Here is a 109,245-nt window from a genome sequence, read left to right on the forward strand (position 1 = left end):
CTCTACTCACCAGTCCTCTGGAGTCCAGCTCCTTCAGCCACAGGTCAGGGCCCAGCGGGTCGGAGCTCTGTTTGTTTTTGGGTCCCACATGACAGCCATAGTAGAATACGTTTATAGCCTGGGACTACAAATAAAGTGAGTTTGGCTTATGTCTAAAAAAGAAATCCTTTTTTAAGATAAGAGACGAGAAGGGAAATTCCGGGGTTTACAACCTGGGTCTTTATTTATTGGTATTAGGATAGTATCCAACAGTGTTCTCAAGTAAATTATTGTTAATTACCTATGTGATTCAGATATATTCAGTAACTACTATTACTAACTATTACCTATTCATGAATTTGCAGTTAGTTCTTAATTTGTGTCTTACGCATTCCTTAGTAACAACCTTTTTGAAACGTGTTACCTTTTGTAGGTCTGGCCATATCTTATTCATGCATTATTATATTGGTTATGATAGTCACCACACTTATTGCCAAGATTTGAGGTTGCACGAATTCCAGCTTTACAACAGGGTCTCCAGGACTCTCATACACAAGTGATCAGATGGATTTAACCGCCGATCTTCTGATCAGTGGACGACCCGCTCTACCTCACCAGCCTTGTCCTTTAAACGGTTTAGATAAGAGAGTGATTTAGACAGTCAAACAATCAAACCTGTCTGATTGCTTGTGCAGTATAATCTCCTTTGTAAACATCTCTTTGTACTTCTAAATAAAAACAGTGCAGTGTTCTAACTTGTGACAGTCAGGCTCCATGTGAACCCTAACAATATCCTGCAAACGTTCTGTTTTTGGGCAAGACTTGAATTCATTTCTTTGTATGTACAGCAAGTATGCAAAGCCTGAAAACATTATACATTCCAGTCTCGAGGGCCTATAGCTGACACCTAAACCATGAGGAGGAAGAAATACACAAATGTGAAACCTTCGCAGGAGGACAAAATAAAAATAAAAATCAGAATGCTATCACTGACAACCACACTGGATCTCCTAATATGCATGAATTGGTAAATGATACAATACTATGCAACATAAATCTCACTGACCGCTGACTAATATGATTTATGATAATTGCTGATGGAGGGGAGTACGCAACAATATCAGAACTCTGCTGTCAGTCAGAGAATCTGAAACCAGGGAACAATTTATTTCCCTGAAGCTTCCAACTGTGGATCAGCCAGGGTCGTAACTGGTACACTGAGATCATGGGTGTTACTGGATGCATGTTCCAAATTAAGAGGTTTTTAGTGCATACATTGATTCCCAAGAGCTAGAATGATGCATAGGATGTGTCAGTGTGTGTAGGTGTGGGTGTGTGTGGAATTTCTTCATTATTAATTCCAACTGTCCACTAGCAGTTGTCCATCTTTAACAAGTCCAATGAGCCCTATACAGAACTGTTTATGCTGGTAAATACTTGCCAAAAGACTTCATTAAATCTGATTAAGCTTTCTGTATTCGCCATCAGAACAAGTTGTTCATGTTTGTCATGTCCTCACCGTGTGTGACCGCTAACATCCTGAACTTCTCTGGACCATTGTGTGAGGCGCTCTTTGCCAGGGGAGTTTCACAATAATGGAAACTTGGACACAGATGGGATAGACTTTTTGCTGTCATGTTGGCTGAGCGAGCTATTAAAAGAATATTTTATTTTGATTCATGTGGTATCTGCTTTGAATCTTTGGCCCCTGGAGACATATAAACAGATACACCATGTTTTGGGGAACTGACTCTAGGATAAAATCATCCCTCTAGTTCATTTGCTCAAATGGTGCAAGCTAATTCTTATTTATTCAGGATGAGTTATATTATAGACATTATATTATAGAGGACCCCACTTTTAGTAATAAAACAATATCTGTGGTCTTTAGTGTAGATTGAGACATTTTGAAATAACAATTTATATACAACGGAACCTAACCAAATCCATTAACATGCAAATTATTCAGTATGTGGCTTGCCCAAGAAAAAAATGGCCAGAGAGATATTTAATTAAAAATTACAGCTACAACACAATGTTAAACTAGTAAAAAGACAATAAATGTAATTTTTAACATCATGCTACAGTGAACTGTAACCAATTCAAAATTTTTACGAAAACTCATGAAATCAAATGCACATCCAATGGTTACAAGATAACATTGTAATAGTTTCCACAGCCAATGGTGGTCAGCTGGCAGTATTAGCAAGCTAGTGTGTCTTATCAGCACAACCGTAGCCACCATTGAAGTCCCCGAGGTCTGGACCTCTTTAGAGGGTCGCTGGAGCCCTCATTATTCTTCTTTCTTATTTTTTAAGTGTTCGTGCAGCAAAAACCGTAAGAGCAAAAGTCACCAAAATTGGCAGGTGGGTTGCAAATTCCACCCACTACTCAGGCACATAAAATTACTGCTATCGGCCTAGACTGCCGGGAGACTTCCCATGATGCACCTCTCTCCTCCCCTCCCTCTCCATCTGTACGCATTCTTATCCCATTACTGCATGTTACTAACTCGACATCTTCTATCTCCCATAGTTTTGTGCTTTCTCGTTTCTCTCGTCTCTCCTTCTGTCGCTTTCAGCAGGTATTTCTGCCTCTGGAGCTGCAGAGTCTGGATCTGTGATTGCGGGCCTACTACTGCTCCCATGTTCCTGCTCAACACCCGCTACTACAATTATTATTATTAGTCTTATTATTATTATCATCATTATTAATCCTAGTATTATTTTATTAATATTACCACCACCATTACATTATCATTATTATTATTATTACAATTTGCATTGTGCTGCTGTATACTCTCTCACATTCTACTCTGTCTCTCTCTCTCTCTCTCTCTCTCTCTCAACCCCAACTGGCAGCGGCAGATGGCCGCCCACCCTGAGTCTGGTTCTGCTCGAGGTTTCTGCCTTTTAAGGTCTCTTCTGGTCACTACTTCACATGTCCCTCGTAGCCTGGCTGTTCTACGGAGTCCCGTGGAGTTTGTAGGTATAGTAATACATGCTTTCTCGATGGACACTCTACTCCCATACCAGTTAAGACATCAGATCATTTAATGCCGTGTCACTATCTAACCCCAGTCACATTATGGAAGCTGCCAGGACATTGTATCTTTATTTCCCACTGATCAGACTTTCTTAGAGGCTAATATGCGACACATTACAACAGAACTGTACCATGAACGAAGGTGAAATCTGTCATGGTTTTGGGTTTTTGTCCTGTTATTTCCTGTTTTATTTTGTAACATTCCCCCTCCCTCTTGTACCTGGTAGTTGTGCTTCCTGACTTTGATTGCTTTCATTGTCTTCACCTGTATCAGTTGGTTTCACCTTTGTCTCGTTGTCTCCCCTATCTGAGTGTATTAAGTCTGTGTGTTTCCTGTGTTCAGTGTCAGATCGTTGTTGTACCTTGTGTCAAGCATCCCATCCTTTGTTGTTCACCTGGATCTCACCTGCTCGTCTGGTTATTGGACTTCTGCATGTTTTTTGGACTTGCCTGTGTTTATGGACTTTTATTCCCTGGTTTTGCTAGGTTGAAGGATATGGAGTTCAACATAGCAGAGCTTGGCAAATTACTCACTCTCGTGCAACATTAAAGAAACCAGCAGAATTATACACATGCATTTATTTAAAAAGAAACAAAGCAAAAACACACAATGAGACTAACTATAAATACTCTAAACTACAGAACAAAGTGTGTGTGTGTGTGTGTACCAAAAGGAATGTGTGTATGTTTCTTTGTTCTTTGCGTGCATGAGGATGAACCCACAGCCGCGTGTGTGGTTCTGTTTGAGTCAAATTACAGGTGTATGTGTGTGGTCCGTTTAGGATAACGGTGCCAAGTTAAAAGGAGTTAGTTATCATGTAAAGACTCTGTGTGGAGCATAACATAAACTAACATCAACTTAAAGTGTGGCTACCAAATTAACCTAACAAACACATCACAACAACAAAACCTCAGAAAACATTAGTACATTAGTACATGTACATCATTAACTAAACAGTCCTGTGCTTAGCCAAGTACACTGTTACACTATACTATGCCCAGTTGTTATGTTACCCGTCCGTGGGCGGGAAAGAGAAGTGGCTTTGGTGCTGCTGTTAGCTGGTGGTCAGTCAGTTGTAGACGAGCCAAGCTGGGAAGACTTGTGGTTCCGCTGTTGAAGCATCTGTTGCCCTTGCAGTGTCCGCTAGAGGTCGGAGGACGCTGGTCGCTCTGCCTGTGGTTGTCCTTACAGAGTTAACTTGCTTCGTGCTACTGTTAGCATGTGAAGTTAGCTGGCAGACTTTGTGCAATAGCCGCTGGCGCTACTTCGGTTCTGCTGTGTGTTTCTGCTCCGAGCAGATAACACGGTGAAGCCCAGAGGAGAGAGTTCAGGTGGGTGTCTGCTGGTGAGCAGGCCACACTGAGAGGGGGCTGGCCACGGCCGTACGCCTCAGTGAAGGATTCCAGGAGAAAGAGAGAGAACAAATGGTCACTGACCTTTTTGTTGACGTGGTGACATCCGGGTCACAGGTCAGACTGGCCAATGTTGCGTTCAATGGGTCTCAGGATTGTGGGACAGAAGAGAATGTAGTCTCCTAACAAAAGTTCAATCACCAAAATGAATGAATTAATCTGTGGAGTCCCTACACTAATTACAGCATAATTTAGGTGTACAGTGTTTAATGTGTTTGTTTACTGTCTCCAAATTTCCATTGCCTATAGAGAACATATTATTTCTAGTTTCAGTCTAATTTGATTCCTCGTGCGGCTTATTTCGGCTTATCAGTGCATCATAAAATAAAGTGCGACCTAATAAAATAATGAGAAACTAATCTGAAGTCTCAAGTGCCATCCCACGGTCTGATTCTTGTTTATCATAATTTCAATATTTATGATCATAAAGACCATAGAATACAATTGTAAAGGCCTTGGACCCCAAAACACAAACATAATAATACTATTGTAATAATACTACAACCCTACTTATATTGTTATTAGTGTGAAATTAATATTTAAGTAGGCTGAACATTTTTAATCCAATATAATATATGTTGAATTTACACACTTATTACAGTTTAGAGGGATATGTTTAGCTAGTGTTTGGCTATATCATTTGATTGTGAAACATTTAAGGGCGTAGAGCAAATTTGCAAAATCTATTGATGGGTTGTGAAACCAAGAGCATAATGAAATGAGTAGGACTCATACTCTCATTCTGACAAACCAAATGGTGTAAAGGGTTTCAGACAGCCAGAGTGGTTTGACTGACCGAGTGACCACAAAGATCATTGTGCCTCTCTTCATCCTGTTTCTGCTTTCTCTTGCCATTGTGAACTTGAATTGCCTGCTGACAGGTGAAACTCGGCAACATGTTTGATGCTCTTGTTGTATGAATATACAAATTAAAGCTTGGTACCATGAAGATTTAAAAAATCCATTTGATGGATTGCTGACATTTTGCTTCTTTGAGATTGTTTGCAAGGTTTGACTGACAACTCTGAAAAATGGAAAACACAGCACAAGTTTTAAGCAGGGCAGAACAGAAACTGATGACAGTACTGTTAAAAATGTCTGAACTATCATGAATCAAATGATCTTGACTGAAGTAGATTATTTTAACATAGTTGGCCTGTCACAAGTTTAAGTTTTATAATACAACACACAAAATTTTACCCATTAACAACATTTGGGGTCATGAACTACATTTTGCTATTGCTCACTCTGTCTCCCTCGCTCTCAATATTTCCTAAATTCTCTTTTTCTTTCTTGTTGTCTCGCTCAAAAGAAAATTAGTGAGTTTTTCATCCACAGGCAACCACATTCAGGATGCTTCCTGTCACTTTTTCTCTGTGAACTCAAGACATTGGGCGAGTCCAATATCCCTCCCTCATTCACTAGTCCCTATATCATAGACACTCAGTAGTTAACTCAGTCGTGAACAGTAAATCAAGATTTAGGACACGTACTAATTATCAACAGCAATTTTTCCGTCTATAAAATCTCATTCATTGCATGGTGGGATGTACACCACTTGTTTCTTTCCATTGTGGAATTTTTGAGGGCATTATAAATGGATGCATTATGTACACACTCAAATAAAATAGTGGACAGTAAATATAGTACAGTATATAGTATATGGCAGTTATTAGGGACACAGCTACTCTCATGTTTGAATCATCCAGAGTGCCTGTAAATGGAACTGGCCAAATTAGTACAACATGCTCAATGCGACCTAAAACAGAAACAGATTAAAAACGGAGAATTTTTAAACATACATAGACAAATTAAAGTTTTGACATGATGATGGTGCTAAATGAACAGTCAGAGGATCATCAAAGTTCAAAACATGAATGTGTTTGCAATCCATCCAGTAGTTGTTTTGTTACTGAAAAACAAAGTGAACCTCATGGTGGCACTAGAGGGAAAGTCGGGGGATCACCAAAGTCATTAAGATACGCCATCAGGGAACCATGAATGTCTGTACCACGTTTTGTGCCAATTCATCTAGTAGATATTGGGACATTTCAGTCTGGACCAAAGTGGTGGATCCACTAACTTAGAGGTCTTCCATGTTTTTTGCCAGGAAGTGTAAATTAGTTATGGTATGTTTCAAGGAGGATTTTTTTCCTTAATCATGTTATCTTCTTCTCACCAGGGCTCGGTCTGCAGAGTGTTGCTAAACTGGACCTGTAATCAGATGTTAGCAGATGTGTTTTAGCTCCAAATATGTTTTATAAATGATTTTATTTCATTGTCAAATTAATTACCAAGGGAGGTTTTCAACATGGAGCTAATTCTTTGAAGGTAATGTAACATGATGGATGCTCTCCCTCATCAGGTTATTATGCAACAGCTCTGGGTGAGCTGGCCAAAAGAGCTTTCAGAACAGTCAGCACACTCTTATTTATTCCAAATGTCAACACTTGTCTGGACTGAAACACTGCCCGTCACAGTTTTTGAGTCCTTGTACTTCACTTCAGCTATTGTCTGCTTTCATGTTCAGAGTGCTTTATGGGTGACATCATGCCAGGTTGCTGTTTTCTTAACTGCTGACTGAGGTGAAATCGCTGGCCAAAGGGATTTCCCAGTGAAGGCAGAGGCAATGGAAACTTGGAGTGGTTAATACACACTGTTCAAGTCTAATCTGACAGATTAGAGTATGATTATAATTTGCACATTTTGTCATTAGTATCTGGTTCTTTCATGCTCTGTTTTCAGGCCACATGCTGTATTGTATAGGGTGTACAGGAAACATTCACTCTTTTTTTGTGTCAATCTGGTGAACATGTGGTCTGAAGTCTGTGGCATGTGTCTGATACGTAAAGTCCCTATTTGTGTTACTCATTACGCAAAATATGCAGAAAACCACACACTTACACCGACTGACAACAGCATAGGCATAAACCAACGCACACACACACACACACACACACACACACACACTCCAGTCTGTGCATATATTTAAAAAGGAGCAAACATCCATCGAGCTATCTATTTTCAAGTTGCTTATCCTAGTCAGGGTCATTGTAAGTGGTGCAAATAATGCTAGAATATATTGCCGCTTCTGTCTACCTCTCTCCTTCTCAAATTCAAATTGGCATTGCTTTTTTGGCATGCCCATAATTATTGGCAGAGCCAGTTCTACAAGTTTTTACAATGTAAGTATAATAATAATTCAGAATATACGAAATATAAGAAAAAAGACAACAAATGGTTTGCACATTACTAAATACTATAGAAAAACTTACTATTGCACACAGTGGCTGCAATTAACGATTGTATTCATTATCAATTAACCAGTCAATTATTTTTCATTTAATGAATAAAGTCTTTAAAATGCCACAAAATAGTAAAAAAATGTCCCAGAGCCCAATGAGACATCTTCACATTGCTTGTTTTGTCCAACCACCAGTCCAAAACCCAAATATATTCAATATAGAATTATATAAAACAGAGAAAAGCAGCAAATCTTCAGCTCTGAGGAGACAGGACCAGAGAATGTAGGCATTCATACTTAATAAATGACTTAATAAACTGATCACCACAATTATTGCTGATTACTGTTTAATGTTGGAACAATAAACACGAGTTCTTGATGCTTGCAAGACTGTCAGTATTCAAGAAGACAAAGCATTATATAAACAACACAATGGACAGACTTGGCAGGGAAGAAAAGAAGAACAGGTGATGCTAATCGAAACACATCAGTCAAATCCAAAACATACCATACAAGTCTATGTTGCTCTCGAGTTCACTATCAGTGTAGCAGGAGAGTCTTCTTTAGTGTCTAATAACAATTTGGCCAGTTTGCTTTTTTTTGTCCGTTCGTACAGTAACAGTAACCCCATGAGAAACATGCATGAAAAGAAACATCCAGATCATCTAGCTTCAAACAAATCACTGAAAAAATAAATGAACTCTACTGACATGAATGTTGAGGTTATATTTATTGCCATAGATAAATTACATATCTCTGAATACAATGAACATACATTTCATGTGAAAAACAAAAAACAAAATGTATCCAAATAATCAGAAGAATACACATATCTTAGACTTAGAGTACACTGTAGGCACACATTCTCAGACTCACACTCTTCCAGGCAAGTCCACACAAGCCATATTGTTATCAGTTTGTCTTGTTTGAAGGAATTCAGCTAAGTACTAAAAGACAAAAAAACTTATTTCCAAACATTGAGAAGACGCTCAGCTTCCTTTCTGTGTGTTGTTATCCTAACTCAGGGGGATCTTGTAATAAGACTCTACAGCTCTGTTTCCGCTAGCATTTCCTAATGCGGCTCTACTCTACACACACACACACACACACACACACACACACACACACACACACACACACACACACACACACACACACACACAATTGTGTCACTCTTTAATCTACACATCCTGAGGTGATTAGTACCACACATGGGGTTACGAAAATGGGCACATATGCAAACCCCAGTCCCTCACACATGCATGCGCACACACATTCACACTGCTAATTGAAAGCAGCCGTTTGCAGTGTGTTGAAATGCGCCCACTGTGTGCCTGTCCACCTGTTGTCTTGTGGAATGAGGGAAAGCTAATGTTGCAGCATATGGCTCTGGGATGAAATGTTCATTACATAACCAGAATACAGGGAAAAGAGGAGGAAATGAGTGAATGAATGATATGTTGTTGACAGCAGCTTGTCCACACACAGATTCTCCCATTTTAACCTCATCAATCTGCCACATCCCTTATGGATTACCGGAAAAAGTGTAAGTGGTAATTTTATGTAACACAGCACAACAGAAGCTCATTACCGTCCCAACAATGGACTCTTATTACTTTCAGCTGACATTTGCCATCACTGCTCGCTTTTCTGTCTTTTTCCCCTCATGTTTTGCTTCTCTGTCCATTGTTCCCAGCACTGTTTTGAATCATTCTCCGTAAGAATATAGAGGTCATTCATTTCACACTGGCCCCAGTGGAAACTCAAGACCCTTTCATCATATCCTCACTCAGCAGTTATTAATGTTGTGGGAAGTACCCTCCACCCAGACCCCTAATTCTACTCCCACCCAGTGGTATCCTCCATCCAGGAAGGAGCATTGTTCAGTCAAATGACTCTTCTTATAATACTGTATGAGAAATACAATTAGACATTGAAAGCAGGGTTAATTTTGACAGCTATTTTAGATTTAGTCTCAGTATTTAGATGAAAATGCATATTTTTGTCATTTTTATCCTTCTTAGTTTTAGTTGACGAACAGTCATTACATATTAGTCAACTTTTAGTCAAAGTGTTTTCTCTCTTTAAACTAAACTAATTCATTACCATTAAAATCACACTAGTGCTGAAACTATTAGTCGATTAATATGCCTACCTGGCCTCTGAGCTAAAATCATACACAAATGTCTTCCAAAGAAATTGCTGTGGAATCTTAGAAACAACAGTTTGACACGATAGTAATTGCAATGCATGTTCAGGGCTGCCATTAAGCTTTTTCTGGTAAGAGCAAGTAAGTGAAAACGGATCGAGCATAATTACAAGTCGCTTGTCCAAATATATAGATAAATAAACTTGCAGCCTTTTAAACGTTACAGCAGCAACACGTGATGCGCATTTAGACCCATCAGGGAACAGGTCTGAAAAGCCAACATGTTTCCCCAAATGTTTCAATATATATGATGAAGCATTTCACTTGTCCGACCAAAAAGTTTACTTTACCGGACAAGTTATAACGTTAATTCTCAAGCCCTGCATGTTTCACTCACAAGCTTTGAAGCTAGTGAACTGACATTCGCTAACACATTAACCCAGCCAACGTTAGCCTGGAAGCCAGGCTCATTCATTCATTTATTACCGCAAACTGAAAAACTGGCTTCCAGCCAGGCTGGTCAAGTTGACATAGCTGAATGCCCAGTAACATTGACTTAACACTAGCACATTTAAATGCTTAGTTAACATTAGGGCTTACAGTTAGTGACTTCCAGTGTCTATTCAGGTTGGTTGTATTCTTCCCACCTAATTTGTAGCCTCAGGGCGTCTCTCCGTCTCCCGTTACTACAGTGATTGTTTTCCTTTCTGCCGAATTATAAGTGTGTCCGTAGATCTATTCTTTTATTCCAGTGTCACGTCACATCAATCTGCACCACACGTCAGTCAATGACAGGGATGCAATGATTGTATTTTGACAGACAGACTAGACACACAACTGGAGGAAAATATCATGCATTTTGTGAATGTCCAATAGCCCACCACTAACATTTTAGTCCCGTCAATGAAAACAAAACATACATTTCGCCATAGTTTTTATTATCAAAGATCTATTTTTAGCTTGTCTTCATCATGGAAAAAAGGTCGTTGAACATTTTTCATCATCATTTTTAGTTTTTGTTAACGAAATTAACACTGGTTGAAAGGGATTGTACTCTGTTCAATTCCATTTCCAGCTAAATACTAAAGTCAGTGTGCTAACATGCTGACAATGACAATGTTAACATTCTGATGTTCAGCAGGTATAATATTTACCATGTTTACCATCTCAGTGTAGCGTGTTAGCATGTTAACATTTTCTTATGAATCCAAAGTACGGCAGAGGCTGATGGGAATGTCATTAGTTTTGCAGGTATTTGGTCAAAAACCAAAGTATTGGACAAATAAAAATGTAACCTCCCATGATAAAAAGTCACCAAAAGAGATCAACAAAGTTAAGCAAAAAACACATTGAACACAATTCTGTGTTTTGCAGAATCATCCAAATTGGATGTTCCTGCCAGCTGATAGGTCTGGAAAGACAGCAAGCTAATGGTCATGATTCAATGTATAGTCTAACAAGTCTCTTTGGCAAGTCACAGCATGATCATGATCACCTAATCTGACAAAGTCACATCTATAAACACATAAAGGATGTGTAGTCTGATCTTGGGATACGCAGAGAAACATATAAAAGTGACTCTGCTTCAGCAGCTGCATCTGTACACTATTTTTTTTTCTGCCTGAAGGTGTTTTTACATTCAAATGACAGACATCCAGATGGAGGCAGGAAAAACCTAATAGGTCCCCAGTGAGAATACTGTATATGGTGCTGACAGTGTAACTGTCACACAGTAGGAATGATGCATCATCTGGGAGCATCAGAGGAAGTGGAAAGACCACCCTCTCCCTGCCACACAACACCATGCTCCGTCCTGCTTGGAGGTGGTGGTGGACGAAGGCCAGGGGGCAAACGTACATTGATAGCACAAATGTTAGCATGAGAAACAGATCAAAGGTAAAAGATGTCACCTCTGAGTTTACTACTATACAGTCATTAGTTGTTACAATTTCAAGTTCAACATACGCTTTTTCAAGCACATTCCCTGACTCCTTTGCTTTCTTTTCACCCAGAGACAAACAACATTTGATTCCACTTTATACTCTGACCCCGCATGCTGGTAGTGTTTGTCCAGGGAAGAGCAATCATATACAGGGGGGAGAGGCTCGGTATGCCCTATGGAATGTTGCTGACAGGAAGGGCAAGACCTGGAGCCAAGAAACAGGAGAAGCTCTGAAGAAGAAGAAGGTAAAGAGGGTGGTGCATAAGAAATGAATAACAGAGAGCATATTTCTAAGTAATACCAAGATTGTAAAAAGATTTCGGTGCAATTTCTTGATACTAAAAACTCATTTACATCTTACTTGAACATGAGGGAAATGAAGTGAAATGAACTGTTTGGTGGAAATGAAACCTGCAGGCTCATGGTGTATGTTAAATGACCAAACATTTAAAATCTGTTTAAGGGGCTTTTCTGCTCTGCCATTCTGGGGAAAAGTCTGCTAACTATAATCCAGCAGCTGTCTCTACAGAAACCCTGAAAAGTAATCCAGGGATCATCATGTCTTCCTCTGTAATTGTTTGATCGGATCTTTTTGGGATCTGAGCTAGCTAACAATTACCGGATAACAGGAACTGATGAGTGTGCACCAGGATGTGTTTCTGTGTTTACTGAGACACATAGACAAGCCTGCAGTCATCTTAATCAACTGGAAAAACTCATCATTTCAGTTAATTATAACTTTTGTCTTATTTGTGTAGATTTAGCCTTCATTCCTATCTATAATAATAACATTCTCACCAAATGAATTGCTGAGATGTAGAAACATGGCAACATCGCTAAGACGTTGACAGGCATCAAACAAAAGCCATCAGACATCACACAGATTTTAACAAACCCCCAGCTTAGCTAAATTTATTTGGAAAAGAAAATGTAGACTAACAGTAAAATGATTACCCAAACTATCTGTTGGTAACATTTATCACAGTTTACAAACTAACTTCCTGCTTAAACTTTATCCTACTGTACTTACCGTAGTTCTGCTGTGCAGTGAGGGATTATTAGGATTACTTTCAGTTTTAACTCCAATTAAAGTGGTTTAGATAATCTGGCTAAACTGTTGAAATAATAATAATTAATAATAATAATAATAATCTATATTTTATCAGAGCACTTAAAAATCCATCCGGTTTTGAAAGAAAACATTTTCAAGTAAGTAAAAGACTCGCAAAAACAATCGCAGCCCTTCCCAAATAGACCATCAAGTTGATAATGCTGCAGGCTCACTGCGAACGACACTCGATTCTATCGCTCCAAAAAGAAGATAATAAAACAAAGAAGGTTAGCTCCATGGTATAACCCCCAAACCCGCAAATGAAAGCAAACATTGCGAAAACTTGAAAGGAAATGGCGTTCCAACAACCTGGAAGTATAGTTTAGTCTGGCAAGATAGTCTTAAAACATATAGGAAGGCCCTTTTGTAATGCCAGAGCAGCTTACTGCTCATCATTAATAGAGGAAAATAAAAACAACCCCAGATTTCTTTTCAGCACTGTAGCCAGGCTGACAGAGAGCCATAGCTCTATTGAACCATGTATTCATATAGCCCTCAGTAGTAACGACTTCATGAGCTTCTTTAAGAATAAAAAGGTAACTATTAGAGAAAAGATTTCATCATGTCCTGCCTTCCATTGGTACCGACTTATCTTCAAACACAGGAACCTTAGAAACAACTGTAAAGCCTGATATACTGTATATTTTGACTGCTTTGCTCCTATCGACCTTCTTCAACTGACTTTGACGATTAATTCATCTAAGCCATCAACCTGTCTCTTAGACCCCATTCCAACTAGGCTGCTTAAAGACGTTTTACCCTTAGTTAGCACTTTGTTACTGGATAGGATCAGTCTGTCTTTATTAACAGGCTATGTACCACAATCCTTTAAAGTAGCTGTAATTAAACCGCTTCTTAAAAAGCCCACTCTTGATCCAGGGGTTTTAACCAACTATAGACCTACATCTAACCTTCCCTTTCTCTCTAAAATCCTTGAGAAAGCAGTCACTAGTCAGTTGTGTGACTTTCTAAATAACAGTAGTTTATTTGAAGATTTTCAGTCATGATTTAGAGTGCATCATAGCACAGAGACAGCACTGGTGAAAATTACAAATGACCTTTTAATTGCATCAAACAATGGCCTTGTCTCTGTACTTGTCTTGTTAGATCTTAGTGCTGCATTCAACACTATTGACCATCACATCCTATTACAGAGACTGGAACATATAATTGGCATTACAGGAACTGCACTAAGCTAAATCCTATCTATCAGATTGATCTCAGTTTATACATGTTAACAGGGAGTCCTCTGTCCATGCCAAAGTTCCACATAGTTCTGTGCTTGGACTGATTCTATTCACCTTTATATATGCATTCCTCTATGCAATATTATTAGGAAACACTCCATAAACTTTCATTGTTATGCCGATGATACCCAATTATATCTATCAATCAAGCCAGATGAAACTAACCAGTTAGCTAATGTGATGCCCACTAAAGTGTTATCACATTTGTGGTAGTTTCTGTAATGTTATAATGAATGTTTTTGAATATTTATTCAGGGGTAATTAACCTGGTTCCACCATCCATGCACTAAAATATGTAAATAGAGGTCAGGAGTAATTGTGGAGTTCGCCAGAAGGGGGTAGTGTGGCGCTTATTGTGCTCCACGGGGCTTTACGTCAGTTTTGTCCGCTTCGCGGTTTTCCTCTTTCTGCTGAGCGAGATGAAAACCGGACGCAGAGTTTGCCTTGTCTCATTTATTTCTCCTGTTTCCAGAAACAGCTTATAAGCTGTTTACGTGGTGCCAGACAGTACCTGTAACAGTTTATTGGGGGCTCGTCCGGGATCACTCCCACCTTGTGGCCGGAAGCTGATCCAGTGATACTGCAACCTTGGACCAAAAGTGACCTGATGCAACCAACGAGCTGCAGCCAGTGAAAAAGATCTCCAGATACCATCGATGCTGTCTACGGATGAAGAGGTTACCTGTAAGGAATAAAGACCAATGACTGTGCCGTGCTGAAATCACCACTCATCAAGAACAGAGCGTGAACTGTGATCCTGGACTCTTGTGACCAAGTGCGAGGAATTGGGAAGCAGTATGGTGGATGGTGAGAGGAAAAGGTTGGTGTGGGCCATCAAAAAGACCCTTCTCACTCTCTCTGTAGATGAACTGTTCCAGATTGCCAAGTCAGTGGGTCCAGTGCCGGGAATGGACGAGTCTCACGTCAAGTCGACAGATGAGGAGGGTTGTTTTGAGTACATTTGCAGTTTCATGTCCAGTGAGCCTTTACTGGAGTTAGAGGATTCTGGGATGGCACATTTATTAAACTTAAGGGAGTTAATCGACATAGTCATTCAGGGTCGTGCTTCACAAGTTGCTGTAGCAATTGATGTATCGGGCAGTGGGGATGTAAGTAATGCTAATGATAATGCTAACCCAACTGATGATAGTGATGCTACCGGTGCTGGGATTACTAATACAACCCACATGGCACTATCTACGGCTAGTGACACACATGACACAGAGCTGCAGAAAATACTTACTAGTTATGAGGAGCTGAGTAAGAAAATTATGCAGTGCAAACATACACCCACTCCACAGTCTGTACCTCAGTCATCTGTAAAGATAGGATGCACCACACAGAGTAGTAACGTAGCAGGCACCAGAGGTTTAAGTAAACACTCAACACCATTAACACATGACAAGTTTCTCTCCTTAAGAGAGTTGTCTTACCTTCATCGCAGGGAACTGAAGATCCAGGGGGGTCAGATTGGGGACCAGGGGTCAGATCTCAGCTATAACAGTGTCTGTCGGCAGATGGAAGACGGTTTAAAGGAGCAGTTCAGTGATGCAGAGGTTGTAAGAGCCGTCCTCAAAGTCGTCAAGCCAGGAACTTTTAAAGACATGTTGATGAATAAGGATGATCTGACTGTAGAGGAGCTAAAAGCATTCCTCCACTCCCACCTGGGTGAGCAAAGTAACACAGAGCTGTTCCAGGAGCTCATGTGCACCAAACAAAAGACAATGAGACACCCCAACAGTTCCTATACAGAGTCATAGGACTTAAGCAGAAGATCATGCTGGCCTCCAAACATGCTGACACTGATGTAAAGTACAATGCAAGCACAGTGCAGGATGTGTTCCTCCACACCGTATATCAGGGTTTAGGTCATAAGCATGATGATGTCCGCAGAGAGCTGAAGCCATTGCTTGTGGACCCCAGGGTATCGGATGAGTTAATCTTAAAACAGATGAAGAAAGTGATGTGTGAAGAAAGTGAAAGGCAGCGAAGGCTAGGTCCCGCCACCCGCCAAAGACTAACAAATGTGCACAGTGCTCAGTCTGAAGTTAATGCTGCACAGTGTCCTAGTGTAAAGGAGAAGGTACCAAAAACAGATGTGATCCAGCAGTTAACGGAAAAACTTGAACAGCTTACAAGTACAGTTGAACTCATGAGACAGTCAATGCAGACACAGGTGGCAGGACAGTTCAGCCACAATGGGAAAGGTAGTAGAGGAGACCGCAGGAGAGAGAAACCATATGGCTGTGACAAGTGCGTGGAACAGAATCGTCCCGACTGCCCTCATTGTTTCCACTGTGGTGAAGAAGGCCACCGGGCAGTGGGCTGTCTAAAGAGACCAACACGTCAGGGAAACTGGAGCCGGTCCCTGCCGAGGGACAAACAGTGACCGGGTCTCAGCGATCGTCCCAACCTGACACTTGTCGTACTGATCAGCCTGGAATTGAAAGACTGGTAAAAGACAAAATAATGGAAAAGAGACGGAAACAACCAAACAAGACAACCAATCCATTCACTTATGACTTACCTCACAGCAAAAGGGAACGTCTAGCCAAACTCATTGGAAGGAAGGCTCTCACCCATTGTAACCTAAATGGATTAGCAGTCAGTGCTCTGCTAGACACTGGGGCTCAAGTCAGTATGATTGATAGAGACTGGAAGAGTAAATATCTACCTGACACTCCTGTGAGGGCACTCAGTGACATTATAGGCGAAAAAGACGAGTTAAGGGTGTATGCAGTAAAGCGGTAATGTCCTCCCTTTTGATGGCTGGGTTGCCCTTACAGTCAATTTGATGGGGAATGAGGACCCTAATCTGTCAATCACTGTGCCTTTTCTTGTCAGCAGTCTTGCTCTGGAGAGACCACTGTTGGGTTTCAACGTGCTGGAAGAGATGATACAAGAACAACCTGAAAAGCTGATTTCAACCCTCGTCGCCCTACTCTGTAATGCCTTGTGTATACCAGCAGAGAAGGCAGAGCTAATGGTGAGCTTCATCCAAGCCAGCAAACCCTCTGTGCAGTGCGGGCTCCTACGGACAGGCAGACAGGACATGGTTATCCCAGCAGGTCAGGTAGCCTGGGTCAAGTGCCAAGTCCCTCCCCACATGAGTACATATGGCACAGTCTTTCTATTTGAGCCTGATGACGACAATGTGCAGTTGACAGAACTGGACATGGGTGAAGGTCTGTTGGAGGTACAAAATCCAAGAAAACCTTATGTAGCTGTACCTGTGGGTAACAACACTAAACACGCGGTAACTCTGCCAAGAAAGACAGCACTTGGCAGCATCCACTGTGTTGAAAAAGTGATCGCAACAGACTCACCTGAAGCACCCGAGCCCACTGTGACTGTTAACAGTGCTGTATCGACCCCTGTTGATGCCCATCCATCATCATGGCAACCTCCCGTCGACCTCAGTCACCTTGATGATAAACAAAGGGAAAAAGTTAACCAAATGCTGTGTGAAGAAGCGGGGGGCTTCGTGACGTGACAGCAATGATATTGGATGCATACCAAGCTTACAAATGTCGATTACTCTCACAGACGAGATACCTGTACAGAGAGCATACTCAGCAGTCCCGAAGCCACTGTTTAAAGAGGTAAAGGAGTACGTGCAGGAGCTGCTGATGAGGGGCTGGATTGTCAAATCCAAGTCCCCATATGCTGCCCCAGTTGTCTGTGTTAGGAAGAAGGATGGCAGCCTACGTCTTTGTATTGATTATCGCCTCTTGAACAAAAAGACTGTGCCTGATCGACATCCACTACCCAGAATACAGGACCTGACAGACACACTGGGGGGCTACACCTGGTTTAGCATCCTTGACCAGGGAAAAGCTTACCTTCAGGGTTTCATCGCCGAGGGTTCACGTCACCTGACTGCCTTCGTCACCCCGTGGGGCCTCTATGAATGGGTCCGTATCAGACAAGAAGTCAGGTACGTGGGGCGCCTTGTGTCAGCTGAGGGTATCAAGATAGACCCACGGGATCTTGAAGCAGTCAAAACCTTGACCAGCAAGACACCACAGACAGTTGGTGAAGTAAGGAAACTGACCGGCTTCTTGGGATATTATCGCTCCTACATCCAGGATTTTTCCAGGATCGCAAAGCCAATCTATGAGCTTCTCCAAACTAAATCAGGGAAAGCCCAGATTCAAACATGTGGGAAAACCACCAAACGCCCACAGCTGCCTTCCCGACAGCCTATTGACTGGACCACTCAACATCAGGAAGCTTTAGAGCAACTGGTCACTCTCCTTATAACCCCACCTGTCTTAGCGTATCCTGATTTCAACCTACCTTTCACGCTGCATACAGACGCCTCAGACCAGGGCCTGGGGGCTGTCCTCTATCAGCGCCAGAATGGAAAACTGAGAGTCATTGGCTATGGCTCGAGGACTTTGACACCTGCTGAACGTAACTATCACCTGCACAGTGGAAAACTGGAGTTCCTCGCATTGAAATGGGCTGTGTGTGAAAAATTCCGGGACTACCTGTACTACGCTCCCCACTTCACTGTGTACACGGACAACAACCCCCTGACCTATATCATGAGTACAGCAAAACTCAATGCTGTTGGTCATCGGTGGGTGGGAGAACTCTCAGATTTCCAGTTCGACATCAGGTATAGGCCGGGAAAATCAAATATGGATGCAGACACACTCTCTCGGCTCCCCTTGGACATGGGGAAATATGAGGTGGCTTGTACAGAGGCGCTCTCGAACGAGGCAGTGCGGGCTACATGGGATGGGAGTCAGGCAGCAGAATGGAAGGATGTGGCCTGGGTTGCAGCACTTAACATGTGTTGCCCAGATCCTCCACCACAACCTCATTGTCACCTACCAGCTATCCGCCGTGATGATCTTGTTAAGGCTCAAAGAGAGGATCAAGCCATAGGCAAGATTATTGAGTTAAAGGAGTCAAACACAAAACTGACAGATGACATACGCCAAACTGTAAGTGGAGCCACCCGAAAGCTGCTGCATGAGTGGAGTAAGTTGCAACTTGAAGACGGCCTCCTTTACAGAAGGACAAACCAGAAAAAGCAGTTGGTCCTCCCCCTGAAACACAGGCCGATTGCTCTGAAGTACCTACACAATGAGATGGGTCATGTAGGCACAGAAAGAGTGCTCCATCTTGCTCGGGAAAGATTTTACTGGCCCTTTATGGCTAAAGAAATTGAAGACTATGTCACCCGAAAATGTCCCTGTATCAAGTCTAAGAGACCCACAACACACACGAGAGCTCCTATGGGCAGCATCACATCTAACTTCCCTTTAGAGCTTGTGTGTATTGACTATTTGCATCTGGAAACCAGTTCTGGGGGATATGAATATATTCTAGTAGTGCTTGATCATTTCACTAGATTTGCCCAGGCATATCCCACGAAGAACAAGAGTGGGAAAACAGCTGTTGAGCGCATCTTCAATGACTTCATACCCGGTTCGGATATCCATCCAAACTACATCATGACCAGGGTCGTGAATTTGAGAACAAACTGTTCCAATCATTACAGCAGTTGTCAGGGGTTGGCCACTCGCGGACGTCACCCTATCACCCACAAGGCAACCCAGCTGAGCGCCTGAACCGCACCATCCTCCAGATGTTAAGAACATTGACTGATAGTGAAAAACTACGGTGGAAGGATCACCTCCCGCATGTTTTACACGCATACAATTGCACCAGACATGAGTCAACCGGCTACTCACCGTTTTTTCTCCTCTACGGCCGTCACCCACATCTCCCAGTCGACTTGCTGTTTGGATTGGTTGGAGAAAGGGAACCATACTCACCTAGAGGATTTGCAGATAAATGGGCTAAAAAGATGTCAGAAGCCTACCGCATTGCCAGCGAGAATAGCAAAAAGTCCAGTGCAAGGGGAAAAGTGACGTATGACAAGAAAGCAAGAGGGGTTGTACTGCAACCAGGGGACAGAGTTCTGGTCCGGAACCTCAGTCAACGTGGAGGGCCGGGAAAATTAAGGGCATACTGGGAGAAGACTATATACATAGTCGAACGTCAACTTGCTGAGAACCCAGTGTACGTTGTCTGCCCTGAAACTGGAGACAAACAGAAAAGCAGGACACTGCACCGTAATCTCCTGTTGCTGGTGAACGACTTACCTGTCGACGTCACTCCACCTGACACCAGATCTATTCCTGAGAAGAAAACACATAACAGACAAAACCAAGAGAGAATGACAGACACTCAAAGACAAGCAGACACGAGTGATGACAGTGAAAATGATTCAGATGATGATTCTGGCTCGGGATACTGGTTAAGGAGACCGACCGAAAGGATAGAGGAAAGACCTGTTACCTACCAGGAGCAACTCACCAGGTATTCAGAGATTCGGGGGTCAGAACCAGCACCTGTAAGGAGAGAAAGTCATACTGTACCTGAATACCTACCAAATCCTACTGAGAAGAGACACCACGCTGATGAAAACCTACCTTTACTCACTGGACCTGTGGAAGGGAGGGAAACAATGGACACCAAGACTCTGACTCAGAAGCTCGACCTTTGACCCCTCCTGTAGAGCACACTCAGTCAGACGTTAGAAGGTCCGCTCGTGAGAAAAGGCCACGCCGATTTCTCACCTATGAGTCATTCGGTGAGCCATCAGTCCAAACACACGCCACCGTTAACTCAGTGACTGGATACACAGGACCCTATATACCTGTCATAGGAGCATCTCATCACACTACACCTGCACACTCCATCTATCCATACATCCCGCCTCTTTGTATGCCATATTCACACCCACTCCTTTACTCCCAGACACCATACATGCCATACCCTTACCAAGCACCAGCCACATACATTCCACCTACTATGCTTGTTTGTTGAATAGAGATTTGAGAATCAAGGTTAAAAATTGAAAAATAGTTAAACTGTTTTGAGATAAAGATTTTTGGAAATGTCGGGAGCCATTCTTCTCTGTCAGGGAGCGTGTGATGCCCACTAAAGTGTTATCACATTTGTGGTAGTTTCTGTAATGTTATAATGAATGTTTTTGAATATTTATTCAGGGGTAATTAACCTGGTTCCACCATCCATGCACTAAAATATGTAAATAGAGGTCAGGAGTAATTGTGGAGTTCGCCAGAAGGGGGTAGTGTGGCGCTCATTGTGCTCCACGCGGCAGTTTTGTCCGCTTCGCGGTTTTCCTCTTTCTGCTGAGCGAGATGAAAACCGGACGCAGAGTTTGCCTTGTCTCATTTATTTCTCCTGTTTCCAGAAACAGCTTATAAGCTGTTTACGTGGTGCCAGACAGTACCTGTAACACTAAACTTCAAGCATGTCAGGACATAAAACCTGGATGGCCTGCAATTTTCTGCAAAGTTATTGTACTTGGCCTCAAACACCTCCGAGACACATTATATAAAGACATAGAACTGGTTGGGAACCTCTGAGTTATCTTTGATCAGGATTTATCCTTTAACTCCCACATGAAACAAACTTCAAGGACTGCCTTCTTTCACCTACGCAACATTGCAAAAATCAGGCACATCCTGTCTCAAAATGATGCTGAAAAACTAGTGCATGCATTTGTTACTTCTAGGTTGGACTTTTGCAATTTCTTATTATCAGGCTGCCCGAAATAAGTCCCTTAAGACTCTCCAGTTGATCCAGAATGCTGCGGCACGTTTACTGACAAGAACTAGGAATTCCTGTGGAATCAGATCCCAGTTTGGGTTCGGGAGGCAGACACCATCTCCATATTTAAGAATAGGCTTAAGACTTTCCTGTTTGATAAAGCTTATAGTTAGAGCTGGCTTAGATGAGCCCTGAACCATCCCTTAGTTAAGCTGCTATAGGCCTAGACTGCCGGGAGACTTCCCACGATGCACCTCTTTCCTCTCTCCTCCTCTCCCTCTCCATCTGTATGAATTTTTATCCTATTACTGCATCCTCTCTCCTTCTGTCGCTTTCAGAAGGTATTTCTGCCTCTGGAGCAGCAGAGACTGGATCTGTGGTTGTGGGTCACTTGCTGCCCCCATGTACTACAGTTGTTGTTATTGGCTATTGTTATTGTTACTAATACTGTCATTATTATTCCTATAGCTGTCATTCCTTTTATTATTCATTTATTAATGTTAATGTTACCACTACCATTACGTTATTACTATTTAAAAAATTCTAGGTGGTATTTGCATTGTTCTCTCTCTTTCTCTCTCAAAACCTAACACGGCAGCGGCGGATGGCCGCCCACCATTGAGTCTGGTTCTGTCCAAGGTTTCTGCCTCTTAAAGGAAGTTTTTTTTCTTGCCACTTTCGCCAAATGCTTGCTCATCTCTATAAATATTATAAAGTATGTGCTGGTGTGTACAGTATTAAGAGGTCAGAGATATAACAGGGAGAGAAGCCATGAAGTGCCTTAAAAGTAATCAGTAAAATCTTAAATTGTATTCTTAAACATCCTGGGAGCCAGTGTAAAGAAACAGGCGTTAAGTGATCACATTTCTTGGTTCTGGTTAAAAGCCTGGCAGCTGTGCCTGGAGTTCTGTACAGTCTGAAGTCAATCAATACATTTTTGGTTCAGGCAAGTCAAAAGGCTGTTGCAGTAATCCAGACATGATGAGATGAAGGGTTATAAAATGGTTTCTGTGTCTTTAAACGTTTAGATAGATCGTATTTTCGAAATATTTCTAAGATGATAAAAACACGATTGCACAATAAACTACAAAAACATGAAACAAGTTGTTATAAACCACAAACATAATTCTAATAGGTAGTTGTGCTGCTACATACTTTGTACTAGCCACACAAGTTCTGGTTTAATGTGCTGAATGGGCACAGTGCCTTCCTGGCATCTCTGCAGGTTGCCTGGCAAACCTCACAGTGACGCCTACATTTCTGTTTGTATACAGAATAAACAAACAAGATATAGCGTGTTAATTTAGTGATCTGTAGAGATGCTGATAGGCAGATTTTTTAACCTTTGAACAGATAAGCCAGGCTAGCTGTTCCAGTCTTTATGCTAAGCTAAGCTGCCCATCTCCTGGCTCTAGCATCATATTTAGCATACAGACTTGAGAATGGTATCAATTCTCACATCTAACATCAAATTTGAACCAGGAAGTCTGTCTTCAAACTTTGATGGATATTTACAACAGAAAGTTTGGGTAGTAATTTTAATGTTTGGGTTTAGGTTTTCTCTTCTAAATATGTTTGCCTTACCTGTTATCTGTGCATTCCAAGATCTCAGCAATTACTTTGCTGAGTGCAGTTTTATAATAACCAATAGAATCCATGCCTGAGCTACAAAAACAAAACCTAAGTTGTAATCAACTGTAGTTTTCCTTTAACTTAATGCCACAGATCATTTCGCAGGTTTAAAGCTTTCCAAAGTCATAGTGTGCGTGTTAAGGCTCTGTAATGGGATCTGTCGCCTCTGTGACCCAGCTTCTAAAGTGAGTGTCACAACACAACACAATACAAATACATTACTGTAAATCCTGAATTTCTCTCATTACTGCCAACCTCACTGACCCTGTAACCTGACCTTTAAGTAACAGATCAGCACTCAAAATGCGTCATAAACATTTTTCAGGAACTCATTTAACAGGGGTTAAGACACTGGTTAAGGCATTTTCTTGTTATCCGACAGTTTATGGTAAAGAGGAAGTTTAAAGGAAAGTAGGAAGAGACTGATATGTAGAATTGGAATCTGGATTTGAGCCTGGGATGATGAGGTTTCTTGGTTGGTCAGATGAGCCGGTGGGATGTCTTTAAAAAATGCAAATGTTTAGCACTTTCATTTGTTTGTATTTTCCTCATAATTCCTCAGCCTTGTGACCCAGTGGTGTCATGCTGGAGCCAGCCCATTCAAATATTAGTCCCTAATGATTAATAGCAGCTTGTGTAAGGCCATCCTTATATCTGTAACATATGTGGGAGGGCAGGATTAATGTCAGTATGGGAACAAATAACAGCTGATAAGAGTGGGCGGAGGAGCATGCAGAGTGTGTACACATGCGGTTATGCATGTGTTTGCATTTATGTGTGTGTGTGAGGTTGTGTGTGTCAGCGTAGAAGGCGAGCATTTGTTCTTGCAGGAGTCTTCCAGCCCCCGCAAGAATGGAATGTGCCTCCATTGTACTGCACTGCACATACCATCAACTCACTTACACACACCACAGTGAGCAGTGCATTAACAACCCACAAAGCAATTTACAGGTCACACTTAGGTCACATACAAAGGTTATAAGCAGTGTCGTCAATAAATCACTTTAGAACATCAGGTAAGGAACAATAATCTACAAAATGCATTGTGTTTTTCACTTAAGGAACAGAGGAAATTAACAAAGGAAATGTTGACACAAGTGCATAATGTTTGACAGTAAAAAAGAAACTTAAAATATAAATAGAATTATCTTTACCTCTGTCATTGTTTAACTATTCACAACAAACAGCTGCATGTCGGTGAGGAAAATGGCCTTTTGACATAATCTCTTTTCGGTTCTTCCTGCATTTCCTCTTCTACTTCATCACTTATCTGGGTTTTCCTGGCACGGACGCAGGAAAGACAGACGTCAGCAACACAGTACGAGGCGTTGTTGGGAAAGGCTGCAAGGAGGGCAGGGTCTTTTGGCTAAAGACAGATTAGAGTATTTAGTGCCAAACACTACATCACTCATAACAAATAGGGAGCGAGAGTTTGGATGCAAAATGAAGGGCTATTATCATTAAGTTTAATGGATTGAAATCGCTGCGAAACTGCTTGCTTGTCAAAACAGTTTTCCCTCACTTCAACCGAGAGGCAGGCGGAGGGTGGAGGTGAGGGTAAAGAGGAGAAGAAGACTGGGGAAAGGAAAGGAAAGGGGCCGTCATTTATCAAAACTTAGAAAGAAGTTCAGATTCAAGCCCTGTGAAATGCAAGAATCTTTTTGTATCTAATTTGAGAAACTGTTGCAACATTTGTACTGATTTGTTCCCAGATTGCTATGTAGTATTCAGCTATGGAGTTTAATTTAATTCTGCAAGCTGGCATATTTAAGGACTTGCTTTTTTTGTGGTGTTGATACAAAATGGAAATGAAGAAGCTGTAGCTGAACAAAGTGATAAAGTTGTGGATGGAGGTTCAACGGCTCCATCGACAGCTTGGAAAGAAAAAAAATCATAAATCCAGAACATTTTTACTCTTTTGTAAAGTTTTCAGATTTTGAATGGGCATCTGTTGGCTCAGGCTTTGTATTACTGCCTGTTAGTACAAGGCATGAAAGTCACTTCTAATACTGAAGACTGTCAACATTAGAACATTTACATATTTAAGTGTATTTATCGTGTATTTTACTAAAAAAAGATAAATAGGTGTACAGTTGCAGAGAAGTTGCAAGTTCTCCAAACAAAAAAAAGTGATTTTTGAATCCTCTTCAAAAACAACCCACATGAGCTTTTTCTGATTCTGCACTCTTATCGGCAGGGTGACATAGTTTGTCAGTCCCATTACAAAAGACATGTTTCTGATCTGCCACCACCTTGGTAAAGGTCTCAGTAGGTTTAGGCACACAAGCTAAGGTTAGGGAAGGTTTGTGGTCAACGTTGACTATTGGTAGGAGATGGGATGCAGACAGCAGCCTACTGTGTCAAAGTCCAACCTTGTGTGGCAGAAAATATGTGTTTAAATATTTGTTTTGCCAATTTTGAAACATCACTGCTGCCTGAATTTTGCTCCCTGGCAAGATGTTTTTTTTTTATTGAAGGAAGCTCCACATTTATGTAATGTGCCATAGGAAGTTGGTTTGGGTGGATTGTGGGTGTACAAAGTGCGGGGCTTTAAGTCACTGCTGACTTTTTTAATACGTTCACTAAATGTTTCCTCACTATGTTGAAAAATTGTGTACTTCATTTGGCATCACGTTTCTATCTGAACATTTTTGTATGTTCATTAAAAAGAATTTCTAGGAGTCAGGGTTGGTATGTGTAGAAGTAGCAACAAGTCCTCCATTTGAAAAAACTTTACCGTTGCCTTCCAAAATGACACATAACTGTTTTCTGATTTGACTCCTTTATCAGCAGGGTGACATCATTTGCCAGTGCCTTCCAAAACCACCAAATAAGTGATTGTTTTTTGATCTATCACCACTATGGTTAAGGTTGTGTTAGGTTTAGTCACACACAAACTACTTGGTTAAAGTTAGGGTAAGGTCTTGGGCATGGTTAAAAGAAACCAATGTCGACTGCTGGTAGAATGGAAAGCAAACATTGGTCTCCCGTGTGTCCCTGTGAGCTTGTGTTGCTCTATAACGAAGTCATGCTATTTCTGCCTTTGCACAAGAGCCATAATTCACTATCACTAGCAGCATTTTAGGCACTAAAAGAAATGTCCAATGATGTTAATTTGCTTGAGGGGACATATTGTACAGTACACAAGACTGAGGGTGGGACTACCCCTAGGCTATTTATTCCTACCCTTTATTCCAAAGCAAGCACTGAATTAAAAAGTAAGAATAAAAACAAAGTAAGACACGTATCTGTGGTAAGAAAGCACAATCATTAATGCTGTGTAATTCCCGTAATCTCCCCCGCACAATACGAACGTATAGCACTTTACAATGAGAATACAATTTCCTAGCAGGCAGTTATGTTGCAAATAAAGTTAAAATAAATTATTAATCAATTCTGTGCCTGGGTTCCATGTGTGAAATGCTTATGGTTATGATTCTGATAATGATTATGGTCATGATTCTGATTATTACTGTTGCTTGGATTTTGTAAGCTCTAGTCCCGGATTAATCAGCGTGTTGGAATGTGTGTACACAGTCTCTTACCAGATGTGAGTTTGATCTTCAGGATACAACAAATAAGATCATATTAATGAACTCTGACACTGTTGGCAAAATGATTACAGTAAGATCACATTAGTTCTTGTGCAAGTTTGATAAATGAGTCAGTGTTGCTACACTCATCATAAACCTGAGCCTGGACTCCTCCTGTGTCTCTGGTGCTTTTTATTGTGACCCTCCCTGCCTCGGTTTGGCCGCTGTGTGCCGTTTGACTTCCTGTTACCACCTTCTCCTCCCGCTGTCTTGCTGAAGGCTGTGTGAATGTGCGTCTGTGGTGTACCTCAGACATCAGAAGTCACGACTCAGCTTTCCTTTTAGAGGTTTGGCCTTTCACCTCTGCTGTTTGCTGTGAGTCCTGATGGGAGGGGCGTACAAGCCTGATAATGGTCTGTTTCAGGCTTGATACATGGAACACAGAGCATGTGGTATAGTTTGCACGCGCACAAATGTGTTGACAAATGAACATGCTTACACATACTGTACATACATGTAGACTGACACACACATACACACACACAGACCTTAAAACATGTGTGGAAAGCCTGGTTCTGGCTGAAGCTATCCCAGCTGCCACTGGTTCAAATAGGGAGAGGAGGGAAAAAGAAACAAAAAAACAGCTGGATGTTATGGAGAATCAAATAAGTGGGTGTGTGTGTATATGTGTATGTATGTGCAATAAACTTACCACCATAGTTAAAGAGAAGTCTCTGTGTAGTCAGACCCTGTTAGTGTGACCCAGACACCTCACACTGCTGTACAAAGTGTGTGAATGTGATAAGGGTGTGATTGTGATAGGTTCTCTTTTTTTTCCCTGAGTAGACTTAAGCCTGTCATTTAGTAACCAAGAGATCATAAACAAGAGTCAATACTAATCAATAGGTCTTTCACAGCAGACATTTTGGATTTTCTCAGTAAGAAAAGCACAGGTGTTAGAAACATTAACGATGGCTGTGTTGTATTCAAGTGTAAACCATTACATTTTGACAGTGAGCCAGCATGAACAATAACAGGATCCTGGAAATGAAGCAGTTAAATGGAATTCAGCCATCATTTATTTTATTATGTGCTTTATACAGTATAATGCGATATGGAAAAGTGTTGAATGAACTTTGTTGCAAAAGGTTTTTAAAATAAACCAAAACTGGCTTTTGTACTGGCTTACAGTATGTCCTCCAGAGCTTAGGCTTTACATTTTCAGATTTTTAAAAGTAGGCTCCTTGCTATTACTGTGTGTATACAGTATTGCTTCTGAACACAGTACAAAGTCAGGACTGCAAAAATGTTCCATTGTTCCAAGTCTACAGTATGTAACTTTTGCTGAATATCAGCCACTGTGGTCACAAATGACTATTATAGGATGTACAGGTACTGTGAATTTCCCTTCATTTCCCATGATTCTCTTCAGTCAGTTGCTTTAAGATATATTGAGACAGAACATGATACAAATGTTGTTTACATAGTCAGTGGAAAAGATGTTAGTGGGCACAAATAGAAAATTCACTCTAATCACAAATTGAGGTGAAGGCACCTTCACACGAGTAAAAAAAATTCAATGTGAGTGAAATGTTTGCCAGCTTTATGAATCTACCTCACTGAGCATTTGTATGGGATGCACAGGGCTGCCAGAAAGCCTCAAGGATGTCAGGTGACGGAGTATATCAAGTGACATAAAGAGGAAGACAGTCTGCCTGTGGGGTGGGTGGATGGGTCAAACTAACACAGGAGACCGGGGTTCGTGTCCTGTGTGAAACCAAAAGTCAGTGTTTAGTTGTTTCAAGTGACATTACAAGTCATGTCACTAATATCACATGACTTGTTGCCTAAACCTAACCAACACGCGACTTAGAAGTCATGTGGCTTACGTAAGGCGAAAATTTGGTCTGTATTTTTGTCTGAACATTCCTTTACATACATCATCATTAGGTGACCTGACTGACAGCGACCTGACTGACAGCGAGCAGAAAGGAACCAAAAATGGGAAACAACAAATATGTCTCCTGGTTTTACTGTAGTAATAAAACCACAGAAAACTTGATCTGTGACACGCTAAACACTGCAGCAAACCTGGAGAAGAGCGATAAAGTTAGTGAACTGATTCAATACTCCTTTATTTGAAGCAGGCCCTGATTTCTGATTCTAAGTATATTTGGTCATATTTTAGTATGAAGCCTCCTCGTTTTCTGATCTGCTCCCATTTGCTCTGTTACATTTTTGTTACTGCATTATGCTATTAATACAAATGTGATAAAGACGTATATCTGCCTGCATTCTCCACCAATATGTAGTGAATACTAGGGAAGCGCCAGCAACTTAATTAACATTCTCCACCATTTAACATGCAGTTAAAATTCAGCTCACTTTTACACAAGTCGTTTCTCTTCATCAGTCAAGAGATAATGCACAAATTAGCTTTGTGAGGGAATTAACCTGAAATCAGGTAGCAAGAGGTAAAACAAGGAACAGACGCGTAAAGTGACTGAAGGTAAGTTACAGAAAATAAAGGGCATTGACTTTATACGTGAAACATTTATAACTATCACTACTTGAAACACACAAACAACGAGACACACAAGCGAACGGATAAATGCTACTGTGAGTAAAGATGAATACAGATAAAGCAGTGAATGACATTAAGATATCATAATTTGTAGAAACAGAGGAGACTGGATAAAACCTTAATATTGACCAGTGGAATACCTTAATGTATTGTTCAGCAGCTGAGAGAAGCTTTGGGAAGCACTTTTCATATTTGACGATTTCCTATCACAATTGAATTAAAGGAAGATTCTATTCCTGACCTCACGCTAAATGACCTTTTTAGTATATTAGCATCAGCTATTACATAACACAGCAAAAGTAATGTTTTCACCTGGTGGCTCAGATAGCCAGGGGACAAAGTTGTGCTGGAAGGAAGAGGGAGGCGCCGTTGATTTTCCTGTGCAGCTCTGCATGTTTGGATGCGCTGAGTCCCACGGTCAGTTTGACCAGCTGATTCATCTCGCAGGGCTCCCAAGAGCTCGGGCTTCTTCGTCCATTGTTGTTCCCGTGTGGCGACTCGGCTGGAGTCGGCTGTTTCTCTCAGAAGGCGGATCACATCACATGATGACATTTGACATTCAAGCTTACATCTCCTTTCTGCATTGGTTCAGTTCCTGTATCAAAAGCAGCATGCTGAAATACACTTTGCATTCTTCCAATAACATTAATTAAATATGGTATATCAATTAATGTACATTTGACTCTGAATTGCAAAGTTGGTTTCTTTTGTTCCTTGTTCCCTGTATGGGTTGTTGATGAAGTCCAGATATCATCCTGAGGGGGGATTAGTGAGGGCCATAAATTGGCCCATTGTCACTTAACTTTTATTGTCGTCCTCTCTGAGTTTTATGTTTGAGATCTCACAGAGCTTGTCCATGACTAAACAAGCGGTTTAGGAGAGGGCATCAATTCTCTGGGGCATATTTAAACTGTTCACCATCATCATATTTCCTACACAAACTCAACACTTCCTGTATCCATTTCAAATTAAAAGCCCTTTAACGTTTCAGTGGACAGCAGCCCTTCATTTCAAGACTTTTTATTGTGATTATTTGAGACTCGGCTTTTATTTGACTACCAGCTTTTATTTAAGAAAATACGGTATCTAAAGTTTACTGACATTAGCTAACATTAGCCATCAAAAGCTACTGGTCATACTTGACCAAGTAAAGCTGTAGCTACAAAACCTCTGAGTGAACTTTACATTTGTTAGAAGAAGACTTTGTAAGTTCTTCTTTTACAAGTTACATAGTCTGACTTTAACGATGGGGCTTAGTGCTTCTGCGTTTTGCATTGGATTTAAAGGATGTCTACACATGTTAATCATTTAGAAATCATTAACTTATACCTTAAAAGTCAGTCAAACATTCAAGCTAAAAATACAGAATAAAACACCAGTCTTGAGCTTGACTATACTGCACATCGCTGGTTCGTCCATTTTCACACATCACAAATAAATCCTGTTGGAGGGTAAGAATTTTCTTAATGCCATACAATAGCTGCATTCAGTGGTAGAGGCTTAGATGTGCAGCATGAGTCAGGTTATGGAAGTACAACCACACGACTTGTAAAATGCTTCCTCTCATTTCTCAAGCTGGCAGGACGGGAGTGCACTGTGGTCAGCTGGCAAAACCATCACACACACAGAAAGACATCTGCTCAAACACTCACCCACATGCTGCCAAGTGATAATCAAGAGATGTTTTGATCTGAGAGAAATGCCACTGGAGAAGGAAAGAAAGAAATCCAGATACTTTAAGTGCAGATCTGAAGAAAGAAAGATTAAGAAGGAGAATGAAGAGCCCAAAAAGGAAGGTGCTGATACAGAATAACATGAAAGACACATTAAAAAGGTTTTATAGTGACATACTGTACGTGGAAGGAGTACGTGCATGCTGCATGTTGCACAGATTTTTAACCATGAATGGATAAATAAATAGAGACTGGTGGAGCTGCAGGGAAGCAGGGGCTCATCAGTCAGCAGAACATGATCTGTACATGGTGCCGCCCTGTGATTTCCCCGCCGCTGCTGTTAATCTACTTCCTAACCTCTGCAGCTCTGCTTCTGCAGCCAGAGCAAAACCCCTGAGAGGGGAGGGGAGAGAAGGCAGGAGATGAGAGAGGAGGGAGGGGAGGCTGTTCTCACGCTGCCTTCAATTTTGTTGAATTCAATTGTTATAATTTGCTGGGAAAAATTCCATGATATATGGGTTTAGAGTTTGCCTTTAATTATCTTCGCCTGCCTTTGATTTTATTTTCTCAAATGATTTTGGTATAATAGATCAGAGTAGTTATACCACACACTGTAATAGATCATTTGTGCAGACAGTTCATTAACATGCTTTCTTACAAGCACGCAGCCCTAAACATTGGCAGATACATTTAAGTTTAGAGGAAGGTCTGAATGAGACATGGTGTTTAGTTTCTTTAGAAGAAGAGTCCATATGAAAGACAGTATATAATTTCAGGGTTCATCAATGTCTTTTCAGTAAGTTTTACTGGTGTTGTTTTTTTTTTATTTTACAGTGTTTTTGTCTAAATTATTTATCACATTTTATCACATTCTTCTAGAAAACACAAACCTTCAGGTTCTGTTAGAAGGCAACAAAAGAGACAATCACTATCACCACTAAGCCATCGCTTAGCCACGCTCAAGCCGTACTAACTGACAGACTGTACTAATACAAAACATAATGTGCCATCATAATGTTCACAAGCGTTCAAACAGTACCCTCATAAGAAACAGATGAGTAACAAGCCTTTGTTGATGCTGTTGCAGAGCACACATGGATCTCAGCTTCTCTTTAGTGTAGTTATGTGTCACAGCTTCAGTCTGCTGAGTCCAACAGGTGTAGGTCTCTAGATGAGTAACTGACTGACTCAGAGTAGCAAGAGAAAGAATATTTTTATTAACATCCACATATGAAAATGATGTGTTGTATTCTTCTTGTGTGTGGAGGGGGGATGTAGAAATGAGCAGTGGCTAATTGGCATTACATTGGATTACATGTATGCGTACATTTTAGATGTTGGAGGATGCTTGAAATAATCATCTGTCCGACACTAAGAAGAGGAAGCGCATCCCCCACAAGGTAAATCTATCTATGTTTAGAAACGAGATGATCAGCTTCTGTATCAGGGGCTGAAGACTCAAAGTTAAATTAAGACAAACATATAAATACAGACTTTAAATAAAAACTGAGCTTGTGCTTGGGAATCATGCTCATATGATCATTTGTCAAGATCATGTGTCCAAACCGATATATCACAAATCAGAAGCTGTTGAGTCACGTCAGTGAAAAAATCTGTATAAGGATCACAAGGTGATGTACATGGGCCTAAAAATATTTTTGGTTGGTATTTTTTCAACTGAGTGCATGAATATTTGTCCAGTTAATACAGTGGAGCCGGCTTTTAGCATAAGGAATGTCAGAAGTTATGAGAATCATCAGGTCTCTTAAACCATCTAGATTTAGAAGGATACATAAAGGATATATTTGGTATGAATGCAGTTATGCTTAAAAAGCTCAGTACAATGTTAACCAGTCATTTTACCAATATTACTAACCTATTTTGGCAGTTAATGGGGATATGGGGTTGGACTCCTATGATATTAGATGGAAGGCCGGCATGGTGAGCTTGTGGAATAGGCTGCTGGGTTTACCAACCAATGGGGTTGCTAGTAAAATATTTATTGGGATTTTTCATTTGGAAGTTAATTGTCATCTAAAATATTTGATTTATTACAGGAATGTGGATTTAAATTCTATCCAAACCACAAATGTCCAGGTGTCACAGCTAAATGCATATAAAAATGGGCAGAAGAAATCTGGCCAAAGCTAAAACTGAGAACTTATTGGTTATTTAAGAAAGTTTAGGAATGTGAAAAATTAGAGTAAGTAAAAGATCATTCTGCACACGTATATGATGTGGTATATTGCCATTATATATTGAAACTAGAAGATACAGAGATTTGGTTGAAGAAGAAAGAATCTGTGAGTATTGTGAACTGAATGAAGTGAAAAACATTTCACTGTTTTATTCTCTGCTGTCCTTTATATCCTGATTTGCATCAAACATACCTAAAACATTTTCCAACAAGTCCTCCACATAAAACGACAAAATATCTCCAAAATTGTTACAAATAACTGCTGAAAAATAAATCTGTCTTATAATGTGACAACACTATGGGTAAGGTTTGGTTAGGTTTAGGCACAAAAACAACTTTGTTGTAAACGGTAAAGTCTGATGTTTTTTTGCTGACCCTCCATCCACCCACATCCATACAAACTTTGTTGCTCTATAATTACGCCACCTGACTTACTCCTTTGTCTTTGTCACTTGAACATAAACATGTGTCGTTTGGGGGGCACTTGCTGAAACGACTGACGCTGTCGCTCTTCTTGGGAGGACAGTCTCAACAAAAAAAGCACTTTGTATTGTGTTTGGCTGTGTTGTAGTGGGGGATATTAACACATTTGCGTTATTATTATTATTAGGGTAATTTTATGATGACTTAAACTAGCTACACTTGTAGATCAACTGTGTTTGAGTACTCTTGAGTCTATAATTTGATGTACAATCATTGTGAAATCATTTTGTTAGCGCTTTGCCAGTTTACCGTCTTCTGTATTGTGATATACAGAAACCAAATTTCCATGGAGTTCATTGAAGGAAGCAGAGGCATCTACACAGCCATCAGGGTGTTGTTCAACACACAGCTCCAACCTCAGCTGACTGTTGAAGACAGGAGTGCAAGAGTACACTGAGAGTGCAGCTCTGGGAGCTTGAATTGGAGGATTTTGATGATGATGACGCCAAGCTTATTCTCAAGCTGGTGTGGGGGGTGAACACCAGCATGCAAATGAGAGACATTGAATTTGAAGCCAGAAGGCTGCTTGACTCACCAGAGGCCATGCCTCCTTGTTTTCAACATCCCAAGTTCATCAACCAGGCTCAGAAGTTTGCTAGGAACCTTGTAGAGCAGCAGCATAAGGCTCCCAGCACCTTCATCACCACGAGAGGTGGTTCCCAAAGTCCTGCAGGGCTTCTGGGTGCCTCCTGCAAGCACCTTCCTCAACATGCCCTCCCAGCAGCTTAGTGAAATGGCTGTTGGGGTCACAAAAGCTGTTCTTGATCGAGTCTCCACTGCTTTCTCAACCACGCTCCGTCAGGTCACCTTTTCCCGCTCCATCAGAGATGACATGGTCCTGTCTATGCAGGAAAAGGTGAGGCAGATGTACTCTCCAGACACTCAGGAGGCAGGAGGAGGCTGAACTGCTTTGCAGCAGAGGTGCTGAACACCATCACTGATGTTGCAGCAGGAGAAATCTGCATGTTGTTTGAGCCTCAGACTAGCATAGACATGGCTGCAAAACAGCTTATTAGTTGAGATTCAACTGTTTCACAAATAAAACCGTTTTCTAGGTTTGGTTAGATTTAGGCACAAAAAACATCTTGGTTCGGGTATGTTTATGAATTGTCACATATACTCTGTTGATAATCTGTTAAACATCTACAGACAAAGCGAAACAGTTGAAATGTTACAAATACTCTATAAACTATCTGTGGGCGGACTATCCAAATAAAGTGCTACGGGAAATTGCATTATTTTGTCCTTATAGGTGGAATTTTTAAGTTATCTCAATGTTAGAGAGGTATTAAAAAGCATATGCCAACATGAAAAATACAAACAGCCAAATTAAATAATTGTTTTTTTACTACCCAAAACACGCAGAGGAGGTGGACGTATTTTATCAGCCTTGTCTAGTGTCTGCAGATTTTCTTCAGGTTGTGTGTGACTCAGCAGGCTCTGTGAATTAGAGGGCTAGGGCAGCCTGATATAGCCTGAGGGATCAAAACCTGGGCAAAAATGTCCACAAAACACTTGCTGATAAAGGGTTTTGCAGTGGCCATAAGGTGATCACTGAATGTGACCCAGATGAGTGTAACAACATATTGATTAGCTCCTCTTCATGTCATCTGGGTTTTAGCCGCCGGACAGTCAGAGGACACTGTTTAAAGACTTTAGAGGACATCAAACTCAAATCATAAAAGTTAGATGGCCAAAAATAGGATTTTTTTGCTGACTGCATCGGTCAAGGGTGTAATGTCCACATGTGGATACTCATGGACAGTGGCGTACTGTAGCACTAACATCTGGGCCCTGTACATATCAGTGGGCCCAATTTCCCTATTGTCACGCCTGCACAAATAACTGAATCAGCAAGTAGACATGCATCTGTAGTGGTTATCAGGGTAATAAGTAATAAAGTGTTTATAAAGCATTCAAGAAAATCTGCACAATCTGAAATCTCAGCATATTTTGGCCCTCTTTTCTCAACACACTGCGTGAAGTTTTCACTATGAGCTTGGATTTCAAAAATGATTACTTGAGAAACATTAGAAACAGGCCTGGACTGGCCATCAGGAGCAACGGGAGAATTCCCTGTTGTCTGGCCAGCTGATTGGCCCGGCGTGTCAGGCCAGTGTTAAAAATTCAAAATGTATAAATCCACGCAACCAACACGGGCAGCTACAGTCACTCAGAACTGACCGTCAGCAAAAGAAAATAAAGAAAATATATAGCTGTCTACTCTTTTCTGTCAGGTGGAAGTACCTGCTGTCACGCTACCAGAGCTTCATGGTGAGCAACACAAGTCCAGTCAGCGCTCTGAGGAAATGCCAGGTGCAAAACAACAGTAATAGAATGCTAATAATGTTAAATGTCAAAATTGCAGATTAAAACAGACTTTTTGAGTGCCCTCCCCATGTTGGGGCCCTCGATACTTAGTGTGACTAAACCCCTCAATACAACGCCCATGCATGTCTATTGCTTTGAAAAAGCTGATAATCTGAATCACAAACACAGATATAACCATGAACTTCTAACAGAAATGTTCCTTAGAGTTATTAGTAATAACTCCTTAACTATATAATATTATCTTTTAAGGTGCAATTGTTGAAAACCAAAAGTGAAAGTGATAAGATGTTTCCATGCAGGGATTTTGCCTACAGTTTCTCACGAAAGGGAGAGAAGAATGGAAGAGGGACAGAGGGAGAGGAAGCAGTGAGGAAGTACTTGAAATGATTCAATATGGCAAAGTGACAGAGGTTTTGTTTTTGGAAAACGCTGAGTGAAGCCTGTATGGGACGTGAGAAACAAAAGAAACACCCAGAGAGAAGGGTAGTGAGGGCAGTGAACATCATTTCATCTCTTATATCATCGTAATTTACCTCACACGTTTTGCTGTTGCGGAAGGGCCCTCCCAACAGGAAAGAGAGAATATATTTCCCTTGCTGACCAATGATGGTAGTAGTGGCTGCGGGTAGTATTTGTTTTGGGTGGGTCTTCTCTTCCTAATGAAACCCAGTGGGCTGGGGAGTCCGTCGAGAGGCAGGGATGTTGTCAGCAGCAATCCGTTTGGGTGGATTTCTTAAAAATACCAATGAAGAAAATGGGCGCCATTTGATCGGGGCACACTCAAAGAAAACTGCAGAGCTAACAGTCACCTGCCATGTTGTGCTTTTTCTCGTTTACTTGTCTTTATATACCCCACTTGGCTGTGTGCGTAATGATGCGAGTAATTATGAGCAAACCGAGACTTTTTTGTATAAAAACAGGAAATAATGCTGTCTTAATAATGCTGTCGTTTCACTTAGTATCCTGTTTCTTTGGTCCAGTATTGTGCCTTGCTTTGTGTTTGTGTGTCCTCACGATATATAGCCTCTTTTCACTCACTTCTACATGTTCTTCCAATCAGTGCTTCAAAACTTTTATTTTTCCCTCATCCTCATTCTCCCAGTGTGAGCCATTGTAGTTGCTGCAAAGCAGATGGAATGTGCATTTCATTGTGCGGTTCTGTGTGTTTGTGCGTCTCTGTTCTGGGGTTGTTTAATGTCACTTTTGGTCAAGTGCTTTATGGATTTGTCATGTGTTACAAATTGTCTGTGGATGCAGTCATTGGTGTGTGTGTGTGTGTGTGAGGGAGACAAAGAGGGTTAAAGCGAGACAGTGAGCACACATGGCCATAATTCAGCAGAATGATGATGGGGGGGACTTACAGAAAGTTGCCTCAGAATAATTTATCCTACACAAATGTGTTTTCTGGACTGCCGTATAGACTATGTGAGCACACATTTCATTTCAAACACAGTCGTAGTATTGCATAAACACACTTGGCATCACACACTTGGCCAAAGAGAGAGAATAAACACATTTTTTACAAGCTGTACTGTTTTGTCTGACAGTTCATTACTGATGAAAATGAATGACTCTACAGAAAAACATACAGTACATGGCCAAAAGTATGTAGACACCCAAAATCAGTATATGGACACTCAGACATTATACCCTATATGTGATTATTGAACATCTCATTTCAAAGCCATGGGCATTCATCTGCTGCTACAACAGCCTCCACTCCTCTGGTTTCAGACTTTCCACCAGATGTTAGAATCTGGCTGCAGGGATTTGCTCCCATTCAGCCTCATGAGCATTAGTGAGGTCCAACACTGATGTTGGGTGATAAGGTCTGGCTCGCAGTCTGCGTTCCAGTTCATCCCAAAGGTGTTGGATGGGGCTGAGGTCAGGCCTCTGTGCAGGCCAGTCAAGTTCTTCCACACCAAACTGGGAAAACCATTTCTTTATGAAGCTGGCTTTGTGCACGGGGCCATTGTCATGTTGAAACAGGAAGGGGAAACACAAACTGTTGAAACAAAGTTGTAAAAACTAAAATATAACTAAATAAACTAAAATATAATTGCATGCCGGAGCATTGAGATCTGTCCTATATGGAACTAAAGGGCCCAACCCAAACCATGAAAAACAAACCCAGACCAAAAGTACCTAGAAGTATGTGGACAGGGGTGTGAACGGATCCAGAATTTTGGACCTGATCTGAAACACATCCGTGGAAAACCTACCCAAACCAAGAAAAGAGACCTGATCCGAAAGAGCCCCAGGGACAGCCAGACCAGATCCGAAAATACATTAAAAACTTGGACCTGATGGCGATGGAAAACCAGCAGCATGATGTGCTGCCAACTGAGAAGCATCAGTGGTCGAAAAGAGCAATACAATGGGACCCAACCACCTGAATTACACAATCTAGAATTTGTACGCCAGCTATAGCCACTTTTGTTTTCCTGAGCCTTTGATCAATTGATTTATTTCTCTATTTCCTTTATTAAATTTATGGCAACCAATGACTGCACTGACACTGTAGGTAACTATTAAGACCACTCAGATTTCCCTCTGTATTTGAAAGGTGCAACCTTGTGTTACCCAGACTGGACCTACAAAGATGAGATGGTGGTGGAAAGCAGTGTGTGGGTATTTGGCTGGACCAAATAGAGGAGCAGGTGTGTCAGCTTACCAGGGTGGCGATGATACCCGCATAACGCTGGGGCCTCGACCTGCAGCACAGAAACTGCTTTACCACTCTGGTTCATCCAGTCCAACCAATTAACAAACAGCATCTGAAGTAAGTGTGAGCAGGGGCCTAAACTATGAGATATCTACACCTTAATGGTGTTAATGGAAAGTGTACATGTTGCTCAATCACAACCCTTGCTTTTATGTCTATACACTAAACAACACAGCACAGTCAGTCCCTCTGGTCCTGCTGCCCCCGAGGCTCCGTCTTCTCTGGCAGCGAGCCGTGACAGTGGTCAAAGGCTTAGTGGAGATCAAACACTCGCTTTAACCAGAAAAGACAAACCAAAGCTCAATTAGCCCTGTGTGTATAACCATCAGCTGACTGCAATCACACCACAAGGGATTGTCGGCAGCGGAAGACAGAACCAGACCGGATTAACACAACTCTTCTCTTCTCTTCACTTCTGTCCTCTCCTCTTGATGTAATGTGTTTTCTGCCTGTTACACTGACTTACAACAGCAACGAGCATCATGAATGTGTGGAAGATACCAGATTTCTTAGTAGAACTCTTATATTAATATGGGATTTTGAGGTGTCTGTCAAGCATTTAATGAGGTGGCATGTACATATTGTGTCTACTGGCCAAATGGAGGTGCTGCCTAATTTTTGCATACACACATAGACAATGGCCAAGCATTGGTGTAAATTAGGAATATTGCACAATAGAACAGAATACTTGTTGTCTAGAAGCATTGTATACTATTATGTAAACAGCAGGCAAAAAGATTACTGCAATCTGTGTGACCATTTAACATTTTTCTGTAGGAATGTATTGTTAGAGAATGGTATGTGTTATATTGTCTGGCAATATACAATTCAGAAATCAGTCGAACAACTCAGCAAACAAACACTAAGCCATCCATTTTCTAACGTCGTTCAGGGTTGCAGGGGCTGCAGCCTATAAGCCATAGATCCCCATTCTATCACAGGATTGACACACATGGACAACCATTTACAATTCAGGCAATTTGAAGTTTCTAATAAACCTTTTCCAAGTCAAAATGTCTGCTGAGACATTATGACTTGTCAAAGCAGGGAAAGCACAGGTGTAACATTAATGATTGCTCTGTTCCATTTACATGTTTTAGTACTAGAACTAGAACCTGTTGCTGCAGGCAGCAGTGCTAACCAATGAGCCACTGTCCCACTCTACATGTATAACTATCCTACTGTTGTGTGTGCTTCCTACTTCCTGCTTATTTTTTCCCATCTGCCTAGACTGGAGAGCGCAAAGTAACTAACAATGTCAGAGTTATTAGTTTGAACTTCCTAAAACTTTTAATTGGACTGACTTAAATTGCTTTGCTCTTTTGTATTTATTTATGAACAACAAACAAGAACAATTCATGTAATCAATAAAGAACACAATCAATTTACATATTTCTGGTTCGTAAATTAAACAAATACCGTAGTGAAAAAGGACAAAAATCTTTTTGAGATGGGTTTAATCATTTTTTCAACTTTTGGTCTTCAGATGTCTGCAAACCCAAGATGGCTGCAGGCTCACAACTCCAATATAAAGGACCAGATGCAAACTCAAATGCTTATTTGGAGCAATAAATGAGTAAATAAATGTTGCAGAGCAGTTAGAGTCACTGTTAGTTACTGTATGGCTTTTATATGTCAGGTCTTCAGCAAATGACAGAGCTAACATGATACACACTCCTCTCATGTTCTTTCTCTATCCAACCAAAAACAAATTTGGCAGCAGGTCCTCTGAGGACTGCTGTTGTGGAAGTTTCTGTTGGCACTGACACTGGATGCTTTCTGTGTAGACAAGGTTTCCTCCCTCTTGTACATGTGTTTTTAAGAGTGGGGTTTAACCAGCCATCACATTGAATAAGATACAGTGAGCTCTTGGCTAACTGTAGTTATACATTCTGTATGATTTATACAGGTTCTCCATAATGTTTAACCTTAAAATAACCCTAATCTGTTCCATGTTTAAACTGGTGAGGATTATGCGCTGCATGCTAATGTATTCCAGTTTTCTCTGCACAGCAACCCTTAGTCATTATTTTGCAATAAAGATCCTGTGTTCTGTTAAAAACAGACCCACACCAACCCATATTTTCTCAAGAAAGAATGCTAGACAAAAAGAGAGTAAGAAATAAAGCAAGATGAAAAGATGTTTTCTGTAGCAGTAAGGGCAGTGCAGAACCCTGTGAAGTGTAGTAACATTGGCAGAGGTGGACTCTTCATGTCATGATCAAGCAAGGATTTAATGATTATGATGTTGGTGTGACTGGTGGTCAGGAACTCAGGATTCGGGGTGTTATTGAACAGTGATAGGTGGGGCAAAGTAATGTAATGAATGAGCAAGAGATTAGTCATCATCATGTTGGGACTGGGTAGAGGCATCTAGTCACGGACACGGTGGTGATTCATTTTTCCATTGATCCATTTCGGCGGAGTGGGTGGTGCTATATGTCATTGTTAAGAGTTGGAAAATGGACAATGCATCAACCCACTCTGAGTTAAATATTACTCTAATACTATTTATGCATCATTTGAAAAAATAGGTGTGACTCTTGCTCAGTATGACACTCTACATGCTGCTAATTTTAGGCTGAAGTCACTAACAGCTAATGCTTTGTAGTTATCCTCATAACTTATTATCATGGAGACGTCTGCCCCTCAAGCCAAGCAAAGAGTCAGATCCTTTTTGTTTAAACAGAATCAGAAGCCTCGCCCACAGGAGAACTCGCACTGAAATCGAGAGGTGAGTTGTCAGGAAGACGACGGTGGAAATGAGTCATCTTACTCTTTAACAAAAAGGTCTATCTCTGTAAGGATCCTGTCCATAATGTTGTCAGAGTTGAGCCTGGTCGTGGCAAAAACAAGCACTTTTAGTGGATGTGCTTTTGAAGGGCGCAATTGCCCCCAAGGATTCTGTTGCAGCCATTGAAGCCCGTTTCGCAGCTGCTGGCTGAGGCGATCTACCATTTGCTTAGACTCGCATTTGTGTAATTGTTCTAATTCTTGGGGTTTTATGTCTGTATGTTTGTTGGCTGCTTTATTGCTTTTGTGAAGCACTTTGTTATGTCTCTGCTCCTGAAAGGTGCTATAAAAAAAAGTTACTTACTTACTTACTTATTGCATGTCTGTCCGTCCTGGCAGTGGGATCCCTCCTCTGTTGCTCTTCCTAAGGTTTCTTCCGTTTTTCCCTTTTTTAAACTCTGCCATTCATGATGCAGGACAATCAGACATTATCTCTGTCTATACAGATAAGTATGCACATGTTTAGCCTAGCTTAGCACAAAGACTGTAAGCAGAGGGGAACTGCTAGCCTAGCTACATCTCAAAACTGTCTTTTGTACATGTTGAATCTTATATTTTACTCATCCAGCAGAAACAGAGCAACATTAGCATTCATTCTGAGTCGTGTTTCTGTCCACCTAATGATTGTAAGTCCAATATTCATTCTCCTTTTAGATCTGTTTTTGGTCTCTACCAACTCCGAGAGGGAAATCGCTCTATAGTGCTATGGGGAACTGCAGACTAAATAAATAAATCTTTGTGTTTGTCACGATGAGGGATCGCTTTCACATTACACATAGTCATTTTCAGTGCTGAGCAGTAGCGGTGTTACTAGTTTAACTACGTTTCTCAGTAGCGTGGTGGTAGCGTCGCTGTTTTCTGAATCTAATAGCTTTTCTGTAGCTTAGCTCTTTTATTGATCAAGAATGGGGGCAGCGTCCACACAAGCTAACGTTACATCTCCCCAAGCATTATGAGTAAACTTGAACATTTCTGAAGCTCAAGCGCAGCGGAGCTTTCTGCTGTGGTCTGAAATAAAACTGGATCAGTTGGTGACGCCACCGTCATACACGGACGTGTATGTGTAGTCGACAGAAGCACTTCTGTATGCACAATTCAGTGCAGTCTGCAAACACCAGCCAGCAACGTGTCAACAGCAAACCACTAGCTAATACATTTCTTTTCACTTTCTGTTTGCAGAAAGTGAATAAAATTAAGCGTGGTTGGTTTTGGAGCAGTGAGAGCAGAGAGCACAGCTTATTGACAGTTTTATTGATCACTGAGATCATTGATCACTAGCACAGAGAAACAGGCATTTCCCCTGAAACCAAAAAATGCTGCAGATGGGGGAAAGATCCAACAAAAGGTGGTGGCCACAGGCCCATGACCCATATAGAGTTTCCCCTCGGGGATCAATAAAGTATTTCTGATTCGGATTCTGATGACCTGTAACTACAGCAGGAGGATGCAGTAATTAAAAAACACATGTCTGTCCTTTTAAAAGGCTTTTCATTTGTCCCTACTACTGTAGATAGACAATTTGTGTGAGTGGAAGACACATTAACACATCTTTTAAACCTAAGAGCAACATTTGTCCCACAGTGAACAATTCTTGTGAAAAACACATATTGCAGGCTTGTTGAACAAGAAGCTAGGTCTGAACATGTAAAAAGAAAATCTAGGCCTCACTTGTATCTTGATAATGCCCATCAGAATAAAATAATTTCTAAGCAAGAACTAGACTACCTGAAATGTATACATCCCATTCACCCTGTTCTTTACACTCTTCCCAAAGTGCATGAGCCTAAAAACAACTATCCAGGTGAGCAAGTGGTGGCTGAGATTGGCTCATTACTAGAACCACTTTCAAACTTTGTAGATTATTTTGTCAAGCCATATGTGCAATCATTGCCATCTTACATTAGAGACTCTATAGACTTCATCAATAAGATCTCAGAGATTGTGTTGAGATGTAACTACTTCTAAGTGAGGGGCCTATTATCTACAGGTGAATGGTTGTTCAGTGGGCAGTACTGTAGCTCCTAGCTATGCCAATCTATACGTTGGTCTGTTTAAAGAAAAATTCATATATAAATCCCACAGAAAATGTGTGTGTGTGTGTGTGTGTGTGTGTGTGTGTGTGTGTGTGTGTGTGTGTCAGAGAGCGAGAGAGAGAATATCAGTATTTTCCTTAAGAGTTTAAATATTTACCTTATGAAATAAATTAGCATATTGCTTGAATATTGTAGATCATGTTTATTTAGTTTTCACATGCAGTTACACACTGCCGGTGTTTTGATGATTTATGCTACCTTATGTTTCCAGTTGTGTAGCCTATATCCCAAAAAGGTATAACTCTCACAGTATTATGACGTCTTTATTTATGTTTTTTGATTACAAACAGGGGTAAGTGTACTGTAAGAATATGGGGAGCATATTTTGACACTTTATGTATACATACATATATATATATATATATATATATATATATATATATATATATATATATATATATATACATATACAGACCACAGACGTTAAGACGCGAAAGCTCCTCACTGTGCATGGAGGGTTCCATCCCAAATCCAGCACCCTGAGACTGTACGCTAGCCCTAAGGAAGGCGGCCGTGGACTAGTGAGTGTGAGAGCCACTATCCAGGATGAAACATCCAAGATCCACAAGTACATCAAAGATGATGACGTGCTCAGGGAATGTCTCAGGCAATGGGGAACAGAGGAAGAGGTGCTAGAGGAGGGACCATCATGGGAGGACAAACCCCTACATGGGATGTACCACCGGAACATAACTGAAGTGGCTGATATCAAGAAATCCTACCAACGGCTAGAGCGGGCTGGACTGAAGGACAGCACAGAGGCACTCATCATGGCTGCACAGGAGCAGGCCCTGAGCACCAGAGCAATAGAGGCCCAGATCTACCACACCAGACAAGACCCAAGGTGTAGGCTGTGTAAAGAGGCCCCTGAGACAATCCAGCACATAACTGCAGGGTGTAAGATGCTGGCAGGAAAAGCATACATGGAGCTCCATAACCAAGTAGCTGGCATAGTGTACAGGAACATCTGCACTGAGTATGGACTGGAAACCCTGAGGTCAAAGTGGGAAACACCTCCAAAGGTGGTAGAGAATGACCGAGCCAAGATCCTGTGGGACTTCCAGATCCAGACTGACAGAATGGTGATGGCGAACCAACCAGACATCGTGGTGGTGGACAAACAGCAGAGGAAAGCCGTTGTGGTTGACGTGGCGATACCAAGCGATGGCAACATCAGGAAAAAGGAACATGAGAGAAATACCAAGGGCTCAGAGAAGAGCTGGAGAAGGTTTGGAAGGTGAAGGCAACAGTGGTGCCCGTGGTCATCGGAGCACTCGGGGCAGTGACCCCCAAACTGGAGGAGTGGCTACAGCAGATCCCTGGAAGAACACCAGACATCTCGGTCCAGAAGAGTGTAGTACTGGGAACAGCGAAGATACTGCGCAGAACCCTCAAGCTCCCAGGCCTCTGGTAGAGGACCCGAGCTTGAAGGATGAGACCACCCACGGAGGGTGAAGGACAAAGTTTTTTTTAATATATATATATATATATATATATATTATTAATATCTGTATTTAAGATTTCAGGGGTAGCCTTTTTTGATAAAAAAAATTGACTAACTAACTCTGGGATGTACTGGTGACTCGCTTCCTGGCTAACAAGATACAACCTGTAAACAAGACAGTGTTGGAGTTGTTGCAAAGTATAATTTGTCACTTAAAAGTCTAGAAGTATATAGGCAAGCAGTTTAAACACTGATACTGTGTCTGCTAAGCAATGCTAAACATGTCCTGGAGACAGAGTAAAGTTGATATTAATGTTCTCATCTGAGTGTGGAAGACTGTCCTCAACAGAAAAACAGCTGCAATGGTTGTTTGTTCTAACACTCGAACGAGCCATGTTTATGTTTTACTGACAAGCCGCCTCTTTGGAATTCAGATGTTAGTGGCCGTTGCACACTGTAGCAAAGCTAGGAATGGGCAGAAGGGCAGAAGACGTGTGAGTTTGTTATACCACTGCTAAACCTCTTAGGAAGGAGGAGGGTGGATGGTTTAGCTGGTTTTGTTCTTTGACTTAAATTGGCTATATATTAATATTTTATGTTAACAATGAATCAAACGACAATGTGAAAACAATGTGACAATAGTCAAGTTCCCATCCAAATTTAGCTCAAATTTTAACCGAATTTAGTGGACACAAACACGACTCCAAATTAATGATAATGTTGCTCCATATCTGCTGGATGTGTAAATAAGCAACTATTTGCTAACTAGTTCATCATATCAACTTAAAAGGGGATGATATTTCAATATTGTGTTCACAGCTTGTTTCCGCTGCCCCTAAGTGGCCAAAAAAACCAAAACAAAAATCAGTAATTGCAGGTTTAATGGATGGTGAGACTGCTGCAAAGTTCCATTAAACAAAAACAACAAATACATGTATAAACACAATTTGCTTAAAATGAAATTCATGCAGATTGTAAACAATTATTTTGATGTAGCCTAGCTTCCAGTAACCACTGTATGATTCCACAACTTCTCACTTCTTACTGCAATACATGTAAAAGATGGTACATAAGTACATTTAATTAAGTAATGTCCTTAAGTGCCACTTTCATTTTGCTGATAATATTTATGTACTTCTACTTAAGTCCAATTTTTAATGCAGGGCTTTTACTTGCAGTAGAGTATTTTTTATGTACTACTTTTACTTCACAACTAGTAAAGGATCTAAATGCTTTTTCCACTACATACACACACACATACACTCATATAGACCATGTGACAGTACTAATGTGGGGGTACTGGAAACTGGTAGCAGATGTGTCTTTGATTAATGATTACCAATCACAATCCAGAAGCAAACACACACACACATGCTCTCAGTCTAGGAAAAGAATCCCCAAAGGAGCAATGATGTCTTCCCACAGATTATTTCAATTCTGAGGTGATCGTAGAACAAAGTGTCCCTGAGTGGTTGGAAGTACTTACAGTAAGTACTTACATCAATTCTGCATAATTCTGTCTTGGTAGACTTTGCAGAGAAGCAGTTAAAAAAGGGGGGGAGGGGTAGTTATTACTTACTCACACGTACTGGTGTAGTCTACACATGCTGCTTCACTGCTCACTGTGTTGTGTCTGTGGGTGGATTAGTTCCGGCTGATTAATAACTGACAACCCTAATCCAGGTGTATACACACATATATACAGTATAAGCATACACACCCACACACCCACACATATAGCTTAGTCTCATTATCTTTTCCTGTCTTGTTCTTTAAATCAACACACAGCTGTTGTATAGACTGTAGGGTGTTGTGGCTTTACTCATCCTACTGTCATCATCCTGCTCCCCACATGTGCTTCGCAGAGCTGTCTGGTGGTCCTCTTTAGACAAGCACACAAACCACCAGAACCTCTACAGTCTCCTCACAGCCTGTTATTAGAGGCACGACCTTGTCGACATTGTGGTTGACTCTTCAGTTCCAGTGAAGTTCAGCTGTCTGCGGGCGGCACATCAGCAGCTGTAATCTTTATGCGAAGTCTTCATCAGAACTGACAAGTTCTATTTTGGTTTTCGGTTTCATGTTTGAGACCTTTACATGAAATATAGAGAACCCTGGTTATTCTGCTCCCTGTATATAATCATAACAATATCCCGGATTCTGATGGTCTGCATTGTGGCAGGTATGTCTGTCTCCTTAAAGGACAATTCAGGATTACTGTATTACACATTGAGACTTACTTTCATAGTTTTAGTCATCATTCTCATCAGTAATAACACTGCACTCCCCAAGTTAAGAGTAAAGATCTGAGTACACAGCAACATTGCTAGAAACAAGTCTGACGGAGCTATAAACGTGAGAAATCAGACAGGCAGGCAGGTTGTAAACACACCCAGAGGTTAGTCAAACTTGAAGGTGAAGTGTAAAATTATTACCCAAACTGTCTGCTGTAAATAATAAAGTGGTTTATACAATCTGGCTAAACTTTTGGCTTGTTTACAAACTGTCTGATTGTGTTCCCACATCCCAGCAATTACTTTGGTGCTACAATGTTGTCACAACTGATAGAAATGTTGGACAAAACTACAAAAAGTTATAATAAAGTGGATTTGACTTTTAACATTCAACAACTCTGTCAGTTATATAGTGACTGTGTGCATACTAACATACTATTCATACTAAGTATGATATCAAATTGAGTATGTAGTGCATTCCAACTGCATAACATGTGGATTTTGCGCACACGAGAAATGCCCGGATGTATACTAGGTTAGCAAGAATTTCGAGTATGCGCTGTGAGCTTACTGGACACACTCAACCGCTCCAAAATGCAGTGCGTCTCTTCATAGTGTGCAATGGGAATCATATGATGCAGTCACATGACTGTCTTGCTTGTGTATACTTCAGTGTGAACAGTCTGCTGGTAAAGGCATACTTAATCGTTCATTAAGGCAGTGTACACTGATTGAGTATGTAGCAGGCAGTACGTTAGTATACAGCCAGTATGTAGTATGGGGTCTGGACGCGGTGCGTGTAAATTCAAAGATTTTTTTCTGCGCTTATCGACTAGAGCAGTGTGCGCAGTGCCGCCACTGTTGGCCAGAAGGTAGTCTCAGCATTGTCATCGTCATTTTGCAGCCCCAAAATGCTGGTAGTGTGTACGTCGTCCCGTGTGGACAGTTGGGTTTTTTAAATTCCAAATATTTACACTCTTTTTCCTTAAAGGCTTGTTTCAAAGCATGCAGGTATCCTGTGTCTAATTATTTCCTGCCCTTCTGCCATTCTGCATTAGTACGGCAGAGTTTATTAAACGTTCCTCTTGCACTGGTGCAGTGAAGCCGCAAATGAGCAGACAGTACTCCTGTCTTCCATGGTTCCATCTTTAATGATCTCTTTATTCAGACAAGTAGCCCACCAGGTTTGAATCTAATCCATGCAGCCCCTTCACTCCTGGACGACTTAGATGTCAAACTCCGTCTTTGTGCTGCCCCTTGGCCTTTTCCACTTGCCCTTTCACCTCCGTTCTCTCTCTATCTCACCCTTCTCTCTGTCGTTCTCCTCCTCACATCTCTGTTTACGCCTGTTGTTACGTCTGTCACCATGGCGACCAATCTAGGCCCTCAGAACGAAGCCTGGGCTCGCAAACATATCTGGGGATAAAGAGTGGAAACGAAGAGTGAGTGAGAGAGAGAGAGAGAGAGAGGAAGCAAGGAAGAGAAAGAGAGAGAAAAGAGAGCAGATCCAAAACAATCTCCAGACATGGCAGCAAAAAATACATCTGTCTGGGAAAGCGAGGCCAGCTCTCCAGCTTTAATTATCTTTTAAGATGCACATGGGGGAAGTGAAGGATTCCAATATGTAGGGACGAGGAGAGAGGCCACTGAGATTCATGCTGAAGATTCCTACGACTTCTTCTTCTTCACCAACAAGTACAAACAGAAACATAAAAAGTCTACAAAGAAGAAGAAATTATTACCAGAGGTGCAGGGAGGGAGATGGCAAGAGTGAGAGCATGTGAAAGAGACTTCCACAGAGGAGAAAAAAAAGGGGGATCTCATTTCAGTATCATCCTCTACCAGTTAAACATGAGAGAGGCCTTAAATGAACGTGCTGTGCAGAGCAGCATCTGTTTGCCAGGGAGCAACTGAGGCCTCCACCCTGGACCAGACCAACACTGAGATCATTGTTGTTCCACAGCCTTCGCTGGGCTCTAGCAGCACTTCTCCACTGTGGTAGGTCTTCGCTAGGATTTTATCGTATTTTCCAAACTCATTTCTGCTCTATGAGATAATACACCATGGAGTATGATGGGAATACAGGAGAAAGATGCAATTGATAGGTAATTAAACATTCCAGAGATCACAGGTTAGCTTATGATGTAATGATGGGTTGGTTTGAAAGGCATAGTAAGAATGAATCTGTTGTCTTTCCAGCCTTGTTGCAATGTGCCACCGGGACAGCACAAATCCATCGCGTACTGTAACCAGATGGTGCCTGTAGTAGAAACATTCAGGAACACAAACAGGCATAATATAAGACCTCATTTCCATATATATGAATTGAAGTCACTGACCCTGTGACCAATCTCAGAGAATTTGTCTGAATGGTTCCTAGCAGTGTTGATGTTAGTAATTTCTGCAAAATATGTGCATGATTTGGTGCTTTGCATAGTTTAACAGACATGGATCGTGGCTGATGACACAGTAAAACATTAACATTGCTAATATTATATTCACATTAAACCCTCAACTGAGGTTCCTCACATCATAGGAGGTCCCTTTTTTTCTAATTATAATTAAATAAGAAACAAACAGATGCAAATTGTTGGGCCTATGCATATTCTGTATGTGTGAAATCACAAATTTCACATCACTAAATGGCCAACTCACGTGGAATGGATTACTGTGTGAATGTAGAATATGTGCAGTGCTGATGTTTGGTGTCTAGGCTCTCATCACTTCCCTCAAGGAACCACCATCCTCAGCACAGCAGGGAGTGACCTTTAGGGGAAGACTCAGAGCTTACAGGTGGATGCCGGGGTGGAGGTGGGGCTTTTGTTATGTCACACATCATTGGGATATTGTTAAAAACAAAGGCACTAAATTCGACCCTATTGCGGTTTCCTGGCTTTCATTTTGACGGTGAAATTATGCCTTGGGTGACTCTCTTGCAGTGCCACACATGAATGAACACCCACGGCTCATCCTGTTTCTCGCCCATGACACAACAGAGGTCTGACAGTTGTTTAAACTACTGACATCACTCACACTGGAGCAGATTCCACGATGCTGAGTTTGGTGGTTGTTTTTTTCTTTGTAGCTGTGATGCGATGTTCTCCAGTGCACGAGAGGTGGTTGTTTACATGGAATATATTTGTGCTTTCCTACTTGTATGACTCAGTAGTGCTTTCAGTAAATCAGTAAGGCTTTCAAATGTTTTCATGTCACATACCTCTTTCTTTCCTCTTCTCTTCCCATCTGTGCTTCTCCTCCTTGTTCTCGTTCTCCGCCCTCATCCTCTCCATCCTTGTCCTTCTGGTTCGTGGTCTTCTCTGGGAGAATATCATCACTGACACACAGACATTGCCACTGTGACTTAACTTTAGCCCAGAAACATGGTTTAGCCTTCTCTTTTCATCCAGTCCTCATCCTGGCTCAGTTGAAAACATAATACTGTTCCCATTATATAAATATCCACCCAAAATATTTTCCCTTGCCCCATTTCACGCCCCTGACTCACATTTTAAGAAACCAAAGCAGGAGATGTTTCCACTCAGCTGCATTAGGTAGGTGAGATGACAGAGGACGGTTTGAAACTGGTTCAAATTCCTGGATATTGTCAACTACCACTGTCGCTTCACTCAGAAACTGGTGTCAGTATTTGTTCCTGAGCTTTACTGGATAAATAAAGACAAACAAATAAAAAATAAACAATAAATAAGCTCTGAAAAAAACACACTGCACACTACCTGCTCAGACCTCGTTGTGAGAACTATTTTCTTTCTCCCTACATGAAACTGCTCACAACAAGGTCTGTGGATTACCTTGAGGAGCCGGGTCATGATTTCTGGAAAGAGACGTTGCTGTTTTTGTTGTTTTTTTTTGGCGCTTTGAGCCCCACAAGCCAAGTGCCATTTAGCCCCATTATATTCAGAAATAATGGGAAAAATCTCTACGGCCGATATCTCCAAAACTCACACCAAAACAATCTAGATGGATAAACAGCACTACAGGTAAGCTAAATAGGAAAACTATGCATTTTTGATTTTGGGGTGAACTGTCCCTTTAAAGTGAATATTTTACATTAGCATTCGACAAGTAGCTTTGCTCCAAATTAATGCTAATGTTGCTCTGTAACTTTAAACCTTTATTTAACCAGGTAAAAACCAGTTGAGATAAATAATAGCATATACTATAATAATATGTATATGCTATATACATGTGTATATGCTATATAATAAATATAGCATATACACATGGGCCAACTGCCCAGAATGGCCTTGTACATTAATATAGGCTATACCAGTGCTGCATCCTGCTCATAGCAAGTGAAGAACATCCAACTAGAGTGTACACTATGCAGTGATGAGTCCTGCAGCCTGAATTTGAAATATATCTCAAAGCTGCATGATAAAGGGGGTCAAGTAAGGCCAAAGTAGTGGGACAAGCAAATCTGTAAATGGTATCACCGTAGTCTAGCTGAAACTGGAATAGACACGTAACCAGCCGTTTACGTGAGGATGGAGAAAAAGATGACTTTAACCTATATAAGAAACTCAGTGTGATTGTAACTGCTGGATATAGAAATATTATCGACTTAAATGGTGATGATATGTCAATGCTGTGTTCACAATTTATTTGCTGACCCCACAAGGCCAAAAAAATCAGTTATTGCAGATTTAAGTTTAGAATTATTGTCAACAAAATGTACTAAAACTTGAATTAATAGTTGTTTTTTTTGGCCACTTGGGGCAGTAAAACAGACTGTAAATGCAACACTGACATATTATCACCTCATAAAGCTGTTATATGGCTAATGTGTCCAATTCCACATCCAGCTGACACGGAGCAACATTATCATTCATATGAAGTTTTTGGTCACCTGATGAATGTAAGTCCAATATTCACTCTCTTCTAGGTCACCACAAACCCCTGCGAAAAATATCTGCTCAAGTGCAATACTTGAGTAAATACACTTACTTATGTTTCACCACTGGTTCAGATGGATTCAGCATTGCAAAAGAGTACTCAACAAAAAAGGCTGAGACATTAGTAAAGGAGTGGGACGGCAACCACAGAATAAAAATGAAAAAGGGGAGTAGTGACAGCTGAACAAAAAGAGTGTGAACAAACTGTCATGGTTGTAAATGTCTTGGCTGGGGTTTCCCAAGACCTATCAAAGCATTAAATTATCTCTCCCCCCACTGACTAGAAGTACAAGGGAGCTTATCAGATAAGGGTCTAAATATTCGTTTGAGAAACAAGGCCCAATTTGTTATCTCTGACTGTGACTCATGGTCTTGTAGGTTTAAGGTGGATGTCTCCAACAGCAAGCTTTGGCAGCCTTTGCAGATTCAAATGAAACCCTGGCCCTGATCAGCTGTGGATCCTGCCACAAGACGGTTATTTAACCGCAGCAGTGCTGATAAGTAAGTGTTTGATGTGTTTCTCACATGTTAAAGATTTCTGGTTCTCGCACACTCAACACAGTCATGGACAGAAAAAGGGACAGCACCACTCTGTTAGGAGAAGTGTTTCACCATATTTTCCCCTTTAAGCTATAGATTTTACAGAACATGGTCGGGGAATACAGCAGTTTAGATGTTCACCCTTCGCCTTCCTTGCTCTGAGTACAGTACAGTATAAATGAATGTAGTGTGAATGATGGTGTAGTTTGTTGGTATGGTTCCAAACTGCTGATAATGTACAGTAGTAAAGCCAGAGGAATGCTGCCAAGGAACAAAGCTCTCACTGTGTGGCAGGGAAATAACTTCTCTATCTGCCTCTCTGTGGTTTGGAAATATTCTTTTTCTGGCTTCAAAAGCCTGTGCAGTCTAACAGAATGGAATGATGCAGCACACATGTACTGTACATGCACGCACTCAAATACTTAATTGGATGTGCTCTCTGCTGCACAAAAATCCCTGCTTGTGTTTTTCTGCACACACACACACACAGAGTGTGCTGTGTAGCGGACCTTTTATCCAGCTGAAATGTCATACAGTGTGAGCGTGCGGCCGGGGGGGTCAGGGTGAGGGGTCAGAGGTCAGCAGAGTCAGATGAAGCAGCTGATTGTACAGTGGGACAGAAGTCCTGAACATTAGGAATGAGTGAGTAGGCGGCGAGGCAGCAGAGGGGCAGAAAGGTCAGAGACCAGATGAGCGCGATCAGCCGAGCTTTGTGCTATCACATTGTTTCTCACACTCACACACACACACACACACACACACACACACACACACACTCTCTCTCTCTCTCTCTCTCTCTCTCTCCATCTTTCCTCTCCTTCTTTCTCTATTCCTCCACACACCACAACCTGCTGTTTCTTTGCACACACCTGCATGGCTGAAATTGTTTTCAGGCAGTTTTATGTTTTGGTACGCTCTAGTGGTGCACTGCTGAACATGCAAAACAGGCTGTGATTATAAAATAAAGGAAGGCACTGACGACATCAAAGGACCCTGTACAAAAAGACAGCAGCCCCTATGTCAAATCAAACTGTTAACTTCCTGTGTTATCATGACAGAACACACTTTATTAAATTATTCCTCTCGTTTTGAACAATCACTGTTTTCCCTTCACAGAGAAACTTGTTACATGGCTTCTCAAATGGTGCAAAACAATTCTGTGAAACGTTACAGTATATGCAGCATGTGAGTATATGTAGAACATGGAGACACAGCTGGCTGCAGTCTGACACACATTTTTACAGTCGCATTGTATTCTTGGGTCTGGATTTGATCAACGTTTAGTCCTAGGATGACCATGTCAAACATGTAGGTGAGTGCTTTCAGAGGTTTTCGTGATTTTTGCTTTCAAAAACACACCAACGTCGCCACCTACAGGCAATTGCTCTTCAACACATCAGAATCAGAAGCAGGTTTACTGCCAAGTGGGTTTTCACATGCACAGACTTACATTATGAAAGTATGTACAATATATCTGTTTTGAGAATGAAAGAGCTGTACAGTTTGTGCAGGACTGTGCAATCATTCACAGTATGAAGTAAGAGGAATAAAGAATATGTGCATTGTACAGAGATAACAGTCCAAAAGATGTGCGTCAATGCAACACACTGAGACAGAAGTGGAGACTGTGTGTTAATGTAACGTGTGGTGTCTATGGGGCGGGATAAGAGCCCGTGTCAAGTGGGGGTCCCGGGCCTTGTTGATGAGGCCAGGAGGAAACTGTTTTTGCGGCGTGAGGTTTTGGTCCTGATGGGCCGCAGCCTCCGGCCGGAGCGGGCTGTCCGAAGCAGTTTGTGTCCAGGGTGGGTGGGGTCAATCTTTCCTGCTCGCCTCAGGGTCCTGGAGGCGTGCAGGTCCTGGAAGGATGTCAGATTTTCAGCCTGTCACCTTCTCGGCGGAGCGAATGATACCCGGCAGTCGGCCCTTGTCCTTGAGCACCAGATGGTGATGGAGGAGGTGAGGATGCACTCAATGATGGCGGTGTAGAAGTGCACCATCATTGTCTTTGGCAGGCTGAATTTCTGCTGGCATTTTAAGGGAGCAGGCTAAGGGTGTCTCCCATACTGCATACTGTATAGCAACAGATACTAATTTTCTTAGTGTACTACTAATGCAGTTAGTATTCAAGAAGTCGATGCACTCCCCATGATGACAGACATCAATCAAAATGTGACCTTGGAATGACAATGAAACATCACCAAGAGAGATCTTTCTGGAGCTGTTTCACAGGGGGGTCAGTTTCTGCCAGAAAAAAAGAAATGTATGAATGTATAGAAAGTCAACATTTTGACTTACTATCTCATAACTTTGACTATGGATCCCATATTTTGATGTAGTGAAATCTGCTGTCCAAAACCTCCCTATTTTTATTTGTCATTCCTTACATTTCATCTCTTCCTTTTTGTCTTTTCCTGGCAGAAATGGGCGTCCACAGTTTCACCACCAGTTATGAGAAGCCCATCTATCGTCTTGGTGCATTGCATTGTGGGACAGTAGTGTACATCTAAGGCACACTGAAAAATCAAGTGGATTTACTATGCATACATCTTAATTCAATCTTTTTACTTTTCTGGATTGAATGCACAACAAAATAAATGGGAAACTGGGACTCTGAGAACCTTTTCCTCAGCTTGTTCGTTGTATCACGATACTTCTCAAATATTTGATAGAGATGGATGTGTGGTCCGCTGATTATGTCAGCAGGAGTTAAAAGGTAGCTTATGATTTTGCCAACCTGACTTCCGACCGTATCTGCTGGGCTTATGTCAAACACACAATGGTGTAAACAGACATACACAAGCCAAAAAGACAAACAGCCTTGTTGAACACAAGAGGCCCCCTAAACCTTCTCCAAGAATTAGTACAGTAAATAGGCCACAACTGTGGCAGAGGTCATTCCAGTAATAACAATTATCTGGCCCTGCTGATGAATTGAACCACTATTTTCTGATGTAAGTTAATGAAATGAGCTATAACAGTACATAAAACTTTAAGGACCCCTGGGATGTTGCAGCTAAAGATAGTAATGGGATACAAGGAGCTAAGATAGATTTAAAAAAAAAACCAAGATTATTATTATTATTATTATTATTATTATTATTAAACCTTTATTTAACCAGCTGACAGCAATGCTCTTTTTTAGGAACACCCTGTTACACACAATCACACCTTGAAGCTCCCCAGTACAATGACTGCTCCACCAAGGGGTGAGGGCTTCAGGGCCAGGTTCAATGGCACCTCAGTGGGGGTAAAGAGGGAGGGGCCTGTCTTCCCACCCGTATTCCCACCCCGTGGGTCACAAACCTCCACTTCTCTACACTGCCCCAAACAGGCCTCATAACAACCACAGCCTATAATTTCAACACTATGGAGTTAAAAAAGGTTTTTCTCAGGATTTGGATAGCTGAATATGATGTGATTTTTTTTTAAAACAATATGGTGGCCAAACAACCTTCCATGCATAGCATTATGTTTGCTTTCCATTGTAAAGATAGCAACTTAACATTTTATATGAATTTCCCATGCGGCTGGGCTTAAAATATGTTTATATTAGTATCTGCATTTGATTTCCCCTCCCAAAAATGTCCATAGAATATTTAACGTTGAACTTGCTTTTTTTTCGTTTCGAGGCAATACAGTGTGTTGCAGTGAGTTTTCTGGCTGCGGGGAGAAACGTTATTTTGAAGAGGGGGAAGCCTCCTCTCATATTTCACTCCACGCAGACTGCGTCCCTCCCCAAACACAGGGGCTTTTACTTTGAAATCAGCCTTCCCAAACGCTCTCGTGGAGCTGCGCGTTCCCCCCGGGAGAGGCTGGGCTCGCGACAGCTGTCGACCAGCTTTAAGTTTGCAGCGAAGACATTACCGAATGGTGTTGTTACCTGTGTCACTTAGCTAACTTTGTTTGTTTGTTGTTGTTTTTTAAACAGCAAAGTGTGTTTAGTTAACTGTGGAAAGATTTTTCAAACTAAAGTTGTTGAGTGAGTCGCGCGCGGCTGCAACTTCAGGACCACCGGCTGTCCAGTGTTCTTGTGGAGAGCCGTCTCCCTCCAGTCGACGGGATGTCTTTGCGATAAATGACTTATTTAAAGAGGCTGCAGTGGAATGCACTCGACCGGGGATATGAACCATGGTAAGACTCTTTTTCATGCTAACGTTTCCCCTTCGGCCGTTCTGTCTGAAACAAGACGGACCCGTTAGAAACTCCGCAAGGTTTGGGCTCAGCTAAGTGCTGAGTAGGCACATCCTGGACCTGTAGATGCGAGTCCAGTTATGACTCAGACTTGCAGGATATCAGCTGTTGTCACAAGCATCAAAGTAGTTAAAAATATTCAATATTAATGTAATCAATTAGTTGATCTGCAGAACATTAATCGCCAACTACATTGATAATTGATTCATCATTAAATTTTCAAGCAAAAATGCAAAACATTGGCAGCTTCCCATTTTAAATCACTATGAACCTTTGGATCTTTGGGTTTTGGACGGTTGGTTGGACATAATAAGCTATTTACAGACATCATCTTGGGCTCTGGGAAGTAGTTTTGGACATTTGTCAAAATGTTCTGATGTTTTGCAGTAGGGCTGCAACTAACGATTATTTTCATTGTCTATTAATCTGTCGATTATTTTCTCGATTGATCGATTAGTTGTTTGGTCTATAAAATGTCAGAAAATGGTGACAAATCAGTGTTTCCCAAAGCCTAAGCCTTCAAATGTCCACAACCCAAATATATTCAGTCTACTGTCATAGAGGAGTAAAGAAACCAAAAAAAAAATTCACATTTAAGAAGCTGGAATCAGAGAATTTTGACTTTTTGTTTCTTTAAAAATTACTCAGACCGATTAATCGATTATCAAAATAGTTGCAGATTAATTTAATAGTTGACAACTAATCGATTAACTGACAATAAAAATAATTGTAAGTTTCGGCCCCACTCTGTCTGTCAATCAATCTGTCATCTCAAATGGAAAATGGAAATTGAGGGAATGACAACAACTGAAAGGAAAGGAAATGCACTCACCCTTGACTCTATGCAAATAGGTAATACAGTGACACAACAAAGAAGCACACAAATCACTGTGTCGCCTGACATTTGCATTCTGCCAAGTTTCTTATAAGAGGTAAACTTTGAAAATAGCTTGGTTGGCGAGTCAAAACAGTGCTTTCCTATCTCCTGTCGGGTGATCGTCCTGTCTATAGAGCAGTCCCTATAGTCTCACATTTCAAATTGGTTCCATATGCAGAGCAGACAGGCTCTTGGTTTGAACTGCCACATGGAAACCAAGAGCAAAACTCGCTCTTCCCATTCTTCTCTACTCTTCTCTTCTCTTCTCTTCTCATATTTAGCCTTATTTGTTTTGGACATTTCTGACTAAATAGCCACTGAATGTACTTTTGTGCCTGGCTGTAGTGGAAATCTAAAACATACAACCAAGTTGATTTTGGTTGTTATTGCACATTTCATTCAATGCACGTGACAGATGGACCCAAATGGAGACGCGTCAGAGTTACTTTTTAACTGTGAAGCCCTGTAAATTTGCTGATACCTTTCCTTTTAAGTTTGTAATATTTGTTTGAACCTAACAGTCCAGTCCTCTGCAGATCTCACGTCTAACCACTGTTCTTCAGTCATGCGGCCCACATTGGAATTCAGTGCTGGCCTCTCAAAATCCTCCAGACCCACAGTATAGTCAGTCTTTGTATGTTAAACACCACGGACTGCTGCCCTGCTGCAGCTCATTGTGTTCTCAGCTGTGCTTTCCTGTTCCTTTGCTCCACCTCTACGTCTGTGTGGAGAGAGGAAGAAAAATAGTGGGTAGACATGCTTTAACTGATTGGAGTGATTGAGTCTATATCAGGTGAGCGTGTCCACACACACTCCCATAGATTTTGAAAATGAGAGGAGTGTGGTTTGGAGCTCCAGGCTGAGTCAACCAATCTTCCTGTTTTCTCTTTCTCTGTGCCTAACTCCCTCTCTCTCTCTCTCTCTCTCTCTCTCTCTCTCTCTCTCTCTCTCACACACACACACACCACAGCTATGTCTGAGTCAGGCGGCACTAGGACCCAGAGCTCTACAGTCGCTCTGAAATCAGTTGTGAACTCCACTATTCAACTATTACTATCTTTTCACAAGGCCTGCCAGGGTAACTTAATTGAGTACCATCTAACATGGCTACCAGACACTCACACACACACACACACACACACACACACACACACACACCTGCTTAGAGCATCTGTCATTTATTTTGGATATTATATGTATAAAAGCAAACATAGCTACATTTATTCCAGTTAAATAAACCAAGCAGTTTTATATTACAGTAAATGACCACCTCATTATAAGCCCAGGTTTCTGGATATAATTAACGATTTCGCCTGAGGCAGCACACTGACACAGGACAGCCCTAATGCATGCACGTTTACCCACACACATCCTCCTGTACAGAAATACACACTCACACAAACACATTTCTGTATGGATTCATCCTTCCACTCGTGCTCATACACACATCCAGCAGGACAGAGCATTTGTTGTCCTGTTGCATTATGAATGACCCATGAAATCTCAGCTTCTGTCACCTGTAAATATGCAGGGTCCTGCCAAATGACCGGAGGGGGAACTAAAGCAGATTTACCTCAAAGCCATGACCCCCGTATTTAGTCATTAATGAGTTGGCATCAAGTATCTTCAGTATTTTAATTGGCAGTAGTATTGTAGTCTGTTTTGTGATTTGATGAGATAAGCGTGAGGTAAATTCAAACAGTTGATCAGAAGACTTCATCTGCTTTGGGAAAATCAGCTATAAGCAATAGGCACAGCATGACTTATAATCACTATACAGCTACACCAGAAAAGACTGCACATAGCACATACTTAAAATGGCTCCATTTCAGTTCAAACTCAGATTCCAACTTCATTTGTTCCCAGCAGACGTTGCAGTGCAAGGTTTCAGTACAGCTCCCAAAAAATCAAATTATCATCAAAATTCTCATTGTGAGCCACCACATGATATCTTCAGCCACAACCAACATTTAGGAGGCCTAATTGACCTTTTTCACGGCACATGTTTTGACTTGTCATAGCAGCAAAAGGTATAATTATTGACAATAATGATGGCTCAGGGAGCATACACAATTCCAGGACCCTGAAACTGTTTGAATGGGTGGCAGTTGTTATAGTTAATGTTGTTAATTACACCTGTGAAATGTCGTCATGTCTGCTTTGAGTCACGTCTATACAGTCTATACGGTCTCTACAGTCTATACAGTAAAACACTGTGGGGCTGTGCAGGGCCTTTAAGAAAAAGATTGCCCAGCATGTTGGACATAAGTCCACCTCTTCCTGCTAGCTCAAATTGCCCATCAAAAAGCTACAAGTAGCAGCTTTGGTGGCAAAAAAAAGAAAAAGAAGTAGAGCCCATACAGCAGTGTTTCTGTCAAGGGGCCACTACAAGGTGCTGGACGAGGGTCACATAACTGATGCATAGCTGAGCTAGCACTGGCCAGCTTCTCCACTGGGACTGACTGCCTAGTTTGCAAGGTTACTGAAAAGAAGCCTTCAGCCATTAGCGGTCTCCATTCGTCACATAACACCTTGCTTGCACGTCATAGCAGTTCCTTGCATCGCCTCCCCTGACCTGAGACACACCATGTTTGTTGACAAGTTGGCCTGCTTCCCCTATCTCATTTGCATATTGCGATCTCATCACATCATATGACCAAAACGACATAAAGAGAATGCTTATTAACATCTGGTGTAAATGCAAGGGGCCTGTAATCAGATGCCATTATCCAGATAATGTATCTACATGTTGATCGTATGTTAATATGAGGTGTAAATGGGGTTAAATGCTCCTGAAATACCACAAACATATCTTACTTGCTACATTTGTATTGTGTCAGAGCATTCTGCTTTCTAGTTTCAAGCTTGCTATACCAACAAGTTATCAGAAGAGACAGTAAGCTGTATAAAACATGTTAATCAAGGTTTTATAATGTAGAGCTAAAAAGGAGTGAGAATATTTTTAGATGCTAAGTGTATATTGTTCATTTAGCCAATTTAAAAAGTGTAATGTTATCAAGCTAGGGAAAATAAACTTCCTACTAATTAACTTGGTTGACAAACCAAGGCATTTCGGTAAGTGAATATGGGCCCTGTGTAAGCCCATACCCTGCTGGCCTTAATGTTTATTTGACGTGTTTACGATATATGGAAGCAAATAAAGTATAAGTGTATAAAAGATGCAGCGCAAGCACATTTACAAAAGTAGCAGCAACTAGGAAGATGCAAATGCATGCTGTCACACAAACTCTGACATTTGTGTGTCTGTGTGTATAGAATGAATGAGTTGTGGAGTTGGCTTTGTGCAGTAATAAAGACCAGCTGGACAGAGGACAGTGGGAGAGATTTCAGTGCAGTGAAAGTGACTTCAGAGGCGCTCTGCCTCCCACTCAATCTGCTGCGAGTACAACTCCGAGAGGGGCACTGTCCATGCAGCCATCGTCTCAGTGTGGAGGTGGCTTGTGTATCATTGAACTCTCAGTATTACTTGTTTAAGCAAACCAAGTAGTGGGTGGTGAAAGAGAAAGACAGGCAGAAGTAAGGAGAAAGTAGAGAGGGGGGTGTTAACATGGAATAAACAGAATGACACATAAAGATTGGAATAAGTATGGTAACACAGTAGTGTTTATAGTCAGCGGTTGTCTTTATATTGGATTTGTTCTAACAGCTCAGTGCTAAAAGCCATTTGCGTTATGATGCCTGATGGGTTTGCACAGGCTATGTTCCCTCCTCAGAGCATTTAAACAAGGAGAGGTAGCCTTGTAAAAAACACACTGCTGAGTAGGAATGTCACTCTTTTTCAACAGTATCTCTTCTTCTCCCTCTCAGGCACAGAGAGACAGCTGTGTGTGTGTGTGTGTGTGTGCAGGCAGATCCCAACAGCTTGTTTGTAAAATGAAACAACCAGGTTGGTCGCCTCGCCATAAAAATTACATCTGTAAGGGTGTATCTGCAGGTGGTTGTGTGGCAGTGAATCTACAAAGTCAAAGGAGGACAGAGCAGAGTTATAGGAAGCAGAGCCAAGGAATGAGAGCAGAAATTGAAGAAAAAAATAGAGATACAAGGGAGTAAGAGGAAAAGTGTCTGAGACGAAAGAGCAGAGAGGGAGGAAAGGTGTGAGGAGCAGACAGGCAGAGGTCAGTGGTCTCATTACAAACAATGAAAATGTCTAAATGAATATGGCTTTACATGCTAAAAAATGATTGCCTTTTTTTGTCTGGCTTGTTAAAGGTGGGGCCTAGGTTGCCAGTATTTGTTGTACTGTCCATCAGTCAGTCCATTGGTGTTGTCCATGATTTTGTCCTGGCTGTCTGTCTATCCAAAACTCTGGTACAAAGCAATTTATTCATTTAGATTGCAGAGTCTCCCCCACGAAATTGCTCAGCAGTGGTGACCCCCTAACCTTTCCTGTGGTGTCACCATCAGGTCAAATTTAATACTACACAAGAAATATGAAATGCCACTGGTCAGATTGCTATGAAATTTACAGAGCACATTTATACTTCCCAGAGGACAAAAGCACTTCCATTTTGAACTTATCTCCTCTACTGCCACCGTTGGGCCAAAATGGTCATATTTGAGAGTTGCATGCAATGGAATGAGTTGTCAAAATGAACTAGTCAGTGGGCTATAAAGTTCTCTATACTTTGTTTCTGTAGAAACCCTTCTTTACATACTGGATGGATCCAAACCAGGCAATGTTGGCTGTGAAAGCTACGGATTAGTGATGCTGAGTAAATTTACTGCTGTATTATAGAACACCTCTCCTAACAACTTCATAAAACAGACACATAGACGTAAGTGTTGGCTTTGTACAGTAATAAAGACCAGCTGGACAGAGGACAGTAGGAGAGATTTCAGTGCAGTGAAAGTGACTTCAGAGGCGCTCTGCCTCCCACTCAATCTGCTGCGAGTACAACTCCGAGAGGGGCACTGTCCGTGCAGCCATCTGCCTGCCCAAATTTACTGTGTTTCTTGTGTGTCAGCGAATGATTTTGAAATGTCAGCCTTGGTTATCTTCTGGCTACCACTTCTCTCTGCAAATGTTCCCTCTCGTGCTGCACCTTCCTCTTGGAATGGACTGGAATGTGCAATACGGAACATATTTGACCACATTGCACTCCCATTGCAGCCATATGGAGCGAGGATTTTTGTGCCACGAAGTAACTACTTTCAGAGCTGTGATGCGATGTCTGGGATTCATTCTACACACAGAGATGAGGAACATACAGCACTGCATCCTTTATTCCTTTGCCAAAGGAAAATCAAAAGTCTGTTCACTCACAACAAAGCTTTTTAATTTCAAGGTGAGACTGTTTTGGCACTCTGAACAGAAACAGATGTATTGTGGCTGCCTGCGGTACATATTTTATTGTGAGGTAGCTTTTTGAAAATGTGAAACAGTCAGTGGAAAGTGATTCAGATGGATTTTATTTTTTTTACAGGATGACATGTTTTGAAATAACTAAGAAATTATCCCCCAAAGAAATAAAGGAGCAGGACTAACCTTTAATTAATCACCACATAAGTCCATAGCAGACAGGCTTGGTTTGCAAAAAAATTGTCCTAGCTTATGTGTGTATAAATTCTTTTTTAGGGGTGTAAGGGTACGTGTATTCGTACCAAACCATTTGGTACAGGACGTTCAGTTTGGTATGCGATTACCACGGTTTGGTACACCCTATGGCCCAAACAGTTACTGTCAAAATAGTCTATTTATGTACTACTCGCACGTGCAGAACGGAAGTTCTAGAGCGGCAGTTTCACGTCAAAGAACTTGAGCCCCGCTACGACATGCCTTTGTCTAAACGAGGGCAAGCTCCAGTTGTTTAGGAGTTATCAACAGTTCAGAGTCTTACGATGACATTTGTGTTATTTATTTTTTCTTATTGACAATATGCCAGTATTTGAGTGCCTTAACTGTTAAAATAAGAATTATGGCCAATGAGCCACTGTTGAATGTTTCCATTTGTCTAAATAAATGACAAAAATGTTATTTTCTACACGTGTTGGTTTTCCTTGCTGTACCGAAAACATACCGAACTGTGACTGTTACATCCTTAGTTTTTAATACAGGTCCAAAAGACTTGATATCTACCTGCTATCACTATCACTAACACTGATGGTGATTTCAAAGGGGGGCTGACTTGTTATTGATGGCTCTTAATCAATCACTTTGACACTGACTCACAAAATGTCATATTTATCTGTTCATCCAAACAACATTCTCTTTTATGACACAAGCACAATATCCAATCCAATCCAAATTAATTTATAAAGCACATTTCAACATACTGAGATAAAAGCCAAGGAATAAAAATGTGTTTTAAGAAGGGATTTAAAAACAGGCCAGCCTAACAAGCAGAGGCAACTCGTTCCAGAGTTTGGGGGCTACAACTGTAAAGGCGCGATCTCATCTGTGCTTCAACCTTGATCTCGGGACAACCAGAAGTGAGTTACCTTGATGGGACATGCGGTTGCAAAAGGTCAGAGAGATAGGTAGGAGCTAGCCCATTTAATGATTTGTAGGTAAACAATAAAATCTTAAAATCAATCCTAAAACATACAGGGAGCCAGTACACGGGAAATGTACTATACTCTATTATTCATTCTGGGAGTTGCCCTACATTTACATGCATGTGTCCCATGTAAAGCATCTGAGCAGTAATAAATTTGGCTACAGTGAGACAGGCATTTAATTGTTGAATCAGGCTCGAGCCTGATCCCAAGACTTTGTGTTATTACTTGTTCTTTAGGTTTTTTACGGAAGAGCACTGCATTCACTAAAAGAAAAAAATGGTGACCTGACTCGGAATTATGTCTTTGATTACCAGATCGATATCTCATATTTATGAGAAGACTGTCTCATAATTGAGAGGCAGAGGTCTTGTAAATAGGAGATCTGTAGCCTATCGACTCAGTTTAGCCGTAGGAACCAATAGGTTGTTGTGGTAGTTGGGGCAGTTAAGAGGGGGACACCGATTTTAACGGTTTCGATTGTAATAAAGCGAGCAGTTCAAAAGAAAGATAGCTGTCGTCAAGTTTTGTGTTTTATACGAGATCTTACACACAAGAACTCATAAGATCGCTGGCTATATCATCATTAAGGGATTAGTTAAAATGCTGATTGTCACTAGCTAACTGTTCTATTGAATTTCAGTGATTTCATTTCAAACATAACTGCAACTTAGTGCTTCTATTTGAAACGGTCTACAGGGGTTGTGTTATGAGTTTAATAAATTTCAATTTAACGTCTGTCTGTAATTTCCAGATCCTATCAACTGTTTAAATCCACTGCATTGTCCTTGAGTTTACTAGTTAAATATCAGAATAAGAAATATTTACTAGGTGCCGTTTGGCAAGCTACTTTTATTGTCATCCCAATCATCCGCTCCCGGCAAGAAAAGAAGAGATATAAAAAGCAATATAGGAGTTCAAATTGCCGTGGCTTTCCACCGCTGGAGACAGGCCTTGGCTGAATTAAACTCTGAACTCTGAAGTCAGAGTTGGGGGTGCTGAGAGAAACTCAGTGCGACATTCATGGTTTTTGCATTAATTTAAATGGCCAGGATAATTTATATCTAATATATATATATATGTATATATATATATATAGTTAGTTGGTGATTAACAGTCTAAAATGGGGAGTGCATTGATTGGATGTTAGGACACTTCTGGCATAAAGTCCACTGCAGAACTGAAATACATATGTGTATATACTGTATATGTGTATATACTGTATATGTGTATATATACTGTATATGTGTATTATATACAGTGTGTACTATACATGAAAATATCTGGAAGCACATAGAGGGTGGAGCTCATGCTGTATGCTTACAAACTGTATGCTTGCCATGCATTGGCTTGTCCACACATGTAACTGCCTACATGCATCATTTCCAGCTGTGTGAACCATTCATTCCTCTCTGTGTGTGTGTGTGTGTGTGTGTGTGTGCTCATATCATATCGGTTCATATTACTTCTGCTATTCCATTACTTACTGACGTATTCATCTGCCTCAGGCATGTTTGCCCTTGGGCAAATACATTATTGCTTACTTCCTTCCTTTTCTCAGTAGCTTTCATATATTAATACCATGTCGACTTGTATTTCATAGCTGCAATTTCAAAAGTTCTGAGCTGCGTCATTGGGGTCTGACCTCGAAATGCACTGTGCCTTTCACACCTAGCGCAGCCTGCGTGGTGCAAAGGTGCAACAAAAAACAATGAAGTCATTGGTTGTTAAGCAAACAAATAAACCTGAAACTGTAATTTTTCTTGCATTCATATACACCTAACAAATAATGCATTATGATGCGTTGGATGGTCTTCATGTTTTCCATAACAATGGTAGTCTAGGGTTAGTAAATTGCTGTATTACTAATGTAATCACTAATCCCACTTAAAATCACATGCAGTTTTACTGATAAAGACCTGATGCTTATTGATAGATTTTGTTGTATTTGAAACTTTACTATAGCCTTACCTTTGATTGATTCTTTGCATCTTCTTAGGAGATTATAATTACACTTTTTCAACTGTAAATCAGAATATAGATTAAATGATTTTTCTCTGAAGAATATGCAGGGGTAGTTTTTCAGCCCTGAGTAGTGTTTGCAGATTTTCCTCTCAGGCATCACACAACCCCAACCTGCAAATACAGTAATACATTGTATTTTTTCTACTTTAATAATTACAGATGGCTGGACAGAAATCTAGTCCCTTATGGCAGTATTTCACCGAGCCAGCAAAAATACAACAACGTGATATTGGTATTATATATCGGCCATCGGCCGCCCTGCTCTCTAAATATCAAGTTTCAACCAGAGGTTTCACACTGTGAGGTTTGCCCCGCCAGGCGAGCACGAGAGAGTTGAAGGGGGGGGGGGCACGGAGGGAGAGATGTGAGGCGTGAGCAGCAATTTGTGTCAGAATTAGTACTCCTTTTCGGAATCATAACTCAGTCACACCTAAACCACAGACATGACACGCACATGGTGGGTGGGTACACTGCAAACAGGAACTGCTAATTCGGCATACTTTAGATGGTGCCAATTTGCCAAACGTAAGTGTATGGCTCAAGTTGTAACTGTAGCTACAGCTAACTCACTGACTCCGTGGCAACAGTATACTTCCTGTTTACATCCCGCCAAAGCCCCCAATTTATGATGGGATGGGGGGATGTGTATATATAATTCCACTTTCTCTCATGTCAGGAATGTCTGCTTGTCTCAGTTTTATATCATTGTAAATTGAATACAAGAAATGTGAAGTCATTACCTTGGACTGTGGGAAATTATGATGAGCATTTTTCAGTATTTCCTCACATTTGAAGTGCAACTACAACCGAATTGATCGAAATTTGAAAAAATAGTCAACAGATTAGTCGTAATCCTTTGTTGCAGCGCTAATATGGACTAATAAAGACCAGATCTTTCATCCTCCTCTCCTCTTCGTTTGGCTGCAGTGCTCTTGTTATTTTCTATGTAGAAACATCAAATGGTATCTGGTATATGGTGATCTCTAGCTCAACTCATTTATTTTTCATCTTTCATGTATTGTCATCATCCTCAGACTCAAACACAGCAGAGAACAAATTGAGCAGTTGCTGAATGCGTTCTAAGTCTTGGTACATCGGTTTGCTTTTGTGGCGTTGCTTTTGCATTTCTTTTATCTTTTTTACATCCTTTCTCCTTGTTCTCTTCTCTCTGTGTGTGTGTGTGTGTGAGAGAGAGAGACAGAGAGAGCATCTGACTGGTTTCATTAAGGTCCCTTCTCAACTGACAGGCTAGTGTTGGCAGCTGAGGGCCACACACACACACACACACAACACACACACTCCATCTATCCCTCTGAATCTGCTGTAATAGAAATGTCTACTCTTATTGTTTTATGATTATGAGCACTGTCTTATGTTACACTGTCTTTTAGCTAAGAACACAGGGTGATACTTAATCTTTTCTGCATCTGTGTGAAAATGTTCAACTGCTGGTTCCCAGCAGGTGTGAAATGTTATCAGAAGCAAAGCTGTGTAAGATCAACTTATAGTTCTCAGCAGACAGAGGCTGAGACAGAAACTCCCGAAGGAAGAAAGAAATAAAGAGCTGTGAATGAACAAGGGTCAACTGTGTATTAATTAAAGGATAATTGTTAGTCTAGTTAGGGTGACGAAATGCTGTATTTCTACAACACTGCTTAGACGTGCTTTTGCCCTCTTTTTCTTATCCTTTCTTCCCTCTTTTCCACATTTTCTTCAGTCTCTTTTCAACAGTCATATTTGTTTTTTGAAAGAAAACTTGGCATACTGTAAAATCAACAGTGTATGTAGAAGCATTTTCTTCTTTCTTGTCCTAATTTTTTTTTTCCAGATAATTCTGAATTTTCTGTTTTGTGGAATCAACTTGCATCCACAGTACTTAGGTGGTGTTTGAAAGATTCCATCTGCACTAAGATGAAAAAACATTTGGAAAACAACTAAATTTCTTCTTCTTTTGCCAGATTATCATCACTTATATTGTGTTTAATACAGCCAAACACACAGTTTAGTTGTTCTCAAAGACATGTTGTTCTGTTTCTTTTGTCAGACAACTGAACGGGTTTAAAACAGGGATTTAATGGCTGCTACCTGTTAACCAGGGAAGAACTTGTTCCTGCACTGCTGCACTGAGACGATCAAATCTCTACAACAAACATATACAGATCAGTAACGTATCTACATGGTGTGATTGGCTGTATTAACATTCAAAATGACAATGAATGAGGCAACAGAAAGTCTTAACGTTATGGACACAGCAGGCATACGTACATCATTGTTTTTGGAAAGCTGCATTTCCTCACCCACACTAAAACACAAGAGTGTTTCCTGATTTATCCAGTGAGGTGAGCATTTTACTCTTTTTTTAGGTGTGAAACACCTTGGCTTAGTGTGCAAGGCCACAACTGAGAGGTGCTTTTTTTTTTCAACACACTGTTTTACAAAAATAATTGCTGACAATCTGGGAACAAATAAATTAGAACACTCTTGTTTGTGGAAACAGCACTGTAAAATCTAACCCAAACAATCTCTATCACATCATGTTGGTCATCACAGCCACATATCTACCTGTATTGGAATTAAAAATGTGGCGCTCCAGGTGGCTAGACACAATAAAAAGATGACTTGCGCACCTATTCCCCCTGTTACTCGATGTTTTGGATGAAGACACCAGGGGAGGACTGCAGGAACGGACAGTCCTGAGGGCGGTATTTGCAGAAAGGGAAGTTTAAATTGATCTATGATTTTTCGCGGCGCTGTGTGCACTGTCTGTCTCCAACACACTGTCTGTTGATTTGCTGTAGAAACTGTAGAATAATTCATCAAAATGAGTTTGATGTGCACATATTTGGAACAGCCTGGTGCTTGTTGCACAAAATTCAACCTGTGGATCTGCTGTGCCTAGTAGAGGCTTGACAGTGCGCAACATTTCTTCAATTTGAGACTGCAGATGGAACAGATAGCCTTCTGCCTTCAGATGGCTCTAAAGAGAGTCACCAATCACCATAATCAGAATAAAACGGATTCCTCTCACTGGGGCGCAGTCGAGGAAATAACTTTAAATTACCTTTGCCAACATGAAAATCGAGCCCTTAGGTTCAATGCTCGGTCACACCAGGATGTAGCAGAGTGAAATTCATTGTTTTTGTAATATGTGGTGCTGGAACCTCGGTGATGAAATGACCTCTTGCAGATTGTGCAGTGACCCCAGTGGTTGTAGCTATTTTTGTTTGAGTCAATATGGGTACAAAGAGAAACGCTCGAAATTTGATGGTGTGATATGATTGCTTCCTTTATTAGGATTTTATCCACCTTCTGGACAATTCCAGTGAAATTGACTCATTTCAGTTCAAAATGTGCCTGCATGCATGCATACACGCACAGACACTGTATCCTCCATGTTGGCGCATGCCTGTTAGTGAATGGATGATGCCCATTAACACACGCATGATGTTGCTCTCTCTCAGGGGAGCCAATCTGTGTTAACTGATTATCTCTGAGTCTGTGAATCCTCTTTGATCCAGTTGGAGAGATATTCTTTCCTCAAGCAGGGATTGCATATGTGTGTATCTGTGTGTATGTGTTTGTGAGTGAATGCTATGTGTGTATTCATGTGTGTGTTAGTGCAGACAGAGACCCTCTGACCTGATAAATTTCAAACATAATTTCAGCTTTGATGGCTCTTTTAAACCGATTTTGACTAGTGGCTGATTCTAACTACAGTTTGATTCATATGGTGTTAAACCTCCTTTCTAATATGTATTTACTCAACAGAAACACCATTACATCTTTGCTTTTTTGTTTCTTTTCTGTGCTATATAGATGTTTAGAGTTACAGAATAGATTCTAAAACACTTGCAATTTTGTATTTCTATTCTAATGAATATAATACTTCTGCTCTACAATACATTTAAATCAAAGTGTATGCAGTTTTGCTTAAAACCAGTTTGAGTTTGACCTTGAGTAGCCAGTGTTGGCTTGCTAGACAGTTTCTTTATGAAGAATGAAGCTAATAGCAGTAAAACAATAATTAAACATCCATAAAACCTAAACAGAAGGGTCCTATATATTGAAAAGTCATATACAAGTAATAACTAATTTGAAACACATTTTTCTATACAATATTACTAAGTAAACTACCTCTGCAAAATCCTGTCATGCTGCCTCCAACTTTATTAAGATTTTTACATACACAACACATGAAGACCTTGTAAAATATGATGCTTTGTTATAAATGTAACTACCTAACAATATATACAAGTAGAGCTGAAAGGATTAGTTGATTAATTGATTAGTTGACTGACAGAAAATAAATGGCAATTTGATAATGGTTTAAGTCATTTTTCATATACAAATGCCAAACTCTCCATGGTTCCAACTCAATGTGAGGATTTACTGCTTTTCCTTGTAATTATTTTGATCATTTAATTTATTTTTTTATAATTTTGAGGTTTCGACTATTGATTGGACAAATAGATATAATATATAATAAATATTTTCAAACCAAACAAAAAAATTAAATCGATTACTTGAAAAAATAATCAGGAGATTAATCCCTAAGGAAAATAATTTGTTGTAGTTGTATATAAAATAGTAAAAAAAATCAACTCCATCTCAACAGTAAAATGCTGCATCAGTAATGATAATCTAATGATATAATGGTAAATGGACTGTACTTGTATAGCACCTTTCTAGTCTTCCGACTACTCAGCGCGCTTCACACTACATATCGCATTCATCCCACTCACACACATTGATCATCAGAACAAAGAAACTAACTCAGTCACACACACCGAAGGCACAGCCCTCAGGAGCAATTTGGGGTTCAGTATCTTGCCCAAGGACACTTCGACATGTGGGCTGGGGAAAGCCGGGATCAAACCGCCGACCTTCTGATTGGTGAACACTAAGCCACAGTGGTTATAATAGTATAACAGTCACAGGGGCCATTTTTCTGCATTGAGTACTTTAACTTTTAATGCTTTTACTTAAGTAAATGATCTGAGACAGTTTTCTGCCTCCAGACTTTCTCACCCCTGCTCTTGCTCCTGCTCTCCATGCTTTCCTGAGGCTGGCTGGCTGGCTGGCTGGCTGGCTGGCTGGCTGGCTGGCTGGCTGGCTGGCTGGCTGGCTGGCTGGCCGCAGCACCTGTTAGGTGTCTCGACCTAATGCTGCATACCTCCCCTGCAGCCCTCAGCTGGAGCGAAGAAAAGGAGGAATATTAAAAGAGAAAGTAAAGAAGAAGAAGAGCTGTAGAGCTGTCAGACACCTGGCCTGTCTGAGCGTGTAGGAGGTTATTAGGGGAAGACGTGTGTATGTGTATTATATATATATATATATATATAGTATGCGGGTGTGTATGGAGGGGGGAGCTGCTGGCCTTCGGTTGTTGTCAGAGCAGCACAGTGAGGAACAAAGACACAAATAACCTGTCAGAAAGAAAGAGAACATGGAGAGATAACAAGTGGAAAATATCTTTATTTTGCCCGTAATTGTGTCCTTTTTTGTTTTTGAAAGAAAAGAGAAAATGTTACAATAACTTAGACTCTGTAACCTCGTGTCTTTAAAGGAAATGTGATCCTTATCGCAGCAGAAAGCCCTGTGTGTGTGTGTGTGTGTGTGTGTCTGTGCATTTACCCACAAATCTCCTCTCCCTGCACCGTGTGAAACTGGTGCTTATATGATGTGGTTTCACAGTGTTTTCTTTCAAAGTATTTATTCTGCAGGTCAAAGTGCATGACAGCATAGTCAAAACACAAGAAACCTAAAGTACAGCCAACCACATCACATGAAACCTACAGTGTGTTTTCTTACGTGAGTGTGCGTCAAGCTGCGTTCACGTCTCTCTCTGTTGATCTTTGCTTTGGCCTGGCTGTGTGTGTTTGCTGTAGAGAGGTGTTGAAGGCAACGGAGAATCAACAACACACTCATGTTGACGCATTCACACTAAGCTACACTAAGCTGTACATGCTTGGACGCTAATTAGCAATGCTCAGCCAAAACAAGTGCTAACAAAGAGGGAGATGTAGGATGAAAGGAAAGACAACACACCGCTGGGTGAAGAAGAGTGAAGCATTGTGGAAATATCCTCATGTAACTGTACATCAACAGAGAGTCATTGCAGTAGCCTTGAAGGATAATTCATTCATTTTTGTAGTTTTGTCAAGTATTTCTGTCAGTAATGAAAACAAGAATACTTACCAAAGTAAGTGTTGAGATCTGGGAACACAACGACAATGCAACAGTCTGATGGAGCAAGGAGCAGCAGTCAGATGATCAGAGAGGGTGTAAACAAGCCAACAGTCCAGAAACTAAACTACTTTATTTGGAGGTAAAATTGAAAGTCAGGATTGATGTTTAAAGCGGTCAGTTTGGGTAATAATTATACTGTTCGTCCTCATTTTCTCTTCCAAATAAGTTAACCTGGAGGCTTGTGTAAAATCTGACTGACTGTCGTACTGTTCGTCCTGTGCTCGCCCCTTCTGACTCCAGATCTCAGCAATCAAACTGGTGAGTATAATGTTATTATTACTGAGAAGAAGACTGGACAACGCTGTAAAGTTATAATTCTTAATGCTGCACTAAACAATATTTTTATATTTACAACTGATCATATGAGTAATGTGAAAGAGCTCGCTTATGGTGACAAACCCCCAGAAAATTATCAACCAACTCTGCACTTCCCCTCAACTCAACAGAACACTGCCCCCGAGTAGCCAAAAAACTTGATAAATGCGAGTTTAAAATATCAGTTCTGGTTGATTTGTTACTGTTGGTAAAGGCAAATGTGTTTTAATAATACAAGTCCCAGAGTTCCATTCAAAATGACATGGGCATCGACCACTGGGGGCAGCAAAGTCACACTGAGCAACTAAAGACTAAAGGAGATGGTTGTCAGTGTCACCCAACATAGTAATACTGAACTCACCGGCTACTCCGCATTACGTGAAATGCGGGCATACACCAGCATCTGTGAATGCCTTACGCAGACATGGAATTTGAATCCCTGGCAGGGAAGGTGGACTTCACCAGTAACAAGTAATAGCAGTTTAAAAAATCGTGGTTGATCCAATGAAAATAAATATTATAACTTTGAGCTCATGTTTACATTATTGGCCTTTAAATAACTATTTAAAGGTGCTAGCATATACGTAGCTTTTAGCTTTTATAACCATGTATGTTGTTACAATAAAGGTAAACAAATGTAAGTAAAATGACTGTTCACTTGTCCCTCATGCCACTGGAGTGAGGCAGAGGCAGGCAATCTTGCAGACTTTCTGTGAAATCCAACCCAGGTCAATAGAGGCTGCCAATCCTCTCAGCAATGATCACATTTATTTAGTGTGAATTACCAAAGTCTCATACTAAATGCGCAAATGATTCAATGACATTAAATTGACCCATGTAGCACCTTTGAGCAATTTTGGACTGATTCGTATTCATTGTGTTACCTCTGTAGAGTATCTATGCCCCGAGTAGATGGAAGGACCTGAGAGAGGCCTCTACTGAACACTTTTAAAAACCTTACTTTTCACAACAGTCTATGACTAAGTTCTTAGTGTGTGTGTGTGTTCTGTACATTTTGACATTTGTATATTCTGCACTGATTCTTGTATAACTGAGTATGCAATTCGATAATATGCAATAATATGTGCATATTTATCTTCTGCACTTGCACTTGTATGTGTTGCGATTGTATTGTCACTTTATGTAAAGCACATTGTGTTGCCCTGTGTATGGAATGTGCTATATAAATAAAGTTTGACTTGACTAAAATACTGTAGATTCCACGGTAGAAGACCATACACCGTGTGCTATCTTGCATCAGTACTGCAGCACTATTCATAATGGCATATAAAAAAATTCCACAAGGTTAAATATGTATTTGAGTCTAGCACATACACTAAGTCTCACACTGGGACCCTACTCTTTATGTATAAGTGTGTATAAAATGTCAGGCTCTCTCAGTACTAGGCTGGTTCAGGGCATTCCAGTCCAGGGGAAGAATAATGGGATCCTTTCACAGGTGGAGGGATCTGGGAATGTTGTTAACGGCTCTAAGATGGGGAAGACGTCTCAAGGGTCTGAAACATTCCTTCACTCTGCGTTCACCTAAATGGAGGAAAAAAGTGGAGGACAGAGAGGGAGAGAGCAGTCAGGGGCAGAGTGGAGAGGCGGCAGTTATCTGGGTTATCCTGGTGAGAAATGAAAATGGCAGCCTTTCACCTACGGCTGTACATATAAGTGAGGAGAAAAAATGGGGCATTCAAATAGAGCTAACTCTGTTTGGTTAGGGTTTCAGTTACTCGTCATTTGGGCATGAGTCCAGTTTTTGGGAATGAAAGGAAGCTGCGTTTTTGGGATAGGTGGTCTATGCTTCCCCTATCACTGTTTATCTTTCCACTGAACATGAAGTGTAGGCCACCCTGTCTGTAGGGGAACTGCCAGCCTTCCTCAGACTATTTCATTTGTAGGTTCTGTTCAGATGGTTGCTGTCACATAGAATAAGTGTTGCTATAAATGCTTCTTCCAACACAAACCATGGAATACTCAACAATAAATCTTTTGAAGGCTTTATTTTGGTTTTATTATTTGGATGTCAGTTTCATAAAGCTACATTTTGCTGCCTCTGTTTAAAGGCATCAAATGGAAGGAGTGGATGATATGTTAGGCACTACACAGCCTGACTCCACAGTAAATAATGGGCCAGTACTTTGAATTCCTATTGCAAAATCACTTTTTTAGAGCCTTCAGTGAATATACAGTAAGCCATATTGGGGCAGTGACAGCATATTGTGTGAAATATGGCTTTTCCCCTTGCTGTGCATTGCATGCAGAAGGCAGCACTGAATTATGGGCATGCCACAATCGTATTGGTCTCAGCTGGATAAGTCCAATTCTGCTTTAAGCTACTGGAAACACAGAGCCGGCTGACACAAGCTTTATATTCTGCCACTTACATATTCAAATTTGTGCAGCATAAACAGGACGTTTTAGCTCTGCTCCCTCTTTGTCACCAGATTCCTGCTTTTCTCTCTCATTTCCATTTTGGGTAATAAACACTCAAAAGGTCACACATCACTATTGTGATATCACAGAACAGAACAGAATTACGTGCCACAGCACAGTTTGTTTTTTCTACTCCCTTCCCCTTGCAGAGTGTGAATCATGAACACATTTGCTTTCCACATGCCTGGAGCCAAGAGATCTCAGTGCAGCCTTTGGTTAACCCCACAGGAATCTGAGCGCTCCATTCTGTTTAGTGCAAATGCTATCTTTGCAATTTATGGCACCACTTTATGGCACACATTATAATCATGGTTCTTTTGGTCTCCCTCTAACTTATGTTTCTGTCTTTCTTTTTCTTTTTGTAAATTGTTTTTCCTCCAGGCCTGGCGAGTGTGGTCAAAACTCTGCTGTGGTCAAAAATGGCTACTCCTCCTCTCCCCCGTCTTCCTCCTCTTCCTCACGATCTCTGTAATGACGATGACTCTTCCCCTTCCTTTGCCGCCTACTGACATTGACCGGCGGTCATCCCGAGCCCTGAGCTCCGCCGGGGAGTTCAGTTCCAGGCCCAGGGCCGTGGAGCCCTCTTCAGCCACTGCCTTCCAGCTGCCACTCACTCACATCCACAGTGGGGCCTGGAAATCCAACACTCGAAAAGAGATGTCTAAACATTCAGTGCCACTTAAACTTTTTGGGGTCGCTGCTGGCGATGACCAAAACATCATCAAAAAGAGAAGTCACGCAGACTTGCGCAGAAATAAACACAAAAGCAAAGGCATTGCCTCCAAAAGAAAAGAGATGGCAGGCGCCATCCAGCATCCAACCAGTCACCACCATCCCCATCTCCCAGAGTTTACAGTCAACAACACAGGGCCAAAGCATAGAATTAAGCCAAGCAACCACAGTGCTGTGGTAAAGCACACTGCAGAGACATACATTCATCTTGAAAGGAGCAAATCCACAGCGGCACATATCCCTACTCCAGCATATACCCTAATAAGTGACAGACAAGCTGCAGGCAGACAGACAGGCAGATGGGAGGATAGACACGCAAACAGGAATGCAGACACACCAATACATGGCAGCCATACAAGTGCAAAGCTAACTGAACGTCACCAGGCTTTGGAAAAACACAGACAGCACTCTGGGAAATCTGACAAAGTCGGTAAGGAGCAGCAGGCTGTGAAAACGCCCTCCAGGGATGTCAAAAGACACCATAATCTCTCAGAGGATCCCTCTGAAACAAAGAAGAATCCTGGGTCCAAACCGGAGGCAGCCATAAAGAAAGATGACAGCAGCTGGTGTCGGAGCTTTACAGAGCAGGACTTTCCAGACAGTGACCACAGAAGGATCAGGATTAGTCCAGATCTCCGGCCTCTTCCCTGGCTCAGTGAGGATGACATCCAGAAGATGGAGCTCCTTGCTTTGGGTGAGGTGGCCAGTAAGGCCAGGGTGCCTGCACATGGACAGGTGCTCCAAGTGGCGCTGGATCCTCCTGCACACCAGCAGGTACACAGTTTGACTGTTTTTAATGATAAGGTTAGAGACAAATGTATCCCCCAGCCACATAAATTGACCATAAGTTCTGTGCTGAACAGCTGTTACATATCAAACATGACTCAACAAGTCACTTATGACTTGGTAGTGTCCTCTTATTAGTCATGTTAGATCAAGTCAGTTTTATTTATATAGCCCAAAATCACAAGCTTGTCGCAGAGAGCTTTGCAACACATGACACCTTACCTTAGACTCTTGAAAAATATATAATTATTATATATATATATATAAATTATTCCAGGCCTGCATGGTGGCCTGCATAGTATTAAACATTTTAGGTTTGTACCAGGAATGGAAGGACGAGAAATGCATTTTGTTTTGATCTTTTCCTGGGGTTTGTTGACAATAAGAAAAATATAGAATTACTGTAATTAGTTTTATCCTTTAAACTGTATTACCATGATATGATAATGTAACACTGATAAAAAATGAATGCAGACTTGATGATTAGGGTGTTGGTTTTATATAATTCATGCATGTGCCATGGGTCTGCTAATTGAATTTCATACTGTACAGAAATTATTGGAAACCAAGGAAAAATACATCCAAAAATATAAAATTGAGTAGTATGTAGTAACAATGGTGAGCATGTTTACTCTGTGTACATGATTTGTAGTTAGAGAGCTAAATCTCAAAAACTAATTGGTATGGTCCTTTAAAGGTGGGCACCATACAGTAGATCCCATGAGTCCCCAGTTGCATATCAAAACTCTAAAAATTCCTCTGTGTAGAATGTTGAGGGCAGACCTGTGTTATTAATTACCTGCTGGCTAAAACATTATTATTTCATTGTTTTACATACATTCACATTATCATAAGTGAAGCCATTTAAACAAAATATTCATGGCTGTAGGCTGAGGCACAAAATATTGGGTGTGGTATTTTATAAATGAAAACTAAATGGAAAGCATTATATAACTATCTCTCCATCACAGCAGCCATCACCGAAGAGAGATTCACCTCACCATGGACCTGGCCACAGTCATCCAGAAGCCCACAGTGAGCGCTGCCAGCAGGGGCACTGCTCTCTGATCAAACGCACTGATGACTGGTTTGAAGTGTTTGCCTTCCACCTGGACAGGGTTCTGGGACTCAACAGAAGTCTCCCTGCGGTGCTGAGGACTTTCCACAGTAAGATTTTACCATATCGATACATCAGTGGCACCCCCAGACCTGTAGTGTGGTGGGATCCAGATATTCAGCACCTCTCTGATAGAGACAATGACCAGAACTCAGTACCACTCAGCTGGGTCCAGTACCAGAAGCTGCTACAGGTCCACTGTGGGAGTAAAGCAGACCTGAGGTCAGCGCCCTGTGTGGGAGTTTACCACTCAGAGTGGAGGAGACTGGCTCTCTTTGACTTCTTATTACAGGTAAGATGAGTGCTTTTTTTTCTCATGCTGTGGCTTCCTCAGATAGGAGACATAACGATAAACATGCACAAGTAACATAATCTTATAATTATTGTAGAGGGGGAAATAAATGTTTTCTATCCCACAAAGGGTGGGGTAAATGGAGTCAGGATTAGTTAGAGGGAAGATTTCTACATGAAACAGGAAAGAGTGAGAGACATCAGTACTTGCAGTATTTACAGTAAAATGCATCTCAGACATTTCCAAACAGTTCCTCTGGAGGTCTCAGCAACAGCACAGCAGCATTGCACCAGGTAAATGTGGCACTATAGTGTGACTGAGAGTCTAAAGGCCTGGTCAAACCATATAGTGGAACAGCAAAGTTAATGCGCACATACTTGCAAAATACTGTAGGTGGTGCTAGGTAATTGGTGACGTGGTAACTAGGGCTGTCACAATCATGGCATTTTAGTTGATGATTAATTGTCATACAAATAATTGCGATTAATGATTTAATTATCTTTTGCTGTTCATTGTATTTCACTATTATAGTATAAACCAAATCATGTATTTTCTTAAATAAAAGCTTAAACAAATAAAGGCTGGACCCAAATACAGGCCGGGCAAAAAAAACAAGGTTTGATAAACTCCTGGTGCCTGTTTATACGTATAATGTGCATGCCAAGTAAGCATAATGTACATTTCCATCACTTTAATTTAATAAATTCGACAATATAATCATGCTATTTTCAACAATTTGTTGTTGTGGATTACGCATCTTAATCAATCATCTTAAGTGTATTTGTCCAATTTCAGTCACTGTGGATGTATGTGTGTTAATGTCCCAGCCAAACTGTACATTTTGTAAGCAATTTTATTTATATAGTACCTTTCAAAACCTAGGTTACCAAGTGCTTTACAACAGGTTAAAAAGTTAAAACAAAAGAACACACATGAAACAGAATAGGGTACACGACTCAAGCACAAAAACACTTCTTCAGCTGCGACTTAAAACATCCAAGGGAGTTTGCTGACCTGACTCCCAGGGGGACCCTGTAGCGAACGTACAGTCCCCTCGTGTTTTCAGTCGTGAACGAGGTACAACTAGCAGGCCTCGTTCAGAGGACCTGAGTGGCCTAGCAGGGGTATAAGGCATTAGTAGCTCACTAATATATTCTTGAGCAAGATTATTCAAAGCCTTATAAATGAGGAGGAGGATCTTGAACTGAATGCTAAATTTAATCAGAAGCCATTGTAGTGACATCAGAATTAGGGTGATGTGAAAGCGATATGAAGTCTTGGTGAGTAATCTAAGCATGCATAACCATTTCCAACTGCTGGAAAGATGTGTAACTGTCTTGACGTGTTTATCAAATTTTAGCTGGTAGTCAAAAATGACGCTTAGGTTTTTGGAGAAAGGTTTTGTATTTGTAGCCAATGAACCAAGGTGTTTGAGGATGTTAGAAGAGACCTGATCTGGGACGAAAACTAGAACTTCAGTTTTACTGTGATTTAGTTGAAGAAAATAGAGAGCCATCCAGTTACTAATCTTGGTGTGCACACGTGCAGAGTAATTAAATTTGAGGCCTAACGGATAAGTAGAGTTGTGTGTCATCAGCATAGCACTGATAAAACTCACAACCGAATTGACGGATCAAGTGCCCTAAGAGGAGCATATATAATGAAAATAAAATGGTTCCTAGAATTGACCCCGGAGACACAGCACAAGTCAAAGGAGCACAGATAGACACCTTGTCATCAGGGGATACAAAACATTTCCAGTTGGAACCAGTTTAGTGCTACACTAGATATCCCAAGCCATTTTTCCATTAGAGTAGCATGGACAATAGTGTCAAAGGCTGCACACAAATCTAAGAGCAACTTTACCGTGGTCTAACTGCATAAGAATGTCATTCGTGACCCTTAGCAGAGCTGTCTCAGTGTTGTGTTTGTGACAAAAGCCTGATTGGTTTATCAAATATGTAATTTTCTTACACCAGTTCCAGAAGTTCCTTGCAGACCAATTTTTCTAAAATCTTATATGTAAAGGGTAGCTTAGAAATAAGTCTATAGAAGTGGTTGGACTGCAGCCATTTTAAAAGATTCAGGAACATAGCCTAACGCGAGTGACTGGTTCATTATAGCAAGCAGAGACAGTACAATTATGCTGATGGTGTCTTTAAGGAGTCTGAGAGGCACAATGTCAAGAGGACACATGGAGGAATGAGTGTGGGAAACAGTATTAATCAAATCCCTGAAGGAGATGGGGGAAAATTGATCTGTTAGGATGGAACAGGTGTGAGACGGCTCAGTATGATAGACGATAGAAGTTCTTATTCTGTTAATTATGTCTACAAGGAAGAATAAAAAATGTTCACAATCTACCACCAAAGGTGAGGACATACTGGAGGCTGAGTTATTTAAGAGGCAGTCAATAGATTTAAAAAGAAACCTAGGATTGTGTTTGTTTGTTGTGATGAGATTATTGAGATAAGCAGTTCGTGAATCCATAATCTTTTGATTCAGCAAGTCTTTCATTCGATTATAATGGACAAGCAGTCACGTGGTTTTCCACCTACGCTTTGCTTTTCTACATTCTCATTCTACAGAGTGGATGTCGTCATTTAGCCACGGAGAAGAATTGGTCTTAGAAACTGATTTGGTTGTAAGGGGATAATCCTCCTTGATCCAACGTAGAAAAAGTGGTAGAAAATGTGGATATACACTGACTGTTCATGTTGAGCTTGTATTATGAGCATATAATGAAATGAAAGTTTGTAGTCCCTTCATGTTGGTGTCTGGTGGAATGTAAACAGCAGTTAGAGATAGTGATGATAATATGGTTTTCATCTTCACATAAAAAGTTCAACATCTGTGAGACAGTGTCCGTCCACTTTGCCTGTGTCCTCAAGCATCCTCAATGTAAACACAGAGTCCACCTCCTTTCATCTTGCTGGAGTCTGCCCATCAAGTGCTTGATCCGGGATGTTGATGGATGAAAGATGTGTGCACAACAGTCTCAGATTCCTGTTGCTTGGTCAGCCTGAGTCCCATGTTGTCCTGACTGGACTAGCCAGGAGCAGCCTAAGGTCCAAGCTGGGCCAGCATGGCTCCTATCCCGGCTGTCTTTCCTCTCCTCCTGGGAGATCATAGCAGCTGCCGTGGTGCCTGCCTGGTCCGGTTGATCTGGCTCAAGGTCCACTGCTCTTTAATCCAAACCTACAGGTTTTGGTAGAAGGCCTGTTTCTTTAAGCGTGGAGTAATAATTGATGTTCCTTATACATACATCTCCCACCCAGAAGTTTGATAATGTTCTATCTGATAACTTCTTTGCAATGGACATCATAAAAGGTGAGGTGTCCATAAACAATGCTAAATGCATTAACTTGAGAATATCCACACTACCTTCCATTACAAATAGACATATGGCTCAGAAGGAATGGAAGAAGGTAATGCAATATGTATTGCGAGTATACGCAAAACATATTGCAAGGGAAAGCAAAAGTAGTCTACAAAACTCCCCCAACAAACCCTTTTAATGTGGAAAAAATGGAAGAAACCTTAGGAAGAGCAACAGAGGAGAGATCCCTCTCCCAGGACAGACAGCCATGCAATAGATGTTATGTGTACAGAATAGAGCAACATAGTAAAATTACAGTATGGACAATCAGGATGACAAAATTATAGATAGATTGTAAACATATGAAGAATATGGATCCGGGAGGACGTCGAGCAACAGATAGGACCTGAGCCAGATGACCTCCTCTCCACCATGGAGACCTGGAAGAGGATAGACTATAGAAACACACAAGAGGCAAAGCTCAAGCTAAGAACCACACAACGGAGAGAGAGAGAGACAAAAGGAGAGGCTGAATCTACTGGAGGACGAAGATCCAGATCCAAACATCTGGAAAGAGGCACTGACAGTCAGGGAAGAGAGAGAGGTCCCAGGATGACCGATGGTCCAGCACAGAGACGCCTGAGTGAAAAGTGAGGAGAAGGAGGAGAATCTTGGGTGAGAGAGAGAGAGATAGGCACACAGCTTGGATGCTTGTGTGCTTGAGGGACATCAAACAAACAGGATTAGAGAGATGCAGTGGTTTTCAGAAAGTTTACCGTATTCTCTTCAGCAGCACAAACATGGACTATAAGTACTCGGCTTAATAGAATCATTGAGACTGAGACCAACTCGCCGGAGGATAATGGTAACAGGTGCAAGGCCCGACGTTATCAAAGAACAAGCAACTAAAGTTAAGGCAAAAAGATGAGTTTTAAGTTTGGATTTAAAGGCCCTGAACAGATTCAGATATCAGCAGGGAGGTTATTCCAGAGGAAGGTGGCACGATAGGAAAAGGCCCTGCAGCCAGCTGACTTCTTTTAAACTCTGGGGACAGACAGGAGGCCTGTATTCTGAGAGCGGAGGGCATGGGATGGAATATAAGGTTTAAGGAGATCAGACAGGCATGAAGGGGCGTGCCCATTCTTCATCAGAAGCATCTTAAAGTCTGATCTGACATGGATAGGAAGCCAATGAAGAGAACCTAAAATTGGTGTAATACGGTCAAATTTTCTACTTTTAAGATTTTAGCTGCAGCATTCTGAACCATTTGAAGCCTTTTAGTACTAGCATGCAGCAGACCCGACAAATAAACGTCACAGTAATCAAGTCTGGATGAAACAAAGGCGTGAATTAGGATCTCTGCATCAGCCAAGGACAGAAAAGAAAAGAATTTTAGCTATGTTGCGTAGATGAAAAAATGCTGTATTGGGGATTTCTTTAATATGCTGATCAAAAGAGAGAGCAGGATCAAACGTAACACCAACATTCTTGGCTGTCAAACATTGAGAAATCAGTTACTGTTACTGATGTCGCACAGGGCCAATGACCAGCATCTCAGTTTTATCAGAATTTAGGAGCAGGAAATTACATGACATCCAGTTTTTCACAGCAGACAAGCAGGCCCCTAATTTGGGAATGATCATCTGTTTTTTTAAGGCACATACAGATGAGTATCATTAGCGTAGCAGTGGAAATCAATTCCATTGACTGTGTGTAATTTGGACAAGAGGTGTGATATTTAGATAGAAAGGCAGAGGGAAAAGAACAGAGCCCTAAGGTTTCCATATTTCACATCAGAAAAATTTGATGTAGTATTATCTTTGGTTAGGCCACGTGAGAGCCAGGCTAGTAATGCCACATTGATTTTCCAGTGGGTCTAGGAGTCCACAATGATCAATGGTGTCAAAAGTCGCAGTGAGATCAAGTGAGGGTGACACAGAGGTGGAATCTGAATCCATAGTAAGCAGAAGATCATTTACCACAGTAGTTAGTGTAGTTTCAGGCCCTGAAAGGTTCAAAAAGATTGCTGTTAAATATGTGAGTTGCTGAGACACAACTCTTTCTACTATTTTTGAAAAGAGAGACTGGTCGATAATTATTTAGAGATCCTAAATCAAGATGTGGTTTCTTAAGTATAGGTTTAACCATAGCAGTCTTAAAGCTAGTGGAAACAATGCATGTCATAAGTGACAAATTAACAATATTCAGCATTGTAGGTCCCAGAAATGGCCAGAGATCTTTAGCTAGTAGGGCGTCGGGGAGGCAGGTGGTTGGTTTAGAAGATGAAACCAGTTTAGACAACGTTTCACGAGAGAGAGTCACAAAATGTGTAAGATCAGAGACTAACAGGGATTCAACATATGAATATTGCATCAATTTTACATAAGTAGCTGGAGATGAGGGACTCATTTTGTATCGAATCTCATTTATTTTTCTGCAGAAAAAAATCGAAAATATCATGAGCTGTAAAGGGCGAGCAGACAGCTGTTTCTGAGTAAGTTTGACTACAGTGTCAAAAATAAATCTAGGACTGTGTTTAATGTTACTGATTACTCAAGAGAAATAGGCTGCTTTGGCAGCAGACAGAGCATGCTTGTAATTTAATACACATTTGTGCCATTTGCGTTCCATTCTCCTGCAGACTGCACAAATTTGAAATGAATTAATTTCGATTTTTTTAAATGTTGGTATGACTAGGCCATGACCCACTAAATCACCGTTATAGATCCTTGCTCTTCATTCATTCATCTTTTCTTCCACTTTCTAAAGCTCTGCCAGTCATTTCTCAGGCATTGATTTCTGCTTTACTGGACACAGGTGCTGAAAAGACTTGTATATTAGTTTCACATTGACCATCAAAGCACACAGTTATATAAACCTGTGCTTTGATTTGCTCAGTGAATGGTAAGAGAAGACGCACAGACTGAATGGAATGACTCATGTCTGGTGTCAGACACACACACACACACACACACACACACCAGATGTCCTTTCTGGTTGAGCCATTAAATTTAGGATGTGATCGAAGATTCATCTGTAAGTGTAATTGAGATAAGATGCCATCTGATCTCACATATAAGAAGCATAAAGCTGTTTGTAGCAATCATCCCATTCTGCAGAAAGTTTCCAAACAAATACCTATGACGATTCCACAAAGAGCATCAACGGTTTAACAAGAAGTTACGTGGCTGAAAGAATAATGTACAGCAATAAAAGACTCCTGTTGACAGATTATTACATTCTGCAGTGATAAAAGCATCTAGTTAATTGTGACCAAACAAACTATTAACTGTGTTTTATAGGCCATGTTTTAAGGGTTGTGGTGGTCCCTCCATCCATACATTATCTATACCGCTTATCCTTAGAGTGTCGCGGGGGGCTGGAGCCGATCCCAGCTGACACTGGGCGAGAGGTGGGGTTGTGGTGGTGCTAATGTAAAATATGTATAATGTACAAAACATTGATTATCTATAAACTTGTCCACACAAGCCTTTTTGCATGTGGAAATGAGGTTGCCACTTGACAGGAGATTATACCCAGTGTGAACTAAAGTGTATTTTAAGACAGGGGAAATGAACAGTTCTGACTGGACTGAATTTTTCTGAATGTGAATTTTTTTCTTCCTTCTTAATTCCTCTCATCTGATTACTCAGAATGCAGTCTAAGCATGCAACATGGGTCAATGTGTATGCCTCTGCTATCCTAATGAGACTATTGATGTGATAATGAGATTGGTGTTTATTTCATTGTTGGCAGTTTTTAGTCACCAGCACAGTGTCTTCTTGTGATGAAACGATACCACAGAGCTTGATCAGGAACCTTTTCAGAATCCAGGCACAGCAAAATCTTTGCTGTCTCTGTTTGGGGTGTTGATGTTTGGGGCGTATTTGGACAGTAATGTTACTTTCAGCAACAATAATATAATATAAACAATATTTAATGTTATTAAAATGTCATTAAATCTTTTTATACCATGGTCTGGGGGAATACTCGATTCTGATTGGCTGCAGGGTGTCCATTAATTACTGACAGTGGACACCTACTAAGTATTTCCAGTGAAACTGTCTTTTCAGTGTTGTTCTAAATGAATGTGCTGGCTACATAATATCAGCCTGTATCCAGAATAACCATAGCAACAGGGACGCAGTCAAAACCTCTATTTACAATTTATTGCAACCGAGCGGCAACCCCCAGGGCTGAAAAGTGAAGCCAATGCGGAAGTGCCTTAAACCTGCATTGTTTCTAATGGCCAGCAGGGGACGACTCCACTGGTTGCAAAAAGAAGTCAGATTGTAAAGAAGTCTATGAGAAAATGACCCTACTTCTCACTTGATTTATTATATATATTTATATACAGTATATTATTAACAGTTTCCTAATGACTTTATGGTCTCAATTGCTAGTTTCAAGTCTTCTTCAATACAGCATGATGTTCATTTTGTAAATTATGGTCACATTTAGAGTAAAACAGACGATAAAGCAGGGTATGCTTTAGGGCGTGGCTACCTTGTGATTGACAAGTTGCTACCACGGCGATCTGCCAATCAGGATAGAGGCGATGCGTATCCACTGCACTGTGTTCATTTAACTAGCCGTGAACTTGTTTTTGGGTGCTGTCTGTGTTTTCGTCTAAGAACTCTGACCCTTTCACAGTGTGTTTTCAGTTTGTGAAAGTTAATTGTATCATTTTGTTTGCCTAAAAATGTCTTGTTCAGCGTTCAGTTGTACTAAAAGACTTAGTACATTTTGTTTTAAGCCTGTTTTTCGGTAGCCGAAATTAGTATCCCAATTAATATCACAGTTAACGTGAATTACGGGATGCACTAGCACTAGCGTTAGCTGATAACTTAGCATTTGCTATGCTCCCCAGCTCCACCCTCTCGTCCAAATATGGTCACTTCTGGTCACTGGTTGCAAAAAACCAAGATGGCGACGGCCAAAATGCCAATCTCGAGGCTTCAAAACGATATTCCACTCATTCATTTCCGCTCAAACACAGACTCACACAATGCTGTACCAGAGCAAATCATCAAAAGACATCATTTGGTAAGATGGCATACATCTTTAAATGTATTCTCCTCTATAACTCACCTACTTGGTCCTGCCTGCTCACTGTCCTCCTGACCTCCTCCGGCCTGCTGACTGTCATTCTGACCTCCCTCTGCTTCCTTAATAGAACATCACATAAATGTAAAACTCACCATCACCCATACTATCCTGCTTAGTATTAAGCCTGAATGACATCAACCGAAAATACAGGCTGCATCATCATCTCTAAGTCCTAATTCTTACATTCTTACAAGTTTCAACCATTTTTTAGCACCAAAAAAGCACGGGCTATCTCCTCTCCTCTTGCTCATATTGACTCTGTGAATGAAATCTAATCTGAGTTCTGTAAAGTAGTCATACATTTGAATTAATACAATTGCTCAGCCTTCAGCACACATGGATTTTAATATTGTTCAATCACTCAAACAGGTAAAACTCCTGCATTCCTGAGTCAAAACAAAGGGGGTGCATATTATAAAAGCTAATATCAAAAAGGCAAAATACTAACTAAACCACCACAGCCACACAAAACACTATTCAAATGAAATAATAAACTCTATATTGATGTCAAAACGTATCTGTACAACTAATCCTCCATTTTCTCACTGACAATAGAGCAAGCTAACGTTAGTGTTCATCCATTCAAATCACCTGGATTTGGAGAAAGATGACCAGAATATGCAAGGACAGCTCCATTACCATATTTTGGAATAGACTATACCATTCAGAATTTCTTGATGGTGCATGTTTAAGTTGATTGTCCTGAATGAATCTTGAGGTCATATTATAGAAAACTCAAAACACAATTAAAGAATATTAAATGGATGCTGGTTATACTGAGTATTGAAAAGACTCTGGTCATGACACGGTCTTGGTCCATATGGAATCCATATGGGGTTAACTTTATTACGTTGTGAGTTGTGCTACAGCCCTGCAGGCTGTTGCACCAGCTGTGTCAGGCCTGTTGCATGCTTCTCACGACAGACTCCCGCAAACCACCGCTATTACATAATTGTGGCCATCGCTTGGACATGGCGGGTGCCTCTCGAAATTTGCTATAACTTATTAAAAACAGGCTGCACCATACAAGTTAGTTACATCACAGAGTTGAGATATAATTTGAAATTTACACCTCCCTCGAAATGCAAATTTTGTTTAGACTTTTGTTGATGTGTGCAGTTAGGGATAACCTTACACTCAAACTTATGTTCAGCTAGTGCAAGGCTGCTGGTGTAGAGAGCTCTAAACATTCATCATGCACTAAAATGTAGCAGCTGACTGACAAACTCATAAACAGACACACACCAATAGTCAATCACATTCACACCTACGGACAATTTAGAGTTAACAGTTCAACTAAACATGCAAGCCTTTGGAGGAAATTGGTCGCCCTAGCGGTGCTACACCACTCTTGATTGAAACAGTGTAATGGAGAAGAAAGCCTGACTTTCTTTTGTTAGAATTCCTGAGTAATTAGATATCAGATAATTGATTTCTGACTGATGAAAAGGTACAGAGGTTACAGCAGGCCAAAACTGCCAGGCTTATTTCTACATAATGGTTTGACGTAATGAGCAATACCTACGGACGAGATGTGTGTATGTGTGTTTTTGTGTGCGCAGAGGAGTGTGTGTCCAGGGTATTGATGTGTCAGTGTCTGTGGGTATGAATGCGGTGCTGTCGGTTCAATTAAAAATCCAATACAGCTCTCGGTCTGGATATGAGTGCGGGCGCTTTTGTCTCTCTGAGTGTGTTTGTATGTGTGTGTGTGTATTTGTGCGTCTTTGCATTTACATTTTGAGTGGAGCTCGTTTATAAGGTGTCAGCTGCTAATGATTCTGCCAGAGCTGTTGTTTCTGTGCTAAACCACAGGCTGGAAAAATGCAGAGTATTAAGAGCCTTTACACCGTAGAGATAGATAGATAGATAGATAGATAGATAGATAGATAGATAGATAGATAGATAGATAGATAGATAGATAGATAGATAGATAGATAGATAGATAGATAGATAGATAGATAGATAGATAGATAGATAGATAGATAGATAGATAGATGTGGGTGGTTGCCAAGGTGATAGTGAAGCGTAGACAAACATTCTAAAGAGGGGAAAGTGAGAGTAAGAGGTGTAAATAATGTCAGCTCTTCTCTTCCACAGCCAGAGGAAAGTCAACATCTATCAACCCACTGCCCTGATAAGAATAGACTATGATGGTTATATGCCTAAAGGAAAATTCCAGTATTATTTAACCTGGGTCTTATCTTCCCAATTTTGTCCATTCTGACTGTGTGTCATGGTAACGTGGCACTCACCACCTACTTGTAGAGATAGGAAACGTGGATTCTGGCAAAAACAACAAATATTAAGGTAACCAGCCAAACCTCCTAAAGCTTTCAAACTCTTGTCTCTTGAGTCCAAAAATAAACACAGATATTAGTCCACTAGATTAACTATTACAGCTGCCTATTCATCTTCACACGCTGGCTTTTTTTACATGCGTGAAGCTGTTGATTTAGCATGCGGGCAGCTGGAGAAGTAGTAGTGTCCACGGATCAGAGTGCTCCCAGTTGTGTAATTACAACAAATCCATGGCTCTGATCAACATTGCCATGCTGGAGACGTGTTTCAATTTCTCAAATAAAAGAACCGGCATGCTCATCTCCAGTGTCTTTAAAGTATAATGGGTGCTGACCCAAACATCACATAATGGCCAATGAAGTCATCAGCACTCGCAAATAAGTATGTAACACTTTTAATGTTGCACGGCAGCAGAAGGAAACGGACTTGTTTCAGGCCAAAGCTTTCCTCAGCGTTTCTGAGACATTTGTGGGCGTGACCCCTATTAAACAGAAGCCAGGAACCTACCGGTGATTAAAAATCAGCTGATACAGATCATCAAACAACATCATCAATCACCAAATACTAGTAAGAAAAATAGTAGTAAGAACATTTACGTCATAAGAAAAAATATATCATAATGTATATACATATGTTAACTCCTCATGTGCAGAACCTCCATAGAAGATACAAATACATATACATCAATCAAAACAACATAAAAATAGACAAATAGTAGTATGAAAAATAGTAGTAAAATAAATTTAAGTCATAAGACGAAATAAATTGCACGCTGTTATTGCAACAACCAGATAAGTGACCCATTGATTTACACACTAACAATAAGAAAATGCATGTACATACAAATATGTAAACTCATCATGTGCAGAATCTCCATAGAAAATACAAACACATGTATATCAATAATACCCATCTGTATTCATAAAAAAACAAGACAGCATAATGCATCATTTAAGCCCCCGGGATTCTCAGTCTGTAAGTAGTGTATCCAATAGGCATCTCTTTGAAGAAGTTTCCTCTCCTATCTCTTCCCCTCAGCAGTGGCCTAACAACCTCAATACCCATGAACTGCAGCCTATAAACTCCATGGTCAGCAGAATTAAAGTGTCTGGCTACAGAAGACCTCTCATCCCTATTTCTGATGATACTCTTATGCTCAGAAATCCCAATTCTCAATTCCCTTTTAGTCTTACCTACATAGCAAAACAAACAAGGACATTTAGACTACATGTGTGGTCCTACATATGACACTGCCCGACTTTCATTTTTGTGCTTGTGTGGGGATGTGAAAAATGGTTATATATAATCGTGGCATTACAATTCACACAGTTCGAACAAGGAAAATTGCTCGGGGAAAGATAGCTTAAATAATGTATAGGTCTAACATAGAGATCCGTCTTTACGAGTCTGTCCCTCAAATTATTCGAATTTGTAGCGAATATGGGAGGGTTAACTATGGGGTCATTAGACAGAATATGCCAATGTTTTCTGAATGACTGAGAAACAGGTGAAAATGCAGTAGTAAAGACAACAGAATGTTAAGAGGAGGAGGATTGGGTGCTAAAAGGCTATTTCACGAGCCTTAGACAAAAATGCATTTAAAATTCTTTGGTCATAATTCTTTTCTCGGAAAGGGACACACAGGTCATTAGCCTGTCTCCCAAATTCTTCCTCAGAGCTACAAATTCTTTTTATTCTTAACAGCTGACTATAGGGTAAGCTCCTTTTCAGGCTGTGTGGATGAACTTGAATAATGTAAATCTTTTTGCGCAGACTGTTGTCTGTAGTAACTCAGATTTGTTTACTCTCAAATCCAAAAAAGACACAGATTCTCTACTTGCCTCTACTGTAAATGTAATAGTGGGCAATCTAGAGTTGAGATATCCCTTAAATAGTTCCTCAGGTGTACCAGTGAATATAAAAAAACATCAATATATCTATGCCAACACCTGTTGTTCCCTTGAATGCAAGTAATAATGTAAAGCCTCCAACCCCTCCTTATGGGGTACATTAGTGTATAAGCTTGCAACATCCATCGTACACAAAAAACCTGTATCATTAATCCCACCCACATGTTTCAACTTCCCAAAATCAACTAGAAGAACGGTCAGCTCTCGTTATGGAAAGCGGCAGCAATAAACGCCCCTACTGTTACAGACTCGCCAGGTTCCCCCGTCAATCAGCCTCCACGAGATCCCTCACCAGAGTCCTAATTACACACACCTGCTCCCCATCAGCACCCAATCACATCAGGATAAAAGTGCACCACTCACCCCAGTCAGTTGTCCAGTCTCGTTCATGACAAGAAGGACTACTCTCGACAAAACTACTTTTACCCACATCGATGTGTTCCCTCTTCATCGTGTTCCCTCTTCCTCATACTTCCACTACAGCGTGTATTCCCTCTCCAGTGTGTGTCTCCCGTCTCTCCATTCCAGCGGTTTCCTCTCCAGCATATGCTTCTCTCCAGTGTGGTTTCCATCGGCGACGGATTAGTAAGGGCAGTATCTGGTTGCATTCCTCATCGTCATTTATTCCTGCCATCTGTGTTTGCTCTGCTGTTGTCACAATAAAACAACATCTTGTTCCATATCGGTGTCTCCCAACTCTCTGTCTGTAACACCTACAAAGCAATCAAAACCTTTCAGGATATTTTTGGAAGTAGATTCTACTTACCCTGGAAATATTTTCTGTAAAATAAAGTTTATTTGGAAAGCTTTGGGAGGCTCACGCTGCTTGCCCTAATGCACTTTTATTTTTTTGGTTGATGCTAGAGTTGTCTCTCCAACGAAGTTGGCAAGTGAAAATGCTTTTCTGGCTGCAGGGATTTTTTTTATTAAGTACCTCAGTTGGCCACTGGGGCAAATTGGCAGCAAGACTGAGCTCTCTTTATACATCCATTGTGCAAAGTTAACATGACCCATAGTCAGAATTAGTGATGTCAATGACTATTATCACTGTTAATAATTGAATTGATTAAAAACAAAAATATTATTGGTGCCTCTGCCAGTTCAATGAGATGCAGTTACAGTGTGTGCTGATCAGCTGTAAAGGCCAAACATTGGCCTTATGCTCATGCCAAACTACCTGCTTCGACAGAAACCAGCACAGGCCGGTGTGTGGGTCAGACAGCAGAGAGCACTGCTGCAGCTACAGTGCTAAATTGGAGGCAAGAAGAACTTTCCAGAAACATCAAAACAAAAGTTATGAACTTTCTAAATGACTTTCTGGGGTCCTTTGGGTGTAAATCCAATTTACTGGTGAAAGTGAAATGCTTAAGGATTCCCTGGGCTGGTAAAGTTACCATTATGGGTCATGCCAGTAACTTAAAAATGCTGATAATTAGAAAAAATGTGCACTTTGTGTTGCATCATTCTTTAACAAGTAACCGAGTACTGATAGTTGACACATCCGATAATTGATAATCCAGTCAGAATGACCACTATTATCAGAATATTACCCAGGATGAAAAGTACTGGAACTTGTGTTAATAGAGACATAAATGATTTGATTAAAACAGTCTTTGTGTAAATCTAGTTCTGTTAAACAATGAGAGAGACAATTGAGCCCTCTGTCGCCACCCAAATGAACTTGATCACTCTTTGCTAGAATGTTACGTTAGAATACAGCACATCTGTTTTCAATGAATGTGTGACATTGTGACAGTGAAGCACATCAGAACTACAACCCAAAAGCAGCAAAGTCTCACCAAAAGCAAGGTTCTAAGAAATAAAGGCAACTTCTTTTTTCCTCATTATTCACAGTTGCCATGTGGCCTTTAGTGGGCACACAAACATCAGCCATTAACAGTTCAGTCAGGACACTCCCATCAAGGTTTTAACTGTTTATTGCAATAATAACATACATTTGCAGTGTGTTTCTGCTCCAGTGATGCTCTAGAACGAACGTGTGTGAGCTCCTGAACCCCAGCAGCATTCACAACATTTAAATGAAAGTCACGAGTCATTCAGAGTGATTTAGAAGCCCTGAGAAAGGACAAGAATGAGGCCCTAAAGGTTACTTTTCATGTGAGAAGAAATATCCCACTGAGTAATTTTATCCAAGTGATTTCAGCAAGGCTGAGTGGATGACTTTGCAATTGTACAGCATGGCACAATCCCCCACTTTCACTATGATTTAGCACCTCTCTACAGAGGCGCAGTGCCATGACAACTCTGCAGGAAACCCTTCCCTTCCCTGCATCACATGACAGTCATGGCTGGGGAACATAAATGCTTGGGAGACAGCTCTTTTCAGAGAACAAAAATGAGAATTTTCACTGTAGTATTCTCACTGTACTTTATAAAACGATGATTGCTTGTGGCTATAAATATAGTAATTGTTATACTAAATAGCTTAATGCAGTATGCATTTGCATTATGACAGTGTGTAAACATGAATGTTTGTTAAAAAGTTGTATGTTTTTATTCATATCCGGGTAGGTTTACATGCACACTAAAAAGCTAGACTACAAATACTGTGAGAAAAGCAATAGTCTGGCTGCTTACATCAGAGCATAAACTCAAAGCTCCCCACAATAATCCTGTTTACACCACTGGAAATATTGTTCTGATTAACCAGAGGAAATGGTGTTTGAGTTCTGCTTAAAGTAAAAAAAGTTCCAGCAGCTTTGATAGAGCTCAGGACGCAAATAAGTTCACTGTATGAATGTGGAATCTGTACTTTGTTATTCACCAGTCTGATGTGTTTGAAAGTAGTTTGTTAGACGCTGGTGGTGCCATGTCTGAAGATGAATAAATGTACACACACACATTATTACTGCTGTATCAATTGAAAGGGGAGAATCCTAAACTTTGAATGAGCAGCTGTGAATTACATTATTGGTAAGAATCACTCAGTAATGTAGGCCAGTACAGACTTATTCATATATCTGTACTAGATTTAAAAAAAAACCAAACTCAACATATATGGACTTGTTTGCAATAAGAGGTGGTCTGAGCAGGAGCTGCTGGATTTGGTTTGGGAAATAAAGGAGAGTGTCCATGCACAGGTTCAGCCTGAGCATGGTTTAAGTGGATTGTCAGTCTCATAGTAATTCAGAAAGATAAGCATATGCAAACAGCCTAGATATTCGATTAAATAATACATACAGTATATAGTTTAGACACACCTTTGATAGTGAATAGTAATACTTTCAAGGACATTTCTGCTGATATTCAATGTTTTTCTTATCATCAACAAATCCCATGAGATAACCCAAATCAAGTGTGTGTATCCAAAGCCTGATATATCTTATTCCTCTGTGCCATAGAGCTCCATTGTTGTCCAAAAACTATTAAAAACACACCAATGAGCTACACTGTTGCACTACTTTACATTCTCTAGGAGAGTCCCTTGTTTCTATGTGTGGTAACATTTAGGATATCGTTTAAAGAAAAAACTTGAATTGGGATTGCAGAACATTGAAAAACACTTCCAGAACTAGCACTCTCAGAAATGACTAAGCCTTTTTTAAAAAGTGTATGTTTGTGACCTGTTGAAAAGATTTGTATCTTCAGTAGGAGCCAATGGGCTTGGGGCTGAGCGCCACAGACAGGGAAGGAACGTTTGGAAATTTTGAGATGGGCAAACACATTGTTGGTTTTCTGTTCTCTTATTAGCCTATTCACAGGGACAACCCTTGGTTTTGGTATTCAAAAGTCTACTTTGTGCTGCTTCTGTTACAAAGATACCAAGCCTGAGAGTGTTGTTTTTTCACCTGTGTGTGTGTGTGTGTGTGTGTGTGTGTGTGTGTGTTTGTGGTCACTTGCTGGAATGGATAAATAAAGCAATATATTTCTGTTCTGTTCTGTTTCTTTGAAAAAAAAAAAACACTGGAAATGGCTCAGTAGGTGTGGTGTACCAGCAGTGTATGTAGAAAAAATGATTGCAAAATCTGTTTATACAGACCACCTAGTTGATTCTGTTAGGTCGTGGCAATATATGATTGGAATTCGTATGAAACATGTCACTATATAATGTCTTCTGTGATGATAACTGTGATGAGTGTCAGTGGACTTGGCTTATAATTGGCATGAGTCAGTGCGCATGATAAAACCAAGCAATTTGTGATGAATGGCAAAAAGAAAGCCTGTCTTAATCATTCAGTTCTTATAAAAACAAGCCAGCATTCAGATCAATACAGCTTAGAGCTAAAATGATTATTCAATTAATTGATTAGTCAGTTGACAGAAGATTCATCTGCTACTATTTTGATAGTTGAGGATTTGCTGCTTTTCCTTTGTCCTATAAGATAATATACTAATAGTATGTGTTTGGGTTTGGGGCTGTTGGTCATAAGAAAACAACCAGTTTGAAGCCGTTAATTCGGGTTCTTGGTCATTATAAACAGAACGATTAATTTGAGAAATTGTCACATTAATCAGTAATAAAAATAATTGTAAATTGCAGCCCTAATCCAGTTATTCTTGTTGTCAGTTTCACTCGTCATATTAAAGTGACTGGGAGAAATCAGAATCAATTCATCAAGAAGAATTGATCTCAAATGCTACTAGAACTAAATGAGAAGCTCATATTTTATATCATTAACATGTTTTGTGTTTTCAGCATGACTGCTGTGGCTCCACAAACTTGTTATTTGGGTGTGAGGCTGTCTTTCTCCTCTGTGCTGTGCTGAAAACAGAAAATATAAAAACCAGCCAGTTGTATTTATGTGTCTTTGCATAGTAACATTCATGTATTTAGTGTTGCTGTCATACATAAGCACATACATGTATTTCTGTCAGGCTCAGTCTTCCAGCAGGAGAATTGTTTTTCACCTCCTCTGGGTTGAGTTTGCTCTGACACACTCTCCACTTACACTACAGAGGCTGCAAACCTGTCGCTGATTTTACAACCTCCAGTAGTAATTTTGTCCTGCTTTGTTCTGTCCACACACTGAGATGGAATGTGTATCTAACACCCAGCTACAGTGTGTGTGGGGCTGAATATGAATAACCCATGAGGCAGCTCTCTCCCCCTCGCTGCCAGAAGTCAATCCCTGTAACAGGGCCAAGCTCTAATAGCCTCCTATTGATCTGCTGAGAGCCGATGAGCGGGCCTCTGAACACTTGTTCCTACCTGCTCCCTTAACACCTGCCTGGGCTTTGATAGCAGAGAACCAAACACCAAAGGCGCAGGAAGAACAGTGTGAAGGACAAACCCTCACTCATTCTCACACACACACACACACACACACACACACACACACACACACACACACACACGCACAATGACAGTGGAGGACCCTGGGGAGGATAGGGGAACTGAGGATAAGGTGACAATTTGGGTGCAGGTTTTCAAAATGAAAGGTACCCTGCTTCAGACTGCTGCCCAGCAGATCCTGCTGCAGCTGTGAAGAAAAATCGACCAAAACTCAGCAGGCTCAGCATGTTTGTGATGAACTCAGATTAAAGTCTGAAATCAGTTAAAAGTGTGATCATGGTCAAACTAGACTTAAGAGTCTGAAGCCCTGCCAGCAGCACCTTAGATGATGCCCACCCACCACATGAAAGTGTTGGACGGAACTCACGATGGATAATAATAATAATTGTTTTTTTTATTCCACGCATTCTTCTTCCTTGTCAAAATCTGGTGCCTACATTACCCAAACTGCAACTCAGATTCAGGTGTGTTATGCTAGAGGCAGCTAGTGAGGCCTCAAGCCTCTAGCCACAAGGAGAGATGACTTCTTTCTAACTTGCCAGATAGTTTTCATTTTCAAACAAACAAAAGTCTTCAGCCCCAACCAGGGGCGTAGGACTGGGGGGAAGAAGGGGACTGAGTATACATGGCACTCGTGCGGATACAAGACACTAGAACGAATAGCCATGGATGCAGGGAGGGGCCCATAGAGAATGCCTATGTACAGGGTCCAGAATTTTGTGCTACGCACCTGGCCCCAACCGACACTGACTCAAGTGACATCACTTGAGGACATTTATCAGACTTCACACAGCTCCCTCTGGAGACACTAAAGGCTTTATACAACTTTTTTCACATATGCAGTAGTAGTCCCCAACAACCGTAAAATGACTTTGATGTGTAAAATCTGTGGTTCCCCTTTAATTGTCATACCAGCTAAATTGGTGGCAATATAGTAGTGAAAATATAGTGAAAATACTATCCTGTATGCTGTGCTAATAGATATGTTAGCCATTGTACAATTCTTCTTTGATTGTTAAAGCACAAGTTATTTGTTATATCTCTAAATGCATCCCCTGGCCTGTAATTTATCACATACAAATTATGCATTCACAATCAAAAAGCTTGCACAATGTCTAACTTATGCTCTGCTCTTAGTGGCTGATTGTCACTCGATTATGCACAGCATACAGGAAGCATGTTATAGTATTAGTTATAGCTATTTTCTGTTAATGATTAATAATCCATGCTGTCATTTATTAGCTCTAGAGATTAAATAACAAATTATATAGCAATCCATGCACACAATTTTCCACTTCAAATACCTGCAAACCTAAACATTTACTGCTAAACATCTGAATGTTAACATTATCATTGTGATTATGTTAGCATGCGGATGTTAGCATTTAGCTCAAAGTACTGTTATGCCAAAGTACGGCTTTACAGGGCCACTAGCATGACTGTAGACGTAATTTTGTTTGGTATGCATACTGACTTTTTTATTACACTTAACTTTGTCACCTTTCTAGTGTGAACACAGTAAATACACAAAACCTGCTTAAAATGAATATGTAATAGGATTTTGGAACAGTTAAGAACTGAGTTTGTTTGAATTTGTCACTGTAATATCCAGTGGCTGAAAAGTAGAGAAAAGAGTAGCACCCACACAAAGTCAAATTTTATTAGGACAAAGCCTAAAAAAATATAAGGCAGCACATACTACCCACATGGTTTGACTGACTAGTGAACACTGAGAAGTTCAATGAAGAAACACGACAGCAACAAGCGCTTAGCACCAGAAATTGAAACAAAGAAACTGAAACACAGAGGATGTCGATGGAGGAGAGTTTGGAGTTTGGATGCAGATAAGATTTGAATGAGTTGAAAGAACAGTGTTAACTGTCCTAGTGAACATCAGATCAAACAGTGCATTGTTTTGCTAAATATGGAGACTTACAGTCAAAATGTATTTATGTGAAACAGACTCCCTACATACACTTTACAGTTTGTTCCACTTTAATTTTGTGTTGACTCTGACCACAGCAGTGCACCACATCTTGTCCTTCCCTGAGGCTTGCTGGTGTTCAGTGGCAGTGTAAGTCAATATTGGCTCAGTCTCCACAAGGCTGTTGGACCAAACTCAAAGTCTGTGTATTCCAGTGTGGGATGGAAATGTGGCAGCTGGGTGAGAAGTCTCCTAAAAGCACCACACAAGTGAGAAGAACACAGGGGGAGCGAACACACAAACCCTCACAAACAGCCAAACCCTGCAGTCGACCTGAGGGCAGATCTCATCAAGGTTGCGTCTGTTGGCTTCTCGGCGTGTCAGTCTCACACTTTAACAGCAGGGAGTGAATCACATGACTCTCACACTGACAAGATCCTCATCATTTCATCGGCTTCAGAATGGAAGAAGTCACTGCAGGTTGTGTTTCTCCACAGCAGCCAGTTGACACATTTCTACCCACACTGCAGCTGGTTATTGTTTCGGGTTAGCTACTGAATAGTATAAAGTTGCCATCACCGAAAGATGGGAAGGATGATTCCTCTTTATTACAACTTGGGTATTATTTTCCTAGTTTTAGTCATCAATCCTATCAGTCATGATCTCACTAAGTTAATTGCTGAGTTCTGGGAATGCGGCGGCATTGCTTGAAAGATGTCAGATGGGACAAGAAACACGAGCAGTCAGAGGACTTCAACAGTCAGGCTTTCAACACACCCCAGGTTAGGCAAACTCATTTGGAAGAGAAAACGAAATAAAGTAAAATTATTACTCCATCTGTCCATTGTAAACTTTGGTGGGAAAGTTATTGTTTTGCAAGTCACAAGTCAAAGTCCAAAATGTGTGTTTTGAGTCCTAAACAAGTCATCATGCACACTTCGCTAAACTTAATGCCATTTTAGATGTATTACTTTCAAATAAACGTTTCAAAGCTGATCAGGTGTGTCTTGGTATGTTATTCCTGCGATACAATCATTTGTAATTTCTGAGCCAAGTGATTTGTCTGTTTTGTGATAATCCAAGGTTTAGAGCTGAAACAATTAGTTGATTAATTAATTAGTCGATGAGCAGAAAATTGATTAGCAACTTTTTTGTTAATCAGTGACTTGTGTATGTCATTGATTAAGCAAAATGCCAAACATTCACTGATTCCGGCTTTAATTTAGTCTTTTATAAAAGTAAAGTGAATAATGTTGGGTTTTAAACTGTTGGTCAGACATTATTTTTATCTTCAGGCTTGAGGGGAATGTCAAGTCAAGTCACAAATCGATGGATTTAAAGTCGAGATGCAAGTTTTTAATTTGTCAAGTGTGCTTGTGAACATCTGTGACAGTTTACTTTCGGCTTCCACTCTGACCTGTGGTACTTAATGGAGTTGCCTGCGCACGCAGTTCTCTTCTTCAGCGAGGGATTATTACTGACGTTTTCAGAAATAAACTGTTGTTTTAAACCTGACTGCTCGTGTTTGTTGCCCCATCAGATATCGCTGTGTTCCCAGATCAATTAGAATCAGAAACAGATTCAACTTTATTTGCCAAGAATGTTGACATATACAAGGAACTGAACTTCCCAGTAGTTCTTAATGTACTTAAAATATTATCATAGCAATAGGAGTGATGGCTTAAACTCTGCAAATAAGAATATAATAAGAATATAACTTGTGCACTTAATTTAACCCATTTAACTACTAACTATGCAAAGACTGAAGTAGTACAGTGTGTGTATACTGTCTGTGAATGCAGTCCACACTGCAAGAATTGAATTCTAAACTGTGTAGTCAGACATCAGACTGATATATCAGTACTGTTACAAATCTCTTGAGCATATGTCATGTAGGGTGGAATTTCCCCAAACCACAGGCATGTCCTGAGACATTCCTAACTCTAACTCCACTAATTATTTGTATGTTTTTGGCAGTGCTTGGACAGTATGTGGTGAAGACCTTCATCTCTGATGATTCAGGCTATGAATTTTGTTGTGAATTTCAGTTTATCCCTAGTCATTAAAACTAGCCTTGTTTGTTTCACTTGATATTCATGTGATTTCACATCAACATGGGCTAAATGTCAGTGTGGGTCTCATCTGTTTTCATACTGATAACTGCATGAGATTATCTGTCAGACTGGGAGCCAGATGCACATCACTGACTGGGATGATGAGCCAACACTGGCTGCTTGTTTCAACATGATTTACAGTGGAAGTCAGTGCAGACTAATCAAAAGCTTTTTGCCTCATAGCCTTTTTTCTGATCTTTATTCCAAATCACACTGTTAAAAAAAGGGCGTAGGTTTGGTTTGAGAAATGGGACACAATGAAGTCAGAGGTTCTTCAAAAAGAAAAGAAAAACCTGAAACGATGTGACCAGAATTTACATACAGTACATTTATATGAATCCAAAAAAATAACAATGTCATGAAATTGGTTATCATGCTTCTTATTATAACTACTCTAACAATTTAAAATTCTATGTGAATTGCTTTGTTATTAGTCCACTGACCCAACTTAAAATCACATTTAGTTTCATTGGTAGATAATGTATTTGCATCTTTACCAATTAAAGCACTGCCTTTACTGCCAAATATTTGATTGTTGTTACATTCTCACATAGTCTTCAGAGAATATTTATTCATATTTATTGTAAATAAAAATATAGATGAAACCCTAACAAGTTTGAGTTAGTGCCGTTGTACGCAGCCTGAGAGGCAAAACTGGGGACAAAAAATACCAGCTTTACCTCACGCTGTCGAAGCTAATGACTTTGTGTGTGTTCTTTGTCTGTCTGTGCAGGTAAATGACCGTCTGGACAGGTACTGCTGTGGTTTCACACCTGAACTAACAGAACTCTGTGTGGAGAACCTGCTGCATGCCAAGTGTGGCAACACCAAGGACCTGCTGCTGGTTCACATCCTGGTACGTATCACAAACACTACTAATGTTTCTTCAACTCCACAGACAGTAAACTTACATTATTTTCTCTTTGTGCCATTATCAAAATGATTTATGTCCTGTAACACTACAAGGCCTTTGGAGTGTTTTCTCTTTATTTGCAGTAAAGGCACAAAGACTAATGCTTTATTCTCAGTCAAAGGACAAGTCTACTGATCTTTGCTTTGATTGATGTGTTGGTAAAAATACAGAATAATTTTCCTCCTGCCACGTCAAATTGTCATTTGATTTCAAAACTTTAAATGTCACTGTTTTCTGTTATTGTCAAATCATTATTCATCATCTCTGAGGGAATAAAGAAAATGAAATCCCCCTCGGCTGCCCTGTTTGTTTTTCGTTGCACATTTTGTTGCTGCTGTTCTTTCATGGCAACACAGGAGAATGGATCTATATTTAAATGATACAACAGAAGCATAGATTATACTCCCAGCAGTGTTGATGTATGAGTTGTGAGCTAGCAAACAAGCTGGCAGGCTGGCAGGTGTTTCTGAGGTGGAGCTGATTACAGTAAAGTTGATATGGTGAACACGTTAGGAAACAGTAAGGGCCGGGCTATGAGAGAAAAGTGTTGCCGGAAGGCAAAAGTGTTTATAGTTCGAACAGCCAGAAGCTTCCTGAGAGATGTTCAAACCCTGGCTCCTTTCTCACCTCGTGTGAGGCGTGAAGTGGGTGTGAATGTTGGATTGTCGGTTTCAGGAAGTTACAGAAATTGTCAGACACAGTCCCCCTCCCCCCCCAAGTCAGACAGCTGAAAGGTGTGGAGTGTGTGTGACATGTTGTTCATCAGGAGGAACTGAAGCTCCAGGTTGTTATAGACACTCTGTTCAGCTAAGGAGGGGCATCCAGAGTGTTAGCAGAAAGCTCGCGGTTGTGTTTGGTAATGAGGTGATTACAACTGAATTCATCCTTTCATATTACTGCCACTGTTTTTGGCTGCTAACATTTACCACCGTGTAGCTAAATAAACAGTAAAAGATGTTAGACCATGGAAACTCTCATCTGAATGAGCAGCTTGGATGTAATGCAGTTTAGTTGTGATGTACGACTGAGATACAAAGATCTATTTTGGATTCAGCCTGTTTGCCTGTTGGATATCATTGTGTTAATATGACATTCTTTAAATATACTGTATGTTAAAATGTCAACTTCTGTTAATTCATGTGCACAAATGATTAATTTGAGAGCAGTATTTTTTCATTTGTGCATACAAATTAGATTTTTTTTCTCCATAACTAAACAAAATTGTGATAAACTATATTATTTCACTTTTATGTATCCAATCAATAATATTTAAATTTGAATGTTAATCAGTTGTCACAGTTACTCAAAAAGTAACAAATAAATTAAATAATAACAGAAAACAAGAAGAAAAGGATGACAGCCTAAGCTCACCCTCAAACTGTATTTTGTGTCACCCGTGTCTCCTCCTTCCTCCTGGCAGTCAGTGTGTGTGTGTGTTTGTGTTCAGGTGAGGAAGGCAGATCCCTCCAGACTGGTGTTCATAGACAACGCCGGCAGACCACAGCAGTCCGATGACAACCTCAACTTCAGGCTGGTTGAGGGCATTGATGAGTGAGTACAAAGCAGGAGGATGTAAATTAGAGATATTTTTTGCTCCATTCCAGGCTCGATAAATCACTCCACACAGAGTCAGAAACTCATTTGGGCTCACAGCAGGCACAAACTCTGATTTAAGGAAATGATTCAGGAGAAAATAAAACACATCCAACAACATATTTCCCTGGTGAACAGCTTTCAAATCAGCAGCACAGAAACGTCTACTGGAAGCTTGTTAGGGTTTTGTTACAATGTCTGTCTGATTAGATTAGTGTGCATTCAATTAGCCTGCTATTCAATATGCTGAATGAATCAGGTCTGATAGAAATTCCCCTTTGTCTGTCACTTAGGATTACTAAGCCGCTCCACAAAATGCTCTTAAATATCTTAAGCCTGGATGTGAAACTGAATTTAAATAGAATGTTAGTGTTGTATTATTTCTCATCACTGAATAATATGGAGCAAAATAAAAGGACAATTGGTTATTTTCCAGAGGTGGAGAGTGACTAAATTCAATTGCTTCTCAATCTAACAACTTCTTGGAGTGCATTTTTATGAACTTTGGTCAAGAGGTTTTTTTTTGATATATTGTTTGCATGAACTGAAAAGGAGCCATTCACAGTGACTGTACACACATGCAGTTGCAGAATTTCTGTTATGTCCTCCACTAATGGCAAGGAGAAGCTAAAGATTGCTTTGAATTTTGCTTGAATTCAGCAACTATGGCTCAATATTTAGTTTCCAGTTGCTATGCCAAAATGTTCCAAATTTTCTACAGCTCTGGTTTGCGCCTCTGACTGGCTTCTCCCCAAAGCAACAGTGGCCGAGGCTGAGGTATCAAAGTATGTACAGCCATCTGCCATACAAACCTGTAGCATCGTTACATTATACTGGGAGACTCCTTTGTTTCTAAGATAAGGAATATTGTGGATATTATAAGTCTTTTAAATTGGAATTTACAGTGGGGACAAGCACTTCCAGAAACAGCCACTTTACAACTCTATTGCCCTACCAGAGGTGGAGCTTAAGGAAGGCAATGTCAAAGGTTCAAAATGCTTTAAACAAACCAGTTTGTACAAAGTGTCGTCCAAACACCTGTAAAGGCAAAAGTGTTTATACCTCTTCTGCATGCTCATACTCAAAGGTGAGGCCTGCTGTCATAGAGGGGGCGAAATGCGATGAATTGTACAAATGGGCATAACAGTGCACACTTTCAGACCCCCCAGTTCAGATTCAATGTCTTGACAACTACTGGCAACATTGCCGTAAAATGTAGTATGGAATGTTGTCCCCAGAAGATTGTTTCCAATGATTTTGGTGACCTCCTGGCCTTTCTTTAATCTTTCATCTTTAAGCATTTTTAAAACGTACTGCACAAATAAACCCTTTTTATTTAAATTACTCTTAGCAATGCTAGTGATGTGGCGTATCTAGAAGTGCTAATTTAAAGGCAACTGGACTTTTTTTAGAATCAGACATAGTGATAAGGTGGTAAGAAAACAAAGTATTGTTTTAGTATTGGCTTTACGCATTAGTCTTGTTTTTTAGATTTTAAAGAAGTCACTGAAGCTACAACACATCAAATTTAATTCTATTTCTGTTGTCAGGTTTCCAGAGAGAGCAGTGTCGGTGCTCCAGTCAGGCTGTCTGGAGAGTCTTCTTCTACACTCGCTTTACACAGACAGGGAATTCTGGGACAGCCAAGGCGGGGCCAGCAGTCTCAGGCCTCTCATCCACACTGTGGAGCACAGAGGGAAGATTCTCCTCCAGCACATCAGGGACAAGAAACTACAGCTCAAGAGGGACCTGTGACTGAGCTGACCGGACCAAACAGAAGTAGAATTTAGGATCTTTAGACTCTTTCAGGTTGATAATCTGATTGTCAAGATGATATTTCTTTAGTGTAATCAAAGAGATGTCATTCTCCAGCAACCCCCCCCCCCCAAAAAAACGAAATGAAACAGCTAATGGGAGCAAACTTGGATGTAAAAAAACACCCTTTTATTAGGGGTTACAATAAATACAACATCCACAATGACAACCTCAGAGTACGTGGACCACTCTATTACAGAGTTTTAAAGCTCAACAGTGGTGATATTATATCTTAAAGTTAGACTGAAATCACAGAAGTCGTCCCTCTTGCAGTCAAAAATCAGGTCAGTAGTGAAAGAAAGATCCGAAATGCTCTTTTAGCCTCCACGCCTCTGAGTGGGTGGGCCAGTTTGCAAGTTTGATCGATAGCAAAGCTGGCAGGGGCACCAAGACACACTGCGAAACTTTGCTGTTAGCTATAGCTTACAAGCCAAGCACACACAGTGTTCTGTTAGTAGTGGTGTTAGTTTTAAGTTATGATTTTGAATATTTGCAAAGAATTCTTAGGCAGAGAACCAGCGGCGTTCTGACTGGTTAATGCACAGACGGAGGACGCTGGCATGAAACCAATAAACACAAAATTCTTCCTTTTGGGTATAGATCTTTTTCCAAAAGGGAGCACAGGACTTTAAGAACAACTTTCCACTAAGGTGCTCCTTATAATATAAGTCATTTACTAATGATTATATAAATCAGTCTTAAGCCATTAATAAGGACAACTTTTGGGTTGTGAAAGATCATTACGAGTCAAGTCATTAATAAATGTTAACGAGTTTCTCACTTTTTAATAAGCAATGAAGTTTGTAGTTATATGTGCTAAGTCATTAAAAAGGGAAATAAACCATCAGTCTACAGTTAAAATACGATAGAACACTCCTGGACAAATGAGGGACTACACCGTCCTACAGTTAAAATGTTAATAATGTCATTGTCTTATACGCCATCAATAAACATTAGTCATCTGCAGTTGTTATAATAGTTATTAAGTAATTAATAAATAGTTGTCATAATAATCAATGAAGTCTGCAGTTGTTAATGTTAATAAATTGTTGATAAACTGATTTTGGTCCAGATGCTCTGCAGCGCTTTTCAAAAAGCTCAGAGGCCAAATGGTCCATTGGAGGAGTCTGAGAGCTGCTGCACCAGCCACAACCGGGCAAACCAGAAGTAGTTCTAATTAATGGCTTATTACTGATCTATAAAGCATTAGTAAATGATTAATTAACAATTCATAAATCTAATAATCACAACTTGTAAACCCTTTACAAATGGTGCCTAATTAGAAAGTGGTACTGACATGTCATGTACAAAACAAATCTGCATTGTGCAGCAGAAAAAAACATTACTACAGACTACAGTTACGACATTGAAACATTACCATCTTACCATCAAGGTGTCTTTAAAAGTGTAACTGATTTAGCCGAACAGTTACCATTCATGCTGCACACACAGGACAAGATGATTCTGCTCTGGAAACAGAATCAAACATAAACCTCAAAGTAATGCAGCAAACAGCAAACTGGTGCAGGCCCTCATGTTCAGAGTGTCTAACTCATGCTAATTGTTTGATCATCTGCACCAGATGAAATGCCCCTGTAGCTCAGTCTGTTGATAAGGGATGCTTGTCACTCCAAACACATTCATGTTTTACTTTCAGTCATCCAACATCTCACCAAATGTCCCCTCACAGAAGGGAAATGTGAGACAAATGATTCCCCCGCTCCAGCCAAATGCTGATTTTTCCAAGCAATTTAGTGGAAAGAAGCATGGTCTGTCTTTTCTCTGTTTTAATATTTTACAGAGAGCCAACAGCAGATCGAGTGATTGATTTGGATGTCTGTTTTTATGAGATAAGCTTTTCTGCTTTTAATCGAGGGATTAAAAATAGCTGTCAGCAAATAGCATCTGGACCGGCTCATGGAAGCCTTTTGATAAAAATGGACTCCATATATATATATATATATATATATATATATTCAAAGTGGCTGTCCTTGCACATTGTTAAATGCACAGCAGTGTATAGAAGCAAAAGATGAAAGAAAAGGGATGAAAATTGGATGAAAATCAAGTGTCATTAGGGAAGGAATAGAGCTGAGGCTTTTCTCTCTGAACGACACATTTCTAAAGCTGAACTGTCACAAAATATTCTTTTGGAATTTGAGTCTTGTGAAAAAGCACACATGATATCACTTGAAGCTGTTTTACGCCTTACCCACTCTGAGTTACAATTCCAGCCGTGTTGGCAGCTCATGGATTAATAACATTTTCTATGATTCCCTCTTTTCATCACTGAATAAATGGCTCTAATGAGGACTGGTTCAAATGTGTGATCCTCTCCAATTGATCTCTCTTACATTAAATGTTTTGCTTTTTTTCATGTGTCAAACCACCAGAAGTGTGCTGGCCACCACTGGTTTTAGATTGCATTCATTTCTCTGCTTCTATTTGAATACATTTTTGGTCCAGCTCATTAAGCCCCTTCTGGATTATATTGGACCTAATGCATTCATACATACACTATAAAGCCTGCATGCTGCTCTGCTAAAGGAGAGTGGTTCAAAATAGCAGGATTGTGTGTTGAAAGCTAGAAAAGAAAGCTGCTAAAATGAGAGAATGTTTGCAATGTGGATGAGTGAACTCAATAACAGAATCATAATTTAAATATAAAGAAAGATGAATTGGTCGACATTAATTATTATGCTAGACCTCAGGAAATCCATTTACATAGAGAATATAGAAGTGTAAAAGCATAGAGAGATGCCAAGCCTGCAATTCAAACCTGCTGAAGCTCTGACATTAAGACGCAGTGCAGTAGCCAGGGTTTTATACCGAGGTTTTTTACATACCAAGGTCATGAGTCTGAAGGGCCACACAGAAAGCCCGTCTCACAGAACAGATACACTTCCATTTTATCAAATGTCTCAACCCACGTTGACTGAGACACATGCTTAGTGAAGCGTATTCTCCACAGACAGCCATTCATCACACAAATCTCCTGCTGTTTATGTTGTGAATGTATTAACTGTATCGGTGTATTACCTCCACTTCAAGCCACTATCACCTGTCTACCATTTCTGCATTAACGAATGGAGCGAATATATAGTGTGTAGGAGACAGAACATGGGTGCACTGTGCGTTTGCTGCATGTGTGTGGGTTGGTCTGGTGCTGAGGGGGCGGAGCTCACGGGAGCAGGTGCACGTGCACGTATGTCTGTAAAGGTGAGCACTTACCTGAGGCCAGGTTGTTGAGAGTCAGGGACGGGTAGCCGTAATTTTTGTTGACTGCCTGATTTTCCTGTTTTTGTCCATCTACGTTACCTGTTTTATGCATCTGGTTTTCATGTCCATCCTCTGTCTGCTGTGCTTTGATGGCTCATGTGCAATAAACCTACAAAACGCATGTTGGATCTCAGAACATTTGTAAAGTACAGACTTCAAGCGCGTCACAAATGTTCGAACCCAGGACCCACCTCTGACCCTCACCGCGGCTGCAAGGTTTGTTAAGGAAGCCGCTACATAGTGTAATACAGTTGGTAATAAGTAATAAAAGTAATAGTGTTGCAATAACTTAAAGAAGATACTACAAAACTAACTCTAACCCTATTTTTAGCAATGCTAGTGGCGTGGCTGTAGGGATGGCAAGGTTGGTCAGTTGGTGAGTTCACCACTTTGGTCCAGACTGAAATATCTCGACAACCATTGAAAGGATTGCCAATGTTTGGTATCATCATTCATCATTTACACAGGATGGATTGTAATAACTTTGGTGATCCCCTGACTTTTCTGCTAATGTCACCTCCAAAGTTTCTTTGGTTTAGGACCAAATTGCGACACTACTGACATTCCCATCAGCCACAGACTATAAAGAGCTGCTCCCATTCTCTCCTTTAAATAGGCGGCTGCAGGGTGCAACTTCACCACGGTGGCTATCGGCTAAATCCAGTCCTACTAACAACCTGAACCATATCTTGCTGCTATCCACCCACTCTAATGTCACACAGGAAATGACTGAATTTGTGACTGTGGCAGCGGTGCTCGATGTCTGAAAGTGCCTTCAGTATTGTTACTTAATTTTGTTGGTCTACTGGTATAGAGTGTAAAAAAACTGAATTAGCCTTTTAAAAGATCCCACCGTATGTAACTTTCAGTAGTAGAAAGCAACCCCCGACCCAGTCTCTAAAACTCAAATTCCCTCAAAAATATGAAGGGTGTGACCTTAGTGTTCGTAGTGGTAGCCACAGGCTGGTCTAGACATGACTAGAGAATGTAAACCTCCAGGATTACATATATTAATGCTATGTACTCAGTAGGGATCAAAGGCACATCATGTAAATGTTCTTTTCACTGAACTTGAAAGTTATTTTCATTAATGAATGTTATTTCAATTACATTAATGTATGTCTCCCATGCATGCTTAAAACACAAAGGATTTTTACATGTGCATGTGCATGTCGGAGCGGGAAACAGAGAGTGGAGGAGAAGGAGAGAGATTGATGGAAAACATAAACAGCCTGTCACCCATGACTCATCGATAATAGCTATCATGATGGAGC

At 40.7% G+C, this 109,245-nt stretch overlaps 1 protein-coding gene across 4 annotated transcripts; it reads left to right on the forward strand.

Annotated features, from left to right (window-relative positions):
- Window positions 1–52,769: 52,769 nt before the first annotated feature.
- gask1a (golgi associated kinase 1A) lies at window positions 52,770–108,092 on the forward strand. 4 transcript variants are annotated; one of them, XM_044208591.1, is made up of 6 exons: window positions 52,770–52,865; window positions 75,898–77,022; window positions 78,006–78,443; window positions 101,105–101,227; window positions 102,732–102,835; window positions 104,428–108,092. In XM_044208591.1, the coding sequence occupies exons 2-6, from the start codon at window positions 75,988–75,990 to the stop codon at window positions 104,630–104,632; spliced, it is 1,905 nt and encodes a 634-aa protein (XP_044064526.1). In that variant the 5' UTR covers window positions 52,770–52,865; window positions 75,898–75,987; the 3' UTR covers window positions 104,633–108,092. The 4 variants fall into 4 exon arrangements, with proteins under 4 accessions (XP_044064526.1, XP_044064523.1, XP_044064524.1 ...); XM_044208588.1 differs by lacking the exon at window positions 52,770–52,865 and adding an exon at window positions 56,666–57,035; XM_044208589.1 differs by lacking the exon at window positions 52,770–52,865 and adding an exon at window positions 56,666–57,035 and having other exon boundaries at window positions 78,009–78,443.
- Window positions 108,093–109,245: the final 1,153 nt, after the last annotated feature.

Source organism: Siniperca chuatsi, linkage group LG9 (assembly GCF_020085105.1).
Source record: "Siniperca chuatsi isolate FFG_IHB_CAS linkage group LG9, ASM2008510v1, whole genome shotgun sequence".
Taxonomy (NCBI): Eukaryota; Metazoa; Chordata; class Actinopteri; order Centrarchiformes; family Sinipercidae; genus Siniperca; species Siniperca chuatsi.

Bases quoted from the DNA above. Each gene is read 5' to 3' on its own strand.
- gask1a (XM_044208588.1), top strand. The intron at 78,444-101,104 runs GTAAGATGAGTG...CTGTCTGTGCAG, and splicing joins TCTTTGACTTCTTATTACAG to GTAAATGACCGTCTGGACAG. The intron at 101,228-102,731 runs GTACGTATCACA...GTTTGTGTTCAG, and splicing joins TGCTGCTGGTTCACATCCTG to GTGAGGAAGGCAGATCCCTC.